We start from the raw sequence: 121,896 nt of genomic DNA on the forward strand, positions 1-121,896 counted from the left end.
TCTACATGTGGAAGTATGTGTCACCTGCTGTTTTGATTGTGCTCATCGCTGCCACTGTCATTGAGATGGCCGTCAGCCCTGCAGGCTACAACGCCTGGTCGGAGGAGGAGGTCAGTGACTCCATGCTACTGTATGAGTGTGTTTTTATGTGCATATGAGAAAGAAAGAAACAAAGAAAGAAACAAAGAAATAGAGCGAAAAACCATAAATGCTGGCCAACCCCATGTTCAGCCTTAGGCATCTTGTCATTAATTCATCCAATTCCTCTCTCTCGCTCTCTCTCTCTCTCTCTCTGTCTGGTAGGGCTCAGAGAAGTTCCTGAGCTACCCGCCTTGGGCGTTAGCCATGGCCTATGCCCTCATTGTCGTGGCAATGCTACCTTTGCCCATCGTCTTCATCGTTCGCCACTTCAACCTGGTGTCCGACGGCTCCAACAAGCTGTCTGTCTCCTACCGTAAAGGCATGATGAAGGACATTTCCAACCTGGAGGAGCAGGATGAGCAGCGTTTCATCCTCAGCAAGAACCCCAGCGAGGCGCCTTCCCCCATGCCGGCTCACCGCGCTTATCTGGGCCCCGGTGGCACCCAGGAGATGACCAACACCAATTATGGCACAAGCACCAAGACAGGCTACCAGAACATCGGCTCGCCCGAGTCTGAGCTATGATCCACTGTGCTCAGAGATAGTCCCGTCCACTAAACCCCAGCCCTGCTTAGAAAGAGGGAGACAGAGAAAGCAAGGGAGATTAGTGGAGGAGATGGCCAGATTGACAGTGAGGTTGAGAGAGAGAGAGACAGAGAGAGAAACCACTGCCGGTTGTTGCAGCGTTCATCACACCTTAACCCAGAGCTGAATCCTTTCTATCCCTTTTATCCGTCTTTGCTGCCCAGTCGCTCCTTAGCTGCTGTCCTTCCCTTCTTCCTCGGCCCCTCTCATAGGATCCATGCTGCTGATTGCCTGACAGTCCCAGCTGTGATAAAAGGATCATGGGAAAGTAAGTCCGATCAGATATGACTGCCCTTTTCAATCTATTGAGGTATTAATGGCACAGCCAACAGAGAGGAGTGCAGCCTGGAAAGGTTCACTGCGGGCTTAGATACACGGTTTTCAGTTAATAAGCTCTCGGTGAGGTTAAGGTGTCTGTAACGCTGCAATACTTTACGTTGTACTGAACCATATTCCCATGTGTTTACGAGTTTGGAGAAGGTTAATTTTGAGGCAGAGGGGTGTTCCAAGATCTTGCAGCGCTTTTTCTGGTGCAGATTTAGAGGATTGTTATTCATGGGGATATAGGGTGGAAGGAGACAGAAAAAAAAACAGGTTTCTTTTTACCTCTACTGCAGCGAAATTCCAGCTCATCCCATCTCATGGAAGATTTACTCTGACTTTCTTGATGAAATGACGTTCATCAGTCATGTTCTTATGTACCGTCAAATGAGAGCAATTCTCATCTAGTGGATAAGATCACCACAAATTCATCTGTAACAGTATATCATAACCAATACTGATATAGCACAGTGTGAAAACAGTGTTATGAAGAGATTTTAAAGGTTTAAGTGTACGTGTCATGCATCAGCAATAACAAAAAGTCGAAGTAGAGGTCTTGTAAAACTGCGGATCTCCTTCCATCCCTATTTTTCCCCATTGATGTAGAATACTGTACATATGTGTTGTGCAATAGTCAAAGTCCAAGATGTCAACGTAAATCATGTATATACAATCCAGTAGTATAAACTGGAGGGGAGGGGAGGAGAGGGGGGGGGGGTTTAACCTGGTCATTTATTCTCCCTTAAGTTACAACACAGAAGCACACACCCCGACTATCTGTAAAGTATCTCTGAGCCTTAAAACAGAGCAGCACTTTTCATGAAAACAATCCTTCCCCATCCTGCACAAACAAGGCTCTGGAGTGGAGCTACTGCCAATAGCACTTCACTCGTCTCTCTGCTGTTCCAGTCGCAGCTGGCCTAGACAAAGCTTACCCATTTTAATCAATGCCTTAGAAGGCAGAGAAGGCTTTGAATGGGCAAAGATAAGCAGAGCAGCTCGTATTTGATCAGTCTGTGTGTGTGTGTGTGTGTGTGTGTATGACAGAGTGAAAGAGATAGAGAGATAGAGCTTGTGTGAGAGATACAGAGAGAATTGTGTGTTTTTGTGCATATATATGTGGGTTTACATGTATGTGAATGTGTCACAGAGACAGGGAGAGAAAGGAGTGTGTGTCTGTGTGCATGCGGGTATGTGTCTGTGAGCAAGTGTGTAATATATCTGTGTGTGCCCACAGTATATGAGTATGTGTGTGTTTGTGCCTCAATGTCTGCTGCTGAATGAGTGCTGCCGGTGACCCTGCACGTTTAAAAATAGAGCTGCGTTACCCAGGGGAAGCCGTGGCAACGCACCATAGAGACAACTCCCCTTTCGATGTGGCAGAGGAGGAGAGTGGTGCGTCGCCTTGCTTTGTCTACTCCACCTGCATGGCACATGCTGTACCTCCTACAGTGATGAGGCAATTTATTGTCAGTGTCATACCAGTGTATCTCTGATGTGGTAATAGTGCATTGACTTAGTGGTTGGTGGCTTTAAACAAAGTTCACTGCCATGCCACGTTGTGGATTATTCATATTTCATGTTACAGAGGATGATGTCGTTGTTTAGGGTAAATTGTTACATTCCTAAAAATGGTGACCACTATTGACATCATCTCACAGGCACTACAATCTACACTTTAATAATTATGTCTTCTTGTGAACTGATGTGTGAAAACCTAAGCCTTTTTTATGTTTAATGTAGATTCTTGTATGTAAACTATGTTTGTTTAGGGGTACAATGTGGGAAATGTAACGTGATATACATGTTTTAGGGAAGTTGTAATACCCACTTTTCACCACTGGGTGTCTCTGCTTGCCAGCAGAGGAGCCGATGATATTCTCCGTCTTGTTGCCCCTCCCTGAGACAGCACTGCAATTCTTGAGACTGAGCAGATGTTGTGTGAAGCACAGTCAGTCACATTGTTGGTGCCTGAATAGCATCTCTGTTGTCTCAGTTGGCCTTATGCTTTTGTCCTTTTTTTGTTTCTCACTGTTGTCAATCATGTAGTGCATAATGTGTAGAGTTTGGACCAATGTCTCATCTTATTCACTTGAGCACTTTAATTAAGTGGAGACCCTGGAGTTGTCTGACAAGCACAGATTTGAAAAGAGCTTCTCTAGACTTTTTGCAGTAGTTTTACCAGCACTGTCACAGAACATGTCTTGAGTGGCAATATTTATATAGAAAATATCTAAGAATGGCACAACACAACTACACTGAAATGGCACATGACCTAAGGTGAAGGCACATGCATAGAAAAAAAGTGGCTGCTTTTGCTTAAGACCCCCTAAAATCTGTGACCTTGATTATAATGACCTGTGTCTGTGCGACGGTTGTCACTAGAGAGGTGTTTTCCCATTTCTTTTTACCCCGGGCCAGCTCGATTTGATGCGTCACAAATCCAACAGCCAGTCCCGTCAACTGACACGGTGGTGCTTTCCATTTCATAAGCACAAGCTTCACCAGTTGCTTGTTTTATTTTCAAAAATACGACCAAGTTGAAATGGATGGTTAACATGAATCATATTATTGTAACTCAGAGATTCACTGAAAAAAAGAGCTAGTGTCCAAGCAAGCAAGGGATAGGCAGGACAATTTGCATACATAGATCTGTGCATACTAGAGTACAGTTATATCCAAATCATTTTAAGGCACAAAGGGATATTTTTCATGGACAAACTTCGACAAATATGTAATATTAATGAACAGAGATGCTTTTCTTATAGGGGTGTAATAAATCGCTGGAGGGGGACTTTAAAGGAGAAGCACATTGGGGAAGCAGCAGAAGAGGAAGCACAAAAGGGTTCTCTTTCTTATTGAGCAATGAATTTTACCAGTCAGCACACTAATAATCACTTGAGTCAGCACATGCTGTTTGGACTGCATGTGCGATGCAACTAATAGATTATGGTTTCACTTGTGCAATCTGAGGTCAGTGGAGGATAAAACCATGTACTGAAATGTACATTAGAGTGCACAAGAAACTTAACTGTGCCATTAGGCCATGCTTCACACCCACACATTGATCTGCACAGTCAGATAGATGACAAGTTACAGAGATGAAATGTTTGACTGTGCAAAGAGAGGACGATCACAGTAGGTCATCTTATTGTGGTCTTGTGGAAACAGCATCACTCACTGTGACGGATAAGCTCCTCTCACTTGTTTAAATGGTTTGCCCATTTAGATACACAATGCACAGTTTAGCACACTGCGCCAAGGAATTTCCACACCAGTTTCCACACCAGGCACATCAGGCCCCGCTAAAGTGGAAAGACACTTCAGAGCACTGTTGAGAGGCAATGCACAATGGAACAATGTCTTCTCTTATTGGACCAAGTTTGGCCAGTAATTAGGTATTGATATGTGGTATTTATCACTGAAAGCAAAGAGTTAAATCATGACTCCAGGGTCTCTTTGTCTTGTCCATGTGTCATATTGTATTGTACACATACAAAGCAACTCTTAGAAGTTAACTCAGTTATAGCACTGGGATTAACTCAGCAACCATAGAGTAATAGTGTATTTATTTAACTGTGCAAATAGAGTCTTTATGTGACCAAACCATAGCTATATTTATAGTACTTAAGACGATGTATTTAACCTGTATATATTGATGTACATTCTGACAAATTCACAATGAGGATCTATAGTAAAGAGTGACAGGGTGCATACTTGAGCTGTAAATAATAACTGTATATTTTGAAATATTTCTGATTTTTGTACGTAATGTACCTTTGGTGTCTGTTGATTTATGGTGTTAGTGTGTGGTTGTTCTCAAAATAGCCAGAGTGACTGTGTTTAGTGTGTGTGTTTGTGCGTGTGTGAGTGTGTGTGTGTGTGTGTGTGTGTGTGTTGTGTGTGTGCGTGGGTAAAGTAGTAGTATATGTAGGTTTTGGTGTTGAAATGTGTGTATTTTTTCCTCCACTCTCAGTGTTGTGTGCTGCTTACCTAATTGAGTAGTTAAATTCCTGTTGTTATGATCTGGAACCACAAATGTCAACAGACTCCTCTTTGTGTTTCCAAGGCCGTTCACTGGAACTACGGCGGCTTCCATCACAAACTTGACAAAATAATCAAAAAGAGATGTGTGACAACAATGAGAAGCAGAAACAATCCTTTTTTTGTCTAAGAGAAAGGTATTCTGTACAAACAAGATAGGAGGAAACAGGAAATTAAAGCAACCACTTTTCGAAGCTGACTTGTGTACAAAGTGTCATTTATTGTTGCCATAAATGCAGCTTTCAACACAGTGATTTAATTCTCTTTCTTCTTTTACATAAATTACATTCATATTAGGTTTAGATTTGAAGAATTTCATTTGCTCCAAGCAGTCCTGACCCTCACAGTTGCATCTTATGCTATTTGGTCTGGTGACAGCAGTAAAATATTTGTTCACTGTGGGCAAAGATGGAGGTGGAAGTGAAACCAGTGAAACCTTTATTGCCTCAAAGGGAATTTGTCTTGCTCACAATGAGAAACATTAAAAGACATTGCACAACATGAGGAGCATTAAACTAAATAAAGACATTAAACATGAAATATAGGAACTAAAAAAGCCAAAATTACAGTAATAATAATAATTGGAACAGACTCAACAGCTGAACAGACTAAAAATAGGTTCTGATTAAAATGTGTAATTTCTTGATGTTGAAATATTCTTTAATGCATTTGCTTAATGATTAAAGAAAAATTGTCTTTGACTGGTTAAGAATCACCTCTAATTTATTTCCTGTGTCATCAGCAGTAAGCACCTTGCTTAATTACTCAGTTACTGTCTCAGATAGAGGTGCATACCAAAAATGTTGACTGTGTACCTCAACACACTCTGCTGAATATCAGTGACAGAGGCTGGGAGTCAACCACCAAATACACAGAGAGGCACAGCCTGGTTTTATACCAGCAGTCGCAGTTACTGAAGCTGGTTGAGTGCAATAAATGCCTTGACCAATAGCTTTAAAAACTCCCAATGCAATTGTCAAAAGGCCTTAAATCTCAGCTGCTCAAAACTGAGCCACCTTCAGCCAAACTACCTCACATACAACTTTACCTATTTGGTGTTTGAGAGTATTTAACAGTTTGTGACTGAATTCATATTTCAACTTCAGCACGAGGCCATATCTCCCTCTACACCACCAGGTGTATCACCACTTTCAACTCCAACTCCAGGATTAATGGGACCACCATTATTTCTACCTTGGGTCCGAACACCGGCTCCAGAAATAATGGGCCTTGAGGATTCAGCTGGAAGTAGCTGAGATGGATGCACCGGAATTCATCATGCTTGATCAATGGCCTGCTGGTGGAAAGGTTGAGGAGGTTGCTGCAACAGTGGCTGATACGTCACTCAGGCAGGCAGCCCATTAAGACAGAGGTGGACATCAAGGAACAGGACAAGGTCAAGGAGGAAGGTGACTCAGAGAGTGAGGAGCCTACAGCCGGGGTCATATTACACAATATTTCTGTCTGTCACAAAGTTTAACATACATTTATCCATTCAACATACATTCTGACATCTTTGACTTTATGTTGGCGTGTTGAGGGCCATCTCGCACAACAAATTGGTCTTGGAACATTTCATACTACACATTTAACTTCATATTTGGCCCATGATTCTGTAAATTTGTTGGCAGTGACAAAAATGTGTCAAATCAGGCTGATGTAAGTAAGTTATTAAGTGCTTCACACACACACACACACGCACACACACACACACACACACACACACACACACACACACACACACACACACACACACACACGAACACATGAAATAAATGAAATAAAATAAATTTATAGTTTTCTGGATTTGATTTTTGAGTGAAGTGGACCAATAAACTGATCAACTGCAGTGGCAAAGTTGTCCGTTATCAGTTAGGAGAACAGTTTTGTCAAGGTTTATGTGGTGGAAATTAAGGGAGTCTTAAGGAAGCCAGTCTTTGGTGGTGGCTAAGCAATCATGGGGAGACGATAGATCCTGAGAAATAGATCTGTGTATCATCAGCATAACAGTGGCATGACATGTCTTGAAAGCAGCTGAACAAATGACCCAGAGGAAGCAAATGTAGGGAGAAGAGGATTGGTCCAAGGATAGATCCCTGAGGGACTCCACACAGCAGGGAAGCTGATCAGGACACGATTGTTGTTGGAAATGTTATTACTTTAATTATTGTTATTATTAATATCTACTAGTCAAATAAGAGTGAAACCAATTTAACACTGTACCAGAAATGCCAACCCAGTTATGCAACCTATGGCATGATCAGTGGTATCAAAGGCAGCGCTCAAATCAAATAAGAATGAAATACTCACCTTTGTCATCATGCACACGAATGTCATCAGTCACTCTTAGTAATGCAGTCCGAACACTGTACTTGTGATCAAAGCTGTATTGAAATTTGTCAAAGATTTTATGACCCTCATCCAATCTCAGGAGTTGGTCCATAAGGATTTTTTTCAAGGATTTTGGAAAAAAACATAAAAATGTATTACAGGTAATGTGATTTAGCCAAATACAAGAATCATACAAATATTTACAGATTTCATTATACTTATGCAATTTGTAGGGAAGTGGTGAAAAAGGGAATCCCACAGGATCAGGAGCAGTGGATGCATTGGATCAGTTCCCCCAGCCAGAAACTTGAACAAGGCAAGCTGAACATTTCCATCTCGAGGTCTCGTCTTTGACGGTCTTTTACTGGTCTCCAGGTAACACAATGAATGGTACGGTAAATGGGGATGCGGTGTATTATTTGTGGGAGGCACATATAGAAAAAGAATAACAGACAAAGGGTGTGTGTGTGTGTGTGTATACAATACATCCCTATAGCCCTGTTTGTTGTGTGAAATTATGGCCAAGTGCTGATGAAGGGCTTTAGAGCTCCTTAACTGTGTTTTTCCAACTAGTGTGCAACCCTCTTGTTGTATAAACATCCACCCTGCTTGCTGTTATTACAATCATTCCAGTCAATGATAGTCTTGCGTGTATTTTTACTCAGTAACCACAGAAGAAACTGTGGTAATTGTAAAAAGAGAAGTTCTCCATGCTTTCGTTTGGTTCCAGGGCTACTTTACTCACAGGGGCTTTTAAACCTCCCCCCACTACTAAATTGAATGAAATTGCTTGGATCACATCCCACTGTGGAATACACTTGGCTGGAAATGGATGCAACAATTTGGTTATGAAGCTTCAGCAACCATTACTGTCACATGGTGCAATTTAGCCTTAGCAGCGTAGCATGGAAGCCAGACATTAGCCAGCTCTAATATCTCAGCTCTGACACAGATTAGGCCTGTCGCCAGAGAAAGAGCTGCACACAGCCGTACATCCATCGCAACGCAGCCTTATTATGGACTGTTGACAGGAACGCATCATCTGCCTTTTGAGCTGCCAGGCCCATCACCTGCTGGCTCTTTGCAGCTGCTCAGTGGCTGACCATTTAGACGAGTGTAGTCAAATGGTACAGATTTGTACCAGGGCGCTGTGAGAAAAACATTTGCAAAACATCAACAGTCACATTGGTGTGAAAATAGCCTGGCCTCCTATCTGTAAACACATGCCTCCCAGGTCTGCTAATGCCCTTGAGTTTGGGAGAAAAAAAAGAAAAAGAATAAGAAAAACACACAAACAAATCAGAGCATTCCAGCCTAATTCTGGTGCCACTTGTGTTGAATAGTGGATTTAACAAAAAATTGTACAGCCCCCACAGGCAATGCTGGAGTCTGAAATCTTTTTGTCTTTAAAGGGACTTTTTTTATTATTATTATTAATATTGGACTGTGTGTATTTAGACTTCCACTAAGGCAGGAACTGATACTGCCACTGTGTTGGATTGGCCACACAGGCTGTGTGCGTAAATGTCACCCTATTTTTCTCCCAGGGTGCGTCACACTTCCATTCTTAACCTGCCTGTCCTGTGTACTTTGAAGCACATCTGTCTATTCTGTATCCTGTAAACAAATTCATTTCCCACCACTGCTCCACCTCTGTGCCCCCTGAAATACACAAATGGTTTGAAGAATACACTGTGTAAACATGTATCCACACTTACACACACACACACACACTCACACACACACACACACACACACACATATATGTGTGTGTGTGTGTGTGCATATATCTCTATACATACATACGTTTGCATATTACTTTTGTCCCCAGCAAATGAGAGAGCAAGTGTGTGTGCACGATTGAACAGTGAATCTGCACACACATTCAGTAAATCATCACACACATGTGGGAACACACATGTGCACACGCACTAATGGGAATCCCATCTTCAAAGCTCATTACGCTGCAGGATGATGTGCTGGCCTGCAGGTTCCCTTACAGATGTTTATCTAGAAAGAGCACACGCAGCCAAGAGGCGACTTCCCATTTTCCCACTGCTCCGCCACCTGAGTTCGGAGGAGGCTGTGGTAACGCACATTTTTCACACTTTGAGCAGTGTTTTCCTGGCAGAGGGAATTGTGTGGGCGGAGATCCATCAGTCATATTCTCACATGGCTCTTTCAGCTTGCCGTCAGCTTCCACACCAGAGGCCAGCTGGTCCTCCACTAGGCCTGTTCAGAGGACTGACCAGACAGCCATGACAGCTCATTACTGTATGACCAGCTAGTCTAGCTGCAAACAACCCTGAGCTTTAAGTGCATTTGCAATGACAGACTCCATATGTTGTCCAGAGGTAATGACCAAATTGTTTTGGACAGACCGAGTCATTTTACCATATCCAACAAAATGTTCTGTTCACTTTTAAACATGGCTGCCTTTCTTCTTTGACACTGCAATATGAGGGAGCAGCAGTCAGTGATCTTGTGAGAGAAGGTTGCTAGTTTGAATCCCAGGACTGGCTCAGAAAATCAGGGCAGATATTAAACGAGTAGCACTGTCCTGATCCTGTTGAGTGGAGGGAGGAAAAAAAGAAAAAACTGGTGAGCTTCCAGGTGTGAATGTAACTGAGCAATGTAATACCTTGTTTTCCCATCAAACACTGCACAGAATTATGCTGCCAGGGTATTGACAAAGACTAAATACACTATTAATAAAGCACATTTGCCTTTTTTATTTTTTCTCTAAGTTTGCTTTTGTGTCTGGTATTTTTATTGTTTAACATACTGGTTTAAATCATTATAACCTCTGCCAAACGGCTTATGTTTGTTTGGCTATCTGTCTGTCAGCTGGGTATCTCAAAGGCTTATGAGCAGATTTCCATAAAATTTGGTAGACAGGCGTTTGGCCAAGGAACAACTGAGCAGATACTGGTGGTCATCTGGATTTGGGATTTCTGTGATTAGACAATGATTTAAAAAAAAAAAAAAAAAAAAAAAGCCAAAACAGCAGAAATAGACACCAAATCCTCGCAGCATGTTTACAATGTCAATAAATCAAAATAACATAAAAGTTTCTGTGACAGCGCTTTGTAGCAATGACTGAAACTTGCCCTCTAATTAAAGTTAATCATAGTGTTATACCGTTATCTGTAACAGTGAGGGACACGGTCAGTGGTCATGTGAGACAATTCAAACACACAGAAACAGGTAGAGCAGGTCACAAGAGCCGGCTGTTTCCCCTCGGTCTGTTTTTTCCTGTCGGATGAGCAGCGAGCTGTGCGTCAGGCTTTCTGCGCTGTTGTGAGAGAGCGACGAGAGACACAGAGGTCAATTATCTGATGGCACAGTAAGGGAAGCAGGATACAATGGGCCCCTTGCAAGAACCACCCATATAGTTCTTGTCGGTTTTATTGTATTATATATTTTTTTTTAATCTTAAACATATTCAGAAGTAGGATATACCATGGCTTTTGTCTGGAGGTGTGTGCCATGCTGCTCTTTTGCTCTTTTCACATTAGCAGATGTCTATCATTTGTGGAATTGTTTACTGTAAGTGCAATATAGTATGAAAATAATCCTCAAGCAAGAATCTTCGTTCATCGTTAAAAACTTCAGAGCAGAGGAACACTGAAACCAGCAATTATCTCCACGCTTAAACCCCGCTGGACCACAATACACCTTGTCTTCCTGGATCCCAATTAGATAGTTGAGGCAGCTGTGGACCCAGACACCCACTGACAACCAGCACCTTTAATAACTGCAGCGATGCCTTGAACCATGAAGAGGAGAACCTTTCATGTTTCCCTTGCACCGGAGCTTGTATTATATCAAAGGAGAGCCAGAAATATCTCTGGACTGGCAGTAAAGGTAGAGGGTTTTGTTTTGAGCAGGAGGATTTACACCAGGATATGGATCATTATTATTATCAGCACACGCAAATCAGATCTGAAAGTTTGGTCCGATAAAGCAGCTGCTGATTCACGGGGACACACAGTCGCTTCCTCGTTCGACTAATGTGAAAATAGGAAGTGAAAAAAATAACACGCTAATGTAAGGGAAATGTTCTGTTATTATTTCTGTCTTTGTCCATGGAGTGAACACACGTACATACGCACATGTGCACACACACACACTTGGGTCTTGCTGTACCAAGCTGTTCCATTCATCCCCACATAAAAGCTATTTGTATCTGACTGCCTGAAGGGTCACAGGTAAACAGGAAGACGTTTGAAAAGCACCAGGAAGAGAGAGGGAGGTGCAAAGGTCACAGGATCTATCTGTGGTAATATAAACAAACAAGCCCAAAGACAAACACTGCGATTTTTTGGTAGTGAGAAAGGATATCTGAAACCCATTTATTGTCCAAACAAGGCAATCCAACACTCATAATCTTACAATAAAAAATGAAGCCATATTTTAACTTTGTCAAACATGAGAACATCACTTTGCAGGATGCACACATGGCAACTTTTTTAAAGCGAAAGCACATAATGTCACTTTGGACGTAATGATCAGAAAATGCTGGCAGTTGAAAGCTCGTGAATTTATGACAGAGGCATGCATGCCAGAGTGAAAACGATCCGCTGGAAAAAAAAAAAAAAAAGAAGAAGAAGAAGAAGGAGAAGAAGAAGACAAATATTAGTCATCCCAGGCAAAGCGAAGCCGGGCTCATGAGCAGATGGAAATATCGACATGGCATCTCTGGATGAGCATGAGGAGAAAATTGGCAGGAAGCAGCCGGATCTCTGGAAATATTTGGAAGCAATTCATTCCCTCAGATTCCACTCCAGCAGTGCTTGGCAAAAGTTTTGTAGGTCAATATTATGATACTGATCTCATTCAATCAGGTATCTTAATTGGAAATACAATACCCCGTCTAATGGTGTGACCGGGATGGTCGACACCAATTTCAAGGGAAACATATTCCCCCCCCGGGTGATGTGTGTCTCTGATTAAAAAGGCCTCTGTTATTGGCAGGGAGTCACTTAAAATGATGAGGAATAACAATTTTAGGGAATAGGGTTGTGGTTAAATTGCAAAGCACATACAGATAGAAGTTAAACCTAGCAAAGCTGAACCATCCATTTTGTGTTTTTTTCCATTTCAGTGAGGGTTATTAGTGTCATCGCTCAGCCGGTCTGGTCAGTCTTAGCGGATATTCATTATCTGACTTAATTTATCTGGCTGAACATCCACCGGCTTAGATCCTTGGACTGCAACCTGTTATTTGATTTGTATTAGACATGCTGACCTGCCCTGATAGCCAGAGTCAAAATAGACCAACCAGTGCAGGGTCTCCTCCTCTGAGATGCAGCGGTGCCATTATCTTCATGTTAAGCCTCCTCTCCGTCGTCGTCAAAAGCTGAATGATTGTCCAGCGGTGTATTGTGGTTCCCTCATGTGGGCTTTCAGGTGGATGAGGACACTGATTTGTTGCATTGATCAGTGCACTGATTGAAGCTGCTCGTGTGGCCACGGCTAAGAGATCCTGGTTGGTTGCTATGGTTTCAGGTCTATGCCAAATCTGTCTCCTGCCACTGACTGACTGTCTGTTTCCTCACACCAGGCAGGTAGCGGAGACAGGGTGGCCATCCAGAAATAACCCATGTGGCGATGATTAAATTACCTATATTGAGACGGCAATATCTCATCCCGTTAAACAGGTACACCTACATGTCTGGTCCCTTCAGGATTTCATGTTATCAAGACTGGAAGAGAGTGTGAGTCAGCCGGTGAGACAAGAGCCACATCAAAGACCGAAACACTTTCCGTTCCACAAAATCCACTCCAAATCTCCTCATCCGCTTGAAGTTGGATGAGCCGCCCACACACAATCATAACAGGTGACTTTATAGGGGCCCAATTAGCGAAAACACAGCCATATCAAACTAACTACCTAACAGCTTCACATTGTGTTCCGAGCAAAGGAGGCAAAGTGAGGAGTTGAAGGCAGTGCAATACTTCTTTGATAAATAACAGTGGTGCCTTAATGACTCCTTGCCTACCTGGGGAGGGCTTCATCACTAATGCATTAGCCACTTATTGTGTATACAGCTCCAGTCAAAAGGGATGGTTGCACCCATTCACCCATACTGTTGGACTGTGATTCTGATATGACCTGTCTGTACTGACAAATGAAGAGCAGTGGGCACCGATTAGGCCATTGTTAGAAACAGCAGATGGCATGACTCTCCAACTCCTTGCTGGTTGCAAACGGAGGCTGACAACTTCATTGTGCATGATTAATGATCTACTGTAAGAAGAAGAAATGCCTGCAGTGCAGTATTACTGTAAAGATAATATAAGGCTTGTCATGTTTTAAGAGTGGTCTTACAGCACAGCAGGAGATGTTTTCAAGTGAAACCATAGAGGGCAATTTAATATTCATGACATCCTACTGTTCACATCGAGCCCCTTTGACAAACCCTTCTCTTATCAATTTTTTAATTATTTCCTTTCAAAGTGTCAGGAAGTGATTACATGAGCAATGTATCTAAATGGACCCAGTATTTCAAAGCCTTGAGAGGGCATAGCGAAGAGGTAAATGCACATACTAATGGCCATGTTATTTCCCCCTGTCTTCAGACATAATGGTCAAGCTCTTACATAAGACATCCCTCTCCTCTGAGAAGATTTCATCCCCCAGTAACATGAATTTACTAAATGGTAGTGAAGTGCTTTACGAGAGGCTGTCCAGACAACATTCCCTTCAAAGTTTCATAAACTTGCCTCGTTGTTTGGTTGATTCCTGTGGCAAAACAAAGATATACAATTGCAGTGAAAATGTCTCGCAAAACTGGGAGAACGGGAGTCAGTTAGTTACACGCCAGTTTGATTGATTATAATATTTGTAAGTTGGTTCAAAAGATCTAAGTGTTTCTTGCATGCACCGTACATGATTTTCCATCTCTTACTGTAACTTTCTGCTCACAATCCACCAGGGAGACGGGTTATCTGAGTATAGGAGTCGACTTCTCAGAAAGGCCCAAAGGAGCGGTGAATTTTTTTTTTTTTTTTTTTCTTCCAGTTAGCCAGGTCACTTGGCACTTACTGAAGCCTGATTATTAAGACACTGTCCTATTTCAGACCAGGCACAGGACCAAAAATATCTGACAAACAGGAAATTTCAGAGGTAGAAGGTGGAGTACAATTCGCTCAGATCATGTTTTTGTCATGCTTCACAGTTGATTGTAATGCCAATGCATGCCATTCTTATTTTATATGCAGGACATTGTTGCTTTGCATTGCCGCTTCCTGCTGCGTTGCCGTCTCCTGCTCATTTCACACGGAAAATCAAACATAACCCGTAAGCTTAAGAACATTAAAAAAAACAGCAATCCTCGCTTTTTAGTCCAGCATTGAGATTTGAAATAGAAATGCTCTTAAAATCTGCAAGAAATCTGCCAATGTGGGGAGAAAACTGCACTTGTTCCAAATATAAATAAGCATGTTTTAAGATTTTTTTTGGTATTATCTTGATACTTGTGAAGCAACCTGCCTTATTTCAAGATATTTGAAACGTGAAGTTATGTTATCCACTGGAAAAGACGATTTATAGGCTCAAAACTAAGGTTACAACAGTGTCTTATAGTAAGAAAAGCAGTGTCTGTTCTGAGTGGGCTACTAAGTGATGGGGGAAAGGTTCTGTATAAAAATGCTTTGGAAGTACAGCTGTATGATTATAAAAAAAAAAAAGAAGAAGAAGCTGAGGCGCTCGACTCCATCTCCCACATTACAAATCCAGACACAGCTTTCTCATATTTTCCTCCCTCAGTCCAGTCTAAATGAGCTTATTATGAAGTGAGCTCTGCTGTCTGTGTTGCCTGGCCTTTTCATTGGCTTGCAAACCTCGGCCCTGTCACTCATTAAGACGTGTATGCTCGGCACCTGAGTCTCCTGGACCGCTGATTGAAAACAGCAAGCAGCCAATTATTTCCAATGACTGGCATCTGGATGAGACCAAAAAAAACCAACAAAAAAAACAAAGCAAAACCAAAAAAATAAACAAAACATGAAATAATTTAAGAACCGTCTGCGCTCGCTGTGATTTTAAAAGAATTATACCAACCGTATCTGTGGAGAATTTATGTGCTCATTACAATCAAAGACAAACAGATGGTCTTTCTGTGGAAGTGCACCATATTCAAAAGAAAGACTTAAAAATCAAGTTTTCTGTGCTGATGAATCACAGGCTGTCACTGCCTGACTCAACTGTTTGCCGTATGTCCCAGTGAGTGTCCTTGATATCTTGTCTCTCAAGCGGTGTTACAGACAGTAAACATTATTAGTACTTAGGTTTCCAAGCATTTTCGGTCTCAGGAGTGGGAAACTGGCTCTTCATCACTCCAGACATCCATCTCCAGCAGTCAGCATGTCGACCCTCACACTAGAAAATCTATTTTCCCAGACTGGTGTGCTGGGGCTGGATTCACAAAACCAGCCTCAGGAAGGAAAAAAAAAGCCCTTCTTTAGTGACTTTTTTCTTCATTTTACTCATTAAAAAAGATATTTTCAGAAGCTGTTCTCATATATTTTCTTCTCACGCTTCTTCAGGAAGAAAAGCTTATGAATAAATGGTACTCAAATTTCTCTGTGAACTTTAAGACAACTCTTCATCTGTCCTAAAATTTCCACAGTGAGAAGCTAAAGCTCTACTACACCACTCTTTTTTTCACCACTCTTTTTTGCTGTGGTGTGCTGGGGTGTGCGCATCAAGAAAAGGGAGGCAAACAACAAGCTGGTGAAGAAGGCCCAGTCTGTTGTGGGGGTGAAGCTGAGCACTCTGGAGGAAGTGACTGAGGACAGAATCCGGGCAAAATTCTTCAGGATCATAGACAACGCCACCCATCCCCTCCATAAAACACTGGACAGTCTCAAGAGTACATTCAGCCACAGATACAGATCCCCCCATTGTTCAAGAGAGCGATACAAGAAATCATTTATACCCACCGCAATACAGATGTACAACTCCTCCTTCTGACTCATTCACCATAAACACCTTTTAACCCCCCCTTTTTTTAACACTTTAACCTTTTTACACACACCTTTTATCCACATATGTATTATTTATTATCACTGTGTTTTTATGTATTTTACTTCTGTGTCCCATGATTTGTGTTGTTTTCTCTCCATTGCCATGTATTTCTTCCCTTTGCTGCTGCTTGTGACATTTAAAATTTCCCCTTGGGGATTAATAAAGTAATCTATCTATCTATCTATCTATCTATCTATCTATCTAATTTCATACATTTAAACACTTTTTTAGACAATTACCTTCAAGTTCAAAGTCTTCACAAGCTTCTCTACATCTTGACAATTATTGTAAGGCTTTATTTGGTGCAAGCAGGCCTAAGTCTCATGTCTATTGAGCTTGAGCTGGCAAATTTTGCAGTTTCATTTATAGACCTCAGGCAAATAACAATAACCAGAGTTAAACATTCATTTAAGCAAGCTTTAAGTTGAATGGATATGGTGATGCGGTGATCTGTAGTCTAACATATCAAACTAGATTTATAGACAGCATTAATATTGACAAACATCCTTATTTTAATGAATGAATTTTTAAATTTGATCTCCTTGCCTCAACGGTAGTAACCATAATTAATTCAGGCCCTCATCTTGGAAGTTTGTAAGTAGGGAAATTTGTAAGAAATGAGACAGTCACTGAGGAAATATTGAAGAAGTGAACTCTAGAGCTTTCTTAAAGGAATAGTTCACCCAAAATAATAAAAAAAAAATAATAATTAAAAAAAAATGTCTTCAAAAGTTCAGTACCGAAGAACAACGGCAACCTGTATCCAGCCGCCTTGGATTCTTCTCTATCGGTTGAACTGTTGCTTTAAGAGCATCCTTCTCCTGGTGTCATTTCTTCAGATCTAGCCTTAAGAATACATTGATGCATCCAGCCCCTGACATCATTCTGCTAGTTCTTCTGATTGCAGAGCCCCTGAGTGTTTTGAGTAGGGTTGGTGGTCTTATTATTGCAGGAAGCGTTGCTAGGGAAGGGAGCGGCGGTGGTAGTGGGGAGCTGACGTGGTGTATTGTCCTCCAGGGTCATCGCTGATGGAGCCGCCGAGTCAAAGGGCAATATCAATGTTCCTTCCCTCTCATACACTTACTTTCCCACTTTTTACCCCCCACCCACCCCCATCTCCATCCCTCTCACACGCACACACACACACACACACACACACACACACATAGGCTACACACACACAAATAGACAACACACATGGGGGCCAGTGGAGAACAGGGAGAGTCGTCCATTAGTGGCCCCTCAGAGACTGGCCTTCAGCTGAACACATAATGCTTCTGTGGTGGGGGAAACTCCCTCTAGGGGCGTTGACCAAGAAATACTGATTTTGCTCTTCACAGGTCATTATGTTTCCATCCCCGTTCTCAGGACTGGATTGCTCTACTTATCATTATTATTATTATTAGCATTATTATGTTGTCGTTGTTGCTGCTGCTGTTGTTACTGTGCTTTTCAGTCTAGGATTGCAGTCAGGAAGCATTCTGCAGCTTAAAAAACAAAAAACAAAAAGATATTTGGTGGCCCGATGACGTCATTTACAAATGGACTTTGTAATTCTGGTAATTTTGCAGATGGACTTGATAATTCTAGTAATTTATAGTAAAATGAGGGGCACTGGGAGGATGGAGATTTGAGACGCAGGCATGTGAGCAGAAAGTTCACTTCAGTTAGATATATATATATATCTAGAGAGAGAGAGAGAGGTAGATGTTTTCGATCTCTCATAGTGGGCCCAGTGGCACCTGAGTGGCTTGCAAACCATCAGATGTTGATTGATGCCAGCTGAAAGTAATGAAATCCATTAGGTTGTGAGCTCAGCCTCGGGAACAACATGACAAAAGATCCTCTGCGCCCAAAAACGCTGCAGATAGTAATGATCAGCGAAGAGGCTCTGTGGCTACGCATCCACTCTAGCTGTAAAGGTTAACAGAGGTTAGCTCTCCAAATGGGGATGATGCCTGAACTTGGGGCAGAAGAACGGCAGAGGGGGAAAAAAGGAAACAAAACGACGCCCTAAAGCTGAATCTCCATAGCAACAACATTGTGCCTGTGTTTTCTCCCTCCTTTCATTTGTCCTTAAGAGGCGAGGAATTGGCGGAACAGGGCTTGCACAGAGGAGAGCCTGTGCATACTGATAGACGGGGCCAAAACCAATTACACCTTTTTGTCTGAAATGTGACAGAGACCTGCTGCCCGGGCGGTGTGCTCTGGATTTGCTTTCATTAATCAGGCGTCATCGTGGCTTCACCATGCCTGCATTTGGGAATGGGATTTGCGATTGGAAAAAAAAAAAGTCCCTCTCTCTTGATGATAAAAATATTCTTACATACATAAGAATACATCTTAAGTTTTGCGCCTGCTTTTAGTGTTGCTGTTCCTTGCATCAGACGGCAACTTCCTCATGTGTTTGATGCACTTTACTTACTTAAAAAGCATTTTAGCACCACAAACAGATGAATGAAAATGGAATTAAAGCTTTCTACATGAAACCTTAATTTAATTGCACAGTGGTTCAAAACAACTGGAAGTCTTGGTCATATCCCAAGAGTTTGAAGTTAATCTTCCCGCTCATAAAAACAAGCAGAAGACACCCAGAGCTGCTATAAAACTGTAGTCATGCATTGCTCAGTGTGTTTACAGTATGGTCAGTCCCAGAATGAACTTGTCTACCTTCAACTCTCAAGTTCTGTTAGAACTGCAACCCTCCAAAACTTTATATTACTACCCATTTTGCCCTCGGGGTCAGTAAAGTTTTTCTGATTCTGACCCCCATTCAGATTCCAATTCCGATTCTGAGGCACTTTTCTCTCACGAGTCCAATTTCCATATTAAGGAAGAAGAAGAAGAAGAAGAGGAAGAAGAAGTAGAAAAACAAGAACAAGAACAAGAAGTAGAAGAAGAAGAAGAGGAGGTGGAGAGGGAAGAGGAGGAGGAGGAGGAAGAAAAGAAAGAACAACAAGAAAAACATGACAAAAACACCAGTATTATTACTATTATTATTATTTAACCAGTTAAGAGGACGTGAAATGTCAAAATATGAGGCTACTAAAGTAAGAATACAAAGCTAAAAGTGTAAGAGGACATAAAATAACCTTAATTATAGGCTGTTTTCTAAATCCATTACATCCTCATAAATAATAAAGAAATAATAAATGAAGTTCTACTAGTCAAGATAAGAAGTCAGGATGGCCTTGCTCCACAGGGCAACACAAAGTGAATGCAACGGCGAACTGGCCTGGGCTGTGGTTGAGCATTTCTCCATGGAAACTGTGTTCAATATCGTCATGACAACCTTCAACGGAGAAAAAAAGCAAACAAATGAGGGGAATGGGAGTAATCAGGGATGACAGGACAAGCCCTGTGACAGATACTCTCTCTCTCTCTCTCACTCTCTCCTCTGCCCGAGCCTCCTCGCACCGATCTTGTTTCATGAATCACAGCCCAGCAATCTGTCAATCAGCGGAGCATGCCTCCTTTGGGCGATGCTGCTACACCAGGGGAGCTATTCAGGTGGGCCAAACTATCAGCTTCCATGATGACGACTGCTTTGTTTTGATAGAGTTATTGGAATATGGCTTTCAACCAAAGGAAAGCATCCAGCCAGCCAATTACCCCCTGGTATCAAAGAGAGGTACACAGGTTTAAAAAGACTATTAAGGTGATATTCCCTCGGGAATCAGGGAATTAATTTGTGTTGATATAATTTGTGATGCTGCTGCTAAGTGCCACGGGCATGGGAGTTGTATACAAGAGTGCATGTGAGGATGAAAAGGCATTCGCAGATGTTAAAGCAGGATATTATGGCACGATATAATACCTGATGTGTGGGCATGACATTTAAATGCCATCACAGGCAACATGACTGACGTTAAGAGACACTTTGCCTCTGCAGCTTGAAATTAGCCTCATTCATTCATTCGTTTGTTTATTCATTCATACATTTTCTTCACCCGTTTGTTCCTTGTCTGAGCCACACAGGGCTGAAGTCTCTTCCAGCACACAGCAGAGGAAAGCACAGAGACATTGTGGTGGTGAGACTGACAATCAACTGCATGAAAATGTTGTGTTTTATACATTACTCATAGACCTGCTGAAGGTTGGTGCTTTTAAAATGCCAAAATGGCACCCCAAGCCGAAACACGGCCACAATTGTCCTGAAATCACTGCAGATTTTGAACTGTTCCTCGAGCTGAACCTGACAAGAAATAAAATCCTGAGGTTTTGTTGTTTTATCGAGTTTGCTGCACAGGAGCTGAGGCAAGAACTGAAATTCAAGAACCAAGTGTACAAATACAGACAATTGTTGAAATGTGAATAACACTGCATATAATCACAATTTAAAAACAACACAATACAAAGGAGTACAAAAAAAATATTGAAATAAAAAGTGCAAAATAAAAAACAGATAAGAGGAAAAGTACATAAAAGCTCTTAAATAAAGCTCGCTCTGAAGATGCTTAGTGTTTATAATTTTTTTCTAATAATGTTGGGTAATGAAAAAGCCTAAAAGCTAGAAAACCCATTTATGATATAAATGATCAACATATTTTAATACTTTGAGTGGTGATGCACCAGACTTAAGTAATCAATTTGTGGCCTTATATGGTCAAAGGGAGTGATCTAGTGATAAGTTATAACTCTTTCTTTATTTTTTTAACCAATAAATCCTTAATTTAACTAATTCTATGCGTGTTAGGTATGTTGTTGCAAGTATGTTTAATTTTTTTTATGCACTGCATCTTAAACACTTTTTTTTTTACCTTGTTGTAAATAAGAAACAGCCTTACAATAATATATTTTAATAGCAAGTTAGTTCTACTATAAACAAAGCAAAACATGAGATAGAGTGACAGAGCAAGTGCATCAACTCATCTTGTCACCCTGCACTTTTCGGTCCAGCCAAGTCCAAACAGTGTTTAGCAAGAGACTATGAGTGTTTGTGTGACAACAGGGTGTCTGCTTTCATATTCATGCAGCCTTGATGTTTGTGACTCACCAATGTCGTCTTGTCCTCCCCCCTCCGTCAACCACAGTGCACTGCACACTTCATCTCTGAACATCAAAACCCTCCTCATGGGCAACAGCGGTAATGATGATCTTGCCCTGAGCTGAGGTGTGAGTGTGTGCACAAGTGTGTCTGTCAGTGCTGGCGCGTGTGTGTGTGCGTGCTCGATTCAAGCATGTGAGTGACAGTGTTTCCGCATGTGCTGCGTGTGAAAAACAGAGGGAGGGGGGAGATGGCAGCAGCCGAACAGTAATTAGCGTCGCCTGTCATCCCAAATCTCCATGGAGATGTGCTCTGTATGCCATCTATACCTTTAGTACATAATCATGAAGACACCGGGGAGCAGGAGGCATGGCTGTGACTTCCATTACACCACTCCAAACAAGCACAAGACCAGCCAGACTACAGCTGGGTATCACTATAAATAGAGGTGGTTAACAAAACAGCTCTACGATTGCCACAAGCTGTGGAGTTAATGGAAAAACTATGGATTCCACAGTGCGAGCTGTGAATGAAAACATCAAAACAAAAAAGAAAAAGAAAAGTGAATAGAAGACAACTGCACACTTTTAGCTTAAACATTGGGAGAAATCGGGTTTTATTTGTATTTCTGCATAGAAACACATGCCTACATGATACAAGACATCCACTGCTTTGCATCGGACACACAACATCAGACGGTTTGATCGGGTTTCAATCCAAGACGATCACTTATAACAACCCACTGACGAGGAAATCTCAATCTGATGTACTGTGTGCTTCTGGTCTGTCAAGTATGTACAACAGTGGGGTGGGGAGTGTGGTGGGAAATGAGGCTAAAAAGGTGGATAAGCTGAATTATCAAAAAAATAATCTTTCATTATTGGTTACTTTCAACAGCGATTTCATGATGCATCATTTACATTTAGGAGAACATGATTCAGGAATGATTCAGTATATTGTACTGTGCTACATACAACTGTGCTTTTACATAATTACAGACTTCTGTGTCAGCTTAAAAAAAATGGGACTGGAATCAAATGAAGATAGAACAAACTTTCCCTTTGTTTATTAAACATAAGGCAACTATGGTAAACCATGAGGAATATATTAAGTCACCAGTGAAAGAAACCATACTCCTCCTTCTGTTCCTTCCATGGAAATATGTGAAAGGGCTTCTACCGATCCGACAGAAATAGAAGTGCTAAGGAACAAACAGAATTACATTACTGCACACACGTAAGCTCCATTACTCAACAATAGGCACAACTTGAACTGATGTATGTATTTTTTTTTTTTTTTTACTATGCTTTCACTGGTAATGGTGATGAAAATCTACCATGTAATCTAATACAGCCTACATTTTGGTCCCGAGTCAACCAGTAATGATGCATCAGTTGTATACAGCGAAGGTAACAGACAGACAATACCGTTCAACTTGTTTTCTTTTCTCTTTTGTACAAGGATTTACAGACTCCGTTGCCTGAGCGTCATTCATAACATGCTTTTTACTGGACAAATATCTTTATGTTGTCCCTGTGGTCTGTTATTAAATAGCAGTGGCGTGACAGAAGGCAGAGACTGGCTGATCAACAAAGCACTCTGGATCCATTTTGTTGAGACACAGCTTGGAACAACTATTTCAAGTTTTTAATCTAATTCTAGTTCACAGTAACGTTTTTTTTTTTTTCTTCTGTACAATCCCATATTCACACATTGTGGGTGTTTTAATCAACTGTTACAATATTTATGGATAAAAGACAGGACTTAAAATGACATCAAAGTTAGTTAGTTAGTTAATTTTTTGGAGTTCCAAAAAGAACTCAAACTAACCATACCTAAACACCTTGTTTTCACACATTAAAAAATCTCCTAGCTCACAAATGCATGGTAACAGTATCTCATATTCAAAAATATTTAATTAAAACAATGTGATTGAAACAAAATTACTTTGGATTAAAACAGTGTGATGAAAACAGAATCACTTCGGTTCGAAACTGTGACTAAAAACAGAACCGCTTCAGATCGAGACAAGCTAAGATATGTCGGCTAAAAGATGAGCACATTAATTTTAGTCATTTTCAAGGCAAATCATACAATGCTAGATCATGCAATACATGCAAAATGAGCTGTAACATACAGATGAGAGTGGATAATGTCTACTATGCATCTGATTTTCTGCCACAGGGTTTTGAATGTGTGATTGAAAAAAAAAAAAAAAAGGTATTCTTGTCCTGATTCAAAAGAATTCAGTCTGCATTTCATTCACTTGGGAAAGGAAAGGACCATGAGTGAAAGCTCTGGCCGACATGTGTCCTTGTTTCAGCATGAGAACATGACCTTTTTTCCTTTTCGTAGCCAATCAGCATCAGGTTAGCGTGGTGACCTCCGGCTGAGCATAGTTTCCAGTGGCAGCAAGGATGTCTTTACAGCTTTCTGTTAGGAAACACAAAAGATAGAAATATGACTCAAATCTGCATGAAACAGGATCTTATGAGGGAGCAAGAAAATGGAAATGGAGAACAGATTTCTGTGATATACTGTAATGCAAGGTCTCTGCTGAATAAACCCTGACCCTGACCATGTCTTAAACTGTGAAAGATCTCCAGGTATTGGAAAAAATCCTGTCGATCGTAAATACAGAGGGCAGCAGGAGCCTTTCGCCTTGACCAGCCATGCTGTTAATGGAAAACTATTAGTGGCAATCATGTAGAGGAGTCATGGGGGAATATCGAAGCTCATCCGAGCTCATAAGCCTTTCTCTACTTCTGTGTATATTTGCCTGCTGCATCCTCTTAGCAGCACTTGAATGGTTCGCCACGCCATTATGCACTCATCATAAGGAAATGAGCCGGCAGTTGTCACATCATGAGACAATGTGCTTTGAACAAGTGACTGTTTGCTTTGGTACTCATAAATTGTGACAGGGGGTGCTAACGCTGTCACAGGCTCCCCGTCACACCCTTAATCATTTCAAATGCACCAGTGTTTTGCTCCTACCAGAGGGCAGGCGACCGCTTCCTGGCACTGATAACCATCTAAGAGTTCTCAGACCTGCTGCATCCATCTGTCCTTTTCCCCGTTTCCTGCCATGTTGCTCTCCTGACATATTATCCATACGCTACTTCCTGTAATCCTGGAATTATCAGAGTACCATCCCCTATGGGCATGGCTGAAAGAGCAGAGCCAGTGCACCATGATCTGTTTCCAACTAACCAATTCAAAATGGCTGTAAGCACAATCGAAGCCACTTCCATATTGCATGCAAGCAAGGATTTTTCATTTTGCACTAAATTCTGTGATATAATTAATTGTTTAAATGTTGTTAGGAAGCAACGCGTACACACTTCACCTTGCTGCAGATAATGCACACTAAAATGTGTTGTGTGTGCGATTTTCCTCTGTAATAGACTGGGATGTCATAACCCACATACTCACCAGACACAGGGTTCAGGATTGAATTACACCTCTCTCTCTCTCTCTCTCTCTCTCTCTCTCTCTCTCTCTCAAAGATTAGTTTTGAGGTGCTCTGGCTTTGCTCAGCTTTCCAGTGTTTTTGCCTCAAAGATCAGAATAGGGATATCTTGACAAATCCATAAGCTGACCATACATCATTTACCATAATTTTAGGAATGACAGCATTGAATAAAGGCTTGTTTTGTGTCTGAGGGTTGTGTTTGGGGCGTAGTTTATGCACTGCCGCAGGAGTCACCTGTGACCTCAACACCAGCCCTTCCACATCCCAACATGTCCACACACACACACTGCCTCTTCTCACCTCTCTGGCACACTTAACTGAGACCGCGTGATTTTTATCAGCTTGTGACAACATGCCATTAAGATGCACCAATCTTTGACACTCAACACATTTGGGGATTGACAAGCCTTTCAGACAACTCGTTTCCTTTTAATGGGTTGTCGAAAAAAGGAGGGAGGGATACTGTCACCGGAGCCTAGCTAAGTGCCCCACTTATCTGTCGTTTTTTTCATTGACAGTGATGTACTGTACTAATTAGTTTTGGTTGAAAAAATGCATCCTGGGGAAGTGCTGTTCGTTAGGTAAACACCTTCACTCTCGTTGGGCCTTCTGTAGATGAGAGTCAGGATGTTTCAGGGGTGGGATGTTTGCTCAGGATGTGAGGAATGGATCCCTGACTGCCAAATATAGAGCCTCTTCTCACAAGGGGCTCTGGGTAGTTTGGGAGGCTCAGAAGTGAGATCCGGCGGGCCATTCAAGCAGAGTGAGATGGCAGGCTGACAGCCAATGCTGATGAAAAGAATTAGGAGGAACATCACCTTCTCATTCATTGCATCCATGCTGCCTGTTTCAGATCTAGCTGCTAGCACAGTCTGGATCACAAAATACTGTTATCACACTTTAAAATAGCTTGAAGTTAAGTTAGGTAAGTTCTCACAATAACTTTGTATTAGTATGACTAATGCTGATATCACAGGATGGGCTAAAAGTCAATATTATATCAATGTCATTATATATACTAGGTATTGTCTGGGAATTTAGGATCTTGTGACATAACATACGTATTATTTTTTACGTTTTAAAGGCTGCAGTACAGTAACAGGATGCAATTTTCTGACCCTAGATTGCAGCTGTTATATTATTTGCATCTACATGCTTGGGCATCATATCCACACTACTGATGACTGTTTATCAAAAATCTCTTGTGTGTGTAGTAACTATTTTATGAAAGCTTTTACAGTCATCTCTACAATACCATCACAATGCCAATATCAAGGTATTCAATCAAAATATTGTGATATTTGATTCTGCCCTATTCGCCCAGCCCAACTTCACATACCAATATTTAATTTGGTTGCTCCACAACCTGGGAGTGCTCTGTAAAGGCACTACATTATTTAACAAAGGCTTGGCCCCAGAGAGCACAGACAGATAGATGATGCAATTAGTACTACAAAGCTCTTCAATTGAGTTTCCTTTGATCTGTCAGATGAATAACAACTAAAAAGTGCCCTTAGTCAGTTGGGGTTGTGAGGGAGCTGGTAAAGATTTAGGAATAGAGGAGGGTAGATTTTGAAGTTATTTTCCTCTTACCACCTGCCTGCATCAATCCTGCAACTATCTACCACTAGTGCAGCAACTGGCCGCTATGCAGCACATTCTTGATTGCATGTTGCAGACACAGCTGAGTGGGCACATATTAACATATTTGGTACCAGTTCTGGTTAGTGCTAGCTCGGAGTAGATGACTTAAATCAGACTGTTCTTGACTGTCACACTCAAAATACCTCAAACATACTCACATTGCACACTATATTTCAATTGTTTAACAAAAGCTGAATAACCACAAAACAGTAAAATGTAGTTCTCTACAAATGCTCCATAGGCCTATGTGTATTCATGCATGTACTGATACGTAGCCTACCAGTGTGGACGGTGTGCTCTACAGGGGAAGAGAAGTCACTAGAGGTTAGCAGGAAACAGGTAGCCTCTTTCTCAGTCTTGTCTCGTGCTCGGGAACACCGCAGGGACCACTTCTCACTGGGGGACAGCGGCTGGGTCAGGCTGCAGCCCTCCTCCTCTGAAAGGGCCACATTTGCATCCCCGTTCTGCTTGGAGTCTGACAAGATGACAAAAACACACAGCAACGTAAATGCCAAAGCTTTTACCGAGCCTCCCCCGAGGGCTGAGACAAAGGTGGAGGTGTATTGCATGAAAACAGTATTTTTCAGCCATGAAATTCAATTTGACTGAGATCTTATATAGGAGTAATTCGATCCTGGTGGGTTACTGTCGTTATGACTAGGCATGGTTCATTTGTCAGGCAAACGCTGAAAAGCCCCAGGAACCACAGAAAGACAGTGGTTGTTTATGATACCATTTGGGACACTGACAGCACTCAAATATTAATCATCTAAGTTTTAAGAGATGAATACACTGGTTAAATCCACAAAATCATTGCATATCTCAGCATATGAAACTTTGTGAGCAAATGCAATCAAAAACATCAACTATAAAACTGCATGTTTCTTAGAATAGAGCATGGTGGTCTGACCTGAACGGTTTCTGCCAACACTCTCATCTATAGCCAGTGGACAGGTGTCGCTCTGAGTGCTGTCTCTGTGAGAGTTAGTGTCTGACTTCCCGAATGAGGCCGAGTCAGTCGGTGCATCCGGGTTGGGGTTGTGCTTCTTCTTCTTCTTTGGCAGCTTCTGTTTGGCCATAGCGAGGGAGTAGTACATCCCAAAGTTATTGACGATGACAGGCACCGGCATGGCAATCGTCAGCACCCCGGCCAGTGCGCACAGTGCTCCCACCATCATACCCAGCCACGTCTGCGGGTACATGTCTCCGTAGCCCAGCGTCGTCATGGTGACCACTGCCCACCAGAAGCTAATGGGGATGTTCTTGAAGTGTGTGTGCATTGATCCCGTGGGGTCGTCGGGGAAGGCTCCGATGCGCTCAGCGTAGTATATCATGGTGGCGAAGATGAGGACACCCAGTGCCAAGAAGATGATGAGCAGGAGGAATTCATTGACACTTGCCCTCAGCGTGTGGCCCAGCACGCGCAGGCCGACAAAGTGTCGCGTCAGCTTGAAGATCCGGAGGATCCGAACAAATCGCACCACTCGGAGGAAGCCCAGCACATCGCTGGCAGCTTTGGATGACATACCACTCAGGCCCATTTCCAGGTAGAATGGCAGAATGGCCACAAAGTCAATGATGTTGAGCATGTTCTTGATGAAGACCACCTTGTCTGGGCAGCAGATGATACGCACCAAGAATTCAAAGGTGAACCAGATCACACAGATTCCCTCCACCAGGGTGAGGACAGGCTTGGTCACTATCTCCCATGTCTCCACCTCCACCGTGATGTTGCCCACTATAACGTGCTCTGTCCGGTTCTGCAAGTCTTGAAAGGCTTCATGGGTCTCCAGGCAGAAGGTGGTGATGGACACCAGGATGAAGAAGAGAGAGGCAAGTGCGACTCCCTGAGAGAGAGATAAAACAGCTCATTCAGACAAACAGTGAATACTGCAATTTAATGTTGACAATCACACAATATCTTGCTATGTCATGTTTCAACGCTATTAGAAAAAAAAAATGTAATTTGGCGATATTTAAGTGTTTATTTTCAATTTTCCTAAAAGTCCTTGTTTGGCATACCAAGCATTATATGTGACCAATCACAAAGTTGGAATGCAAGCTGTGTACCCATGTCACCAAAATAAACACTGCAGGAGGATGTCAGTGTCATTTTAAGCATGCCACAGGTAATTAAATTCTTTTTCTAACATTCATTGCTGTCCCAGTTATCAAATTTACTTCAAACAAAAATGAATGTGTCAATAAAGTTTGTGAGCCCACATGTTTTTCAGGGATTATTTCTTGGTGGAGACTTTCATTTCTTCCTGTGAGTCAGGTAATAAACAGTGAGCAGAGACTAAGGTAACGCCTGCAATGATATGAAAACAATTTACTTGGGCACAATGAAATAGTGATAAAAGAAACTTTGACAAAACCAAATTAAGGCTTCGTGGTTACTTTGATGGATTATCTAGTTTAAGCTATTTTCAAGTCTGTGAAAGTTGTGTTTAATGATAGACAAAAAAAAAAAAAGAAAGAAAAGAAAAGAATGGCAGCAGACTGAAGGCATGAAAACGAGCCCTCATAACTGATTGGCCACTATTGCACTTGTTTGAAGATTAGTGTTTGAGGCTATATTTTCTCTTCAAGAAGCAATTTGTCCACACGAAATGCAGAACAATCTTCCAAGAGAAAATAGGCCCATTTTAAATCAATTACTGTCATGCACACACACACGTATACAAAGAATCGTGCAGACAAAATGTGATTCCATTCATTTCAACCGTCATAGGCCCTGCCACTCACAGACAGCAGGGGGTGCACACATGGCACTGACTGAGGGTAAGCAAAAATTCTCACCATGGAGCTACATACTACTTTTGAAATTAATTCAAGAAAAAAAAGAGAAAAAGTATATCTAATAAGGATTTCTGTCCATGCTGCTAATAACACTGACAACTGTGTGAGCCTCTTGTGTCTTTCTAAACATAAAGGTTCTCCAACAACAGTCAGCCATGGGCCAGAGAGCCAGAAGTAGTGGAGAGGAACAAAATGAAAACCACAGCCACAGATTGTTGGCATAGCACAGTAAGAGAGAATGCATGGATGAGCAAGAGTTTAAGAGTTTTAGTGAGTAATGCTCGTTTGCACCCAGCATTCTCTAATTTACAAAATAAAATTAGCTTGTACACATCTCCAATCAATATGGTAACTGAGTCTGAGTTAAGAAAAAAAAAAAAAATCATGGCAGGTGTTTGCCTTTTAAAACTGAAAGAGGTGGCAGGCATTCACCAGAAGCTGCACAATGGCCATGTCTGACTGTGTTTGTGCTAACATTGTGAGCCAACTAATACCTGATCTGTCTTTATTGTTTACTATGGCCGGGACAAACTGTAATACCTCTCCGACCTTACTCATCTCGCAGCTGGATAAATATGTACCTGTGCCATGCATGCACTTATCAACCATTTTCTTCTGTCAGGCATCCCACAAATCAATCAGCTCTATAGTGTTTGGGTCTGTGGTTAGAAAAACAAATAAAGCACGTGATGTCCAGCTTTACTCAGAGGAACACTCACTGTGCAACAAAGAAACTCTTTAAGACTATACAAGGAAATTAGAACCCAGTCAATAAACTGGATTTATTGAGTTAAACTAGGGGCTGGCTCTGGTTACAGTTACGGCTCAAAACAACAAAAACTGTTGAGCCACTGTACACATACATTAGTATAGTATATAACCTGTTTATTCAAACATCTATTATGCAACCAGACAAAACGTATCTGCAACATACAACCATAACAACCTCGCTCAGCTCCATGTGGGGCCGATCCCCCAGGGGCCTGTGAGGATGAGGCCAGCTTTGGGACAAGAGGGAAAGCCTTAACATTGACCCTGGAGGACCACAGAGTTCCCCTTGTTGCATAGCCACAGTTACTCTGTACATCAACAAGGCCAGCTGCTGTGAACAATTGCATCCTTTTTTGGGACAGTGTGTGATTGACTTGGGAGGCAAATCACTGCCAGCCAAATGTCAAAGTTGAAGCCGCAGCACATGAGTGGATGAGTAACTAATTTAGCATGTGTCCGTGTCTGAATGTGAGGACTGTGCCATTGCAAAAGGAGTTGTACTATGCTTTTCCATAATACGCCTTAACTAGATCAAGACTTTATCATTCATTAGCAGAACACAGGCTGGAAATGCACACCCAGTCCCAATAATCTCTCTCAGCAGGGTAACCCGGTGGCTCACCTAGTAGAGCACGTACCACGTATCAAGTCCTTACTGCAGCGGCTCGGGTTCACTTCCAAGTCCTTTGCTGCATGTCACCTCCCTCTCTCTCTCTACTGCTGCTATCAAATAAAGCAGAAATGCCTCTTTGTTTCATTAAGTCAACATACTACATGTCTGTGCATATAACAAACAACTTGATTTATCTGCCCAAAGTCCAAAGACATCTAAGTCAGGTGAATTCGGGATAATAAATTGTCCCTATGTGTGAGTGTGTGTGCCCTGTGATTGACTGGCGACCTGTCCTGGATGTTCCCCGCCTTCCGGCCAATGAGGGCTGCAATAGGCTCCAGCACCCCTACGACCCTAATAAGGGTAAGCGGCTTGGAAATTGAATTAATTAACTGATTTATCTGAACCCGAGGCATCAAAACTGATTAGCTCAGAGAAGAAACTACTTGACAGTTAAAATGTTTAAGCTATCGAGACATTAAAACTGCAATACAGGGTGCTTTTGAAATCTGTTCTCATCATGACCCATTTTTAATTGGCTTTAAACTGCCATTTAGATGTACTTCAATTACATTTAACTCACGGGAACAGCCTTCACTCCCTATATTTTAAAAGTTCTAATGTGTAGGAGAACATGCACTCACAGTATCTCTCTAACACACAAATACAGATACAAAACATGTTTTCATTGTGTCCCTCATATCCACAATTTCCTACCCCAGAGCTATCCAGACAAAAGAGACAGATATACAGCCAGTGCCAGATAATTAAGGCAGTCCTGACAAACAAGAGTTTTTTCAGAGGCCAATGTGGCGGCCACATCACTGCCAGACAAAGGCAGTCAGTCCACACTCTGTTGCAGCTCCTCATCACAACCATTTCCAAAGAAAATCAATCAAAAATGCCCCTAGCATTTTGGAGTGCTCTGTTGTTTGTGGATTTGTAGACCCCCACCCCCACCCCCCACCCCCCGTGGGCTCTTGACTTGTTGCATAAGTCTAAATGTGAATAATAACCTGCAGATTTTTTTTAACCAAACAGGCTGGATGGTGGAGCCCAGCATAAGTATCTATAGGAGAGCTGTTAAACAAGAGGCTTGTGGTATGAGCCGAACGATAACTGGTGGTGAACTTGTTCAAGCGAGCATTAAGCTCTTACAAAAAGCAAGCGCTGCCATCGCATGACTTTAATAACCTCATGAATGCAGAGAAGAGCTGTGATATAACAGCACTGGCATCACGAAGCATTCCCCTCATCCTATCAGGTGAATGGGAGATAAGCAGTAATGTAACGTCAGTGTTAAATGAGTCTTTTGGGATGATGCATAGTGTAATGATAGTAGTTTAAGGTCAGTAAGCCATGGAGTGAATAATATTTCCATGGAACAGAAGTTCGATGCACCCTGCCTGGATAGAGCAGCTTGTATGTAACATAACCACAATGCACTGCTCATCACAGTATGTGCTGTGTTTGAGTCTTGAGATATATAACAAAAAAAGAGGAGATACCTTTGTTGGTGAACGCATCATCACGTCCAACTAATTATGCAGTTCACTGTGGCATGAAATTGTTTATTATAGTAATAACTGAAGACCATGAAAATGTATGAATGTAATATTTTGTCATGGTAATGATGACTGGGATCATGCTCCATTTGAGTATTGTGCTGGGGAGTGACACTGGTACAGATGAATAGACTCAAAATAAATGACTGAATAATTTATTGTAACGCTATTAAAGCAGATGAATTTCCGCCACCAATACAAACTGTGACCCAAATACTTGGATAAGACTAGGCACAGAGACGACAACATGATGAAATAATAATAAAATTTAATGTTGCTCACAAAACTGCTGTAAATAATTTGCATTTTATTTGTCTAATAGAACACTGACTCAAAGTAATAGTTTCATGAATGTCAGTTTAAATTTCATGCTCACACACAGCAGTCGCTCAAGAGATAGTCTTGTCACTATTCTTGTTTACCTTGTATACAAATGACTATAAAATTAAGCCATATGCAGGAATTTCCAGTATAAAGAAAACAAAAGAGTGGTTAATCTCTGGAATCCTACTGGCATAATAAAGGGTGCAATACAGTGTGTATACAGGGTGCTCTGGTCATTAAAGGCCCAGCCATGAAGTGTACAACTTTAAGTTGTTTGTTAAAGCTGCACAAAGCAGTTTCTGACCACTAGAGAGTGTCGAGAGCACAAATTACATTTGTAAATAGTCAGTTAAGGTGGGGAGACTGCAGATTTTCAGCTACAAGGTAAACTGCTTTGAATGAGATTTTTTTGGCTCTGCATTGCTGACTACACTGACAGAGGTATTCATTCAACTGGCTGGCGAGGGGAGGAAGTGAAGAGGGGATGAAATCTGGCAGACGCAGAAATTTAGAAAGTTCAAACCAGAAGATAACAACAGGCTGGCTGTAAACTGCATAGTGGAAAGAAGACTCACAGTGACTGAGTCACTCTTATATCACAAAAGGCCCTTTTACTGTAGGAAAAAAAATGCATGTAATATTGCTCAATGTAGCTTCAAGTATTTAGTTATTTAGTTATTACTCTGACAATAAGCTGAAGGCAGAACTAAGAAACTAAAGTCTTTTCAAGTAGCACAGAAGAAACAATCAAAATAGGATGACGGGAGGCTTTGGATGCTCATACTGAAAGACTGTTCAACTTTTGCAGGTAATCTGGAATCACTAAATGATCTACACAATTGCAGGGATGTTGTTCCCAATGTTATGGGATTGTGAAATGAACATGTTGGATTTTGCTGGTTAGCGCAGACATAGATGGCTTTGTATATGTATTTATGGTTTGTTTATATCCATTGTATTTGGTACCATGTCTTACACTGCTTGTGAAAACAACATGCCGGTGGGCTCTATATAAAATACTACTACTGCAACTAGTGCCACTATCAAGTAATCACAATATCACATCCATGTACAGTTACCTTGGATGAGACTGATTTTACCAACCAAAATATAAGATTTTAGATTTTTTGAGACTACATCAGCTGTATTAACTCCAAATTACATTTATTTAATTTTGGTGGTTAAGAAGAAATCTCCTTTGTCTCTCCTCTCAACACGCTACTATCACACCTCTCTTGGTTTTGACGTAAGCATGAGGGCTTCTCTATTCAACTCTCTGTATTCAAACTGTGGTGTGACGGTAGGCCAGAGGCAAAAAAATAAGAAGGCAGTTCCTCTGACTCTGCTGCTCTGATGTGTGTGACGAACCCAACAGGCCTCAACACTGTTTGGTTTATTGAAATGCCAAAAGGTTTATCCCAGAACTAAACAGAGCTGGATATCTGCACACAGTCTTCTCCAAGGGCACTTCTGCAGGGAAGGTGGAGGAGGTCTGGGTACACATGAGGACAACTCGCTCTGGTCATAAAAGGACCATCCATGCAGTCTAATAATAACATGACACTGCCTGTCACGGTACCTGTGCATGTCAGTAGGTAGGTAGTTACGTGTATGTCTGTCAGTTCTCCTGCTGCGAGTCGGCCTCCGGGTGCCAAGCAGCAGAGCATTTGTTTATCAGTGTGTCTATTCAGCTGTTTGTGTTTATCCATCTGTGTGTGAAACCTGAGGAGCCACTCTTTCGGAGAACATCTTTGTCTTTGCCAGTGAACACAGCAGCATTTCAGTGTGTCTGTACATTTATGGCGTGACACCAGGGGTTACCACAATACTACGTTTACAGTTTAGTATCAGAGACTTTAAACACTGTCAGCGCTGGAATGATTTCCAGAATGTGTTTCTTTGCTACCGCAGAGCATTTCTGTGGGGCTCCACTCAGCCCATTACTACAGTACAGCCAGGGATCAATTATGATACGGGTGGATTATATAAGGACGTTTTATCTTGTATTTCTATGTACTTATTGAAATATAAAAGTAAACTCAATTAAAAGCCAAGGTGCACTATACAATTCACTGTTAAGCAACATGCTTAGTCCATGGTTATTTTAACGGTTCTTACATAAATCATCTCTGCAATTTTGCACAGCACACCTTTAAATTAATTTCATTTCTCTACTAAAACAGGTAACGTCTGAGTGATGATATAAATGATGATACACTGGGACTAGATATTAGCAAGAACCTCTAGATAGACTTTAAGATACAACCTACTCTATAACACCTGGGTAAACTAATAAAATATACAAAACATACTGCATAATGCACTTACTTAACAGAGTGCACTAAAATGTAAATGTATTCACATTATATGAAGATGATGTGCATAAATAATTCATATCAATACAACGGGGCTACAGAATCAATGCAATATTGCGAAAAAATATCATGATATTCAGCTGTAATGATTCTTTTGCACAGCTATATCATACAGTAAATACAAATGTGAGAGCACTACCTAACCTAGTAGAGTAGAACAGTGAAACCTCTGAGGACACAAGATGCCACACACTAATGTCGAAAAGACAACAGTCCAAGGTCATCAGTGTCAGCTAGCCAGCCCCCGAGGGGACAGATGCCAGGGCCCAGCTGGGAGAGCCAGAACGGTAGGCAGCGTGGCAGGACCCCAGACAGGCAGCAGGCTGGGCATCAGGGTGTAGCAGCTGGAGAGTCCCATCACAGTCATCACCTCCAGCTGTTCTGCATCACGTTCTGTTACCAACACAGAGACGCGACTCTGTGTGCTTAACGCCGTGGCACCAAGCCATACAACAAGCCAACAGATGCAAAGGCAATGCTGATTTTTATTTATTTATTTATTTATTTTTTAGAATTCACACTAAAGTAGCTAACATCTTACAAGAATACCTGAAGCACAGCACATCAGCTGTCTTTCTCCAGTGTTCTTACATCTGTGGAAATGTCTGTCATTACCACACTTCCATAAATGGGAGCAGAAACACATTACCACAGAAAAAAAAAAAAAAAAACCTGGAGCCTGACTGTGGAAGAAAAAAAAATACAGGGCTGTCATTGTCACTGTATAGAACCAGCCAAAATACTGGAGCAGATCTCACACACAGCCCTGCCTCCCATCTCTTTGAATTTCTATTAAAGGGGCTTTAAGCACCTGCAACTTCAGTCTACCTCTATCTGAGACCATGGAAGTGCAGCATCAACAAGTCTCTGGCACAGCTTCCAGTGGCCTGCATTTGACACAAATAATAAAGTCACATTTTCACAATAAAGACAACTAAGGTAGCTATTTGGAGTCCCATCAAAAACATTTAGTGAACAGCTAATCTAATATCATGATGCAAAATCCTGTAATAACAATGGCTGCTTTGTTATCAGTCATGCCAGATGCCACACGCTTGCTCAGAGCACTGTCTTCCACCGTTGAGCAGTTTCAAGTAACAGTAGGTGGCTGCGGGTGTGTGGAGAGAGACTAGGGAGCATCTTGAAATTCAAACTGGCAGGGAGACGCTGTTCCAAAGCAAACTCTGCTGGAAAAGCAGTTTCGAAAGCCAGAAACTCTCAGCATCTGGCGAAGTAATTGTTGAAGCTTCGGTACTGACCAACAATCCTATCACACCCCTGCAGATATATTATGGTCCTTCTGTGCTGTGGGCCAGTAAAAATCTACTTACTGCATCTTTAAACTCCTACAAAATATTTCAAATGCCCCAAATTTATTAAGTTTTAAGCTGAGTGGAAAACTGATTTAAAAAAAAAAAAAAACTACACTCAATTTAACATTCAATCTGCCTTGCCAAGGTTAAGTGTCTCCCACTCATGCATAAGGTACTACATTTTTAGCTCAGACTTGTGTTCTTTAGCAAATTCCCTCCCAAAAAAAAAAATCAAACCTTCTGTCAAGTGAGTTTGTTCTCCAAATACTCCAGATCTGAATTATTTTAAAGCAAAAATACCAGCAAACAAAGCCAGTAAGTTGCAGCTCAGAGACCATCAAGTCACAAATAAGCGCTCCTTGATTAGTGTGGGCTGAATTTACTGATTTTGGTTTGGAGACATGGTATCCCCCCTTATATCTAGAAAGGCAAATGATGCACCTCTAACACGGGAACTGACATCCCTGACTCACCCTTCATTTCTGTGAACGTTGTTTCTGGTGGGTAATGAAGAGACTTCTCTGTCAGAACTGTCTGTCAAAGAGTCACAGACTTTTTTTTAATCCTTGCACTGGTGCATCCACTGATCTTGCAGCAAGAGAGCCAATTTATTTTCAGCAAACAGCTTATACCAAAGCAGAATCAACAAACATAATCACATAGGATTACAACCTCCCTTTTTGTTTTTTTGTTTTTTTTTCTACTGAGAATTCAATGTTATAAAAGCCTCCCTAACAAGGATGTGTTGCTTTGATGATGTGTGAAAAAGCAAATCCTGTGTTCCATTCACAAAGTAGGAAAGAAAGGTGTCAGCCTTGTGAAAGCTGGGCCCGGGGAAATGCTGCCTAAAGGAAGATGGCACTTCTACTCCAACAGCCCCTTCTTGTTATTCCTCATCTGGATTCTGCACTGAGACACAATTTAAGGTGTGTGTATGTGTGTATTTTGAGTGATACATGAATCTTTACACCAAGCACACAGAAAAATACAGTCTTGAGGAGGTAATTTCTCCATCACCTGTAGGTTAGAGAGCCTTTAACCAGGGGTATTTCTGCAATATTTCACAAGTGACTGAACCGGTGCCATGGGTGATGCTCTGAAATGCCAAAGCTCAGTTTATCTCAAAGGTAAATTGATTTCTTGCTTGGCTTTGGAAGCGTTTCACATGGCACGGGCACTCTAATTGCTCGCCACTTAGAACATACTGCATCTCATTACCAAAGCAGTGATTAATTACAGCATTGCCTTGGAATTAATGAAATGTTGCATGAAAGAAGATTGCAGAAAGTTATCTCTTCTGTGCTCAGTGTTAACACTAACTCTTCCCTGCCTGTGATTTCCACTTGCAAACAAAACTGAAATGACAATGCCTATCTGTGTCATGAAGCTCTCAGTTCTCTGTGCAGCTTTTATAACTGAATTACAGAACATAAGTTACTTACTTCAGTTACATAATGTTTCTTAAATGCCAGGTCCTGCCACTGTACAGCTCATTGGATTAAAAACAGTACCCAGACAGCAGTAATTTTACAGTACCCATATTAAGGCTATTACACTTACAGGGGCTGAGCAATAAAGACAAAGTCAAAAAACAACCATATTTTGACCAAATACCTCGAAAGTGATATTATGAAGATATTGTAGGGGTGACTATTGATGCTTTATATTTATAATCGAGAGACTTAAGTAATGTGGATATGTTGATCAAGCAGGCAGAGGCAAATAGAAGACCAGCTAGAACAGGAAAAAGTTCATAAAATTGCATCCCTTTACTGCAATGTAGCTTTTAAAGCCAGAAAAAGACAAGACTTATGGCACAAAATAATATTACAATGCCCAAAATCCCATAGTTTCAGATCATGATATTGATGTATCACCCAGCCCTGGCACTCACTGGGGTATCCGTTTAGTTTCCTATTATATTTACTGGAGAAATATAGTGTTGTCCAAGGTTTGTGAGTAGTTGCAACGTCTACCTTGAGCACAGAAGCCTTGTGTGCTGACTTTTACACTATCACCAGCCCTGGTTGATGGTGAAGAGGATGTGGCATGTATGATGTACAGATTAACTTCCCCCCTGGCTTTAAGAATTACATTACCTGGGATGAGCTCAGAGGCTCTCTAAAAATAAAAAGGCCATAAAGGTAATGTGAGTCCCTCAAAGTGCACTCTGCATCCTTTCAGAATGCACACAGAGAAAACATACATACATAAATCAGATGGAGAGGAAATGGACAGAGGACATTGTAACAGGGTCCAACACAGCCGCCCTTTCTCATTGTAATAACTTTAATTTGTAAGGCCTCCCATCTACATGTCGGCTTGTCACAGAAGTTCACAAGCATAAATCATAATTAATTTAAGTGATTTACAAATATTCATTGGTGAGAGACAGATGTGATTAACTGGCGGGCACAGAGGGGGTCAACTTGAGATGGCAGCTGTGACTCAGTAATGTCGGCTGTTCTTCAGTAGCAGCTTCCAAATGCCACCAGGACTAAAAGCTAAAATAAACACTCTTTGTAACATGACTGGCATGCAGCATGAACATTATACTTCTGCACAACTGCGAGAGTGTCTGAACAGACCATTGAACTCCATTAACAGGCAAACAGAAATTATGGTGAGCATCAGCTTCACTCCATCTGGATTAAATGTGGTCTTCTTTTTGACTCGTGAAAGCTCTTGATAACAATGCAACCTTGCTCTGCCATTTGCCTGACAACCACTGATATAATGTCACTTGATACGTGCTTTCACATTCACCTCACTAAGCACCCTGCTGCTTTTGTTGCACAGCCATTAGCTACAAAATACTTTCAAATGCTTACAGCTGTCTGATATCTCCCTCAGAAGCAATGAGAGTTAAATGATTTTAATTTGCGTCACAGCTGCAATTATTTAGGAACCAAACAGAGGGTATCACTGTCAACAGGAGCTTACTCTTCACAATAAAATGAGCAGCTTATCGCCTGCTACCACCTAAATTTTAGGTATAGTCTAATAGAACTAATGTTCAGCTGTCACACAATGTCAGTCCTGGTATAAAATGTGAGTCAACAAATTTCTGGGTGGAGTGCACCAGAAAGGAGCCACAGTGCCATATAATGCAATAAGAGCGTAATTGTTCAACTGACTTTCTTGATTAAGCAATAAAACAGTATAAATGAATAGTGTAACAGATGGATGATTGGTTACACTCAAGGCTTTCTCAAATATTTTCTGTCCATGCAGAGCTAAAAGAAGTATAACAAGATGGCCATTCTCTAGCTCTGAGACAACATTATCAATGTACAGTACTAAAGCTTTTCAAACACTCTGCTGTTTGGAGGATCTTCAAGTGCAAACCTTGACTGAGATGTGTGGGAACACTTCAGCTACAGTTTTTTCTCATCAGCCACATCCACAATAGATGTGAGCGCATGGACAGTGTTCTCCATTTCAGTGTTTTGATCCACTACAATAATTCTACATATATTTGCATCAGGACTGACAAGGATACAGAAAACTGACAATGTATTGTTTACTTAAATGGCTGAAAGTGGCTGTCTGACAAAAATCCTAAGATTATACTGTCTGCAGTTAATTCATAATCAGCTCCACAAAAATGTATAGCAACAAGGCCAGAATCCACATTTAGTAGATGCAGAACTACAACACAAGAGCAAACTTTAATCGTTACGCCTGTGTGACTGATTTACACAGTGAGGATCATAATATCATCATATGCTCACCTATTTTGTGGAAGAACCACTTGTGGAAGTGGATGAATAATTATAGTATCATTTTGTATTTAATTTCCCCATTGTTGCAGTTGTTTCATCACTTTTCCCTGCTCTATAATCACACTAACCAGGTGCCTTTTATTTTTTCCTCTGGCTCCATGGCACAATCACCAGAGAAGGTGATCTGATTAGAGGAAATCTGCAGGCCTCTTTTAGTAACCATTACACCAAACAAGAGATTAGCAAAATATTTTCACAATCCTGTAAGTAAGATTGGTGTTTGTAAAATTTTCAAGTTGAAGAGGAGTTTCAACAGTGTCCAAGTTAAAGTGATATCTGAGGAGGTTCATTAAGCTTCTGTTTACATTCAACCCCTGACATCCTGAAACAGTGAGTGAAAACAGATGTAGTGATATTAAGTGTTGTCAGAACATAGATAGATTGTCCAAAAAACACTCAATTTCTTAAACCTTCTACCACATCTATCAAAGTGTAGGTTGCCAGATTGTTTTATGTTGACTGGTGGATTTTCATTTGAATAATGACAATCATATGACAATAAAATCACAATTAACTAACGGATGTCATTTCTTTCCAGGTGATATCAGCAGAAATTCATGTGTAATGCATGACAAGTGACATTTCTCACAGACCACTGGACCTACTGTTTTCTACACTCATTTGATCTACACAGTTTGTCTGCAATCCAAAAATAAAAAAATTCTATCCAACTTTTGGGGAAAGAAAACTCTCCCAGTTTCAAGGACAACTTCTGAAACAGTTTTTACACGTGTGGCTTTTGGTCACACCACACTCAAACCTTTCATTTGAGACGGTGTGGACTCTTCAGAACAATATGAAATGTGAAAATGAGGCTTCAGTTTGCACATTGGTTTGTTATTGCAAGGTGCTGGCTTACATTTTTTGTTTGATTAAAGTTGGGTTATCTTTGTGTTTGGCTGTTACATGTACATATGCTGTTATTGTTAAACATGCAACATTTAAAAAGATGCAAAGTACATATTTTTGATGTTCAGTGGATGATGAAGTGGAGGTGCAACTGGATACAATAAAAAGTCAAAGTGTGAACATAAACCAGTTCACACACACAGCAGTGAGAGCAGCTGAGAGTTGCAGAGTGCAGCTTTATTTGGCAGCTCGGCCTGATTGGCTGTTTCAAGTGGGGACACCTGTTGATTTGGGCACGGCACGCGCCTTTTTTAAATGGAAACCACCTGAGGGCTTGGTGGTTTTGACATCATGCACATACACAGACAGACAGTCTGAGACAAAACACCTGATGGACTCACCCTCGCAGCTTTAGACGAGTACGGGTCCTCGAACAGGGCCCATATCTTCGGCTGCCAAACTTCGAAGCAGCCCCTCGACCTGTCGGGACAGTCCTCGATGCCGAACCGCTTCGGTATCTCTTTGTCGTCGTCGGTGTCGTCAGGGTCCGGGGGTTCAAAGATGTCCAGGGCCTCCTCTGCGTCCCGGTGCTGGCGGTAGGTCATCCAGCAGCACGGCTCCACGTCGGTCTCGTCTATTCCCCAAAACGCCAGCTCCTCCTCAAAAAGCGGCCCGCAGACATCAGCGGGGCAGTGGAGCTTACCGGTCCGGTAGTAGTTCAACACGTAGGCGAAAATGCCGGGGTGCCTGTCGAAGAAGAATTCATTGGTACCTGCGGGGGCAGAGTCCGAGTCCGAGCTGACCTGGGTGTCCGGGTCGGCCAGCCACGCCAGGCGGGTGCCCGGCAGGGTCCTGAGGGTGCTCTTATAGGTTTCATGTCGCGTGCCACCAACATTTATGACAATTTTGTCCGCGTCTTCTTCCCCCCTGGCCATCTCCTCCTTCAGACATGATTTAGACGGAGGTTTATTGCCCGATTTGCGCCCTCGGTAAGACGAAACACACACCGAGCTTATCATTTAGAGACACCTTTTTGGCTTTTCTCCCCGGGTTAAAAACGGATGTCCACTCGAGCAATATCAAAAAATATGCAAGGTGTTCCCGAATTTCACACCCCAGTCATTGTAGTAGCCTGCGTGGCTCATTTATCCAAATAATAGTCCAGTCAGAAGCAGAGTGAGTAGCCCAAGAATAAAAACCACCTGTTACAGTGTACCTGGCAGGTCCTGAGCCGCGGCGATCTGCATCAAAACGGAAGAAAAGCCTTGCAGGTTTAGTCAAATGTGTTATGAATTACACATGCAGAGTATTAAAAACAAGCAAACATGTGACTCAAACGAATAGCTCCAAAGGTGGCACTTGGCGACCTTAGTAATTACTTCGCGCTCATGAAAACATTAATTACAAGTGCAAAATACAGACTAATTACGGGCTTGTATTGTGCCTATAGGAAAATTCTCATACCTCACCTTTTTCCTTTTTTGCCAAATCTTACCCCAAATTTGCACTGGCAAAATCCACGCGGAGAAAAACTAAGCCTGGCAACTTTTTTCTCTCTCCATACAAGATGAGAACGCCCATCAGTGATCATCCGAACGCGTGTGCATTGAAATATTAATTTCTAACTGTCAAGAGCTCGGTTTTTATACTAGATGTGGAATTGTTTTCCATCCGAGGATCTGTTGCTCCTCTACAAGTATCCTCCCTCACCGACACCGGGTTGGATGGTGTGTTCAATAAGAGGCTCCACAGTTTAACTCTTCGGCTGCTGGTGCGGATCGTGGCGCATTACTGAACCACTCCCTTCAATTAGACCGAGGGGATGTGCTGATGAAGCCGTGCACGGGAAGAGATGCTGTTTCTCAAATCCACAGTCCACATTCTGGCAGCTGTTAGAACCCTGTGGTATATTACCGGGCCATCAAGGGGAAAATGTGATGCTTATCTACAGTACACCTCGGGCACCGTGAATTTGGAAAATAACTCCATACCTATAAATGTGATTAGACACATGTGGCCTGCTGCAAGCTCCCGTGATAAACCCACAAAGCCCTGAGAACAATATACCAATACTAAGATGCTAATTTAGATAATAGACTTGTATGTGCATGATCAAGAGACAGCATGAACATAGATTTAACCACACTGGAAGAAACAGTGCATAGACGAGTGATGCATCTAATCCTAAAATGCATTGAAAGAGGATTTGTTGATCACCTTTAACTGCTTGATACAAAGTTCATTAGCTCAATAGCCTGTTCCAACCTGCAGGGAGACTAATGCTGTCTGCTGCCCCCTCCCTCCAGGTGATGCTTGACGCCTTTAGACTAACACATTAACAAGCGAATAAAAAGTTTCAGTAGAATTTCTCATTAGACGCACAGGGTGTTCTCGTTGTCAAGAGGGTGAGCAGGTATTTTCACATACAGTTTACAGCTAATCCAACAGGTAGCCAAGGCGTCCACTTGTGTCAGTACTGAGAGAAAGAGTGATTTTACTGGCGCAACCTAAGATTGCCACCTGGTGGACTTCTTGGTGCACGACATGTTAATAAAAAGCCATCCTGTGGTAAAGCTATTTAATAATATTTTAAGTTTAATATTACTAATTTAATAGAATTTAATGATTATAACATGATTATAATTATCATAACAATATGTCATAACAATTGAAATAATAATGTAAAGTAACAATATCAACTTAAATTGTGATGTAATTTAATTTTAGTTTGATTTATTTATTTATTTTTTTTTTTCTATTTAATCACTATTACCCAAAATCTTTGTCTTGTGATGAATTTTATAAGTTGGGGAATAACTCCAGCACATTTACCTAAGATAAGATTCTTTGCATCACATATGAAAAGCAATTAAAGAGCAATGGAATTATATTTTTTATATTATCACACATAATGGAATAATATGAATTAGAAGAGGGAAACAAACAGCTGAGAAATTTTCATTATATGATTGTTTTATTATGCTAACATGAAAACAGTGAAATTACAGGATTATGACTGATACAGCAAAAGTGTTTGAGTAAACATGAAATGGGGACTGAAGCTGTTTTTAGTCCACCTCCTCAATGGTGGGGCCCTTAGAGCTAGCCCCTCCCTGAGTGCCGCAGCCTCCTGTCGGGGCCCCCTGGTACAGCTTGGACACAATCGGATTGCACACTTTCTCTAATTCCTTCTGCTGGTGCTCATACTCCTCTTTCTCAGCCAGCTGGTTCGCCTCCAGCCAGGAGATAGCCTGGTTGCACTTTTCAATGACCTTCTTTTTATCATCCTCACTAATCTTTCCTTTCATATTCTCATCCTCAACACTGCTCTTCATGTTGTAGGCATAGGACTCCAGTGAGTTCTTGGCTGATATTTTCTCCCTCTGAATATCATCGTCAGCCTTGTATTTCTCGGCGTCCTGCACCATTCGCTCAATCTCTTCCTTGCTAAGTCGGCCCTTATCATTGGTGATTGTGATTTTGTTTTCTTTGCCAGTGCTTTTGTCCACTGCAGACACATTCAGAATGCCATTGGCATCGATATCAAAGGTAACCTCCACCTGTGGGACACCTCGGGGAGCAGGAGGGATACCTGTGAGATCAAACTTGCCCAGGAGGTTGTTGTCTTTGGTCATGGCCCTCTCACCCTCATACACCTGAATCAGTACACCTGGCTGGTTATCTGAGTATGTAGAGAAGATTTGGGTCTGCTTGGTTGGAATGGTGGTGTTGCGTTTGATCAGAGCTGTCATAACCCCACCTGCAGTCTCAATGCCCAGAGACAGGGGGGCCACATCCAGCAGCAGCAGATCCTGAACGTTCTCTGAGGTGTCACCCATGAGGATAGCAGCCTGGACTGCTGCACCATAGGCCACTGCCTCATCTGGGTTGATGCTCTTGTTCAATTCTCTGCCATTGAAAAAGTCCTGCAAGAGCTTCTGGATTTTTGGGATTCTTGTGGACCCACCAACCAGGACAATATCATGGACCTGTGCCTTGTCCAGCTTTGCATCTCGCAGGGCTTTCTCAACTGGCTCTAGTGTGCCCCTAAATAGCTCTGAGTTGAGCTCCTCAAAGCGAGCTCTTGTAATGGAGGTATAGAAATCAATGCCCTCAAACAGAGAGTCAATCTCAATGCTGGCCTGTGAGCTGGATGACAGGGTCCTCTTGGCTCTCTCACAAGCTGTGCGCAGTCTCCTCACTGCTCTCTTATTTTGGCTGATGTCCTTCTTGTGTTTTCTTTTAAATTCTTCTACAAAGTGGTTGACCATGCGGTTGTCAAAGTCCTCCCCGCCAAGGTGTGTGTCTCCTGCAGTGGCTTTCACCTCAAAGATGCCATCCTCAATAGTCAGGATGGACACATCAAAGGTGCCCCCACCAAGATCGAAGATCAGCACATTGCGCTCTCCTTTTTTGCCTTTATCCAGGCCGTAGGCAATGGCTGCTGCTGTGGGCTCATTAATGATCCTTAAAACATTCAGGCCAGAAATCACCCCAGCATCCTTGGTGGCTTGCCTCTGAGAGTCATTGAAATAAGCTGGAACTGTGATGACTGCATTTGACACCCTCTGTCCCAGGTAGGCTTCAGCTATCTCCTTCATTTTCACCAGCACCATAGAGGAAATTTCCTCAGGGTAGAAGGCCTTGATCTCTCCCTTATACTCCACCTGGACCTTAGGTCTTCCATTGTCACTGATCACCTTGAATGGCCAGAGCTTCATGTCAGACTGCACAATAGGATCATTGAACTTTCTGCCAATCAGCCGTTTGGCATCAAAGATTGTGTTGGTGGGGTTCATGGCCACTTGGTTCTTAGCAGCATCTCCAATGAGCCTCTCTGTGTCAGTAAAGGCCACATAGCTGGGAGTGGTCCTGTTGCCCTGGTCATTGGCAATGATCTCCACTTTGCCATGTTGGAAAACACCCACACAAGAATAGGTGGTGCCCAGATCAATGCCTATAGATATTCCCTTGGCTGACATCTTTGCTTATTCCTCTGGAGTTCCTAGAAAAACAAACAGTGTAGGGATGGGGGTTCATTTTTTAATGCTCTATGTCAAAGCAGTGATTCAAACTCTCACAATAAGTGATGCCAATAATCCTGATTAAAATGTTTAAAATCCCTCTAAGAATTTTATCACAATTAATTTTCAGATAAAATCATATGCATGAAGTGTTGTCCAAATGGAGGAAATTTTTACTAAATGGAAAAATACTCTCAAAGTTAAGAGTTTGGTTCTGCAATGGTTAGGGGTTCATTTTATGACATGATTTTATTCTAATTATCCCACTCTGATCACTACTAAAATTATAAATAGAACTCTATATAGAATTACTCATGATTACATTTAATTAAAATTACAAATAGAATCACCTTTACTCCATGATAAATTTCTTTGCATTGTCCTCCAGGATTTAAGTATCTTTATCCAAAAGTTTCAAGTAATTTGGATGACATATCAGTTTGCCATATGTTAATGCTCACTATAAAATCAATTATTCCTATTAAGCATATGCAGCAGTGTCTGAAATGGTATCTGAAATGCATTTCCTACCACTATCAAAAGATGATTTAGCAGAGTCGATACACTGATATTGATCAGCTTAAATACTGTTTTCCAGGAAGTGAGTGGGTCAAAATTATGCCAGAAGATGTACCCTATGCCAACAAAGACATTACCATTTATAGAAGTCTGTCCATTGTTTTTTTCCACTCATTTAACCCAGTCAGGATAAAATACAACTATTAATTGCCACTTACTTTCAGTGATAAGATCTCTGCTCCTTAAAGATTAAGAAGGATCTCAGATGAGTCCCCTTGAATTGTTTCCCAAGTCAGGTCTTGCCTCTGAGTTGTGGTTCTTCTGCTAGTTACACCCAGACAGACTCCAGCTCATTGCTTATATAGTTAAAAGCAAGATTCCAGAATGGTCCCAACTCCCTAAGCTCGGTGAGTCAACTGTTAATATTAGCAACTAATGTAGTCTGGTTGGTCCGCGAGAGCCAGCGAATATTCTAGAGCGGGACAGCGCCTGTAGCCGAGCAGTTTGACCCTCTGCCAATAGAGCTGACTGGGAGGCATGGAGTGAATACAATGTAGAGAATGTAGCTGTAAGGCACATTCAGGAAGCTATGTGAAAGTGTTAGCAAACATGAATGTAAGCTTTAAACCTAGTATAATAGAAAGTATGTGAGCAGGCCCCTCTCTTTGATGATCTCTTTGCGTCTTTCTTGCATACACATATACCATCGTTAGAGTTAGGATTCCTCTGTTAACAGGGTTGACTTTATTGCTGATTTAATACATTCTTTGACATACATAGTATACACATATGCATTTTAATTACTTGTGAAATATAATTATTTTGGGTGCACCTGTTGGATCAAAGTAAGATCATGATAATCATATGGCAAACAAGAAGTCTGTTTTCCTCCCCCCAACATATAGCTTATGCCTCAATATAACAACTGGTACCAGAAGCAGTGGAAGGAAGACAGTGGATTAACCACTTTAATGGGCGGCGGTATTACAAAACGAAATGTCCAGTAAAGAAATACAGGTACTGATATTTACTGGTAGTAAATGACTCAGAAGGCACATTCATACCATGACCTTAAAGGTATTATCCAGTCCAAATACTGTGTACCAGACTACACAGTCTTACAGTTTGACGCATGTCAGCCAGAATTACTAGCAGAAAATGGAAAAACTGGATTAAACGACAGTGGAATTATAGGAATTTGAGGGTTTTTTGTGAATCATCATCCTCGTCCCTCTCCTACACCCTGTTCTGAGGAATACATATAGCCTTTTACCTTTAACTTTAGCTAAAAATACCAAACACTTTCATTAGTCGTTACCAAACATTTACCATACATTTGTTCAGGTTCAGGGAGAGCTGGCGGTGAGACTTCAATGCTGATATGACATTCAACCTGAGGTTGTTCTTCACCAACATCTTATGCCAGATATTTTTAAAATGACCCAATCATTCACCTACCAAGAATTTTGTTAAAGGGTAATAATCAGGCTGATGGGATGTTACCTTTAGGGGTGTGTATGCAGATACCGTTCAATAACATTAAACAACATGTGTTAAAACATTTCTAAAATATTTCATTATACAGTATATAGAATCCATTTTGGGTAACCCTGCTTCATGGAATGTACTAATACATTTTAATGCCATAGACAGACAAAACATATATGCAATCTCCTCTTTCAATCTTATGGCCATCATTTGGCACTGAGTGTAAATTTAGGATCAGACAAATCGACAAGCTTGTGATCTAACAACATAAGCATCAGCAACTAAATGAGTACGTACAGATGAGAGCATGCAGCAGGCTTTTTTTAAAACAAGTGACAGACATGTAATGTTACACTTGGCCACATCTTATGTTTCCTATATGCGTCTTCATCTTATGAGTCATATCTAACACAATGCCTGAAATTCTAATATTAAGTTACATTCAGCATAAGTAAAATAATTCCTCCATTTTGTAGAATTTACAAAATAAAATAGATATCTCTGTTTATCCCCGGGCAGCTGTGTGTTCAGGGTCACAGCATCAGACTCTTCCATTAATACCTGTGGACAAAATCAGCATTGGATTGAGAAAATCCAGTGATATTGTACTGTTAGCAATTTGAACAGTAAATTACACACCAACACAGTATAGTAAAAAAGGGATTTGTAGATAAATATGAATACATAGGACAAGTTACGCTGGAGTGAATAACTGTAGCTTACCTGTAGTAGTTAGGTTTAAAGGGGCCGTTTTTGTTGAGGCCCATGTACTTGGCCTGCTCATCAGACAACTCTGTCAGGTGGGCATCAAAGTTTGGTAGGTGCAAGCTGGCCACATACTCATCTGAAAGAGAGTGCCGATTGTGATACATACTTTGTCCAAGATTGTTTTTCGTAAAGGAGTTTTGCTATGCTGGGTCCTGTAGTTTTGAATTCAAATCACAAGGTGGCAACAATGAGCTGCTCAAGTTAAGTGAGCTTTAGGAAATTTCAATACACAATATGACCCTTAACTGTGGTTGCCCCCCACTCCCCGCCCCCCCCCCCCACACACACACACACACAAATACAAAAATCTAAGGTCAATCTCCTGTGTCAGCTGAATCCTCACTTACCCATCTTCTTAGGCAGGAGATACACATCCTGTTTGTAACGTCCCTCTGGAGCATTGAAGAGTTCAATCAAGGCCAGGGCCTGGAAACAACACAGACCAAACAATGGCTGTAATATTCACAAAGGAAGCAGGGTGGCGTTTTGAGTAGAAACTCTGTCCTTAAGTTGCAGCCATGACTGAACATCTGCCCCGCTGAGGAATATTTGAGCAAGACACTAAAATTCCTGAAACTGTGATGCTGGTCTATAGCTAACGTCTACACCGATCTGCCTGTGAAGAGGGCTTGACAGAGTCTTACAAAAACCAGAGAAGAGTGAAACACTAACCTGAGTTGTAGCAGTGATGGACAGTACAAACGTAGGCACTGTGGAGCAGCTCAGATTTAGGAGCCGACCCTGAGAAACAACACAGGAAGGCAGTAGAAGTTTTCGAGATGTATGAATTCCAATAGAAACTGATATATAGATACAAACAGACTAAAAAACAGAACAATTAAAAGAGATAATGTGACACATTTAGGAATTTAGGTACCAAATGTTATTTATATTGAGTTTTTTTAACCCACTTTCCCCTCAGGGAAAGTATTTGTGATTCTGATTCTGATTCTGAGAGCAATGTTTCAAAAAGTTATACAGAGACAAGGAAGTAAAACAAAGTTAATAAAATCAGCTGAAAGCACAGGAAAGACAGATAAAAAGGGGAAAAAACAATCTGAACAAAGCCAATAAAACCTAGTAAAAGTCAAAGCAATTAGATCAAAATAAAATAAAAGCAGAGCCAACACATAACAAAAATAAATTAATCTGCCAGACTGATTTCCTTAGGCAGGCAGGCCCAAAGCAACAGGGCTCTGACTGCAAAAGCCCGATGACCTCTAGTTTTAAGTCTGGACCTTTTGAGAATGGCAAGAGGGGCACTGCCTGAGGAAAGCAGACTACACTCAGGCCCAAATATGTAAATTGGGGCTGAGCCTTGTTGAGCCTTAGAAGCTAACACTAATACCTTACAATCGATTTTAAAACGAACAGGAAACTAGCTCAGGGAAGTTAAATTAAAGGTAATATGGTCCTGTCTACTGGCCCTGGTCAAAAGTCTGGTTGCAGAGTTTAGCACCATTTGCAAGCAGTCAAAGGAGCTCTTGTTGAGACAGGAACAGAGAGTTACACTAGTCAAGGAATAATGAAATAAAGGCATGGACTACCTCTTCCAAATCGACTCAGAAGAAGAAAGCTCTGATTTTGTTTTGTTTTTTTGTTTTTTTTAACTGCAGGAAATGTGACTAATTGACCATCAAAATTAGCTCTGAATCAAAATGTTAGTAATAATCAGAGACTAAAATTATCAGGAGAGGGGACCACAAAACACACAGTAGAGGTTGGAGGTGAGGAAACAAAGCTGTTAATTACAGCATGATAGCGCTGTTATGGGAACTTGTTTTACAGACACTATTGTCATGAGGATACAGAGCTGCTGAGGCGCTTTACCTCTGCTAGTAGGACAACTCTCTTGCCATCGGGCCAGATGATGTGGTCGACCTGAGAACGCACCCGCTCCCAGGTGAGCTCAGGGCTGCGCAGACTCGCCTGAGGACATACCACACAGATCAGTCATATAAGAGGCATACAGACTGGCATACAAGACATTCAGATACACAGACAGATACTAACAAATGCACACACACACACACACACACACGCACACTTAGATTAAAGTTATATCAAAGCTTTATTTATATTTACCACATCAATCTCGGTATTGGAATGTCCCATATTGCAGACTATGCAGCCATTCTTCATTCGGTCCAGCTGTTCTCTGGTAACAACATTCTTATTACCTAAATTTTAAAAACAGGGAGCAAAGTGACTAAAATGTATTATGATTAAGATGGTTGATTCAGAGGGTCAGAATCAAATCATGTGCTGAGAATGGTTTTTACTTTGCAAATTAATTCGTTATTCATAGGTGAGTCCCTAATCTGGCCAATACGCCTACTCAAAGTGCAGCCCTATTAGCATTTAGATAAAAAACCTGGATCTTACCCAGGGACCTCAGGTGGGATGTTTGAATAAGGCGTAGATTTTTCTGTACTGGAAACCTTGTGATTATCAAAGCAGAAATAATAGATGTCACTACATGGGGCAGCTTACCAGTGCAAGTTATCACCACGTCCATCTGCCGGATGACCTCATTCAGTTTGACCACTCGGAAGCCATCCATGCTGCGTGGACACACATGCAATTTTTTAAGCTTAAACAGCAAAAATAAAATAAAAAAATCTATGTTGACATTATTTCCCTTTTGACATCACAACTAATGCAGTGTAAACAATGTATCAGCATATATTGTAGGTAGAAGGACAACCAGGGTGGTTTGTCACCCACCATGCCTGCAGGGCACAGATGGGGTCTATCTCTGTGATGCACACAATGGCTCCAAGGGCTTTGAGAGCAGTGCAGCAGCCTTTCCCCACCTTTAGACAGCAGGACAATAAAATACATGTACAGTCAGTTTAAAAGGGACTACAGAAGCAGTCAAAACCCAGTCATGCTTGTCTAAACTGAAGTCTTGGCAACTTCATTAAATTGAAGAATGACTCACCTCTCCATAACCACACACAACAACTTGTTTGCCTCCAAACATTACATCAGTGGTCCTCTTCAAGCTGGTGAAGGCAATTAGTGTCATGATTTCATTGAATATTAACAGAATCTAATGACCTACAGTAGTATATTTCTGGCTGTGTGTGTTTTTTTAAGAGTGAAATGATACATTCCCCTCACCCATCTAGGATGGATTCACGGCAGCAGTAGAGGTTGTCAAATTTCTGCTTGGTGACTGAGTCATTCACATTCATCGCAGGGACACACAGCTTGCCAGCCTTGGACAACTGGTACAATCTGAGAAGACACATGGGGAAACATCCACACACGCGTGCACACACACACACACACACACACACACACACACATACACTGCGTTGGAGGGCTGTGTGACATTATACTTTCCAGACAGTCTGGCTAATTGGTTCCACTGAGAGTTTTATATGGACAGCTGCTGTGACCTATAGTCTAGCTCTGTCATGTTTCCCAAATGAACTCCCAGTCAAATTAAGGTTGTTGCCTGTTTAATCTACAATGTCAGAGTGTATTAATACTAATTTGACTTGTATCACCCAATTAAGCTCAGTTCAGTTCAGTTCAGTGTTAAAGGGACATTATGTAGATTTTACTGCCTTGCAGCACAAAATTACCATAGTGGGGGCGTGATAGGGTTCTTGATCAGTACCAATGGATCAGTCTTTGCTTTGCCAAACACTGACATTTCTGGCTTTCAAAAATAAATAAATAAATAAAACTTCAACACACTCTGTTTTCAAAATAACTCCCTCAACCCTCACCCCTTTCATTTTCAAACCAAACCAAATCACAAAGCAGTGTTATTTTGCATTGAATTACTACCTCTTCAGTTCATAATTCTGCTGGATCTCTGCTCTAAAAAACAAACTTACTTGTTCCATTTTGAAAATGTCACTTCTGCATTTCTGATCATTCAGCTGTGAAGAATTCAGCTGTCCAAGAAACATGTCCCATGTTGTTGGAATTGCTTGGTTACCAACAGAGGTCGACAAAAGTCATAAAACTCTCAATGTGCATTCAACCATGCGAAACCTCAAGACTCATCAAATCAAATCCCTGCCTGACCTGTGCACTCCAGTGACACTCTCCTCCACAATGCCCTGGGCTTTCTTGAAGACACTGGGATACTTCTTGTACACCCAGTGGGTTAAGTCTCCCCCGTCATCCAAGATCTGAAACAGAACAGAGTAACAGAATGAAAGATGAGCTCATGATTAAGAGTCTTTCCATGATAGCAGAATTCTCAGTACAGATTAGATCAGGGGTCAGGTGTATGGTGGGTTTGTCAGGTTGGTACCATGTTGGGCTGCCAGCCTTCAGTGTTGACACAGTGGTCAATGCACCACCAGAAGTCATCCTCTGACTCTCCCTTCCATGCAAACACAGGTATTCCTATAGGAGACAAAATATGCACACACATAATTTCAAAGGCAGAGGAAGGGAGACATGGGCATTGACCAGCTGCCTAGGCAACAGGTCCATTAGAGGATACTGTATGTTGACTGAGTATATAATCTCACCCGTCTCAGCAAGAGCAGCCGCCACCTCATTCTGAGTAGAATAGATGTTGCAAGCAGTCCAGCGACACTGGGCCCCCAGGGCAACCAGCGTCTCAATCAGAACCTAATAGAAAATGATAAGAGTATATAATTGCAAAAACAGGTAGCAGAGGAAATGAGGAGAGGGAGGGAACAGTGTCACAGTGACATGCAGTAAACTGAATGAAGGGACATACTGCTGTCTGAGCAGTGATGTGGGTGCAGCCTACTATCTTTGCCCCAGCCAGTGGCTTCTCCCCCTGGGCTCGCTTTCTCAGCGAGATCAGGGCAGACATATCTGTGGAGGAACATAGCGATAGAGCGTTAGAGGAAGTTAGAGGAAATTGGTTAGAAAATTTGACAAAAATGGTATTCGTTTTTGCACAGGCAGGGGACGTGCTTGGCTGCATGAGACCGTTCCGAATACAAAATCAGGTCTTTCTACATGGTGGATATTGCTGTTAAATGCAGATTGGCTGAATGTCAGCAACAGCTGTTGAGGTCCAGGCTTTGGCTAAAGGAGCACTTATCGAGCACTTAGGCCTGCTCATCACACATGGGCACTGTAAACAGCCAGATAGACAAAGAAGAGCAGGTGGATTTAAGATGGAGGGTCTGCAAAAAAGTTTGAGATGTGAGGAGAAAAGAGGTATTGAGAAAGAAAATAAGTAGCAAGTGATGAATAGAAGAACAATAAAGAGCCTTGATCATGTTTCCCTGGATAATACTGACACAGATCCAGCTTCAGGACATGGTTAGGAGTCAGAGGGAGGACTTTTATACTAATAGTTCACTCAAACAATGTTGAAGCACCAAAACAGATGCCATATGATACGTACCTGGGAACAAAGTTGAAACAGAGCTCAAAGCCCCCTCTGTCTTGATGGAACTGATACTGATACTTACTCTCTCATCCCACAATTGATTCAATTGTATCGTAACAACTAATATCACAGTAAAACCGCATGATCAACATACAGGTACAGCACTGAGCTATCCAGTTTATATGCATGATCACCTATATATGCATTGTTGTTTAATCATCACCATTTAAAAAAGGGAGCAATTATTCCATATAAGACCAAATGCTACAAACCCAGGCTCATTTAACCTGGAAGAAAATCCATTTCACAGCAGGAAAAAAAGCTCAAAATGTATTATTTTATTTATTTATTTATTTATTGAATAATAATTACATCAGTCAAAACAAAAAATAATTTATTGAGCATCATATGTGATGTACCATTTTAAAACTTGGAATGCATAGTTTGCAAATAATCTGTGGGAAATCTCCTACAATCTGCCTGTTTTCCCCTATTGGTCCACATACCTTGTTCTGCTATCTCAATCTCACGCCGGCCGAATTCGGCCTGTTTGATGTTCTTAACACAGAAGTCACTGCTGCCTTGGGTGTTGACCTGGGCTTTGTCGCGGGGAGAAGTTTCATCATCAGAGCTGTCAGAGTAGGAGGCAGCTGGGAAAAGCACAACACAAAAGGTCGCTATTGTAGGAAAGTATACAAAAGAGGCGATTATGAAATTAATACTTAATATCCATTGTGTAAAGAGTCAAGTGTGTGAGTGTGTAGCAAACCTGATGCAACAACAACATGCTAGCTCAACCAAGTGTTGGATTCTGTTTACTTACTTTGCTGGCTGGCAGCCCAAATTTCTGAGGGTGCAGAGAGCACCTTGAAACATTTCTATCTAATTTAGAGGAAAAAGGGCAACCTGAAATTCATCAGTCAGTATTTCAATCCTACAGGTAATTATTTTCTCAAAAACAGAAATATTTTGGAAGTAGAAGGTCTTAAGATGACCCTAAACTTTAACAGCAACTTCCATGACAGCTATATTTTGTAAGAGTCGGTTTTCTAATGTAGACAATGAAACTTTTCAGCTGTGCAGTACCTGAGCTGTAGCTGTCTGTGGAGGACTGAGAGATGGAGCGAGAGAGGGAGCGGCGGCCTGCCTTGGTAGGATATTTGCTGAACTCCTGTTTGTCCTCTGTGTTAGCAAATTGGATCTGGAGGGAAGAGAGGAAGACAAGATGGGAGCGTAAACATTAATGGCAAACAAAATCTGCCCATCACTTGATACCAGTGCGTGTTGCAACATATGTGTCTCTATGCAGATTTAATATCGACAACAAAACCGAAGGAGATGGAGACTACACAACAAACATCATATTGTACAGAAAAGGGAACAAAAAAACCTTTTCAAAGATTGAAATGATGACAGGTTCAGTGATATGCCCAAGGTTGTGGCAATGTTCACTCTCTCTTGGTTTGTGTTTCAAAGGTACCTGGTTTCACCTGAGACTGTTACATTAACATGGAGTTGATAAATCACAGGTGGATCAGGAGGAGGACCTGGTGTCTATTTTTAGATGCTCCTGTTCTGTGATTTATGCTTTGTTCAAATACACAGGCTTCAGCTGTTGGCACGGTTCACAAACAGTCAACCCAACCCTTCAAAGGACCCAAGATCAAAGAGCTAGGCACACAGATCGGGGATGAAAATACAGCTATCATGAATATTTGTTCCTTTATTCGTGGCTCTTACAGAAATGTCTCAACTTTCCTATCCTGGGGTTACAGTACAAAACCACAAAAGTCGATAAATTACATTTGTTTCAAGCGTAGCATAGCTAACTACAGAATTAAAGGCAGTGGTTAGTGTGAAATTAGTTCTATTTGTGGATTTGTGGGCTAGAATTAGTCTCAAGATGTGACAAATCCACTCACTGGGTGTCATTTAGACACGCTGAGCCAGGAACAGTATGGCTACACTAGCAGCAGACAACAGTCAGTTGTCAACATTGGAAAGATTAGTGAGATTTAACCAAATGTCCCGTCAGGTCCTTTGAAATGGGTCAGCAAGGGCAGTGAGGAGGCACTAACTACTGTTACACTGCAGCGGAGCAACCTCCAGCAATTAGGTTAGCACTGAGAGTAATAACAGACAGAGACAAGATAAAATCCAGGAACAATCCCTTTCACTGCATTTTATCCGAGATGTGGAAATGTTTTACTTAACCAAACAGCCTGTAATTTTGTCAGTAACAATAAGGTTATGCCTAACTATATAAAATCTGAAGAGACACTGAGCTATTTGTAGCCTTGCTGAAAGATAGTAGTTTCCATCATGCTTACATCTCCACATGTCATTGAGATCCAAACAGTTTACAATTAATAAATAATTAAAGCTTGTGTCTGGGCAGGGTTATGGGGAGCTTTCTTGCCCTACAGCAAAGTCAAACAGGACGCCTGCAGGTAAACACCAGGTCTGAACCTCATGATGTCATTTTAGCTCATGAGCCTCTGGTTATGACTGGAACTACCACAGACACCAGGATCCTGTCACCACTGAAGACCTCATCTCATCTGACAGGCAATGATGTACCAGTGCTCACAACACCCTGACCACTGTGAGTAACAGATCTACTACTGCAGCTCTAGCAACAGAGTCTACTATCAGTATGACACTGCATTAAAGACATGGTGAAACTAATAATCCCTTGACCTCACAGGGACAAAGTTACTTACAAATCACTTCCTTTATAGTTTAGTTGTGGTTGTTACTCCTCCCTGCCTTTCCAAGAAATCAGTCCTGCAGGCGTCCTGCTGGCTTAGTGGCTAAAGTGTCTAGGGTCAAATCCAAGCTCATGCTTTGATGTGTCATATCTTTTCCTTCTCTCAACTGTGTATTCTGTCATAAAAAATACTTGAATGTGGTGGACATCCTTTCAGTGCACCAAGGCCTTCATACAAATTGACTTGTTTCTTAGATTTCTTACTTCATTCCTTCTTTCACTGCTGCTGTGTGAAAACATTTATAAATCGGTTTTCTCTTTTTTACCTACTTTAATTGCCCCTTTGCATTTACTTTTATATGGGCCAAGCTAGTGTAAAGCATGTGAAACCCACTCAAAACCTGCTGAACAATTTTACCAGTTTATGAGTCATTTTGACTATAAAGCTTTCTTTGTAAGTCCTCCAAAAATGGATTTCTGCAAAAGGTTCTCTTTTAGTAGCAGTGTTATGTCTTCTGTTGACCCTCAGACACACTCAGTGCTACGCTTGACTTTCCACATGGCTTCCTTAAACACCCACTCACGCCTCGGTAATACAAGTCTATTGTAATGTCTTTATTCATTCTGAAAATGTTGTAGGATTGCTTACTCTCTTATTTTCAATGTCCATATATTGTGTTTGGACTAAAAACTAGTGTGCAGGTCTGCAGAGTTGACACAACACACAGCTGATAAATCCGGGAAAACATGAATGCCAGACTAACAACAGTGATTCAGATAACATTTAAGTGTGAAGTGTGCTGCATGGACACTATCCCATAGTCATGTCTTAAAGGTTTGCGTTATTTTGAGAGCAGAACGTTTGCAGGTTGTTTGTGCACTACTAAAATACTCTGGCAACTTCTTAGAGGACACTGCATACAAAGCAATGTTTTATATTAGAGAATTATTTTTGCTTTCTCACATGATGCTGAGACAGAACATTTGTGAGAGTATTCTAGGAACCAGGTGAAACTGGCATGCGTGATTCATTTCCTTGGTAGTCACCAGGCAAACATCAATAGAATTTAGCCACCGCTGCTGCTGAATGAATCCGTTTCTCAGAGCCAACCAGCCAAACCGTGATTTATTATCCATGGAAAATTGACCTTAACTCAACAATACTTTGCCAGGCACTAAATGAAGATGATTTCATCCAAAAATTGAATCATGTCATGGTTACTTTTATTACTTTGATTCATTTACCACTAACAGTGGATGCATTTCATTGCATGGTGAGTTTGCTCCATTTACAAGTGATTCAAACCATGCATTCACTTGGTTCTTAGTAAAATCAATGAATACCACAAATATCACATGACAACAGAAATTATGATATAAAAACTAGCTAAAATAGTGTCTCAAAGTGTCTACATCTCACAATCCTCCTTTCCATGGTGTTTAGGCCTAAACTATCTACTGTGTCAGCATACAGAAACCCAAGAAGCTCATGAGAAGTTATGAACGGTGGGGATCACTGCATGTGTCCATTTTGGCAACTGGGAGTGTGCTCTTTCTCACCCTTTTGCAAAATAATATTTTATGTTTGCTTTGCATTGGGTTTGACTCTTGAGGATTCAGCGTAAATTGTGGCTGAGCTGCTGAGTTTCTTCATTGTTCTTCGTTTAGAGCATAGACAGCAAAGTCAGAGAATCCTTTTCCTGTGGTCATAACATGTAGGAAAATAGAGGTTGGTTTGATGTATGGTGAATACGTCAGCGTTACTTAAGACAGCTTTCTGTTTATGTTGCTCCTACAGAGTAGCCTACTGCCAAGGTGTGCCCAGCTAAAAACCTTGGCCTTTTGAAGAGCAGCTTGTATAACTCCACCTGTGTTTCAGTGACAGACATCATTATATGACAAGTCAGTTAACGCACACTTCTATAGTCCAGGTAAAGAACTACTCTGCATAGTAACAAAAAGAGAACAGAAAACTTGTGGTGTACCAAAAGCAACTCTTGCACATCCGTATGTGGAAAATGCAATTTTTTGAATAAATGTGCTGGACGAGTTCTTGGTGATGCATTAGTAGTGACTCACCCTCTCTCTCCCATGCCCATGTCTGTGTGCCATGGCTGTCAGTCACTGCCTTGTCTCTCCAGTTTCTCAGTCTGTTTCCCTGTGCCTGGGTGTCCTCTGTGTGATGGTACTAGGTGTCCTGATGCTATTATCCCAGAACCCTCCCAGGCAGAGCTTGGGGGAGGTTCCCAACTATTATCATGATTTCTAATAGCCAACCTGGAGAGAGAGCGAGAGGCCCAGGGAGTGTATGTGTGTGTTTGTGTGTGTATCTGTGTGGACAGGATCCAACCCTTCCCTCCTTTCTCTCTTTCACTGTCTCTGGTTCTGCCCTTGACAACTACCTGCTAAAGTCAGTGGGTTGTAGGTTAAGGTCCAAGTTTTTAGGTGCTGAGGGCATATGCAGGAACACAAAAACTAACATGTTGACAAATTTACACACATACACATGAACCACATTTACTGCAGCTTTTACTTTCCCGCTGTATCCCTGATTTGGTGACATGAATAAAAGGGGATTGACAGGAGGTATTAAAGCCTGTTTCCATTAGCCTTATGCAGCATCAACAAGCAACCCATCCAGTGCCATCCTACAGCTAAAAATACCCATTTTCTCTGAGATAGCAGGCCAGATCACAGACCTAAGCTGTGGCGTGATTGTGAATGGGCGGTATAAGGCCTGAATGTGGACTTGGCATAAGGCGGCATTAAAACCACTTATCCTGACACCACTAACACTGAGCAGCGCCATCTGATTGAGAAGACATCCAGTCTAATCATCACAGATCTTCAAGCCCTGAAAACAGGTGACTGACAGCTCTAACACTCACATATTAATTTAAAGACAGCATGTCCATAGTATTTTTCTGAATTGTGAATGAGGATAATTGGTGTACAGGCCATGAACAATTCTTGGGCTGAAGAATATTAAATTCTTCAGAAAGATCTGTTCAAAAATCATTAAACTTCCTTTGGGCTGCAGAGGTGTCTGTTTAAATCAACACAGGCATGACGGATTACACAGTGTTGTGCAAAAAATACAGGCTGGTAAGCCCTCCTCCAACACTGTGTGACCTTTGGCAGAAACTATGGCTTCTGTTTTATTGAGGTGACAACTACTACATTAAGGTGACAACCACAAGAGGATACATGTCGACTACAAATAGTCAATGAGAATGTCAGTTTGATGTTCCCAACAATTTATTTCTTTGAGCAAACATTTAGAAGGCAGCCAGCATGCTGAAAAGGAGGACGTCAATTTGAAAGTAAAAAAGGCAGAACAGAAAAGCTGCGGAAAGCTAAAAGCATGCTTTTCAAATGCCAAAGGCAAGAGACTCTGGAAACACAGAGAAAGAATTATGCAACCTGTCGGTATGGTTGTGTTATATTTCTCACCTTATGGCAACTTTCCCCCCAGTGTTAATACAGCACACACTGGTGGACAAATACTGTGCTTGTGTGGACAGCAAAGATTTGACATTTCAGCAAACACAGCAAAGAACCCATTTTCAAATTAATTTCTCATTACAGTTTGTCCAAATTGGGTTTTGATTTTGAATTTGAGTCTATCTCTGGTAAAGGACGAACAAAGCTCAGAGTCTAAGAAATTCTGCATTTGACCTCAGCTATGCCAGAACACTATGGCAGACAAGAGTAGTAACAATATGACGCTTTTCAAAATCAGTCTGTTCTATGCAAACCAGCCCACAGGGATCAGATGAAATGATGATGCATGAATAAATTCACAGACGACTCAGTCCAGCTCCCGGGGGGCGTATTGTGTAACTGTTAGAGGGATTCAAAGAGAGAAGGCTAGTGGGAGTAGTTTCACACAACACACACACACACACACACACACACACACACACACACACACACACACGTTACTATCATTCCAATTTTGTAGCACCTTTTTATTTGCCTATGGCACCCTTATTATGTGCCTGTGCAAGACCTCCCAAGCTGAACAGGCATCCTGAACTATGAACTCAATGTTTTCATATTTGATATTGTCTGGGATTTTCATTTCATTTGTTTTATTTTCCCTTTTCTATCATTTTCCTTTTTACCCATTCACTGTTTCACACAAACAGGTGACACAGTTTGACATAGGGCTCTCACATTTATTCATAACACAGAGCTTTGTTTTCATAAGCACGGTCAACATTCCTACCATCCAATATGTTTTACATCAGGCTCCCTGAGGCTGCTCATAGTCCACGTTATTGCCTTGCCAGTCAGGGGGTCAAAGATAATGTTCTTGGCTCCATAAACCCTGCTGCTGGGAAAAGGAGCTTTTTTCTACACTGCTGTCATACTCAGTTAAAATTTGAAAAAGTAAACAACAAGGATGGAAAAAATAATTGAAACCCCATATAAAAAAGTAACTGTAACATAACCAAATTACAAATTACAGGCCACACAGACAAGTCAAACTACACTGAATGTCTGTTTACAGGGACAAATGGTTGGTGCCTGACTTGCAGGTGCCACAAAAACTGCAAAACCGTTCAATGTGGAGAGAGGAACTGGCCTGGATAAAATTATGATACGTCAAACACAAACTGCATCAGCAAAGATGTGGTCACAAGTCAAAGATCACGTACAGCTGCACCTACAGGGACGGATTGATACAGCTGCCAAACACCACAAAACTACAGCCCCAAAGATAACCACAAAATTTAATCAGCACCTCTGACATAGTCTCAACAAAAACTGTTCATTGGCAATCTCACAAAGCTGGCAGGCCTGTCAACTGGAAACCACTTATTTCAAAGGCCAGCACACAAAGCCTGGACTGCTGAGCAATTGAAAAAAGGAATACAGTCTTATGATGTGACATGTTATTTTGTTTTCCACATTTGGACAGGCTCAAATGTGAAGAAAGCCAAAGGATGCTGTCCACCCACAATTTCTGTTGACAGCTGTTAAACATGGTGGTGAATCTGTAATGGTGCAAGCAGTGATCTCGGGGAGTCATTCAATTGAATGATTTCTCTGCATCATAGACGTGGTTGTATAATGACTGAAAAATATGAGGCTGTTTTACATGGGCGCACTGCACCTTGCAGACACTCTTCAATCATGATGTCCCCTTGTTTCACAATGATTATTCCCCCATACACATTACTAAACAACTTCATGTTTTCATGAGCAAAAGCATGAAGTCAAATGCCCGACATGGCAACACCAATCACCGCATACAAAATCATTCAACTTTTATGGGAAATAGTGGATTTCCATCTTCTTTATTCCTCAAAGAACTGGGACGCTTTTGAGGAAATCCCCAATACCCCACTGCACAAAATACTTGTATGACAGCAATCAAGGAAAGACTGAAGATGCTGTGAAGGCAAGAGGTGCCTCTATGCTTCATTAGACACTTGATATTCATTAATTGTCAGGTTTTTACTTGTGTCCACTTGTGTATATGCTTATGCATTTGGTCATGTATCTTTTCAGTGTGCAGATGTCTTGATACAGAGGCTTAAGAGCACATTATGCCTTTACAGTGTTGCCATAATATGTGAAACTCACAATTAATATAACCAAGAGGTAGATTTTAATAATATATTGGTAAAGGCTGCTTGATTATTGACGCTGTTATAATGTGGTTAGACATAAAGTGAAATCAGATAGACTATAATTGGCTTAATAATGAAGCAAAGTAACAAATATAACACATTATTACAAATTTCTCACATCCTTATTTCCTACTGTCCATCTTTTATGTTTACAACAGTTTCTCATCATGCAGTTGTGTTAGCTGGGATAGCACAATTCTGCAATGGGATAACAGTTATTAACTATGCTGGTTAATTAACGTCTGACTCAGTAGGCACTGCAGTATATAACCAATGCATTAGCCTATGGTTCATCAAAGATCCATTCATATTTAAGTTACCTAAGGATGAACATGCTAACAGTTGGTGCTACAAAACCACAAGATAAATCAACACTGACAGTGTTATCTAGCGTTGTGCAGCAGACTTTACTGCAGTGCAATGCGCACCAATGCGCGGTGGTATCCTCTTCACATGTCACATCCCACAGTACACACTGTCTCTCCCTATGACAGTGAACGATGATGAGGATTACGTTTCTTACCTTCTTGACGGATTTGAGAGTGGGGACCGCAGTGAACGCTGCGGTGGGCAATTCCCCCACGTTCATGTTCATATCGCTGTTTTTGCTAACAGTCAGTGCTGAATATTTCTCTGCAACGTTTTCGGTCTCTTTGACATATTTCGTTGCTTGTTTAACCTCCGTCTCCGTCATTGCATTCGGCTGATATCGAGCTCCTCTGGGGAAAATGTGTCGAAATGTCCGATTTTACAGAGTAACGACAGGCTATTAGAGTCCGTTGTCTTCTTGGTCAAGCTTCGTGTTGTCTTAAAATGTCCGAGCGGGCATTGAAGAGGCACCCAGGCACCTCCAGCTGACCTTGCAGGGAGCAGGGATTACTATCGAGGAATAAAGCAGTCTCCTAGCCTCGCTGCTTTCTAATAAGCGGTTGACACTGGCTGCTGCTCGGTGCCCAGGTCAGCTGTCACCCACAGACAGCAGTATCTAGCCGGGGGTAGGCGGCGTGTTCAGGCTGTCACCTGAACAAGTGGGCAGTGTGTGGGCGATGCTCATCCAATCAGCGGCAGTGGAGACAGAGGGGATCAATCTTGGGTTAGCTACTCGTTACTCATTCAGAAGTAACGACACATATGCACTAGCTAACTACCTACCGTCAGTTAAGTACTGGGCTGCCTTCAGGCTCCCTCAGCTAACGTCACCTGACAGTTTTCACCCCCCAGATTGAGCGGTTTTGTTCTGTGTTAATGTCTTATCCTCGGCAAAATAAGTCGCCTAATGTATAAACTTACGCCTGTATCCAATTTCTTGTTAAGTTTGAGTCGATGAACACAACTAGCTATCTAGTAAAAGCGACAACTCACGGATGTATTTTCCGGATCCTCAACCTAACGTCACTAAGTGAGATAATCTGACCCGTTACCAAGCAACGCGGTCATAGTAATTAGTCACTTTTAAGTGTAACAAGTGCTGTTTCCAAGTACTGTGTCAGCCTCGGTCAGACGTCCTATTCTACTTTATTCTATTCTAATATTCCATTCTTTAGCTATTTTGCGGATATATTTCATTATACATATAGTCTGTGCAAAGGCTCAAAGGTATTGTGTATCTATCTATCTATCTATCCATCTCTCTCTATCTATCTATCTATCTATCTATCTATCTATCTATCTATCTATCTATATATATCTATATTATTACTTATAGGGTATGCAATGGTTTTTTTATATTCTTTGTACTGAATCACTTTTTGTTACTTGTGTGAAATAATTTTTCAAGATATTTCTCCGTTATTTTTGATATTCACACCCCATATTGTAGTTGAATTATTCCAAAACTTAATAAAACACAAGTGAACATGGCTTATCAGAATCAGAAATACCTTAATGATCCCTGAGGGGAATTTGGGTGTTGGGCATATTTAGAGAAGTGGTGGGAAAATCTGAGTGAATCTACACCCATTTTGTTTAATTTTATCTAAGAAAGGCGTGGTATTAAACAGCAACACTATTCAGTTGTTTCCTCTGATGATGTACAGAGGAAGCTTTCTAAAAAAAAAAAAAAAAAGTAGCTTAATGGTAGCTGCCACCCACCACTGAAAAGGATATGGGGCTTGAATAAAAGCTGATCCTACCTTGATCTGACTTGACTTAGCACTAATCTGCTGTAAGTGCATCCGGTCCCTTAAAATCCCCAATGGCTTCTACTTCACTGACAGGCTGGATTTTTTAACATTATGTAAATGCACACAAATCAAAATATATAAAGAAATGTGGAAAGACAGTAGGCCCCATAAAATTATGTATGAAGAGTGCCTATTACAACAGTTCACTGAAAGTGAAGTAACTGGATGTAACTACAAACACTTAAGTCAATGATAAAATTTAATGAACACAAGTTACCATGAATTCAGTGTCCAACCATTTTCATTAAAAAAAGAAAAAAAAATGTAGGACTGCATCACTTGGGTAAAAAAAAAACAAAAAACTTATCTACAGTTTAAATAATGTGGATTGACAATGAATTAAGTCACTACATGAATACAATGTGATGCAACACTGAGTCTTCTATTGCTCTACAGAGTCTAATCATGAAAAAGATCATATAAAATACATCCAGATAATTGGGCACCTTAGTAAGAACAGCTGGTACACACTGGGGGAAAAAATAAACTACAATTTTTTGACATCAGTATCAGATTTCAGTCTTTTCTCAATGATAAAGTTGGACTTGCCTTTTTCCCCCGTTGGTTCAAAATAATAAAAAAAAGAAAAGAAAAGAAAAGAAAAGAAAAAAGAAAAAACTCTCAACATACAGGACATCACATAAAATATATACGGCACAAGTGTATCATAAATTCAATTTACACATGTAAATGTGTCCACTATCATTGCATTTATGAAAAGAACAAACAAAACTCTATGCTGTACCATTTGCCAGAAATACTTAAAGCAACAAGCATCCACTGGTGACAAATTCAGCCTTTAGACTGACCAGGGTCTGACAGAGTATGGCTTCGTTACTGTCATTTCCAAGGTTTCCACGAGTTCGGCCCTGGTTCCACATAACTTCACATTTCACTATTGTCCAAATAATATGTCCTTATGAAAAGCAAAGCTGCTCCTAAGTGCCTGACTGGGTCAGCTGAGCGGGGAGGCAACCTCCACTTCAGAGGAGTCCACAGGCTCAGCGGCCACATGGCCAGCTCCTTGGAAGACCAATGAAGGAGTGAGCGGGTAACAGAAGAGACCAGGTAGTGAGCTAGAGGTTGGTGTGCGAGGGTGGGTGGGAAGAGAAGGTGCAGCAGATGTGTTAGCTAGGGTGAAAAGTTTCAGGCAGGGTGGAGTTCACAGATGGAGGCTTTATGTTGGTGATAGTGCTATGAGACTCTGATCATCTGAGCCACTGTCTCATCTGTTGCCTGGGCCACATCCTGCTGCTGCTGAGTGAGAGAGGAAAAAGAGCATCCATTTTTACCAAAATGAACTCCTAATTCAAGTAAAGTGACACTCACTCCTACAAACTAACTACAAATTAAACAAATCATAATACATAATACAAAAAGGCAGGTAACCTCTACAGTACACACTGTAGCCTCTATATTCAATAAATACTGAATAAAGCGCAGCTAATGCTGTTTTAATTACGTGGAATAAAACATTTTATCCATATGTAGTTTCTTACTTGTGCCAAGGACAAAGCCATATCTTCCTTCTCCTTAGGTGAAAAGAAACGGCCTCCATCTCCCCGCTTACGCTGCATGGCATGACGGTGGCGAGATTCATGTAGGTATTTCTGACAGAGACAAAGCATAAATTGTACAACAGCTCATTTGTTGTTGTGAACAGACATTGTGTCCACAAATGAACTATGCAAGCACTGAAAGTGTCACCATTGGTAAATTATCACTACCACAAGCTAGAAACTTCAGTCATGCACCACCATGCCAGTGTTCACAGTATTTGTTTACAAATGCAGTGAGAAACCAAGCCTATGTGGTCCATGATGATGACTAATGTGCCTTACCCTCCTCTCTTTGGGGATCTTGCCCTCAGCCTCCAGCTTGGCCCGAGCCTGTCTTCGCTTAAGGATGCGGTGGTACTGCTTGGCATTGACATACAGAGGCTCCTCCTCAAGCATTTCAGCTCCTGGCAGCGGAATACGCTGCATAGTGGGCACTGCACCACCTCCAGGCACCATCTGACAAAGAGAAACAGACACAGGCACACTGTACTTAGAAACTCTGGCTGGGTTAGGGGAAACACAGGTACATACTAAAACAGACATGAAGGTGCACTGTGCATGATGGACACACAGCGGCCACAACTGCTCTACAACAGTAAGAAACTCTGATATCTAAGACTATTGTTACACACACAGGATTTGTAAAAGTGTTTTCATAAGATCAAATATTTCTCTGCATGTCTACACTTGGCCTGAAAATGGCTGTAATGCATCTGCTGTGGCTGGATTTATTCAAATCCTCTTCCTCTCCACCTCTACACTGTATGTACATTGTGGCTAGATCACATCCAAATTCAGCAGAATTCAGATCACAATAGGAACCTCAGCACTCATAATTTTAAGGATGTGAAAACAATGTGGGCAAAATTAAATTTTTGTGTGTCCAGAATCTGCCACTTTAATGCACCCCGCATGATGAGATAATAAAAATCAAACTAAAATGACATGTAATTGTAGGGGACAACTACTGCATGCAAACGTAAGAACATAAATGGATGCTTCAAATGACAAGCAAGACATTAAATACATTCCTCCACCAAAAGTCAAAACATTTTAACACCAAAAGTCTCAATCATATACTATAAAAACACAATTTTGATTAATATAAAAATATTCGAAAGATTAATATTCATGTGCAAAGAGCTTGCTGTGAGTGAGCATAAATTATCAATAACTAAATTTGGTGTGAAAGAGTGGTGTTCTTAATAATTCTTTGATCTCCACCACACAGCCCACCCTCTGTGAGGTCAGGTAAGAGTAGGTAATAAGGTGCCAGGTACCTCTGTGCAGGGTCTTACCATGACCATTCCACCTGCATTGACCATGTTGCCGGAGACTGGCAGGGTGACGGTCACAGTGCCTTGGCCACTGTTGGTGGTGTTGGTGTTGGCACCACCAGCCTGTACAATCTGGGCACCTGCCAAGCTGGCTGCTGGAATCGTGATCATTCCTACAGGCACAAGGATCATCATCATCATCTTAAGATAAACGTTCTTGTTAAACACTCACGACACTGCCATTTAACACCTACGAAATTAATGTAATAAAACCAATGAGTTTACCCTGCTGCAGAACGGTGCCATCAGCATTGACAGGCTGGTAGACAATGGTCTGTCCGTCTGCTGTCTGTGCCACCTGCTGGCCCTGTACACTGATCTGCTGGCCCTGCAGGAACACCAGGGAGGAGGGAAGACACTCAGAAATAATATGATGCAGAAGATGTGCCAGTCAGAGCTAGCAGACCGTGACTCATCAGAATGGGGTCAAAAAATGACCTGGTTCTGTCCAGCAGTGATGGCTGTCTGGGGCTGCTGGATGATGATCTGCTGGGGCTGACCCTGCTGGCCCTGCAGCTGGAGAGTCTGGCCGCCCTGCAGCTGGATCTGGCCCGGCTGCACAAGTTGGATCTACACACACACACACACACACACACACACACACACACACACACACACACACACACACACACACACACACACACACACACACACACACACACACACACAGCAATATCACACAGACTGGCCTGGTTCACTTCACTTGTTAATAGGATGGTTAAGACACAAGATGCCTGCAGTGTTTCTTTTACATTTGTTCAGCTGCAGTGACAGGCTCTAGAACTACAAAAAGTAAGTATATTGTAAACTCATCAGTATAAGCATTCAACTCCACAAACAATAATTACAACAGTAATTACAGTTCAACTGTCCATTTATCGTCATACAAATACCCAAATAAGGGGTATCCTTCACCACCTAATAGAATGGCGTGAACACACGTATCATCCTAAATATTACCTCAAAACTCCACGGCCAACAAAATAATTTTACATAAACATCAGGTTACAGGATGTGGTATATTTGAAAACTGAACCACATTCTCTCACCTGTTGCAAGCCCTGGGCTCCAGACACTGGGACCTGCATGATGGTCTGGCCCTGACCTCCCGACATGGCCTGCACCATGATGGGTTGCCCTGACGATGTGATAAGCTGTCCGCCGCTCACTTGGACCATCAGAGGCTGGCCTTGGACCTACAGAGAGGGACAAAAACTGTTACTGCAACCAACTGCTGTTGGTGACCTTAGCACCATAGCTTTAACTATCACTGCAAGCACAAGATGTCATTCAGGAATATCCCTGATACCACATCTTGGTTAATAGCGTTAGATGATTTGTCTTCATTCCTGCTGTTTTGGGATAGAAAAATAAACACAAAATTCCAAAAGAAAGGAACCACTGCCATTTTGAAACAAGACAGTAAAAAAATTATATTATAAAAATAAGTATGAGATGATGAGTCCTAAGTGACAGCCTGTGTTTAAGTAAAGTGGCATTCAAGATCCAATGCTGAACCCCACAAAGTTCTCCAACATATAACATACAAATCCGTACGACTGATGTTTCAAATGGCTGTGTCATAATAAAGAATTTGGTTTGACTCCAAACTTGCTTTTTAAAGCAAGAGACAGAACTGATAGCCGATAGTCTATTGACAGCCATGAGCATAGAAGCAGAAACCCGAGGCTGACACACATGACACACTGTGCCGAGTCAAGAACATGCAGCTCAGGCGGCTATAAGACATGCTAGGAGGGAGGATGAACCAAACGGCGCTGAAATGAGTCATGAACCATGGTCATGGTTGTAGCATGCAAACTTGTAGGCTGTAACACTGTTGTGACACTGTGACACAGGGCGGCGGTCCCACCACTACCTGGAGTGTCTGCACCTGCTGGCCCGAGGCCGTCACCACTGGCGCCTCTGTTTGCAGCTGCACAGCCGTCACTGTGCCCTGTGTCTGCAGACAAGGCAGGACAGCTACAGTCTGAGGCAGGTAACTACACAATGCAGATATCTCAGCACTGTCAATAACGTTGATTGGTTTTAACATCAGCTAGAATAATTTAATTCTGGATACCTGCCCAAAGCAATAATTCTCTACAACACTTCACCTCTGTCTGACAGAGAGCCCTAAAAACTCTCAGTGCTGTAGTTTCTGTCTTATTCAAACTACACTGGGTTTTGCTCTTACAATAACTACATTCATGGTGAATTGCACATATTAATACCCGCACCTACCTCACTGCATTAGCTTAGAATATTTTATTTTTCCTATGTGATATTGTATATTTATTATATTTGTTGGATATGCTAGTATACACATTTAGAATTGTATACTTATATGTCAGTCTCTGCCACATGGAAATTATACTTGAAATTATACATTGAGTACACTTCTATTTTATATATACATACTCTATTCTATAGATATTTTGCAGATATATTTCATTATACATATAGTCTGTGCAAAGGCTCAAAGGTGAAAGGCCTATAGATATTCTATATTTTACTTTTACTCTTATAGGGCATACAAAGGTTTTTTGTTTTTTTTTTCTTGTATTCTTTGTATTGATCCACTTTGTTACTTGTGTTTAATCTTTATGAAGATATATTGCTCCTAGTGTAGAGAGGGATATTTTGTGGACTATTGCCCCTGGACAATATCTGGACAAGCTGCTGCTTTAGCATTTCCCAATTTGGGATCAATTAAGTAAGTCTGTCTATCTATTACCTGTGTGCTTATCTGTTGTACATCAACAGATTAACTTAGATGGTATGCCAATATTTGTGCTGGAAACCATCTTTATTTAATGAAACTGTATGCTCACCTGTTGTTGGATCTGTCCATTGGCAGTCTGCACAACTATCTGCTCCCCAGTTGTAGTTGTGGCAGTGGTGTACTGCTCCATAGCTAATTAGTGTCACAGTCCTCCCTTGAGACATGAGGGACAAGAGAGATATTGGCTGATTAGCATCACTCTATTTCATATTTCACGCCCCAGTTTCTCGACTACCCGCCAGCACAACGTTTGCAGAGCCGCTTATCTCACATTACGAGCTCACTGTGACAGGAAATGTAACTTAACGTCACTGGAGAAACAACGTTATTATTCCTTTAAGTCTAATTCATCACGTTAGCATGTATTTCTGTCTGAACCAGAGTGGGACATGACCTCATATTCTAATACAGGGCACTTTCGTATGCCTATTCTACCTCACTGCATGCTGCGTGCAGTGTTATATTGCCAGGTTAATGTTATTTTCATGGAACAAATATCCAGGCTGTAGTCAGTAGCTAGCTAGTTAGCTAGCTCGCGTGGAAGCTAATCAGACACAATAAAGTAAAGTTAGCATTAACAGTTAGCCGACGCTAGCAGGCTAACATCAGTCGCACGACAAAAAAAAAAAAAAAAAAAAGACTCTATGTGGGCTGTTGTTGGTATAACCAGATATGAATAGAGTTTAAAATATAACTCTAACTATCTCTGATATAACCACTATTTGCTAGCGAACATTTACCGCTAGCTGGATGTTGAGGCTATCCATCACCCCTTTGTTTGAGAATGGAGACTTTAGCTAGCTAGCAGGCGCTGGTCGCCCACAGGGATCATGTTTCCACAGTACAGCCGCTGTGGAAAACAAGTTATTTGGAGGCACCCCGGTCGGGAACGGCACGGTCGGAATCAAACTGCCATTCGATTTTTGCATTTAGTGGGGTTAGTAATTTGGTTGGTCCATGACAAACCAATCCGTGCTGACAACTACCAATGCCTTCAATCGGGTCTCCCTTACCGTATCTTCGCTGTCCGGTTTCCCTCTGATTGGCTCTAGTACAGCTTTCTAAAGCCCAATCACCAAAGTGAGCGGACAAAATGGCGCAAATGAAACAACAGCGGCTGGGAGGAGGTGCGGAGCTTGCGTGAAACATGAAAGCAGGATTCCAGGTGCAGCGCCCCCGGCTGCCCGGCAGATGTCGCCATTTGCATTTAGTCACCACAGAGTTATTATTATAATTTGGCGTTTTTCATTACCTTTTATTTTTATGACTTCATGTGTATTTTTTGTTTTCAATTCAGTTTAGTATCAGTTACTTTCCAGTGTGGGTATGCTCGTTTCAGCTTCATGTTTTATTTTTAATTTTAGTTTTGTTAACTGTAATAATCTTGATTCACACTAGTAGACCTTGCTGTTCGCTCCCTTGCAAGCGCCCTCAGGTATAAAATATTGACATTTACAAGCGCAGTACACTGTTATCCGAAGGTTAAAATATGATTCTGATATTAACTCCAGCGTCTTTATAAACGAACCTCTTTCTCCAGAACAAATCTGTAATTGCGCCTCCACTCCAGCAGCAGGCAGTGCAGTGCATTCATGGTGTGAATTTCAGTATGTTTGCGGAAGTACATCCATTTCTAGTGGTACACACGAGTTTTGGGAAGGGGATTTATTCTGATGGATTAACAACATTAGGGGGATTGCGTTATTCTAGGAAATATTAGCGCGTCCTCTTCCAGGTAAGCTCTTGTGAAAGCAGTGGATGTTGCTCAGGTCTGAGACACTGGCCAGTTTCTCAAATCTGCACAAGGTAGGTCATTAACCCTCCTGTTACCTTCAATTTTACCAACATTTTTATCAGTCAAGGTCAGTTTGACCTTAGTAATTTAAAGAAAAACAATAATAACTGTTACCCAAGTTGATGTATCAGTTACTTTGCGTCTTGTTGACGATCTAAATATCCCAATAATTAAAATCCCACCCCCTGCCCCCAACACACACACACACACACACACACACACACACACACACACACACACACACACACACATACATACATACATATCAAAATTCATGTGGGAATCATGTTTTTCCTTCCTAAATGTCACATTAACTATCAGTGGTTCTTGCACTACTACAGGTATGCTTAAATGCTGGGTTAGGACAGAAGCAGAAGGAAGTTTTTTGAAGATTATAAATGGCATGTTTTATTCCTCAGTGTCATCCAAAACAGCTAAAACAAATGTGTGTAAAATGTTGATATTTCTTATGTTTTATATAGCTAAAACGGCCTGGTGTCAAATTGATCCCAAAGAAACACTGATGAGTACAAAATGCGTACAGGATCTTGAAACCATATCATCATGTTCATTTCATGTTTACCCACTTGTCCCCATTTAATTTGGAAAAGTTATTAAATATGAAGCAAAAAACTATGTTAATTATGTATTTAGAGATGTTAAATATTGAGTGGGGTCAAATTTACCCTAAAGATAATAGGAGGGTTAAGCAACTGGGTTTTATAGCTGTTTTGAAACAGAGCTAGTTAAAGTGTCTGGGACTGGATTAACCTCACTGACAAAACAGATTGTGGTGAAAAGGGTTAACACCTCTGTCTGATTACAGAGTCCACTTGAGTGATTCCTCAGCATGGCCAGACCCCTCCAGGTCCTCTCCCTGGCCTCCAGGCTTGGAGCTCTGTCAGTGATGCCCCAGGTTTCTGCCAACAGCAGCCGATTTGCCAGCAGAGATGCAAAGGCGTGGATGAGACCGAGCCATGTGCACAGAGTCTCAGACAGAGCACCAAGACACAGCCGTGAGCTCTCTGATGAGGACCTTGACATGGAGGATGTAGAGGACAAGCTCCAGGACTTTATCGAGTGAGAAACAGCGCCATTAATCACACGAGTCATATAGATTTTTTCAAATGATTATCCTTTGTGCATCCTGTCAAGACAAGCTGTGACATAAATGGTGGCTCACTTGTTTTTTTTTTTTTAGTAAGGAGAAAAAGAGGCAGAGGACTGTGAAATACCATATACTGAGGAGGCAGATGACCCCACCAGGAGCTCCAGTGAGGAGGCTAAGCTGGGATGCTATAGAGCAGATCAGGTGAGGAGGAGGGAGCCATGCTTTTGCTTAGTCCGGCCACTCACTTGTAATACACTTAAAAGCAAATCTTTCCTCAATATAATTTTGCTAATAAAGACACTTGAGAGCACATGTGTCAAACTGGTGCCTTGGAGGGCCAAGAGGCTGCAGGTTTTCTTTCCAACCAAAAACTCCACCAGGATATTCCACTGATCACCTCACCTTGAAGCAGAGAGGAGGGACTGATGAGTGAAATCACCTGGTGGAGTGTTTGGTTGGAATGAAAACCTGCAGGCTCTTGGCCCTCCATGGCACCAGTTTGACACCCCTGCTTTAGTGCATCAAATGTCATTCATCTTTCAGGTATCTAAAGCAAGAGCAGCCAGAGGAGTGGACAGTGGAGCGTCTGGCTGAAGGCTTTTCTGTCACCCCCGATGTCATCCAGAGAGTCCTCAGGAGCAAGTTTGTCCCTCCTCCTGAAAGAAAAGCCAAGCAGGACACTCAAGTAATGAGAAGGCTCGGACAGCAGGCTCTGTCTCCAGGTGGGACAGGACAGGACAGGCCGAGGCTGCCTGGGCATGGCGCACCAGCTATACTGCCCTCTGGAGGCAAAGCAGGAGAACTGGCCCCTGTGGCCAACCAGACTCTGATACCAAGTGGTACCAAAAGCTCAGGATCCCTGGTGGCCAGTGCCAGTACTCTCACCCCTGTTGCCACTCTGCCCTCCTTGCCCTCAGTCTCACCAGCTGAACTTAGTAAACATGCATCACTGACAACAAGATCAACAGAGGAAGACAGTGCGACCAAAAACAGAGCTTTAGAGGAGAAAGAAGAAGAAGAGGAGGAGGAAGAGGAGAGCTGGGATGGGTGGGTGTTGTCTGAGGATGAACTCAAAGAGCTTATGCTAACAGCAAAGCACTCTCCTGCGGTGCAAGTTGGGAATGATTTCTTTGACACAGAGGGAAATTTTTTGTATAGAATCTGAGGATATCCTGCATAAGGTTGTTGGGTCATTTTTGTGCACTTTTCAGGTTGGCCTAATTATTTAGATAGGATGTTCTGACCAATGGCTGTCAACAACATCAGGTCAGTTGTGTACACAGGTATTAAATGAGGCGAAGGAGTGGGTGGTAAAACAGAATGTCCTGTGTTTGTAGAGAATGTATTTGTTGTTTTCAGCAACCATATTTCACAGAAATATGATCTTGGTCAGACAGGTGAGCGCCCTGTGAACCGACTGAAAATATCAATTGTGACAATGACAAACTACTGTGTCAACTACAGTATATGACATCCACAGCTTGTTGGGGTTTTTTGCAAGCTTCACATTTTACACGGCAGTCTGTAAAAAAAGAAAAAATCACAAATACCTTACAGAAATAGAGGAACATGTTAATTTATTGGTCAACCCAGAGCAAATTGCCTCAAATATACAGAAGAGAGAAACATAGCAGATACAAAGATGTAACATTGTATATTTACAGAACCATCACAATGACTTATTGATTTATAGTGTTTCCAACGGCAAGGAAAATATGTCACCACCACAAAATGCAATAAAACCTTCATTAAATAAGAATTTTGCAAGTGTCTCCCCAGTCAATGTATAGCAGCTACATATCACTCTTTGTCCTTTCACAACGAGTTGATTCTCACTTCAGAGCAAAATCTAAGTCAGAATGATGTCTCTTCATAAGACATGAAACAGCAGAGAGGACAACCAGGTTATCAGACCCTGTTTTCTTTTCATCAAGCTCTGTGGATTTGAAGAAATAACTTCATCAAAACATGTATAGTTATTGGTAATGAACATGCAATTAACTTCAATGGGAGCCTGCATGAAACACATTTTCACTGCTAAAGGATTTGTTAACTTAGGCAGGAAGTGCAACTTGGGGGTATCACTGACATACTGGATCTAACTGGTTACCCAGTGACTGATAAATCATTTATCAGTGACTCCACGCTGGCCACACATTGGGAGGGCTCGCATTAAATCCCTGCACCAGGCACTTGTACAACCACATCCCAACTATCACATTTACTGCACTCTGAACCTGCTCGTCACAATAAATTACGCCTGTACGAAAGTAATGCATTGAACAGAAGACAAAGATAATTGTGCAACAAATCTTTACAAGGAGAAAAAAAATGTAAGAGCTGATGTGCCAGACATTTGTTGGGAGGTAATGGCGCGTCCAGTTATTTCAAAATTATAGCATTTTTGAGAAGTTTCAGGAAGATACATTAGTTAATTATGAATGGCTTGACCCAGTTACAAACCTCTAATGTCCTTGTGATTTTGGAGAACTTGCTCACCTCATACACAAATACCTACAAAGACAACAGACCAGCACAATATTCTCAGCTTACACAACCGTGTCTGTGAACTCTTTAAATATGCAAGCATCTGCCAGTTACGCTGGTAAACACTTCAGCAATCACATTGCTTTTCTCATTGCCCTTGTGTTTACACGCTCAAATTATATTGATTTTACTTACTTCATATTTTATTTACTTCATATAGGAACTGGTTGTAAAAAATACCTGTAGATATTTCCTATCAAACTATTTTTAAACTATATTTCTGTAATTTCTCAAACCATTTTAAAATTTGCCATTTTGTCATTTGCTAATTAATTTGAAAAGTTCTTGTTAGTAGTACAAAAACTGCTCAAGTAATTATAAACACGACCTGTACATACAGCAAAATGACATGTTACTACAGTGATTACCACAGAGATCACATTTAGGAAAAATGCTCAACTACACACTCTTGGCATACAAAGGACCTTGTGCTTTAGGCAGTCAGAACTGCAGACATTATTTTTTAACTAACTCCTGTCTCAAAATAGACACACATTTGACTGTCTTCCATATTGATGCATGGTATTAAAAATAAGCTTGGGCTTTGCAGTTCACACAATAACTTCTCCATTGATTAAAATGAACTAATTCGAGAATTGAGACATGTGGCAATCAAGTGTTATATTTGCCTGTACCTTGTATCTAAATATATTATTGCTATCAATCCTAATGCAAATGGAAGTTTCCACTTGCATCTTAGTACTTCATAGACCACGGGTGTCAAACTATGTGCCACAGAAGGCCGAAACCATTCGAGTTTTTCAACCAAAAGCTATGTCAGGGAATTTCTCTTCTTCTCTTTGGTTGAAATGAAACCCTACATACCTTCAGCACTCCAGGTCACATGGTTTGTCACCTCTGACTTAGACAAATACTTAGTTAAAAGTAAGGATTAAGACTTGAGTGGCTTGGGTGAGTTATTAACCAAACCACAGCAATCAACAGCAACCTTATAAACACATTCCCAAATGAAATCACATGAACAATGGCAAAGGAAAAAGGTTTATGTACAAGTGCACGAGAAGAAGGACACACATCTTCAGCAGAAGTGGGCAATGTTCCCAAGAGCACTCCCAGGTGACGGGAGAGGCAGAACCCGTAATGCAACGGTGGTATATTAATATAACTAGCTTGCTTCAAAGCAGAAAATCCATTACTCTGGTTCTGTCAGCGTTCAAATTATTGCAATAGTCCTCCATTCTCTAGAAAACAGAACTTGGAAATTCAAACTCAACAGAATCAGTAGTCAAAGCACAACACTACAAGCCCTCCTTGGTTCTTCTCAGCCGTGGCATTAATCCCAGGCAGCCTCTGTACATTCATTAGATACCTCATGGATGACAGCGGGGTGACACAGACTCTTTGTCTGGTGGCGGAGGCCAAAGGTCACGCTAGAAGGTGATAGGAAGAAGTAGCTGGAGACGAAAGAGTGAGAGGACAGTTGCCAGCCACGTGGTGGACTGCTGCTCAGTTGTATGACAGGTTGTGCCTGCTATTCAAGCAGGTCCTGTGTAAAGAGAAACAGAAAAAAACAGGGAAATGAACCCACCCAACCATGCTTGAACCAACCCAGAAGGGTAAACAAGGATACATTTTCCATAAAAGAATATCCCAGCTCATATCAGTATCCTGGTGTGAGCAGGAATAGTTTTGGTTTACTGTGGCTGACCTGCACCAGCCTCCACCCTGGAGAGAGGCATTGCTGTGCATGTATAATGTTTTGATGCACTGGCCATGTTTATATACATGTTGCTTATGACTGCCTGGTTAGGATTATATTGTGATTTTGACAAACCCATGAAAAGACCCCATGAAATTACATACTTGATTTTATTTATTTCCTTCCATAGGATGTTATGGAGGAGTACAATGTGGCTGGGTATCATTCAAAAAGGTAAACCAAAGGGATATCATTCAGGAGAGATAAAGTTTTATACGATGGTAAGGGTGTCACATGTAAAAACATGTGACTGTTTTATTAGTTACAAATTTAATATTCAACTACTGGTGCCACATGATGTCACCAAGATACACATTTTTGGGAAGTCAAAGTAATGGGAGTTTATTTCCTGGTTTACTCCTTTATTTAATGGTTAATCTCTCACTCCTTTCTCCTAAGGCTATCACCAGCTGAGCCAACCCAGACTTTGACAGCGTTATAAATTGGCCAGTGACAACATGATACCTCCTCCTGCAGCTCCATAACTTATGTAAGACAAATGCGACTCTCACGGCAAGTGGCATACACTAGGTGTGCACAGTGGGATGCCAAGGCTTCATTATTGGCTTCATAATGCTGTGCAACTTTACAAATAAGGTCCAGGACATGCAGGTTTCTTTCTATTCTGAATCTTGAACTTCAGACAAAACCACACTCTCCCACTATTCCTGACTCACAACTTTCAGTTTTCATTGTCCTATTGATGAAATGGTATGACAGCATTTCCTGCTGACAACAGATTCTCAGATTCTCAACTGCATGGTATCAAATTTGAAAACAGCTTAACATGAATGCAACATTAACAGGAGCATGGTAACAACACCCAGCTCAAACAAAAATTCTCTGTTTGTTTTCTATTTATAGCCTTTAGTTCACTGAATTCACAACTGACATCTAAAGACGTTTGTCTAACACAAGTGGAGCCAATAGAGTATCTTTAGTAATTCATGCTACTGCCAGTGCAATACTAGCCCTGCGTTTGGGGGAAAAAAAAGCTGCTACCCTGAATATCATGTTACTCTCTCAGCCTGTGTATGAAGGACGAATGTTTCCACTGTACCTCGTCTGAGTCGTCATGAAACTCCCTCTTGCCGTTCTGAGTGTGGTTGGTCTCCAGCGGGTCGTCCACCCCCTCGATGCCATTGGCTTCAGCATGTTGCTGCAGCACTGAGTACCTGTGAACCAGGAACCTGCGCAGCACACAGAAAATACTGTCATTTCACCCAAAACACAGAAAAACGTTAACACGCAAAACTTATAAATAAACAAAGATAAAATAGTAATCAAAATCCAGATGTCTACATAAGTTTGCACATTACAAAATCCTTGACCCATGCTCTGATGTGGACAGGTGCAGGGTACAAATCTGGAGCACAGTCCTAACAATAAATACTAGCCAGAGAGTAACACCCACCTGCCGCCACAGACATATTTCTTGACAAAGATGACTCCTGCGACAATGCTGAGCAGCATGACGATGATGACCGTTATTATGACAGGCACAGTCCTGGAGGAGGACTGAATTTTTGTCTGTAAAAATACAATGCAACAAAAGCAGAGGGACAGGAGAAGAAATGGGTAACTCCGTGAATGAGAATATATTCAAAAATATTACAGAAGCCTCAGTAGGTCGTGATTCTGATGTGAACACAGATATTTACCAGTAGTTCTGGGCCGAGCAGGTCACTGACACACCTCTTGCTGAGGTCTATCTCTTTACGCTCAGGTGTAGTTCCTCCCTCACATTTATCTCCAGGGATTTTCCTATAACTGTGGATCAGGGGTGCATTGTTCAGTTTGTTATCATTGAACAGAGCGAAAATGGTATTTTGCTAGAGATTTGTGAATGGTGCTTAAAGCAATCCACAACTAATAATTTTATAAAAGTTAAAGGACAGACTGAATTGACATCTAGACATCTGTTGGCTTTCAAACTGGATCCTTACCCACTGGTCTGCAGTTGCTCCTCCTTGCCATGCAGACAGAACTCCAGAACCTGGCCCTTCAGGTCCGGCTGCTCCACACACTCCGAGCTGTTCTCCTTACGGTAATATCCAAAGTCACTGGAAAGAGTCAGAAGATGGGAGGGCGGTATGTAAAGGATGGGAGGGACCAATTACATTTGCCTCTCATTGTTGTAATTTATTAGATTTCTGGTGAACTGACTGGATTGGTCAGAGGGTTACATCCATGGGTCCGTCTAGCTCAAAGTCGGTTTCAAGACCTCAGTGGCTACCGGTGATACTAAGTTCAAGATTAACATGGTACATTAAGTGCCTAGCAACAGGACACCAATTTACCCGGCAAACTATTTGTCATTGTCTAAATGGACTTTTGTAAATATTGTACTTTCCTATATTTTAAATTGCATGCACTACAGAGGAGTGAATGCATAAGAATGGCACCAGAAACTCTTCAAAGTCTATATCAAACCTGCACAATTTGAAGATAATATTGACTACATGCTCAAATTTAGTCATGATAGTAGCTTTATTCAGCTAAATTCACCCATTCAGCTAAATTACTGGTTCACATTTGCCTGTCTGTTTTTTTTAGCTATCCTCCATATTGTCATATTTTTTCATAATATGAGAAATCTCATACAATCTACCATCAGTGCATTTTAAATTGGCTTTGTTCTATTTTTATGTAACATTTTCACACCAGTAATGTTAATTCTTGAGCAAAATTAGAGCTGAGTAACAGTATACTTCTCCCTGAGCAGGATATTTTGATAATCTTCCCACCACTGATAGTAAGCACCTCAGAGTGGCTGTCAATCCCCGCCAGAGAAGTCAGAGAAATATGAGACCAACAATATCGTTCTATTTCTGACCAAGTGGTATTTTGAGCCTGGAAGCTGAAATCTTACCACAGGAAGTCATCCAAGGTACACAGGCAGGGAGTCGGCTGGGTGTTGACCTGATAATCTCGTCCGTTCCAGCAAACAGAGTCTTTCCTCAGACGCAGGAACCTTTCTTTGTAGCCCAGCATGCAGCCATCGTTAGGGTCGCTGATGTCATCAGAGTGGGCCAGCCACTGCACATAGTCTGAATCCACACCTAAAAAAAACAAATATATATTGGACTTATTTGCAAACATAATGCTTAATCACAATTTCCCTCTAAATCACTGAATTATAATGCCATCAGTTAGTTGTATCACATCAGACTAAACACAACCCTTGTGAACAAATCACCATGTCACTCACAGTCTCTGGTGAGAAGCTCCCTGAAGTCAATGGTGACAGAGACCCAGGACTGGCTGATGATTGAGTCACGGTAGCCCCAGATACTGACATTCATGGAGCGAGCTCCCGGCTCAGATGCCAACCCAGTGAAGTAGATAGGGTCTTGGGTGAAGTTATACACAGCCCAACACTGTCCTTCATCAGTGGAAAACCTGCAAGGACAATGACGAATGCCATCAGCATCACATCAAGACTCAAAAAACAGGTACAAACAGTGGCACCGTGTCAGCAATGCATTCACTGACAGTGCATGCTTCATACCACAAAATGAACACCATGAAATGCAGAGTTGTTTGAGGTCTATCACTTTTCAGCTGCATCACAGTGAGGTTACATGTTATGCAGAGCACAGCACAGGGGAAGACAAACAGGAAGCAGAAACCACCATCTTCTAACAACTAACCCAAGCTTTTCCCCTCCCCTCCAGAAATAGCTCACTTGATCTGGTTGACAGGTTGAATCGTGCTGTGCTCCACAGCCACCAGCAGGCCTCCAGAGTCCAGAATGGCATAGTGGTGGGGTCCGATGAGGGCCTTTAGCCAGGTGTACCCACCATCATCAGACACATACACATCAGGCCTCATCACTGAGATGGCATCGCCAACACTCCCTGAAAAAATACACAACAGAGATCAGAGGGCAAGGAAACAATAACTCTTCCACTTGCTCTCATTATACAGCACATCTGCATTAGAAATCCATTATTTAAAACAGAACAAATCTCAGAAATGCCATTAAAAAAAATGTGGTATGTGTGTGAACACCTTTTACTATGTAGGCTGCAGCACAGGATGCTGAGTGTGTGTGTGTTAGTGTGTATGTGTGTGTTGGGGGATACCATGAGCTAAGATGAGGCCCACAGCATTTGGTTCAGACAGCGGCAGCATGGGAATGTTGAGCTTCATAGCTGTGCTGTAGGCTGCATGGATGTGGAGACTACACTGTGGAAACAAACACGACCACTGTTTTAATACCTGCCTGTCCTCAGTCCCAACACTGTGTGATTTTACTGACCAAACAATACATTTTCATCACAGCTCATACAAAAGAATAATACCAAAGTAACACTGTATCTTTCAAAAGTGCAGAATTCCCCTTAGGCCTGATCAAGTTTACTTCCTTCTACATTTTTGTCCAGACACACCCGTCGTCATGTTTACCTCGTCTGGGTCTTTGGCTGTGGCATCACACTTGCTGTTGGCAGGTTTCTGCAGGGGAACCCATTCCCCTCCCTGGTCGAAGGACACCACAGACTGCACTGAGCTATCTGCAACAGCAAGACAATGACTTCCATTTACATGCAGACTGAGGGGTTTTGCCAATGCTCTTATCCAGAGACATGGTGTGCAATAAGCTTTGATAGTGAGACCCCAAAAAATGACAAGTTCCCATAGTTAGTGCAGTGGCCATGTCCAAAGTGTCCTGGCAATAATCCTATGACCACAGCATGATCATGTACAACAGAAGTGCGAGTAAAAGAAATAAAATAACATTTAACCCTTTGGCGCATAGCGGTCACTACAGTGGACAGCTGTTTAAAGTCATTTTCTCCTATATGCAATGGTTTCTATGGTGGAATTGCATATCAGCTGTTAGAATGCTCTCTGCTGCTCCCCCTATTGAGGTTTATGCAGAGACTGTTAATTCTTGTTGCTGAAAACATATTAATACTAGTATCATGACATGGTAATACCAGTCCTGTCCTGAAGTATGGAGACTCACAAAAGTGTTCATGCCCTAAGAAGAGTAAAAACACAAAAGAAAAAAATCTTGACTCAGGCTTTCATAATTCATGCATGAAAGGGTTAAAGGGTGAGACAGAAGGCATTTCTTGAAAGCAAAGACAGCGACCAGAGTAGGGAAACGATTCAGAGGGAAACTGGTGGCATGAAGTATTTCTACTGAAGTGACAGCCAGCTCCTCCAGGCAGGAAGCTCACCTCACACTGAACAGCTAATGAAATATTTACACAAGGCCCCCCCTCCAGTGTGAAATAGAGAACCAGTTTGCAGGTGAGTGTGTGTGGGTTTCCGGGGCACTTTGAGTACAGGCATGCATTCATGTATTGTTATTGGTGTATCTAAATGAATGCATATGATTACAGCTACCTTCAGCCAGGACACTGGTGATGAAAACCCCCCGCAGAGAGGTGACGTTAGTGAAGTCCGTTTCGCCCCCCGTGGTGGTATAAAGGTGGCGCTCCAGTGACTTGGAGTACACAGTGCCCCGGTCATCTGATACATAAATGGTGCCAAATCCTGTATCTGTGGACATTTATAACCATTATCAACACAGGAAAATATACATTGGATCACACGGATAAAATACAGGGGCCAGGATTCATCACATATTATAATGGTAGATAAGAAAATGGTATTCATACTGATAACCGCCTGCATAGCGAGGCAGTGTTTTTCTTATTTCTCCACTTTTAAAATGTCACTGTCACTATACAGTGTGGTGAATAGAAGTGTTAAGTTGTCCAGGGTGCTGCAGGGACTGACCTCCTGGCTCATCGACATGCATGAAGACCATGTCATCGTTGGCCGCGAGGATGGAGTAGAACTGCTCGTGACCAACAGGGGGCAGCTGGGCCATGTTCCAGACCTCACCCTGGTCCACTGACACATGGATCATCCTCATAGTGCCCTACAGAGATGGACAGGCAGAGAAGAAAGAGAGACAGCGAGAGAGAGGGAGAATAAAAGGCAGACAGGAGAAGAGAAATGTTAGGATTAAAAGTAGAAACAACTAGAAAATGACTGATGACGAGTCTACAAACCAATGCAAAGCAGAAAACACAGAGGACACAGAGAAATGCACAAACACCAAACACACCGGATCAGTCCTACTATTCATTTGCAGGCTCTGGCAATTTCAACAACAACATTTCAACATGGGCCATTCCGGAGAAGCATCAGGCTTAATTTCCCCATGAATCACTATGACATAGGTAAAATGTCACTTCCTATATTTATTAAAGACATCAAAAACAAGCATATTTTTTGGAGATCTTAAATGATAACTAGTGTTGTTTGATGTTAACAACAATAGTAGCATGTGTTACCTCCATATGTCAGTGTATAGTATCATGAACTGATTATGCTTTAGAGGCTAAACTAACAGTTCTCTTCTTTTCCAAGGTTAAAAAGCCAAACTAGGCGGGCGTCACTGAACCTTTTTGCAGTGTTGGGCTGCAGTTCAGCTCTATGTAATCAGATTGATTTGGTAACCTCGGTGCACTACAATTTTCAAACAAGTGGGGTAGGCAAGTAAACTGAAACTGCAGGCACTGACATAGTTATGTAACTGATACTCCCCTAATGATTTCTCTGTGAAACCAAATGCAGAAGTAAGAATAATGCACAGATATTGGGAAAATAATGAGCCTTTTTCAATTCACAATTATGAAAATGATCTGTAGGTACGATGTGACAGATCTCCTTACAAATACATATCATATTTCAAATCAAACACAATGAAGCCTTTTATGACATACTGATAGGTCCAAAGAATCAGTGTTATGCCACTGTGTGAAGATCATTTCTCTCTGTCTTGCTGGAAAACTGAACTCATACCAACCTTGCCTGTCATTACAGAGGCAAAGAGGAAGCGTCCACCCAGGCCAAAGGAGTAGATCTTACTGGCCACAGTCTTGATGGTTTTTCCGTAGTCTGTGGTCCTCCTCAGAGTCAGCATCCCACGGTCAGCTGGGAACAGAAAAAAAAAAGAAATGCTTGAAATGAAAATGCTGACAGTTTAAAAGTAACAGAAGAAATGCGCTGATTTGCATGTCGTCTATTTTGGGAGAATTTCTATCTCAGCGAGGAGTGTAGCAACGCTTTAAAGATTTTTTTCCTTGTTTGATCAAGATCATCTGTCACTTCTGATACCGTTTGTTACTTCAGTGAATTGATGATCAATAGTTTTGCATGGAGTTCATCATACCTCATGCTGTCACCAGCTTCACTACAGTTCAAATTACTGTTCAAACTGATTAACATGTAGCAGTGGCCTGAAGATAACAAGGTAGTTTATGTTTTGTACTTGATGCTTATATTTTGAGTTACCTTTAGACAATGTTTTTCAAAGTGCTCCACAATCATCTATGTATGCATGCTCAAAAATTGAGATCAAGACAAATCCAGGCTGGGGGGTTTCATCTAAAGTTTTGCTTCATAAAGGTGTCACTTACTGCAGGATCCATTAAGGTTGGTGCTGAAGAAGATGGTGTTTTTCACTCCCCTAGAGTCAAAACAGGAAGTAACAAGATCGTCAGATACGCAGCCACACACATATCAGCTCAGAGGATCACAGATATGCAAACACTGGTGCAAAGTCACATTTCATAGTATGCTCAGTTTCCACTGTACAACAAAATCAGGGAGTGAATATAATTATGGACCAACATTTAAAACTGAGGAATGTTTCCTGTATCAAGGAAGAATTTCAATCAGAATTTGTAATAATGAAAGTTAAAACTTTGAGAGTTTATGATATCCAAACACACTGTTGTGTAATGACTGAGTAAGGAAATAAACACCTTCCTACAGACATACAGCAGTAGGAGCCCGGTGCTTTGTTTTGAAACATGCTCTTTTGTGGGGCTTCACGTGCCACGGCTTATCAAACACAAACAGTATACAGGCCTTGCCCTTCCTGAGTGTGTACTTTGCTCAGAGTGTGTTCTGTTATGACTTCAGAAACTCCTGCCCCAGTTGAAACTGACCCATTTTCCCATGGCCTGCTCATATCAGGGTCAGGTCTTGTGGGACGATATGAGAGAGAGTGTCGGAGCACAAACTGTTGTACGCACCGTGCTCAGACTCAGCAACCTTGGAAGCACACCCTTAAAATTCACAAGTAAACAAACATTTATAGCTGCCAAATTATGCACTGATGCACATAAGACAACTGAAACAAGAATACTGCTGCTGGGGCCTGGCCCAAAAACAGCTAGTCAAACATTCACTGACTTCAGTGCAGTTTTATTGCCTAGCTTGCGAAGGAGCAGCAACAATGAATATCTTGGGAGGGGACTCTCTACACATTTATCTCCGGCTAAGCAACAGCAATACAAACACTTGAATTATCAGCAAGCTTTCCAAGTTAGAACAAGCCAAACATAAATTTAAACAAGTCAAAACATGAGAATACGTGAAAATATACAAAATACGCACTGGAATGTAGACTAAAAAACACACCTGCCCACAATGAGATCAATTAGGTGATCTTTAGGATGGGCAATAAATAGAGAGATTTACAAAAAAAACCCTCTTTGCCTTTGTTTTACCCCATTAAGAGCCTATGTTCAACCAAATATACTTTGTCCTTTAATCACCCATATGGTACCTAATCTCCTAATAGAGAGAGAGATGCAAAAACCTGACATCTTCCACATGCCAGTGATGACTACGCTTGTCATTTTTCAAAGAAAGGAGAGGGACATGAGCCAACAGATACTGTATTTACAAGCATCAATCACTTCCTTAAGACTTTGCCCTGCACTACACTGATAAGAATGGAGGTGTCCCACGACTTCCTAATCTTGTTGAATAGGGATGTTTCCTGGAGCTACGGTATAGCAGCTGCTGTCTGGACTCAAGACACTTGAGGAGACCAGATAACATTACATCACCTTGGTTTTCGACACCTGCAGGCCCTGATAGCACCTTGTAATTGCTTCTGTTCATTCACACCCAGCGGGCTAAGGGTGTCAAGAAAGATATCAGATTATGCACATGGCATTTAGCTTTTGGCATTTCTTACCATTTCACCAGACACACCATGTCATGGATCTTTCTCCAGTTGCCGCCAAAGTTTTCAGACAGCCAGAGCTCATGCTGAGGACAGAAAAGCAGATGATGACACCACTGTTCACTGTTGACTCAGGCTGACAGACACACACAACCTGGTATGTAAGACCTGTTCATACGCAGCCCAGCCATGTGAAAAAATGCATCCAATGCAAACATGAGACAATGACCAATGGCATAATTCTTGGTATGTGGGAATTAGACAATGTTTTATATAATGTATCATGTTGAAAGGTCACTCTCTGTGTCTCCACTAAAGATAGATTTATAGCTACTAATGATGTAAGGAATCCTTATAAAGAACTAAAATTGTCAAGACTTGACTTTTCTCACCAGGACTTAGAAAGCAACATTCAGGCAGGTTATTATTAAAGTAATGTGCCTGCCCCTCTAAAAATATCTCAAAACATCCCCTAACACTTCACCACCAACTACTTACATCGTTACTGATGACCAGCAGCACATTGGAATCACTAGGGTTGTACATGATCTGCATCTGGGGGACGAAGGGCAGGTCCTGGTGGGTGAAACTGTTTCCAAAGTCATCAGAGACAAAGATCCGAGACCCACGGCTTCCAGACACTTCAGCTGTCAGGATCACCTGCGAGCCACAGAATACAAAGTTCAAGTCGTTGAATAAATATGAGAATTGATGCTTCAGCTGATGTTACAGTGCTTTACAGCAGAGCAGACAGTGATGCACTTGTCAACGGGCTAGATGACTACAACACTGAGGCCTGTGTGGTGAATTTTCACCCAGCAGATTTCATCAAGTCGTGACTCACTTTTCCAGAGTTCTCGGGGCCGATTGCAATGCCAAACTCTGTTCTGATGAAGGTGTTGTTGATCAGGTTGGTCACATCCTGGAACGACTTCCCATAGTTCTCACTGGTGGACAAGTTAACATAGCCAATTAAATGCAAATCAGATACAAATGACGCTCTATTCTGGCAGGTCAGGTCATGAGACGTACCTTCGATAAAGTTTGGACTGCCCAAGTCGCACTATGAAGAACGGCACCTGAAAAGTCGTCAAAGCCAGGATGACCTGCAAGAAAACAAGGCTCAGTGGGCTTGGATCATTTATAAATGTGAATGAGACCATGAACCCTGACTGTGTATCGTGTTGTTTTCATGTAAACTATAACCAGTTTGCTGAGTTATCAAGCCTAGTTTGTCCTGTTCGAGTCACAACAGAGCAACATTACAAGAGAAATATGTTCAGTGCAAATAGACCAGCGTGTAACTCTCACCCCCGTGCCATCTCCAACCCAGGCCAGCGACACCGATCCACTGAGGTCGTTGAAGGCATACTGAAGAAAAGGAAAAACGGAAAAACAAACTTCAACAGTGGGTTTTCAAAAATATTGCATCACAAATATAAAACCTATACATACAATCTCATAAGCATAAGGCACAGCAAATGTCACAGGGAAATAAGATAACAGTTTCATATGATTTTAAAGTGGCTTAACAGCTAAGCAATGTGTCTAAATAGCTATGTGGCCCTCCAAAAATGACCCAAAAAGATGAACCTGCATCATTACCAGAGGTACAGGACAAAGAAGGGAGTCAAAAGAAGGACACGAAAAACTGACAACATAATTGCACAGAGACTATTTGTGAACTTTTACTTGATTTTTTTTCCTTTGACTGGCATCATATTTCCCCTTGCCAAGTGTTGAAACATTGTTGGCTAATGAAAATGAAGCAGCACTTATCAAGACAGACAAACACTTGCAAGCCAAATGCACACTTCAGACCAAATACACTCAGCATAAAATATCCTTTGGACAACCAGTTAAAAATAGTGTCAACAATCTGATTTTTCTCCTAAAGGAATTTTGTGTACATCAAGTCAATTATGCAGTCTGGACTGACACAACTGCTTGGAGACAAATATTTTTCCAAAACTCATATATCAAAACCTTTATAAAGGACCACCATGGAAATAAGGCTGGAACTTAATTGAGTTACCACGATAAAGATTACAAACAAGATTAAGATAAGCAGGCCTAAATATCTTGCTTATATTTTTCAATAAACTCAACTCAAAAACAGGCTATTGTTGCTTTGCTGCTTGAGCCACTCCTGTCGCTGACTGTACAACACTTGAATTCTTAATCTCATCAAGTGGCCCTTCACTCTTCAGCTATGTGGATATTCACTGATTGTGTAAGAGCAGGCCACTTCCAGCAGCTTACACTATAAGCAGCTCTGGTTCCGGTGGGACCTACAGGAGTAACCTCAAGAGGTATGACCAGGGTCAGCCGTCAGGAACTCTGTCCTGTGCCTCAGACTGGAGGCCAAGTTTACCGACTGGCAGCAATGCAAAGGTGATCAAATTGCAGTGAAAAAAATAGGCAAATGAGCAAGACAATACTCTCCTGTAGTCTATTCATATTTCACGTTTACTTCTGTTGCATGGTTGCTGAGATGTTTTGTAAGCTCCATCAGCATTTTGCACACTCCATAAAACACAAAATTCTGTGCTAAAAACAGTAAAATCCATAGCACATCTGGTGATGCCAAATTTAGTATACTCTACTCTCCTGGATTTAAGTGCAAGGTCCTTAAAGACAAAGTAGTCTCTGTAGCCTAACATGTCCCCCGGTCTCTATCTGCTCTCACAGACACACAGCGTACAATTACACGGTAACTACCATTGCTACTGCCAGTCACAAGGATTCACCTAGGCCCATTCGCTGTTAATGTTCAAGAAAGAGCCACATTCACACTCACTGAACCAGAAAAAAGTAGGATCCTTGAGCACAGAGTGCATTTGCATCCTTTAGATGAATATAGGTCATAGGCTTACACTAGCCATTAGTGGAACATTAGAAATGTAACTTGGTCTGTCGGTGCTTAACTGGACGCTGAGAGGGACCTTGTGCACTAAAATTTTATTTTTTCAGGACACCAGGAAAGCACACGACTTACCTGCAACAGAAACTGAGATAGAAATCGTCATGGCTGTCCTGAATTAGTACAACAAGGCAAGAGAAACCCTTAATGGGTGTATGAGCTTGGGGAAGGATGGGCACAGCCAAAACTTATGCGCAGACTGTACACAGGACAATATCCTAATAAAAGCAATACTGACATATATGTAATAGCGTAATAGCATGCTTAATTTCATGTTTTGTTTTTACATGAACGATAAGCCTACAGAGCCTACAAGTGAAACATCCTCCATTTATGCTGACGGTCGTGGTTTATATTTGCATGCGCTATCCAGGAAAACCAGCCCTATCGGTAGGCTCGCACCTACCCTACCATGAAGAGATGATTAGGCCTCTGCTGGTGTAGCCTACCTGACTAGCACCTGCGCCGCGTATTCAAAACAGACATCCAAATGTTGGGCGTGCAAAGTGCAACAGAAACATGCATTGGCAACTTACGCGGTGGGTGTTTTGGGCTAACTTGGTGTCATATCCTTGGAGAGCCTTACAGGTGTCGCTTTGCTCTGCGCTTCTTCTATTTATGTTGTGCTTTGGTGCGGCAGGCCATCCCGGGAGAGATCTCTTCACGATTCTGTCAGCTTTCTCTATTTTAGAATTTCTGACAAAAACTGACTGTCCGTGGGGTCTGGCGCGCTGGTGAAAATCTAAACCAACAGTGAAAGTGACGAGAAAGAGCAGAAGACAGTGCAGCAAAAGTCCCATTCTCGTTGCGTGTGCCACCGGCGAGAGAAAATCCCCAAAACGAGTCTTTGTTTATCCTAATCTTGCCTCCAAACTGAAGGTCGCTCCGGCTCTGCCGCGGATGACATCAACAAAACACAGTATCCTGACAGCGAGGAGCAGCGACTGCGGGCTTTGTATCCACGGCTCATAGACGTTTCGAGGCGGAGCGCGTTAAGCCCCGATTATTCAACCAGCGAAGCCGCGGGGGGGGAAAAAACCTGCCTGAATGGTGAAACAAATGGAAACTGCAAATTAATTATTTCACTGGAACGATGAAGCCCAATTATTGGCGGTGCAACTCCTTTGCCACAGTGATACAATGTAGCGGTCACTCAAATTGGGTCTGCGGGACGTCACGCCTCCGCAGAGAGACGGCGCTGTGATTGGCCAGTCTCCAGGTCCGCACATGTATCCGTTGCTCTGATTGGCGAAATCTCGAGTGCGTTGACTAGAACGACATAATTAGCTGTCAAAGCCGAACCAAGATAGGTTGAGTGGTAGACTGATGAATAGTCCACAGTAAAGTTAATGTTGTTTGAGATGATGAACCGGTCTAGCCACAGGCGTTGTTCAGTCCACAGTGTTGGAAATTGATCTGGATCTTTTCAGTGGATATGATATCAGATCACAGCAGCCGAAACAGCTAATGGTGAATCTTAAATCAACCAAACCATTTTAAGAACATTAGAACAATCACAGATTTATGCTGACAGAGATTAAGAATAAAGTTGGTGTCTGACTGTGGGATGCATGATGCAATGACACTTTGGCCTAATTCCTTGAATGCACACGAAGTCAGAGTGAAACATTTTCAGTAACAAGAACCACATGCCCCAAAAGTGTCATAGATGAAACAATACAGATGTTTTATTCTCTCCTGCACAGTAATTACATGTAATATCTGAGATTTCTGAGATTTTACATCTTAAAGCCTCAAACTAGAGATTAGAAGAAGCTGAACTTGAATAATCCCCCCCCAGCAGCAGGTCTCCATTGCTATCAGTGAATTGCATCTCTTGGTAGAAACTACATTCAAAGAGTTCTGTTTGCACATTTATTTGCTGCATATCCATTCAGGAAGAGTAATCACAAGGCTTAGGTTTATATCTTGCCAAAACAGGAATAAAATTTGTTGTAGCGCAAGACAAGTGGTATCTCTTTTTTCAGAGTGGCTATCTCATTCTGCAGGGAATGTCTTAACTTAATTAGTACTGAAAAATAGAGTTTACTGAAAGCAGTATTGCTGGTGACCTCTCTGTGTGACAACAAACACACAAATTCACTTCTTATGTATCAATGTTTAGTAACAACAATGTTGAGATAACTGAGGTGTGACCTTATCTGAACACTTAAGATCAGTCCAGAAGAAAAAGCAGCAATCAGAAAAATTACTCTTTGTGTTTTGCACTCTCGAAATTAGATTTATTCATTTTATTGCTTGCAGTCAGCCATATTCTGCTGCTTGATTAAATTTGTGCATGTGATGGGACAGTGGGTCCTGGCGGCAAAGGGAACCCATGACTGCTGGTCATGTGCTGCTGAAGAAAAATCCGCATAGCTGAAGCGACCATGAGACTGACCAGACAGAATCAACTCACAAACCACGAGCACTGATCAAGAAAGTATACATTTATATTTCCAAGTGTATATTTGTTTTGGGGGTATAATGTGATGTAATATTCCTCTTCTTGAACAGACATGCAAATGTCCAAATGGCTGGGAGGTGCGTTGTTGCATATTCACATTAGTGGGGCAACTGAAACTCCTTGAGTAAAAGAAAAGAGGATGAGCTGATCTGAGGTGATCAGGTTGAAATGCGTATTAGTCTTTGGTGTGGCACTACCAGTCCAACCAGTTCACTGAGCTGCACCGGGAAAATATGTCAAGAACCAAACATGAGATGTTGTCAAACAAGTTAGGGGTGTTTTAGGGAATCCAGAAAACCTTCAACCTGAATGAAACTAAAGTCAAACATGACTTGGCATTTACAATATCTGTATTTTGTGTGTTGTGTGTGCCTGTATGGGTGTTCATTATTTATCTTTTTCTTAATGATGGAAACATATGTGTCCCATTCACTCAGAAAGCCAAACAATGTATTCTGCAGGACAGCATTCCTCTGCAAAAGGACTGTACAATGGAGTGGCAACCCCTCCCCCACCGGAGCCCAGTCAACTATTAAAAGGTGGAGAACAAAGAAACTCTTATTCCTTCGAGATGGGCCCTGTTCGGGAAAAGACGGTGCCTTTCCACAAGCAGACAACTGTTCTTGCCCCGGCTGCTCGGTGTGCCGATCAAAGACGGTTGAATCAAGAGCTGGACACACACCCAGATGTGCCTGTCTTTCCAGCTTCCCAAACCCCCCAAAAAGAGCAGTTAAATTTAAAAGGTCTGAGGCAGTGACATCATGCAGGCAGCCTGTGTGTGTCAGTGGGATCAGGTTACTGTGATGGAAGTCATGGGATGCACATGCACAGGCTTTGGGTGAAAAGGGTCAGTTTGCTGAGACTCATTCATAAGGTGATTAAATGGCGACCTCTTGTGACAAACAGTCACTGTTGCAGCACATTCTCATGCTGCCAACTCATGCTGGGTGTAGTTTCAGTGTCTGTGCTCATTGTTTTGACGTGACTAAATGTCATTCACACACTCACTCCGGACACAGTGAAAACTATTGTTGAAAATAAACATAATCAAGTTTGACGGTACATCTCTCAATCAGTCAGCCATTCAAACCTTGTTCATATGCACAAAAGTGCAATACAAGGTGCTTTAACATCCAGAACTTAGTGTCAAATGACAATAACAACAAAAATAATAAATGACAAATAATAAAAGTGGTAATACTAAAAAGGAGCAGTAAAGCAATCAAGACTGATGCACAATAAATTATACAGAATTTATATGTATAATTTCTATATTTAGATCATTTATGTATCAGCATATATCCACACAAATGCATGTAAATATCATTAGAGTATAATAACAGATATGATGATAAGAATAAACATGTTTTTTATGTATTGTAAGGTAGGCCCAGAGTAAAATACAACAGAAATCGGTAAAAAGTGTCATGAAGTAATGATAAAACAACAGAAATAAGAGAAAAACTGGTTCATAGGTTGGTAAAGAAATCACTGAGTGAAATCAATTCAAAGCAGAATACTACGAAAACACTACGCCTAATACGCCTGTAGTGAACGTAGCCTACGTTTAAAAATATCCCGCTCTCAATAAGGTGACGCACAACAGGTACAGGTGCGGCAGTCTGCATGCAGCACGGCTGAGAAAACAAAAACACGAGCTACATTTCCTGTCACTTTCACCGACTTTCAAACGCAGCAGCGCCCCTCGCGGCGCAGCGACGTCACTGGTCACGTGTCAGCCCACTACGACTCGCTGAAGTTGGAGAAAAGTTTGACAAGAGCCTCGAAACAACCAGGAAAAGGAAACCCTAACAAGATACCGACAGTGTTTTAATCTGCAGAGACGATGGAAGGTGTCGCTCAGGTAACCAACACAGAAAGGAAGAGTAAAGCGTTTTTAATGGCGCATAATGATTGAGCAATTTTTCGCAAACACACCTATTTTTTGTATGGCTTCACCACCAATATCCTGGTTTGAGTGTTTCCTTTTGTCAACAGAAAGTGCTCATGTCCGGATTCAGCCTTGACCTGGGACCCCTCAAAGAGCCACTGGCTTTTATTCGTTTGCTCGAATGGGTGAGTTTTTCTCAATTATTTTGCCATATGGCCTGTGTAGGATCTGCTGAATGTATGAGCTGTCCATTCAACACAGCCAAATAGCTTCCAAATTGATTATCATGTTGGTCTTATGACCCAGTGAGCTCCTGGAGAAGCTATGCAACTCTGAGCTGTCACAGTTTTTTTTTTTCCTCCAAAAACTATGCAGCACCTTATTGAAGTTTTAACACTTTACATGAAGTAAATCAGCACACCAGGTTAGCCCCAAATGGCTCAAACTGAAGTTGAAACTGTGTTCCACCAACATGCTCAGCGTGTTAGGGAGCGTATCTATGTTTCCAGAAGCCTGTGTTCAATATTCTGCTAACACACATTAATCCTAACCCGAACCACCCAAATACAGAGCGGGGGAGAATCTTTTTTTTTTTTTTTTTCAGTTTCCATTATGTTCTACAGACAGCTGGGGAACATGGGACCTGTATGTAGGATGGTGGAACATAGGACTCTTTGTCATGTTCCCTTAATGTGCCATATAAATCTGGGAAACTTAAGACCCTGGGAACATAACAATGTCTACATGTGTTCAAACACCTGTAGCGAATCATTCACCTTAGCATGCAGAAAACCTAAAAATCCTTTACTTAATCTGCCTAGCGACAACAGAGTTGTTGTCCAAAGAAGCCGTAGATAATTGCTTACATTACGATATGGTCAGCATTTTGTTCTTGCATATGCTTTTCCTGTAAAACCTGCACAGCTGTGATGGCTTCCTGTTGTTTGAAATATTATTGCCTGTCAAAAGGTTATGAATTAAGGTGTGTGTGTGTCTCCCACTTTGTTTACCAGTGTGCTGCTCCACTAAAGGTTGCCTCTTGAATTTTAGTTTGTGCCACCATGTTTTCTCTTTGCCTGTCTTTGGCAGATATTCTCCATATTCGCCTTTGCTACGACTGGAGGTTACTCGGGCACCACGAGCATCAACATCAAGTGCCAAGGGATGGGCAACCAAGAAATACATGCGTACTTTAACTATCCATTCAGGTGTGTGTGAACAAACACACACGCACACTCTCCATAAGGTTAAAACAAGGGGGCTGGCTTCTCAAGAATCCTGCATTTACCAGAACTGAACATGTTGTGTTTCTGCGTACACAGGTTGATGGACCATTCGTACAGTGTTCTCAATTGTCAAAACAATCACACTGAACCCATGTTCTTGATTGGAGACCACTCGTCCTCAGCACAGTTTTTCGTCTGCATTGGAGTGTTTTCCTTTCTCTACTGCATTGCCACGCTGATCCTCTACCTGGGCTACCAACACTTGTACAGAGAGTCTAGTCGTGGCCCTATCGTGGTATGTTTGCATGCATTTTGTTTTTGTTTTGGGGAAATGCTCATCCTTTTTGGCTGTAATGGGAATTTCCACTTTTTCCAATGTTGCTGTTACTACACACGTGGGGACGACATCCTATCCTACGCAGACCCAAAACAGTAGATTTTCCAGACATTATTTGCTGTTCAGTTTATTTTTTTGAGTCATCAATCATTTGTACAAAGACATGAGCATATCTCACCTATGCCCCCACATATAATACCGTGCACCATTCCCGAAGTGCTCAAAATATACTTAAAGCTATATCTGAACAAAATAATATTACTATTACATGTCAACAATAAACATAAATGGCTCCTACATCTGTCTTACCCTGATTAAATAAAAGTATCTATCTAAATCTCATCCCATCCATAAATAACTTCATGATGGGCTGAGATGAAATTATATGGCGCACCCTTAAATAAGTTTTATTTAAAGCAGGCAAGTGGAGCGTGTGTGTCCTGTAAGGCACTGAGTAAAATCAGCGAGGGTAATGACTCTGATCTAAATGACATGACTGCATCTGAACGTCTCAGTCTAGTTTTATCCAAACTGGTTGTCTTGCCTTATTCCACTGTATACTCACAACAGCTGATGTCTCAGTTTGTGGGAGCGATATTTGGACTTGAGCGCTTTTGTTTGTAAAAACTTCGCCCCCGGTGTCAGCTGCTGGCGTGCTGTTCGGTTCATGATGGAATCCAACAGAGGGTCAGACAAAGTGCATTTAACAGACCTGTGTAAATGAAACACCAGGGAGGGTGTGTTCCCTGAGCAGCCAAAGGAGGAACTCCACTAGCTAGTGTCTGTGAATGTCCCTTATTATTGAAACAGTCAGTGTGGCCTTGATTTTAATTGATTTTAAGTGAATGTTTTTATTTTAGTGATATTTCTCTGTCCTGCTTGAAGGATCTGGCCGTGACTGCGATTCTGGCCTTTCTGTGGCTGACGTCGTCATCAGCCTGGGCAAAAGGCCTGACTGATGTGAAGTGGTCCACCAGTCCTTCAAACATTTTATCTCTCATGAACTTCTGCAAGGATGAAAAGAACAAGTGCGCTCCAGGTGGACTGCCTCACATGGGCCGACTAAACGCCTCCGTGGTACGTTGTGTGCAACTTGGTCTTTTTCAAAAATGCTGAAAGTGATGTTTATTTTGGCATATTTGACCTATCTGTTTTTCATTCCTAACCTCCTTTTGGCAGATTTTTGGTTTTCTTAACCTCATACTGTGGAGTGGCAACTGCTGGTTCATTTACAAGGAAACACCCTTCCACAAATCAGCCAGCCCTCCTGCCGATGTGGAGGGAGGAGTCAGGACGTCCTAATGGCACCGCTTCCTCATCTCAAAACTGTTACACGTGGTGTTACTGAATGAATCATCTGGTACTAACTGTTCTGAGAGAAGTGTTAAAGATTATGAAATACACATTTAAAAAAATGACTGGTCCTCATTGGTAAATGTTACAGTTTATGTTTAGGGATATTTTATCTTGAAAATAAGTTCCTGAAATCTGGAGCTTGGTCAGACTGAAAACAAAGCAGAAAAATTCAGCTATTCAAAAGGCAGTTAACCATGTTCTTCTCATACATTTTCAGATTGCTGTTTTTTTTTTTTTTTTTTTTTTTTTATTAAATTCATAGGTAACTGATTGATACTCAAATATGGGGAAATGTGCATGCCCTCTGCATGAAATGGTACTGCAGATGTGTGGAGCCTGTAGCCCGTGTTGACGATAAAAGCATGAGTCAGCATCACTTGAATTAATCCATTTAACTGCCAACAGTGACTAAGTCACATCGCTTGTTTACACAAATGTGCATTGTTAAAGTGAGCAATCCCTAAAAACTCGGGCAAAATACCAAACAAATGTAAAATAGTTAAAGTGAATGTACTGGTAACACAAGTAGACAAAAATGAAAAATAATTGCAGTCCTACTTAAACAAATTAGTCATTTGTCATTTGGATGTGTAATTACAGTTAGTTTTTTGTTTTTTTGTTTTTTGTTTTTTTTTTTTTTCATTTTGATAACTGGTCTAATCAAATTGCAGAATTGAAATTATTTATCTTGTGTGGAAGCATTTTTATTTGCCCTTTATCATCATTTTGTGTCTTGTCATTTTACTTTTACGCTACATAATATTTTGTTGTACAGGGTGCATATAAGTTTACACCTAACTTTACATATAACCAACAATATACTAATTAGGAAAAATTGCATTTTTTTCCTATAAAGCAATGGATAATTTCTTTTTGTGCTGCATGTTTATGTTTAAAGGTTTTCTAAGAAAATAACGCACCTAAGTCCTACAGTGTTTGCATGCCAGTGTCCGCTGTATTACCTTGTGCAGCCTTGTTGATTGCTGTTCAAAGTGTCCAAAAAAAAAAAAAAAACTTAATTGTTACTAATCTGTTACTAAGTAACTGCATCAATTTTAGTTGGCTTTTGCCTCTCTTCTACCTCCAGTTAGTTATAAGGGAAGGCAAGCTGTTCTTGTTCATGACTGTTACCGCATTTCATCTTTTTACATAGCCTTGATTAATTTCCAGTTCGTAGCCCAATTAACATTGTGTTAGTAGCAAAATAAGTGCCAAATAAGTGAGAATTATGGAACCCAGTTTCAATACAAGAAGAAACTCTGGACATGACACACTGCAGCGTACACAAATAAAAGGAAGAACTGGATTTGTCACTGTGTCTATTTATTCATTTCTTTATTTCTTTCTTTATTAGAGTGTCTCACAGGTACCTTTATTTTGTAACTCCATGTCTATATGGGCCTGTTCATGGTCAGACAGCTGGACCGTTCAAGGAGCACGAGAAAGAGATTATGCGTGTTGGTTGCACTGGGACAGAGCAGATGTTCCCTCTGACCATCTGACGTTCAGTGAGGCCGTGACAACTTTGCATATACCCTTCATGGTGGGTTATTAATATGGCGCTCTTTGCGTGCACATCCACGCAGTTTCTAATCCAACGCGGGCACGAGCTTCGTGACGCGACAGGATGCGCGTGGACTGATGGTGTCAACTCGTGAGCGCGCAAGAGCAGCAATGGCCGCTGTGGATCGGCGAAATCCTAATCTCGACGATTTTGTGGGATTAAATTGGAGCTCTTGGATAGATATAGCTAATATTTTAGCGTCTGACGGTGAGTCCCACTCCCTCCTCTGCAGATGTTTTTTTGCGACGTCACGGTGTAACTATACTGTGATTTATTTCTGTAATATACATAGAGCGACATAAAGCGCAACCCAAACAAAAGACCCACTGGGTCCTAGTGCAGGGTGGGTTTGATAACAATGATTTACTGGCTAGCTAGTTAGCACGCCAGGTATCAATCGAAAAACAATTTCGTTTCTAATTTGTTTTTTTACATCCCCCGATGCAGCATTAAAAACTCTATGTAATATGTGAAAGACACACCTGAGAACAGGTGGACCAGCGTTGGGGTTAGATTGCCATCCTCAATTACACCAAACACAACAACGCTACTTAAGAGGGGTTTGCCCAGTTTGGTGAAAGCAAAACTAACCAGCCAACATTAGCTGGGGCTAGGCCACCTAACAAGGTCATTGTTGACAAAGGGTGTGTGCCCCATCTCTAATTTTCACGTTGAATGTATTTTCTTTGCATGTAGCTGGGCCAAGTGTGGAAGAATGCAGCAAGTCTGGGAAGAGCCGCACAGAGACCATGACCCTCAGGAAAGAAGGTGAGGGTGGTGGCTGCTGGAGCTCTGCAACACCCACAGCTTCCAGTAACATCTCTGCATGGCCTATCATCACCCCTCTCTTATGAAATGTTCTTCACTTGCACGCTACTGTGTATTTTCTCCTACAGATATGCCCATATATGGCCACTGCCCAGCACACGATGATTTCTTTCTGGTGGTGTGCAGCCACTGTGGTCAGGTGGTCAAGCCACAGGCCTTTGAGAAGCACTGTGAGAGGCGCCATGGTCCTCTCAGTAAGCTGTGTAGCCAGTCCTCCACCTTGGCTCCTCAGCAGCGGCCTCGGCCTGGCCGCCCCCCCTCAGTTCTCTCCTCCTCCAGAGAGAGGCAGACGGACAGCAGACACCGTGAGGCTGGGGACTCAGCAACAGCACCTGTCCCCCATCACAGACCTGCTAAGGCTCAGAAGGAGGTGGTCAGGTAGTAACATGCTTTTTGCAACAACTGAGATTTAGCCAGGAAGGTCCCATTGAGATACAAGATCTCTTCTTCCAAGGAGTCCTGGTCTCCTGGTCAAGACAGCAGCACAATTAATTTCTCATAGAAAAACATTTTCACATGATAGAGCACTAAAGAACACAAGGCAACACAAGGCAAATAGTGAAAGAACGGTGGCATGCAGGCTATGCCCAACAATATCCAAACACAGTCCACCTCAAGTCAAGGAAATCATGGAAAACAGCAGTTTGTAACAGACATTTAAAAATAATCAAAGAAGGGAGCACCTGTAAAGTGATGTTATTTCGTTCTGTGCCCAAGGTGCATAAAAGGAGAAAGCAGTTTTGCCAAGCTCTGAGTGCACTCTTAAATGCATATGAAATTTTCTACTTATATCTTAATTGCATGTTTCTCATCGGTTAATTCTTTCTCCAATTTCTTTTCTTTCTCATGTTTTTCCAACTACCTCCACAGTTTACCTTCAGTGGAGACATTCCCTCAGGAGAACCAGCCTTTACCACCCTACTCCTCCATGGTGCACCCCAGGGTTCCTCCATGGCACTCAGGACCCCTGCCCCCTGGTGGGTCTTCCTCCTCTTTCACCTCCGCCTCTTCCTCAGAGAAACTCCCTCTGCAGAAAGCTGTGGCCGGGCAATCCAGTGACCCACATAACCCTCTGCGAGGCCCAAGAACATACAGCCGAATTTACAAAAAAGTTGACAGTAAGTTTGTCATTCATGTAAAGAATCTTGTCTCTTTGCTCACAGATTTTCTTCCCTGTGTTACATATGCTCTGAATTACTTTAGTAGCCTACAGTAGAATTTTGCTGTATAATAATCTCAGGCTTTATGCATTAGTGCTGTTAATTATTACGTCTTTCGAATCAGCACATAGAGGTCTTAACCTCAACCCTGCCTGCCTCGATCATCTGACTGTCTCTGTCCTGCTGTTGTTTCTGCTGCTGCTGACTGGCTACTGTGTTTGTTTTCTCTTCTCAGAGAAAGAATGTGACCTGGACAAACACTGTGGAGTTCTGGATCCAGAGAGGAAGAAGCTGTGCACCCGGCAGCTTATGTGCAATGTAAACTTTCAGTGTCTGCTCATGTTCTCTTATAGCCTTTCAACTCGTAGTATTTCCATGATCTGTGTCATTTTGCCCATAATAACACAAACATCTATCATTGTTTCATCTTAGAAGTTGAACTCTTTGTTTAATGCAAAGGAATGGAAGTGGATAAATTGGGATTTATATTTGATGAATTGTAAAAGCCTCTCCTTTGTCTCCTGCCTTGCTCTCTGAAAATAGATTCATTCCATCCACCAGCGGCGGAAAGTGGCTGGCAGGAGTAAGACCTTCGATCAGCTGGTTATGGAGCAGAGAACGGGTTCTCCGGGCCACGATCCGGTGCGAGTGCCTGGTCACGATCTGGGCCGACTCACTGTCACGCCAAAGGACGCTCAGTCACATGCACAGGCTCCTGAGGAAAAATCAGCATCTCAGTGCAACAAACACAACTTTGGCAGCAACTGTTCAATTCTCAGGTATAGAAATACTCAGGTTATTTTTTCAGATGCACTGAAACACAAGTAAAATCAATGTGATTCAACCAAATAGCTCTAATATCCTAATTGTTGTTGTCAGTTTAACAAGGACTAAATAGTGGGTTTGGGTGAACGAGGGGACTCACAGCATGGTTAGTTGTACAGCATTAGTGTTAGATGCCACAGGCCATCAGAGTATCTTGAAGCTACAGATGCCTCACTAGCATTGCATTCCACCCTCATTTATGTTTTTATTACTTAATTCCATTGTTATTAATTCTCACTATTTCAAAATAGGTATTTAGGTTTGACTAAATATGGATTTAAAACAGTTCCAGTTTTTGAATTCACTAGTATCTACTGCACTGTCATGCTTTTACCATTTAGTTTATTTTGCTGTGTCGATGTACACTTATGCATCGTTCTCATTTTTGTGCATCTTCCGTCTTCCCAGCAGGTCTGGGGAGTCACCAGAAAGCGGCCCGGAGGAAGATGGCGACAGCGCTGTGGACGTGGAGGTGCAGCCTCCTTACCCCTTCAACCAGAGCCTTCTGTCCAGTGAGGAGAGTGAAGGAGAGGAGCAAGAGGAGGCGAGGGACCTCCCTGCCACGCCCTGGCACCCAAAACCTCTTGGGGTAAGCACAGAAACACAAATATGAACACAGTGCTTCTGAATAACAGTAACAGCCACTTGATAAGGACATATTTCATGTGTATCCTCTATCACAAGTAGCAAGATAAGGTCAGCTTTATTGTCTCCACCTTGGCTTTAATCTTCACGATAAGGGGCTTAGATAAGACACAGATTTCAAGAATTGAAATTTACGTATGACCCAAGGCTACAGACTGACGCTGTTTCTTGTTTTCTTCAGCTATGCACTTTTGGAAGCCGCACCTTGGGCTGTAGCATCTTCACGTTTGATCGGCGGTTGCACCACTTGCGATTTGCTCTCAGTGCCATGGTGGAGCATCACATCAGCACTCACTTGTGGAAGTGAGTGTCACTGCTCTGGGGAAAATGCCTACTATTTGGGAACTACACAGTGGAGTAGTGAGTTTGCCTTCAGCTAGAGATTCAAGCCCCTGTTTTGGCAAGCATTTGTCTTTGAGCAAGATAGTGAATCCTTGACAGCTCCGGCGGGCAGAGTTATGTTTCTGACCCTCTCATGGAGCAAGCAGGGTATCCGCGGGGTTGTAAAAGGTAGTAAATAAAAGGAGCCCAAATTAAGGCCCTTAAAAGGTAGTAAAAGGTAACTAACACAATTTTAATTGGTAGTAATTTTTTTCATCATCCCTTCAATATATTATGACTTTTCCATTTATGCTGATTTTTTTCTTTACAGTTCATTTAATTAAAGAAATATTAAAACGAAAAATACGTGCGAGCAGGACACCAGGACCTGTGTCGGCGTTGATAGCCAATCAGTGATCCTGACTGCATTTGCCACCCTGTAGCGTGTATGCGATTGGTTCACCTGCCGCATGTTGTGCTCATGCAGGGTCTCTAAACGTTAGTGTGAGCAAGCCACTTTAGTCCAGTCATTTTATGAAAAAACCTAGGACAAATTGCAAGAGAAGCAAACTCAACTGATTTTGTATCCTCAGTTTGTCCTGAGTGAGGGAAAAAAAGTCCCAGGAAATCCCATTGGTGGAAAGTTTTGAAAATCACCTATTTAGGACCACATATTACCAAAAAACACTGTTTTAGTAACCTTTTAATTCACTGTTATATAGTAACCTTTTAATTCAAGGTTACTATATATATAGTAACCTTTTAATTCACTGTTTAAATGTCTCTTCTGGCATTTATTCCTTATATTCCTTATTAGGGCATATCAAATCAGATAATGTGTGATATGCATGTGTAAACAGAATAATTCAAAGAACTTGTAATTGACTTTTTTTCTTGTCTTTGTGTGTGTAATCAACTTGTGAATTTTTATAGTGATATCTGAAAGTAAAATTTTGAACCCCTTTCCCCTGTGTGTTAAAAACAGTGTTTTTTGGTATTATATGGTCATAAATAGGTGATTTTCAAAACTTTCCACCAATGGGATTCCTTGGGACTTTTTTCCCTCACTCAGGACAAACTGAGGATACAGAAACAGTTGAGTTTGCTTCTCTTGCAATTTGTCCTAGGTTGACCCCAATTTTGGCCTAAAATTACTGGACTACTTGCCGAGATGGGAAAATGTAAGTTTTCGCAGCTCTGAGCAGTGCTGTAAAATAGCGGTCGCCACTCGCCAAATGCGTCTAAAATATTCCCTTGGTGAGTTAATTTTGGAGGTCTACCTGCCACGGGGCGGGTAAATATTTGCACCAAGTCATGCAATAAATTATGCAGGAGGTGGCTTTAAATTCATACGGTAGCTGACGTTAGCGCTTGACCGATGATGTTTGTGTGTCGCACTTCAGTAGCTCCCCGTAGCCTGTCGGCTAGCGCTAGTGATCTGTTTGTTGTATGTCACACTTAAATAGCTCCCCCGACGTCGTGTGACATGTTGTGAGGTTAGCCCAGGGTTAGCCTAGCCAGCTCAGAAGGACGACACGCAACGCACTGGACAGACTGTCAGATCTCCTGATGGTCCAACTCTGCTCCACAGACATCAGTGAGTTTGATCCGAGCAAAGCTGTGATGCTGTGGCACATAGGCGGAAATCCCGGGGGGGTCAGAGGGGACAAGACTCCTCCATCCATAAAGTTGTCCCCCCCAAAAAAACATTGTTAACACTAATAAATAATTTTCAATAATTTAATAATATTCAATGAAAGTACAATGCAAGCGGTGCTAATTATAAATGTAAAACTGTGTTTTTAAGTGTTAAAAAGTTATGACCCCCCCCCCCCCCCATGCCTCAAAGTGGTTTGGTCCGCATCCTGCTGCCGGCAGAGCTGCAGCTCGGTAACTTTCAGTCCGTCAGCCGGAGAGGCAGCAGCCTGATGAGAACTAGCAAGAAAACATCCTCAAGTGAAAGCCAGTGAGTCATTTATCACACCACTTGTTCACCAAGCGGTGTGAAAAAAGCGATATTTTCCCTGCTTGGTCCAAAACCTGCCTCTTTCAGCTCACTGTTAAAGCTAATAGCTAATGATTGTTTCCAAGCTGAAGGGAGTGCAGGACAGTGAGGGAGAGAGAGGACAGACCACAGGAGGAGCAAATACTGAGCTTTTTAGTCTTTCAAAAAGTCTGTCAGGATATTAATGTCAGAAATAGTTAATATTTTACTGATATTTTGAATTTGTCTCTAGATATATCTATTTTTTGCATTTTAAATTGCATTATTTTGTGGCGTCGTTTCATTTCATTTTCTTATTTAATCTAAAAGGGACTGTGTACAGCTCAAACATATACTGTATGTCACTATTTGATGCCATATCTTGCTTTGTTTTTTGTTGACACTACAAAAAATATGTTTTTTGAACAATAGTTTGATGTACCGTATTTCACCAATTAATCGCCCGGGCGTTTAATATGCAAAATCGACTTGTACCCCGGGCGTTTAAAAGAACCAGGCGGCTATTCGCTGCAGGCCTTTATTTACTTTTGCACCAGGTCATTATCGTGATGACAGCTACTGTCCAACATATTTTCAGTCTGTCGATTTAATATTACGGTACACCCTTTTGTTCTAACGTTAGCTAGCGCCCTTATTTTGACAGAAAACGGAAGCGCCGCACAGTTATTGTGCGGCTAACTGTTTACTTCTGCAAAAATAAGGTGAATAGCCTTATTTTCGGTTACCTCAATATAATGCAAATAATCGCCCAGGCGGTTATTCGGGTGGGCGTTTAATACGCAAAATGCGTGCAGACCCCAGGCGTTTACAAGAACCCGGCGGCTATTTGCGGCCGGGCGATTAATTGGTGAAATATGGTAGTTGGATTATTCAAGGTATTTCCTCTAGTTTTAGAGCTTATTTTGAGTTTCTAGTTCTTGTAAAGCTACTTTGACAGACTGTAGTGGAAATAGAACAGTGAGCAACATGCTGAGCGCTAAGCGCTGAGCGTAACAGAGAAAGAGGGTGGTACAGTTGTGCCAGACAGCAATTTTTTCATGTCCCCCCCAACAATTCCTCTCAGAAATTTTGCTGTTTGTTGTCCCCCCCAATAACAAAAATGTCCCCCCCGCCCCCACCAAAAAAAACAAAAACAAAAAAGCCGCTGCTCAATGCCTTGTTGGTAGTAAAAGATATTTGAAAGGTAGTAAAAGGTAGTAAATTCAACTTGAGGATTCCTGTATAAACCCTGAGCAAGGCAAGAAAAAAGGGTCTTTTCTGCAGAGATCACTGAAGTATCACATATTTTTACTTTATGTTTTGTTGGGCAGAAGTTAATACCAGCTCTCTACTACATTTGCCGACTTTTCCCATTGGCTGTACCCCTCTAATGGAACAAATTATAAGTCTGCTTCCTTCCAGCTTCTCCGTAAGTTTGTATTGCCTTTCACCGAGTTTTAAATCTCCAACTGAATGCACTTGAATGACCTGATGAGTAATGGATACACTTGATTAGTGTATTGGAAAAAATCCAGTAAAAACAAGTCTATACAACCTAAAAATCTTTTTTAAAGGGTGGTAGAATTAATGGTATTGCCAAATTGTTCTCTTTCACAAGACAGCAGGCTGGCTTTAATCCAAGCTCAAGAAAAAAATGGTTAAAATTTCCGTAGCAAAATGTGTCTTGTTCTTGATTGAAAATAACTTTAATCTGTTAAGTATAGTACAAGGATTATTGTACATATTTCAAAGTGCATTTGACTTCTTTGCATGTAAGCAAAGGGTTATATTTCAGAAAAATAGCTGGGTAGCCTAGAGGTCTGTGTGGGCCTGTTTTTATGTTGTTTTTTTTTTTTAAATGTTTTTTTAAGGCCACTCCCACTGCTTTTTGTGCTGCACCTGCTCGCCCCCACACCATTTTCTGCTGCACTTGCCCACTTCTGCAAGCCGTTATGTTGAGCCCGCCCGCAGTCTGCATTCTTTTCCACTTACCATCACAGTCCACTAAGTAAATTATATATCATATATGTGAAAAGATTTATAAATGCTGCTTGAGTGAGACATCAAAGACATCAGCTATAATGAAATCAAAATGAAACAAAATAGCAGCCCAACTGTTGTCAAATCAATATTCACAGACAGCACACACCATGACCTCACTGTCCAATGTGACCGCCCACAGCCTTAAAAAATTGCGCTGTCAGCATCTGTTGTGGGTCTCGTGTGACCTGCACGCTGGCCCACACTGTGCAGACCTCTAATGCAAAGTAAACACCAGAGAAGCTACCTAATGCCTGGGAAATGTAGAGCTAACTAATGTCAAAAGAGGCTGCTAGTGGTCCACCACAACCACATCAGGGCATGTGAAGCAGTTTCTCAAGCTTTAACGTGGTGTAATGATATGCAAATATCAGGAAGGAACATAATTAGCTGTGTGTTTCTGCTATGACTTGCAGGAAAATGCCTCAAGTGTCAACAGGTCTCAGGTCACATCACGTCACGGCTGCTACCACAGGGTCATCTGTCAGGACTGGAGCCAGAACCTCCTCTCCTTCTGGCTCCTCCAGCCTCAGCCCCACTCCCTCAGGACAATCAGAGACCAAGAGCAGTCAGCACAACCCACTCAGCACCAAGCCGCCTTCTTCCACCACGTCTGCTAACCTCGGGCCGGGCCGATTGCGCAACCCTGTCGGGCGACCCAGCAAATCTCGGCAGAGAGAGCTGGAGCTTACACAAACTGCAAGCACGGCATCGAAAGTTACCAAGCTGTTGCACAGCGGTGAGGACCAAACCTCCAAACACATCAGGGACTCTGCCCTACACAAGAAGGGACAGACACACTCTCCCACCAGGGTCTACCCCTCGCCCTCCACTCAAGGTCCGATCAACGGTACCCTCTGTCTAGCAGAGAGGCCTTGCCCTTCTCAGTCAGTAAAACACTCAGAGAGACACTCACCCTCACCCTTGCCGGGGTTGGGGAAGCACTCCCCATTTACCGCACCTCACCATGCAACTCATGCTACGGCCCGCAGCAGAGGGAGACCTCCAGGGGCTCAGCGGAGGGCAGCAGGTGATGACCACCGGGGTCTGGCCCAGAAGCGAAAGGCCAGCAGTGGATCACCACCACTCAGCCCTTCACTGTCCAGGACCCCCAAGTCTCACTCCAGCCTCTTCTCCTGGAAAGGGGAGAGCATAGGGGCCATGCTGGCTCGGGGCCTGGAAAAGAGAATGGACTCCTCCTAAAGAGTGAGTGGACATATGCTTTTGGCATTTGTAAAATATTTGCAATACATTCTGTAAAGTTCTGCATGCCATAAAAATTAAATGTGATAAAGAGACTTTCCTTGGTGGAGATGTGGATCCAACCCTATCAGCCTAAGCTCATGACTTGCACTGTGTATGTTCTTGTGGTGGATCTGTTGTGTGTGTGTGCTCTTTTGTTTTTGTCTTCCACGAATGCATTTGTAAGTGACAGCTGTTGTTTCCTCTTGTCTTGGCAGCCAAAATGTCAACATTAAGGAAGCCTGCCTTAAAAAGACCACTTGGAGAAGAAGGCTGCTGCAGGCTGCAACTGCTGCCAGCACAGTATGTGTGTCTCTGTGTGTGTGTGTGTGTGTGTGTGTGTGTGTGTGTGTGTGTGTGTATGAGAGAAAGAGATACAGATAGCGAGAGAATTTGTATGATGAGGTTTATTTGTTTTCTGTGTGCATGTGTATTCAAGTCTTTATGCACAAGTCATCAGGAATGATTGTCTGCACAGTATGTGTGTATCTATTGATGCAATTGTCCACACTATTTTTGTACATGTCTGAATGACTCAGTTGGTTACCTGTGAACTTAGAAATACCTCGACCTACCCGTTACGCTGCTAAAATGAAAAGTCAAATGGTAAAACAAATAAAAATTCTTAACATGCATTGTCTTTCTTATTTTACTCTGGTTTTAAACTGTAATGTTGTGGTTCATGTGGTCCATTACACACAAATGAGTCAAGATATTCCTGGAAAAATTAAGGAGCTTTAGATGGTCAGTGTTTTTTTTTCAGTGTTGGGGATTTTCTCATCCTGCTTTGGAGGTGAGGTAATTTTCCTGATCCTGAGGACCGTTTTGAATATTTCTGATGAAATGGTGCCACCTGGTGTTGAGAAATGTCCCTCAGTGGAGTGAGGTGCAGCTGCAGCTCTGCGGCCAGGCAGGACTCCCTGGCTGGGTCTTGGGTCTTTACAATAAAAGCTGTAAGCCGAGCTCCCTGGCCTGGTGTGCTGAAATCAGTCTCATTATCAAGATAAAAACTGAATTCTTCAGTCACTTAATGTAATTGTAGGATGCTGTTCAAAACCACATTTTTCAAAATTGTGCGTTAAGTCAGTCACTTAAATGAAATATTGAACTTGAACCCTGTATCTGTAGTCTGAGATGCAATATTTCAATTTTTATAGACAGTGGCCTAAATTAAATTGAAAGACGCCTTCCACCACAATCGTTAGCCTCTTAATCATATCCTAAAGTGAATCATATACGCAAAATGCATGTAAATTTCATACATTTTGTTATGTGGCTAATGTTTATTTGGCAAGGCTTTATTGTTTCATAAAAATATATCTCTCATAACTCTGAATCAAATATTAAAATGTCTGTTAAGGCCTCAACCTGCTAATAATAGTGTGTGTGTGTGTGTGTGTGTGTGTGATATTAAAAACTTTATTAACTCTATGAATAGAATATTCATGTAATCTGGAACAAAAAGGCTGGAAATATCCTTCAAAATCAATCAAAAACATGTCTGTTTTAGCCCTGTGTGTGTGTGTGTGTGTGTGTGTGTGTGTGTGTGTGTGTGTGTGTGTGTGTGTGTGTGTGTGTGTGAATGCACACATCCATAACTTTCTTTGCCCCCAAATTAAAAACAAATAAATCACAATGCTCATTTCTGTCTTTCACAAGGTTAATTTCCACTGGCCAAGCTAAGATACTCCTGGACCCAACAATGTGTAGTAATCATGTAATTAATAGAAATGGGACAAGTTTTATTGTTTTCCCCATATTGTTATGCTCTTGCTATTATTGCCATAAGATGTTGCGTTGTGCAATCAAAATAATCTGCATGAAATCAATGTGGAAAAAAACTGTCAATTTATATTTCTACCATTAACAATTTATACTATAGTAATGACAGGGGAAAGGGAACCAGATGAACCCCCATATTTAGATGGTGCATTGCATCTTACCACCACTAGATGACATTACACCACCAGTTTTTCTCTTCAGAAACAGAACCGGCTGGATGTTGAACTATCGGCCATTAAATAAACCACTTCTGTCCAAACTGTCCTCATCTGGCCTTTAATTTTATGTAAACACGTGCTGCAATGGGGAAAGCTTTTGGTGTGGTCACGTGGTCATAACAATGGACCATAGGAGCCCTACTTCACACTAGATCATCCACATTAAAGCAATAACATGGCACAGGAGCTACATCAAATATAATATTCATTCATTCATTCTTTCTTTCATTCATTTAGAGTTGCCAATGACACGAATGCCCTCAAGAGAGATGTAACATTTAATCCATCATCAAGCAAGAATAATATACTTGAAGTGATCTTCAACCCCCATCACCAAACTAAAACCTACTTTTGTTTACTGTGTAAATAAGTTGGAAACTGTGACCATGAGCAAGCTGTCAAATTGTGAAATAAATGTCCAAATCTTTCACTGTGGGCCACCTTCAATGATTTAAAAACAGATACCATGACATGTTTTACTGGAATGAGGGGATTTATTAATCCCAGTAAAAAGGTTTTGTATGGATGGTTACACAGCATTTGGAGGTAAAAGAAAGCTGCAACATACAGAGAAGAGGCAAGACAAAATGTAAAACACGTCTTATGTTTTATTAAATCAAATTATATATCATAGTATTCTCTATAGTATCACCTATTAGGTTGCAAATATCCTGCAGTCAGAGAAGCTCTTAAGTATACCATGCAAGCCATTCAACTCTAATTGCAAGACCTTTTTCACTCTATGGCAGGAACAAGCTGACTTGCTCTATAAACTCACAGCTATTAGGCTGTGAAAGCCTCCATACCTGCTACGATGTACTGAGTCTGGAGGATTTCACAGCATAATGCTGCAAAATGCAAGACCTTCAACACTTGCTACTACATATTTTGAGCACGCTTTTCCATAATCTTTGTCTACTGTCGAGAGGATAATCCTTGTGAGACTGAGGAAATAGTGTGCCAGTATTAAACATGAAACATTTAAATCCTATGTAGCAAAGGCCTTGTGTTTTGCACACAATTTAGAAGTCGTTTTTATATTACTGATGCTGCTGTGTGAAAGTCCAATCATGTTTTATATTTAAATGTCAAGAAACAAATTGTACTGAAATTAAAATTTTACATAGTCCTGAGTATATTTCTTATTTCTAGGCCCCTGAGACCTATTCAAAAAAATCCATTGTGTTGTTTAAGAAATCTTCTATCATTTTTTCTAAATCCTGACTTTTTAGAGATAAAAATATTTCTACAGAATAGTTGTTCCTTTAATGGCCATTAAGTGTTGAGGACTTGTACCGTACAACTCCTCCTCATCCTGAGCAGGCAACCTGTTCAGCACCACCAGAATAAACCACTGGTGAGTCACCTGGAAATCACCAGCCACAGCCTCCAATCTGGTGTTGCACCGTGCCGTCTCCTTATCTTGCTTTCGTTATGGCTTTACGGGCAAAGTCAAGTGCTGACTGAAAATCACCGGTGGCTACATACGCACTGTCCCAAAGGATGTATTGATGTCCGATGACTTTGATATGAAACTGGGAATAAAATTACATACTCTTCTAAGGCAGTCTTTGATATATATTCAATATTTTTTTTCTGTTTAACCATCATCTACAGCTGAGTCAAAATGTAAAATACATCCTCTTGAAATAAAAAAAGAAAAACAACCCATCTCCCCTACTTAGAAAATCCACATTGATATCAAGACTGGGGGGTTAACACTGAAAACAACTGACAGTAGCACGGCAGCAGACAAAATGCAAAATGATCAACAACATTGGATTACACAAGAATACCATCAGTACATTGGTAGAACATAGCAGTACACAACTTATCAATACTGAACACAGAAAAGTGAGTCTTAATACATATATATAGATATATATAGGAAGGCAGATTTGCTTTGGAGAGTACAAAGCCACTCTTCTCCACTATGTCAGGACCCTCACAATAGCACTTAGTATTTCTCTCAACAGAGGAGAATTAGCCACCTATTATCCACAGCGGTTACTCCTTTGATGGACTTTGGGTTAGTACATGGCAAACACATGCTATTCCTTGGGGATCTATTAGAGGCGTGCTGCATTAAGACCTAAAATCTCTTCCCGAGATTTGCTTTAACATGGTTTTCAGTATTCCAACGTTTCCGACTGACAGTCTAGGAGATGGGGCAGATTCTTGGCCAGCTGCAATCATTAATAATAACTAACTTTATAATAGCTTTGTTGAATTGTGTCCTCTAGTATTTTCGGTGCTCTGCATTTTCTCTACCTTATATTACAAAGTGTGAGAGAGTGCAGTGATTCACACACCACCCCTCTGATAAGTGTGACTTCCTTTTCTCTCCCACACAGGAGAAGCTGCAGAGCACACAACCGCTGTGTGCACTCCATCGGTCCCGGAGAATGTCGTAATTTTACATTTAGAACCTGATGCACCCATTTTGTGTGCATAATAGCATTTAAGAGCCAAGCTAATGACATTAAATGGAAAGGTTAGAGTGCATGTGCTTTTCCTTCAACTACCAGACCCCTCACTTTGACGGAAGTATTGTTGGAATGGCAAAGCTCATGGTAAAGCACACGCTCTGTCCAGATGACTCAATAGGAAAGCAAAAGCAAATGTTCTTTGAGAGCTAGAGGCATCTCCCTCATAAACAAATTAGAGACTACTTAAAGGGCATCATGTTCATTTCCTGGTTGAATGATTGCTCGTGAATTTAAGTGAGGGCAGCCTCGTAATGACAGAGATACACAAACATATCCCGGTTGAATTGAGGCCGTCGATGCACGGGGAGCCAGTGCGGATGGCTTTGTGTTGCTGTGAGTCATGATAACACACCTATCCCCTCCTGCTCAGGCAAACAAATAAAAGGAAGGCAGAAAGAGGCCTCTTTCCATCAAAAGATGAAATTAGCATTTAGTCATGGCTAACCTTCCTGTGTCATGAAATGAAACCCACACAGCATAATGAAATCACTCCTTTTTGTTGTTGTTTATGCAGTCGCCTGCTTCAAACACAGTTAATTCAATATGCACAGGGCATGCGGTGTGTGCATACATTCGCACGGGGAATTCAGTTAAGAGTAGGTAAAAGTAGCTGGAATGGGTATTTAATGATAAATTCTATTGGTAAAAGCTTCATAAGGAAACAATCACTGATTCCCCCTGTGGCACACACGGCTTTCCTGCTATTAGCTGACAAATTTAAAATCCGCTTAAAATAATGTATCACCTCATAAATATTATTCACAGGCATCGTCTTTTTGAAAGAACCCCAGGTGGTTATGTAATATGGCAGACTCTGTTTACCTGCTGGTATCATTTACATCACATGCAAACTAACATAGGGCAAGATGGCTATATCTTAAATCAGTTACATGAGGATTTTTTCCTAAGAGCAAAATGCAAATGGGTCACATACTTAAATTGATTACATGGTGTATATTTCATGATTCGTACAAAGACATTTTTTTTTAACAATGTACAGTACGTTTAAATGTATCATGTATTTGTGTAAGGAAAGCATTTTACACACAGCAAGATAAATAAATCTGCAAGTCTTAAGATGGCTTGATATTTAACTTCCTGGTAATATGATGAAGAAAAACAAATGCTGTGGTTTGGCCAAGAGGAGGAGTCAAGCTCTGCAGTGTGTGCAACCTCAGTGGACAACAAACAGAAGCCAAAAACCACCGCTATGGTACCTCTCTGTATACACTTTAGACAATATGTTGACAATTAATCAAAATTAAATACTTCCCTGCAACTACTGTGTATCCCCTGGATGCATTCCATGTTTCATATCGTGTGTAAGGCTTTAAATGCATCTTTTGAATTATAATGTAGATGTGCAATAACTATCAGGCAACCCTTTTGATACATAATTCATTATAAACAATGGTCTGCCTCGTGTAGGTTAGCTATATAATGCCATACATCAATTTAAATTGATCCCTTAACATAGCAAAGGAAAAAAATAGAACTCGCCTATCATTATAGACATTATGAATATGAGTAATTACAAGGAGCAATGTCATGAAATACATCTAACTAAATGCAAGTCGGAGTAAGTGTAAGCAATGAAGCAGGATAAAGGTGACCTGCAATGGTGTTTTAATATACTGTTTGTCCTATCGCTATCTCAGTATAAAAAACTAAATATTTAATGGGAGTTGAGATACATGTTTACTTCATCCCACTCGCAAAGGTCCTCTTAGTTTGGGATCATATATAATGTTAGATTGGGGCATGCTGCTTCTCTATGGATGACTCAAGGGTAATGACGAATATTCATAACCTGCTGATATCAGTCCGTCTAACTCTCTGTCCATGTGTCGAGAGAGGAGGGGTGAATGTACTTATGCTCTAATGTTTACATAAGACTCTAGTCTAGTCTTTGTAATAAATATAATTATGAGTCAGCGAGGCTCATGCTCATGGTTTGAATACACCGTATGTGTGAACTTTTCTCTTTTTAGAATCTAATTTCAAATCTAAATGTGCATTGTATCGTATTTCCCCCGCTTTAGCAAGCTATGTATCACTTCCTGAGTAGTGATATCCAGCGACACTGCCTCTACCTTTTACTCCTGTAAGACTAGTTTCCACTGTCCATGTACTCTGCCATCCTTTCACAGTATGAATATTTAAGTGCTACAGATTAAAATGCTGGAAAAGTCCTGCTTATTGTTCTTGTTGACAACAAGCCAGTTTGTTTATTACTCCCTTTGAGAGCCTTACTCCCACTTCTCCGTGACTATAGATGAACATTCTTCCTCTGTTCTCTCCTGCAAGGTCACAGTCACAGTTTAGGTTAACTAGAAAGAACATGGCTGACATTGTACCATACACATCCATCTGTTTTGCCCACGCCGCTGTACCTCAGACCACCATGGGAGTGTCTGAGAAGACAGAACTGATGGACTCTGCTACAGACTTCTTCCTCTTTCCCTTCCCCAGTGAGCCGGCCTCCTCATCCAGATCGTCATCATCCTCATCCCCATTGGGGTTCAGCTTGCCATTCTGCCCCTGCAGGTCCTTGGAGTCTATGAACGCCACGTGCCTGTTCAGCTCAGCCTTGAGCGCTGGGTCCTCATGGGTGGGTGTCACGCTGAGCATGGAGGAGTGGATGCTGTCCTCGCCCCGGTTCTTACCTTTGTTCGGGCAGCAGAAGCAGCGACACGGTGTCAGGTAAAGGTAGATGAGCACCAACACCACGCTGGCCAGGCAGCCCACCAGCGTGGTGTACGCTGTGTTCAGGGTCTCCCCGCTCCCGTGCATGGTGAAGTTGTGAACCTTCAGCACCACATAGATAGTCTCATTCAGGGCTTCACTCACTGCAAAGCAAGTGTAGGTCCCAGAGTCCTCGGGCCTGACTGAATCGATCTTTAGACTCCCATCTGTCAAGACCTTGGCTGTCTGGTTGCTTTCAGCCGTCACCACCACATTGCCAGGCATCACCCAGGTCTTTAACATGTCCCTGCGTTTAGTATCACAGCCAAGGATCAGTGTCTGCTCCAGAAATGCCTCTTTGTCTGCCTCTTTGAATGTGCTGCAGTTCATATAGTCACCGTTAAGACCAAAAACACCCACTTGGGTTTTTTGGGGCCCAGGCAGGACACATTTGTAGTCATCCTTAAAGTCCACAGCGGAGTTGAGCTTACGAATGTGCCAGTGGGCCAGGAGGCTGTAGAGATCACAGGTACACAGCAGAGGATTGTTGTGGAAGTAGAGGCCATTTTTAATCCAAGCAGGCAGCACCTGGAGCTCATCGATAGGTAAGATCTTGAGCTTGTTGGAGGACACGTCCAGAAGGCTGAGTTTCTCCAGGCGGGACTTGTCTTTGACCAGCTCCAGGGGGAAGCGGGAGATTTGGTTCTGGCTCAGGTAGAGCTTCTGAAGGTTGAGCATTCCGACAAACGCTGAGCGATCAATCTGGGAAATGTGGTTATTGTAGAGCAAGAGGACCTCCAGGTTGACCAGAGGCTCAAAGATAAACTCATCAAGCTGCCGCAAGCTATTGGAGGACAGGTCCAAGTAACGAAGCTGTTTGACGTTTGTGAAAGCTTCCGAAGAGAGGAAGTGGAGACCATTGTGGCTGAGCAGGAGGTTATGGAGCTTCGCCAGCTTGATCGGGGTCCACTCTGCTCGCAGCCCAGTTATGTCATTATAACTGAGATCCAGCACAGCAGTGTAGAGTGGTAAGCTTGTGGGGACTGTGGTTAAATTCATCTTGGAGCAGCTCACTATGTTTGAGGCGCAGATGCAGGTCTTGTGGCAGTTTAGTGCAGACCCCGCCGCCCCTGGAAGCCCGAGAAGAGCCATGCAGGCGGCCAGGAAGAGAGCCCATCTCAAACGGTTTCTCAGATGAGGTAATGTTTCCAACAGGCAATGACCTGTTCTGCTGGGGGGCTGCAACATGCTGGGAGTTGATCTAATTCCAAGAGAAATTCACTATGATCCCGTTCTCAGAAAACAGCATGGAACAGCAGCTGGAGGATTCCCAGGCATTTTTAATGGAAGGCTGTAAATAAAGATGAGACATGGCTGATGAATAAACATTGCTGTGAGGTAGAATATCGTGCCTGGTACATACACACATATCTAGGTCCAAGACATGCAATTTTCTCCCTCTCCCTCTCTTTCCAGTGCTCATCCTCACGCATATACACAAACTTTCCCTGCTTTGCTATATGCGTGTATACCAAACAAACACACGCGCCCTATACTCACGCTAATTCATGTGCATTCATTCTTACAAGACATAGCTTACAATGCCTTTCGCTCCCCATTCAATATCTCACAAGCGCGCACGTAGACACAAACTACAACTGCTGGAACAAAGACAACGAATTAAAAACACCATTAAAATAAAACCTCACATCATGCAATAAGTTCCGCGCGCCAGCCTGCGATGCTCTGGTCCATTTTCCTGGAGGAGCTGTGTAAATGTTGCATTGCACCATTACACCTTCGAAAACAAACGAGCACTACATGGAAATGTGAGTTGGGTGATGAGGAAGGCAAGCGAGAGAACCACCCACCTTCAGCCGGGATGCAGCAATCTCTTTCATTAAAATAGCTCCTCGTCTGTTTACAGTTTTGCAGCATACAAATAGGCTAGTCCCTTCAGTGAGCCTGTCTGTCTGGTGTGAGGACAACAAACGGATGCAGAGAGGAGGGAACACTGGAGAAATCCTCACCAAATAAATTAATCCCGGTTCACACGGCATCCAACACCCGGTGCAAAATTACGCAAAAAGCCCGCTTACGTAAAATTCAGACAACAGACGTCCTATTAGCCTACCCACTGTCGCTCATTTATTAGTAATCAATGGATCCATTTATTTACCATAGCTCGGGCATAAACACGCGGCCTTACATCCGTCTTCTGCAGAGAACTGGCGTATTTTGAGCAGGTCCGTCTCCTGACGAGTCTCAGCAGCAGCCATGGAGATAATTAGGCGTGAGCAGTCTCCGGCCGACAAGGCTCCCCGTGACTTCTTATAGGCCCGCTACAGGCTTCATGCGGTGCTGCTGCAGCAGAAATGTGCCGACAGTGGCTGACGCGAGTTTTGAGCAGAGGTCGTGCGCTGTGGCAGCCGAGCCCAGCAGGCGCCGTGCAAGTGGCCGCACGAAAAGATGCGCTGCGGAGACGCGCTGCTGAGAGCCAAGGAGCTTCTGAATGAAACGGGGCTCAGGCTGGAAACTGAAAGAAAACAAACAGATTATTTTTGGAGTCATGAGGGTCTACAGTAGCTGACTTTCTGGGGTGTCTGTCAACCTATAGGCTGTATGCCTGTAGGTTGAAACACATAAATACCCCACTGAGTTTGGTAGCCTATGGATGAGTTTTGTTTGTCTATTTTATATCTAAATTATTATTAGTAGTAGCAACAGTAGCAGCAGCAGCAGCAGCAGCGGTAGTAGCAGTAGTAGTAGCAGTAGAAGGAGAAGAACTATTAGTAGTAGTGAATTCCTCTAATGTATTTGGTCATTGGTCAAATCAATGCAGCCCTTAACCCACTTTCTCTTGAGGCTGGCCTCTCAAAACCAACCATCCCATCATCCTCCTCTTCAGTGTGAGACAGTGAAAGCATCATGAGAATAGGCTAGGGCTGTTTGTGTAGATGAACAGTTCCTGTTAAGGTGTGTTTATAAGGGTGACTTCAAATACCATTGATGTTAAATTTTGTTTAATTTGACAGCTGGTCCCAGCTGGATAATGTAGTTGGGTGTTTGTAATGTGCAGCCATGAGAAAACTTTCACTTTTGGTGTGATGAGGATACATGTGTTTTGCAGTCTTGAACATCTAGTCTGTGATAGCGAATGACTTCAGTGTTCAGGCTCACCTTTTCAAAAACCATAAATTTAGGGATTCAGGCATGGACGTAATTTGGGGGGGAGACAGGGGGGACATGTCCCCTCCACTTTTTCAAATGGCAGTTTTGGTCCTCAAGCAGTTCAAGCCCCCCCGCCACCCACCCCCGTACTCAAGCCAGTTGTGTCCCCCCCACCTCTGAAATCAAAATTTCATCCATGGATTCAGGACATGTTTATGTAAGAATTGCTTAGTGTGCTAAGGTGTGACAAGGTGCCCAGGTGGTTCAGTATGACTGCCTGGTAAAGTAGGGCACAGGCTGCACCTGCATGTGGCCGTGCTCGGCTATCACACATTTACCTCTCACCTTTCTAGTCCATTCTCACTGTGCCATCTGACAACAGAATATGTTGGCTATAACTGCATGATCTTACTGCTGCCACCGTTTATATTTTCTCTCCATACCTGTGCAGTAGCTTCTCATTCATAAAGTGAGGTTATCATTTGTTGATGAATGAGAATGAGAAACCTTTCTGTAGATTTGTAATCATATTATTTGCCCCAAGGAGTTTGTGATTTTACAAGCAGGTGGCTCATTTGCAGTTGTTCCACACTAAGCTATTTTTCTTTGCTGTCAGAGTCACAAAATTACCACAGGGTCTTGTAACACAAGCTGCCCACATGGTAGATATGAGGTACTGCCACATATTTTTAAAGATACTTGATAAGGAATAACAACATTTTGAAAGGTGCTATATAATTACATTTATTATTATTATTATTATTACAACATGAGTTGTGTGAATTTTTGTGGTGTTTTCACCCATCAAAGAGTCTCAGCTCTCTGCATTTTTTGGCTGCACAGTTGCCACGCACACAGGGTTTCAAGAAACTTTCTATGAACAGCCACAGGTGACCTTTGCAGGGATTTGCAGCTTAATAGTCACATCGCCGCATCATGTTGTAGATGACTGGCTTTTCAAAGTTGAGTCATTGCACACTTTTGACTCTGTGCCTCAGGTAGACATGCAGGCATTGCATACCTGACAAGCTTTCCAACAGCACTTCCTCAGCCAGTCCATGCTAATTTTGCTTACAATGCAGACCATATGATTAGGTCTGTTTATGAGTGGCTACTCTGAGCAGGGGAAACCTTGTCATGTTTTCTCAAGAGAACCCACCCACATGCTGCTTTTTGAGATTTTAGGGTTTTTTGTCAATTCGCAGAGATGCTGCGGTGAGCTTTGCTTTGGCAAAGCTATGAGAGATTGTACCTTGCCAATGGGCAGCTACACTGAAGCAACCTCCCACTCGAAATGCCATCTGAAATTATTTAATACATCATTTAGTGAAGATTAGTGACAGGCGTCCTCCTTGTGAGAGCCCTGGAGACATTACAGACAGGATGGAGGAGATAATTTGAAATGTGGCAGCCACTGGAACTGGGTTTACTTTGGATCACAGCTCTGTCATGTCAGACTGATCCTCTTTATCATCTCTGCGCAATCACAAATGTCACAGGGATACCAAGGCCTGCTCCACAATGCAACCAGGTCAAACTCTGCTGACCAAGAGAGGAGTTGTGACTGTGAGAAAAAGCAGAACAGAAAGTGCAGGGAAACCTGAAGCAATTTGCTGGTCTTTGAATCTCACATGGATTTCGCCCCTTAAGCCGGCATCAAATTCAATATTTGCTCTTGCTGCAGTGCTGGGCACCATCTGTGTGACACAGACAAGGGAGGAGGAGTAGACATTGTATTTACAGAAAGTCTCTCAGAGAAAACGTGTTTTGGCAAGTGGGAAAAAAAGATGTCCGAGGGAAAACTGCTGCAAACACAACTCACTGCTGCAGTGAGAACTGAAGCAGATTTCATAAAGTGAATTCTACATTGAAATACTAAGGCAGATACCACCATTGATGATGAGTGCCAAATAAATTGTCCCATAATGCAATCAAAATCCTACTTTGAAACATGTTTATCCATTTTTAGGGCTTATTGCATTTATTGGTTGCAATTATACACATTGCAATATCCAATTATACATATCCAATTATAGACTTGAGTTGAGAATGAACACCAAAATGAACTTGTGTGGTATTAATTATCAGAGATGTGATCCATTAATCTCAGCAACAAACCGCTCAAAAGCTTGTCTCTCCTGCCAGCCTGTAAGTGAAATGTGTTGATGAAAGAAGAGGTATGTACTTTTTTGAATTGGAACCAGCGTGACTCATTGTGATGTGAAACCTGAAGTCTGTCTGACCAGAGCATTGTATACGCACACGGTGACTGGTGAGATGGAGCTCAAAGTGATTAATGTTCTGTTCAACTCCACTTCCTGCTGTGATAGGGATAGTGTTGCCAGGCAACTGCCTGCGGCCTTTCGTTGACTGTTTTGGCTCTATGGCGGCTTTGTGGTGGCCTTGCTTTGACTTGCTCTCAGTGTACCTGCTCAGATAAGGTTTCTGGCACAGAAAATCGTCTCTCAAAAAAAAAAAAAAACACTTCTGCAGAATCACAGCCTCCCTGATGGAACTGATGAACAAAGACTGGTTCACAAATTGACATTCATATACCATAATGCACCAGAATACATTAAAATATTTAGGCGTAGGAATGGAAGTTCTTTTTCGCAGCAAAGCTGTCTGCCACAGCAAACAGGGTTCCACAACACCACCAATAGTTATTGATTTATTTTATTTTATATTATTACTTTCTTTATTTTTTAGCCATTTCTGCTTTATTAGACAATTACAGTGGAGAGAGACAGGAAGGACAGGGCAGAGAGAGGGGATGACATGCAACAAAGGATCTGGGCCAGATTCAAACCCAGGCTGCTGCAGCTTAGCCTCTGTATTGCACGGGACACACACTGCATGACGAGCCACAATATTGTTCAGTGGAATTTTTAAAGCTTGGCATCATTCTGCCTAAAGTGCTTATGCCTCCCGAACCAGCACTTTGCAGTCAAAAAGCCATTTCTTACCCTTAGATGCCCTGAGTATATTTCACAGGGAAGTCCATTATTCCATCTATTATTCTATTTCTCTGTGGCTTTCTGAGTCATGGTTTCATTTATGAAGGCTGGTCGCACCAATGTAAATGATGTGATGTTTACATAGGCCTTTTCTATGCACCACCTGGCCACTCAGCAGGCATGGTAAACATATACTCTTGTCTCAGGGCTGAGTGGTTTACACAACACACACAGCTGGATGAACTAGACCACATGCTGGCTGCAAACAGTAGGCCTACAGCTGGATGCACAACCTTCTGTTCGCATCACATGAGAGCTGAAGCTGTGATTCTGGCCATACGTTTTGTTACTGTTGTGTTGTGTCACCGCGGTTTGGACAATGTTGCTTTTGTAATGTGATTGCGTGGCAAGACACTGAATGGTTTTGTTAATACACGTGCATGGTAATGAACCTCCAACTGTTCAGTAAAAATTCACGGTGAATTCATGGTTTATTCTCTCACTTGAGGGTGTTAATGGACTGAAGCGTACATTTTTACATCTGGTGTTGGTCATCCAAATAAACATTGGGGCTAGATTTCACCAAGTCTTTATCAATAATGTACAAATTAGACACACAAGACACATAGTGTTTATTTATAAGCTAGTTGGGGCTGGGTAACAGTAATTAACTGAGCTATTTAGCTCATCAAGGGTCAAGTTGCACTTCTTGTAGTATCAGCTTTCCATCAAATCTGAGATGAATGGCCTTGGTGCCAAGAGCAACAAATGAAACAATATTTTTTGTGTAGCCAAAGTCTGGAATTTTCCCCATTTCCATGGCAACACTTTCAAGTTAATGTTTGATCGCTAGTGTATCCAACATCTGCAGGGATGAAAGAAGTTCATGCTACGTGCACATCAATGGGAAGGCCCCACATGTATTGGCAGATACTTCCATACAAGCAATGCTGTTTGTAATCTTATCACATCTCATTCTTCCATTGCTTAGCAACAGGCTTTGCTTCGGCCATGGGTGCTTTGACAGCCAAGACCACAACTCTAAAACCACGGATGAACCACCTGCAGGTCAAACAGCTTGAGCAATTCAGCGCACACCAGAAGGAATTAGATTGACTCTATTTTTATTATTGGACTGCATAGTGGTTGTGGAGACTATAAAACCGAAGGTGGGAACAACACTTTTTGCATATCATTGCCTCTGACAGGTTTAAATCCCGGCATGTGTCAGCCTACACTCTAGCAGTTGATTATTAACAATGGAAATAATCAGGAGGCATGGCACAA

The 121,896-nt window shown here is 41.8% G+C and overlaps 10 protein-coding genes across 22 annotated transcripts in view; 4 read left to right on the forward strand and 6 right to left on the reverse strand.

The window, feature by feature from the left end:
- slc6a17 (solute carrier family 6 member 17) overlaps nucleotides 1-2,130 on the forward strand; it is an 18,078-nt gene extending 15,948 nt beyond the window's left edge. Inside the window, exons 11-12 of the mRNA XM_030056123.1 lie at nucleotides 1-110; nucleotides 304-2,130. The exon at nucleotides 1-110 is cut by the window's left edge and continues 53 nt beyond it. Of these exons, the coding sequence (XP_029911983.1) occupies nucleotides 1-110; nucleotides 304-666 (473 nt within the window). The 3' untranslated portion in view covers nucleotides 667-2,130. The remainder of the gene's footprint in view (nucleotides 111-303) is intronic.
- A 20,572-nt stretch (nucleotides 2,131-22,702) lies between these two features.
- kcnc4 (potassium voltage-gated channel, Shaw-related subfamily, member 4) lies at nucleotides 22,703-42,652 on the reverse strand. 2 transcript variants are annotated; one of them, XM_030056223.1, is made up of 5 exons: nucleotides 42,455-42,652; nucleotides 41,361-42,200; nucleotides 27,473-28,409; nucleotides 26,843-27,037; nucleotides 22,703-23,876 (listed from the first exon to the last, which is right to left on the reverse strand). In XM_030056223.1, the coding sequence occupies exons 2-5, from the start codon at nucleotides 41,976-41,978 to the stop codon at nucleotides 23,809-23,811; spliced, it is 1,818 nt and encodes a 605-aa protein (XP_029912083.1). In that variant the 5' UTR covers nucleotides 41,979-42,200; nucleotides 42,455-42,652; the 3' UTR covers nucleotides 22,703-23,808. The 2 variants fall into 2 exon arrangements, with proteins under 2 accessions (XP_029912083.1, XP_029912082.1); XM_030056222.1 differs by having other exon boundaries at nucleotides 42,429-42,652.
- A 1,370-nt stretch (nucleotides 42,653-44,022) lies between these two features.
- On the reverse strand, nucleotides 44,023-46,811 carry hspa1b (heat shock protein family A (Hsp70) member 1B). Its single transcript, XM_030056047.1, has 2 exons — nucleotides 46,721-46,811; nucleotides 44,023-45,946 (listed from the first exon to the last, which is right to left on the reverse strand). Exon 2 carries the CDS (start codon nucleotides 45,939-45,941, stop codon nucleotides 44,028-44,030), a length of 1,914 nt encoding a protein of 637 aa, XP_029911907.1. The 5' UTR covers nucleotides 45,942-45,946; nucleotides 46,721-46,811; the 3' UTR covers nucleotides 44,023-44,027.
- Nucleotides 46,812-47,211: 400 nt separating this feature from the next.
- ahcyl1 (adenosylhomocysteinase-like 1) lies at nucleotides 47,212-63,747 on the reverse strand. 3 transcript variants are annotated; one of them, XM_030055847.1, is made up of 17 exons: nucleotides 62,978-63,746; nucleotides 55,189-55,303; nucleotides 54,609-54,752; nucleotides 53,476-53,576; nucleotides 53,261-53,363; nucleotides 53,038-53,132; nucleotides 52,806-52,912; nucleotides 51,885-52,001; nucleotides 51,703-51,766; nucleotides 51,486-51,574; nucleotides 51,252-51,322; nucleotides 50,844-50,938; nucleotides 50,589-50,687; nucleotides 49,431-49,499; nucleotides 49,106-49,184; nucleotides 48,714-48,834; nucleotides 47,212-48,551 (listed from the first exon to the last, which is right to left on the reverse strand). In XM_030055847.1, the coding sequence occupies exons 1-17, from the start codon at nucleotides 63,146-63,148 to the stop codon at nucleotides 48,545-48,547; spliced, it is 1,647 nt and encodes a 548-aa protein (XP_029911707.1). In that variant the 5' UTR covers nucleotides 63,149-63,746; the 3' UTR covers nucleotides 47,212-48,544. The 3 variants fall into 3 exon arrangements, with proteins under 3 accessions (XP_029911707.1, XP_029911709.1, XP_029911708.1); XM_030055849.1 differs by lacking the exon at nucleotides 62,978-63,746 and adding an exon at nucleotides 58,892-59,002; XM_030055848.1 differs by lacking the exon at nucleotides 47,212-48,551 and having other exon boundaries at nucleotides 48,710-48,834; nucleotides 62,978-63,747.
- A 1,071-nt stretch (nucleotides 63,748-64,818) lies between these two features.
- On the reverse strand, nucleotides 64,819-71,484 carry nfyal (nuclear transcription factor Y, alpha, like). Of its 5 annotated transcripts, none has more exons than XM_030055854.1 (9): nucleotides 71,332-71,484; nucleotides 70,368-70,472; nucleotides 68,583-68,729; nucleotides 67,972-68,103; nucleotides 67,759-67,861; nucleotides 67,495-67,646; nucleotides 66,479-66,652; nucleotides 66,137-66,247; nucleotides 64,819-65,891 (listed from the first exon to the last, which is right to left on the reverse strand). In XM_030055854.1, exons 2-9 carry the CDS (start codon nucleotides 70,446-70,448, stop codon nucleotides 65,832-65,834), a joined length of 960 nt encoding a protein of 319 aa, XP_029911714.1. In that variant the 5' UTR covers nucleotides 70,449-70,472; nucleotides 71,332-71,484; the 3' UTR covers nucleotides 64,819-65,831. The 5 variants fall into 5 exon arrangements, with proteins under 5 accessions (XP_029911714.1, XP_029911713.1, XP_029911712.1 ...); XM_030055853.1 differs by having other exon boundaries at nucleotides 64,819-65,894; nucleotides 71,332-71,482; XM_030055852.1 differs by having other exon boundaries at nucleotides 67,477-67,646; nucleotides 71,332-71,482.
- A 419-nt stretch (nucleotides 71,485-71,903) lies between these two features.
- Nucleotides 71,904-74,986, forward strand: ngrn (neugrin, neurite outgrowth associated). Of its 2 annotated transcripts, none has more exons than XM_030055855.1 (4): nucleotides 71,904-72,124; nucleotides 72,940-73,193; nucleotides 73,315-73,425; nucleotides 73,768-74,986. In XM_030055855.1, exons 2-4 carry the CDS (start codon nucleotides 72,964-72,966, stop codon nucleotides 74,387-74,389), a joined length of 963 nt encoding a protein of 320 aa, XP_029911715.1. In that variant the 5' UTR covers nucleotides 71,904-72,124; nucleotides 72,940-72,963; the 3' UTR covers nucleotides 74,390-74,986. The 2 variants fall into 2 exon arrangements, with proteins under 2 accessions (XP_029911715.1, XP_029911716.1); XM_030055856.1 differs by having other exon boundaries at nucleotides 71,908-72,053.
- sort1b (sortilin 1b) lies at nucleotides 74,785-90,594 on the reverse strand. Its single transcript, XM_030055846.1, has 20 exons — nucleotides 89,958-90,594; nucleotides 87,810-87,869; nucleotides 87,531-87,604; nucleotides 87,343-87,445; nucleotides 86,997-87,158; nucleotides 86,511-86,584; nucleotides 84,937-84,986; nucleotides 84,324-84,451; nucleotides 83,246-83,390; nucleotides 82,850-83,005; nucleotides 81,902-82,008; nucleotides 81,580-81,682; nucleotides 81,180-81,351; nucleotides 80,703-80,893; nucleotides 80,364-80,553; nucleotides 79,438-79,554; nucleotides 79,153-79,261; nucleotides 78,906-79,021; nucleotides 78,552-78,681; nucleotides 74,785-77,278 (listed from the first exon to the last, which is right to left on the reverse strand). The coding sequence occupies exons 1-20, from the start codon at nucleotides 90,219-90,221 to the stop codon at nucleotides 77,264-77,266; spliced, it is 2,466 nt and encodes an 821-aa protein (XP_029911706.1). The 5' UTR covers nucleotides 90,222-90,594; the 3' UTR covers nucleotides 74,785-77,263.
- A 2,989-nt stretch (nucleotides 90,595-93,583) lies between these two features.
- Nucleotides 93,584-97,778, forward strand: sypl2b (synaptophysin-like 2b). The gene is made up of 6 exons (XM_030055857.1): nucleotides 93,584-93,752; nucleotides 93,887-93,964; nucleotides 94,869-94,987; nucleotides 95,102-95,300; nucleotides 96,228-96,419; nucleotides 96,522-97,778. Exons 1-6 carry the CDS (start codon nucleotides 93,735-93,737, stop codon nucleotides 96,642-96,644), a joined length of 729 nt encoding a protein of 242 aa, XP_029911717.1. The 5' UTR covers nucleotides 93,584-93,734; the 3' UTR covers nucleotides 96,645-97,778.
- Nucleotides 97,779-98,302: 524 nt separating this feature from the next.
- atxn7l2b (ataxin 7-like 2b) lies at nucleotides 98,303-107,942 on the forward strand. Of its 2 annotated transcripts, none has more exons than XM_030056478.1 (10): nucleotides 98,303-98,469; nucleotides 98,959-99,030; nucleotides 99,159-99,468; nucleotides 99,961-100,208; nucleotides 100,486-100,568; nucleotides 100,794-101,029; nucleotides 101,484-101,664; nucleotides 101,902-102,023; nucleotides 106,482-107,271; nucleotides 107,526-107,942. In XM_030056478.1, exons 1-9 carry the CDS (start codon nucleotides 98,340-98,342, stop codon nucleotides 107,266-107,268), a joined length of 2,169 nt encoding a protein of 722 aa, XP_029912338.1. In that variant the 5' UTR covers nucleotides 98,303-98,339; the 3' UTR covers nucleotides 107,269-107,271; nucleotides 107,526-107,942. The 2 variants fall into 2 exon arrangements, with proteins under 2 accessions (XP_029912338.1, XP_029912339.1); XM_030056479.1 differs by having other exon boundaries at nucleotides 101,487-101,664.
- A 1,953-nt stretch (nucleotides 107,943-109,895) lies between these two features.
- amigo1 (adhesion molecule with Ig-like domain 1) lies at nucleotides 109,896-121,682 on the reverse strand. 4 transcript variants are annotated; one of them, XM_030055765.1, is made up of 3 exons: nucleotides 121,672-121,682; nucleotides 116,353-116,618; nucleotides 109,896-115,832 (listed from the first exon to the last, which is right to left on the reverse strand). In XM_030055765.1, exon 3 carries the CDS (start codon nucleotides 115,727-115,729, stop codon nucleotides 114,191-114,193), a length of 1,539 nt encoding a protein of 512 aa, XP_029911625.1. In that variant the 5' UTR covers nucleotides 115,730-115,832; nucleotides 116,353-116,618; nucleotides 121,672-121,682; the 3' UTR covers nucleotides 109,896-114,190. The 4 variants fall into 4 exon arrangements, with proteins under 4 accessions (XP_029911625.1, XP_029911626.1, XP_029911624.1 ...); XM_030055766.1 differs by lacking the exons at nucleotides 116,353-116,618; nucleotides 121,672-121,682 and adding an exon at nucleotides 116,661-116,813; XM_030055764.1 differs by lacking the exon at nucleotides 121,672-121,682 and having other exon boundaries at nucleotides 116,353-116,638.
- Between the last annotated feature and the right edge of the window lie 214 nt (nucleotides 121,683-121,896).

The sequence above is a fragment of the Myripristis murdjan genome, chromosome 7 (genome assembly GCF_902150065.1).
Source record: "Myripristis murdjan chromosome 7, fMyrMur1.1, whole genome shotgun sequence".
Taxonomy (NCBI): domain Eukaryota; kingdom Metazoa; phylum Chordata; class Actinopteri; order Holocentriformes; family Holocentridae; genus Myripristis; species Myripristis murdjan.

Coding starts and splice junctions, on each gene's coding strand:
- kcnc4 (XM_030056223.1), bottom strand. CDS start 41,978: ATGATAAGCTCGGTGTGTGTTTCGTCTTACCGAGGGCGCAAATCGGGC. Junction 27,038..27,472: donor TGTTGGCAGAAACCGTTCAG/GTCAGACCACCA, acceptor TCATCTTGTCAG/ACTCCAAGCAGAACGGGGAT. Junction 23,877..26,842: donor AGAGCACACCGTCCACACTG/GTAGGCTACGTA, acceptor GTTTCCTAACAG/AAAGCTGTAAAGACATCCTT.
- hspa1b (XM_030056047.1), bottom strand. CDS start 45,941: ATGTCAGCCAAGGGAATATCTATAGGCATTGATCTGGGCACCACCTAT.
- ahcyl1 (XM_030055847.1), bottom strand. CDS start 63,148: ATGACGGAGACGGAGGTTAAACAAGCAACGAAATATGTCAAAGAGACC. Junction 53,364..53,475: donor ACATCACTGCTCAGACAGCA/GTATGTCCCTTC, acceptor ATTTTCTATTAG/GTTCTGATTGAGACGCTGGT. Junction 51,323..51,485: donor ATCTGTGCCCTGCAGGCATG/GTGGGTGACAAA, acceptor GTGTCCACGCAG/CATGGATGGCTTCCGAGTGG.
- nfyal (XM_030055850.1), bottom strand. CDS start 70,448: ATGGAGCAGTACACCACTGCCACAACTACAACTGGGGAGCAGATAGTT. Junction 67,862..67,971: donor TCACTGCTGGACAGAACCAG/GTCATTTTTTGA, acceptor GTGTTCCTGCAG/GGCCAGCAGATCAGTGTACA. Junction 65,895..66,136: donor TGGCTTTGTCCTTGGCACAA/GTAAGAAACTAC, acceptor TCTCTCACTCAG/CAGCAGCAGGATGTGGCCCA.
- ngrn (XM_030055855.1), top strand. CDS start 72,964: ATGGCCAGACCCCTCCAGGTCCTCTCCCTGGCCTCCAGGCTTGGAGCT. Junction 73,194..73,314: donor AAGCTCCAGGACTTTATCGA/GTGAGAAACAGC, acceptor TTTTTTTTTTAG/TAAGGAGAAAAAGAGGCAGA. Junction 73,426..73,767: donor GATGCTATAGAGCAGATCAG/GTGAGGAGGAGG, acceptor TTCATCTTTCAG/GTATCTAAAGCAAGAGCAGC.
- sort1b (XM_030055846.1), bottom strand. CDS start 90,221: ATGGGACTTTTGCTGCACTGTCTTCTGCTCTTTCTCGTCACTTTCACT. Junction 86,585..86,996: donor TGCTGGTCATCAGTAACGAT/GTAAGTAGTTGG, acceptor TTCTGTCCTCAG/CATGAGCTCTGGCTGTCTGA. Junction 81,683..81,901: donor CAGCCAAAGACCCAGACGAG/GTAAACATGACG, acceptor TTGTTTCCACAG/TGTAGTCTCCACATCCATGC.
- sypl2b (XM_030055857.1), top strand. Junction 93,965..94,868: donor TTATTCGTTTGCTCGAATGG/GTGAGTTTTTCT, acceptor TGTCTTTGGCAG/ATATTCTCCATATTCGCCTT. Junction 96,420..96,521: donor GCCGACTAAACGCCTCCGTG/GTACGTTGTGTG, acceptor TCCTTTTGGCAG/ATTTTTGGTTTTCTTAACCT.
- atxn7l2b (XM_030056478.1), top strand. CDS start 98,340: ATGGTGTCAACTCGTGAGCGCGCAAGAGCAGCAATGGCCGCTGTGGAT. Junction 99,031..99,158: donor CATGACCCTCAGGAAAGAAG/GTGAGGGTGGTG, acceptor TTTCTCCTACAG/ATATGCCCATATATGGCCAC. Junction 99,469..99,960: donor GCTCAGAAGGAGGTGGTCAG/GTAGTAACATGC, acceptor CTACCTCCACAG/TTTACCTTCAGTGGAGACAT.
- amigo1 (XM_030055765.1), bottom strand. CDS start 115,729: ATGTTGCAGCCCCCCAGCAGAACAGGTCATTGCCTGTTGGAAACATTA.